Raw genomic sequence first — 112,621 nt, 5'->3', positions numbered from 1 at the left:
TAGTTTGCACCTAAGCTGTGCTAAGAAAAAGCCAGAATTCCAGGGGAAACAGAACATTAACAGAAGCAACCAGCAACAAGCCCCTTGACCTATTTGATGTCTTTATGGACCCAGTCCCTAGGAGACTATTTTTATGAAGTTGTTTAGTATTACAAAAGGGGAGGCAAGAGATTCTGGCTGTTCAACACAGCCAAGACCTCAGCAACCTTTTCAACATGTAAGTAGCTGCATTGGCAGCCCCTAATGCTGGTTTGAAAAACAGTCTGGCCCCTTCACACAAGAAACAGACTCCTTTTCTCCTTTGCTGTGTGGTTTTTGCACCACAGCAGTCACTGCTGAGCAGCAGGGGAGGAACTCACCAGTTTCTGCTGTGAGACGTCACATCCACACTCAAGAAGCGATCAAAGCACCGTGTGTGCCTGCAGCTCAGAGTGGAGGCTGGCTCATCCCAAAGGAGTGCAGATGCTGGAAATGTGTAGGTGCATCGTCAGGGTGATGGATGGGCATGACCATGCCCTGGCTCAGAGCAGGGCTCCCTGAGACGGGAACAGCCACGCACGGGCGCCTCCCAGCATCGCTCCCTGGGCACACACAGCAGGAGGCACCTAAGGAGAGGATTACAAGCCCCTGCAGCGAGACCAGCTACACACCAGCTGAGACGTGCAGCTGTGCCAAAAACCAAAGGAGGATTTCTCTTTGTTCCCTGTCATGGCTGGAGAGTTGCCCCCAGCAGCACAGCACTTTGTTCCCTGGATGTGCCGTGACCAGAGCTAACGCTGTGTCTGATCAGGCCACGCCATCAGAGGTACAATAAGCAATGCAAATTGTCTTTAGCACACTAATTGAATAAAAGAAGGAATTTAATCTAGGAAACTATGAAACCCAGGATCTGATTGACACAGACAAACATGTTACCTTGGTGCTGTCATTTACAACATTGCCATCCATTCAGATCAGGCCAGGGCCTGGAGTAACTCAATCTTCTGTGAAATTATTCTCAGGAGAATTCACAGTTAATTCCAACAACATGGTCTTTATTAATTAAGCCAAACTTAACATGCCCTTTTGCAGTGTTTTGCAATATCCACTTGTCCTGTCTCCAGAGAGGAACAGAGAGAATAAAACTGCCACCTCAGAGAAGGACCCCCCCCAGCTGTCACCAAGTCAAAGCACACACTCCTAAAGCACCCTCACCCGAGATTTGAAAAAGCACTTTACAGACAGTAATGAATGGCATCTCATCAGACCCCTGCAAAGCAAAGCCATCTCCCCTCTCTCTTCAGAGACACTCTCCATGCAGCAGTTTCCTTAGATTACAGCACAGTCACACTTTTGTCTTGGGAATGAGAGTTTAAGAAATCAATACACAAAAGGTGATGGGAATTGAGAAACCAGAAACCTCTCTCACTTCTCTGATATTCCCATTTCCCCAGGTGAGGGCTTGGGCAGGATTCTTCAGGAACACCTGCACCAGCGATACTGGCATGGGATTCATGTCTTTTACCACGGCTTTTTTTGCAGATTATGTTTCCTGTCACAGGTTTTGCCTGGGAATCAAAGAAGCAAGAACAGCAGCAGTGGAGGTTCTCAGATTCACAGGGAATTGGCAATCCACAAACTTGGATGAGAATCAGCTCCCCTGAGCAGACGGACTCACCTCCTGCAGTGCAGCCCTGCCCTGGCCTGGAGGCAGCTGGTGCCAACTGCAGTGTGGACACACCGAGGTGCAATAAGGCAAAACATGCTCCTTTTTCTACTTCTATGGCTCAGGGCTGGACTGCAGCCTTGAAAGAAATGTTAGATATTCTTTCTGCCAGATTCAGACTCCCCGGGGGCAACAAAGCAGGATTTAAGATGGCAACTTTTGTCTCAAAGCCTTTGAGGAAACAGCACAGCAAACATCATCCATCCCTCCTGCACACACTCAAGATTTAGAAACAGTCAGCTAAAATGATGCCAAATAATAATCCCCAAAAATGGACAGGTTTGAGGGAAAGCAGGAAGGGGAGAGACATTTATTTGCTGTGAATAAGAGTAGCATCTGCAGGCAGCCACGCTAGAATAAATTGCAGATCACTCTCAGGAACTGGAAAAGTTCATTGCCTACAAGTCTATCAGTATCCCAGCCTTTTCACATTGAAAATGTTGAAGATAAATACAAACACATGAATTAAGAGGCATATTTATACCTTGGACATAAGCACTGGAAAAGTTGGTCTCCAAGAAAGAGCAATTGTATTTACACCCAGGCACAGAGGAAAGGCCCCATCCAACACTTGCGAAGAAAAATGTAATTCTGTACCTGCTGGTGGTTCCTCCAGAGTATGTGTGCTGCTCTTCTCCTTGACATCCCAATTAATCTTTTTTCAGTCCTCTCCATTACTGAGCCCAGCAACTCACCACCACCTAAAACCCACAGCTGCTTCTGATACTGGGTGGAAGAGAGGCATCCCAACAATTAGTTTGGCATAACATCAGCACAGTGTTTCTGTGTTCAGATAATCACTTTTTTTTTTTCACTCCTGTCCTGTAATTAATATTGAACAGGTAGAGTATTGCTCTGTTCAGTAAAGCAATTTGCACAGTGCCTCTGCAGAGTTCCACAGTTTGTCTTTTCAGACACCAGGTAATGTCAAGTATTTATGAAATTGGTCACGGATGATCACCCACACTTTGCAGCCAGGCTGAGCAAGTCCTGCTATTAAATACTGCAAGTCAGCTTTAATAGACTTTCTAAAATAGAAGAAATACTTGCATGTTTAATGAAGAAAACCTGTTACTGCAGCCAGGGGCTTGAGGTGACCCTGGAGGATCTGAAAGGCACTTCAGTAGGACTCAGACCAGCTGTTAAACATCTGTGGCCCTTTCTCGGCCACAGACAGTTTAAACTAATCACCCCTACACAGCAGCATTCTCTTGCCTGAGATGACAGCAGCCAATTTCAATGCTTGGTGCCATACAGTGATTTTAGGAGCTGCTTTTTTGACCAAAAAAAAAAAGCTCCCCTGGCCTGGGGCAAGTACACACAAACACACACCAAGCACAGACATTCAAGTGGACTCAGTGGCTGCCAGCAACAGCTTTCTGTTGCTCATGTGTTAGAAGCAAAACAAATTCAGGAACTTTTTCCCACAGGCTAGCATATATGATCTGTTTCTCGTGATTTTTCCAGTAGCATCACCACCAAATTTCAATATATAGTGGTGGTTGAGGAGGCCAGTGGTAAATCACAGATCATGAAGAGCTTGCAGGCACCGGGAGGGACTTTTCCCTGATTGCTTCCCCAAAGAGCAGCCTGCAGGGCTGATGACCAGACTCCCTCTGAGCAAGGGAGAGCAGATGCCAAACACAACCAGGCTGCAAGGGAGCTGGCCTGCCACAGCCCAAACTCCAGGGAGCTGGAAATGCTGTCTTGCATAGCTGTGGGTGGGACCCTGCCTCATGCCTGTGCAGCAGGTTTAACCACCAGGCATGCCACACCCTACTCTTCTCCCCATGTGCTCACCCTACCTTTTGTCTCATTGGTTTTATGGCCCCTGATCCCAACCAGCTCTGCTCCTGTGCTGCAAATAACCAAATGGCTTTTATGCCACCTGAAAGGAGAAAATGCAACAGAAGGGGAGTGAGAAGAATTTCTTCTGTTTCTTTCTGAACAACGAGGAGCTATTTATAGCAGGGTGAGGTTCATTGTTGCACGAAAGCAGTGTCCTTTCCCAGCTGACAGAGCCTCTCTAGCAATGACAGCCTCACAGCAGCCTGCAGGATTTCTTTTTGCCTGAGGTAGCTTAACCCAGTTTTTCATGTGGATAATGAAAATCCGCAGTGGATGAGATTGGATGTGGCTGCTGTTCTCTGGGGCTCTACACAAAGGCTGAGGCACCCAGCAATGTCTGAGCAGCCTCACCTTCTTAGGGCAGATTTCTGTAAAAATGGGTGGTTGCAAGGCTCCCTTCCCTCACTGAAAGCAAACCATAACACTTTGTCTGAAGTCAAGGGAAGGTTCAAAAGGTTCAAAAGTTGCCCTTGAGGTTCAAAAGTTGCCCTTCTCTCCTGTCAGCACCTCAGGCCTGTGTGATAGAGGCAGTCAGCAGAGCACAAACTGCTCCCTGGGCAGGTGACCTAAATCCTGCTTTGCCCAAGGATGCTGCAGGGCACTGATGGGGTTTGTGTGCTGCCTTCTCTCCCCTCCCCTCCCCTCCCCACCAGCGTAGGTGCTCCAGGGTGTCTGTCTCCTCAAGATGGAGCACTACAACTGCTCCACAGTCCCTGGGGCTGATGTCCCTCTCTCTTCGAGAGGGACAGCCTTCAGGGGCTCAGGTAACAGGGCCAGTGTCACACACACCAGAGCTGTATCCCCATGGGTGCACATCCACACTGGATGGCTGAAGAGCCCAGCTCTGCCCTCCCAGCAGGAGCATCTCCGGCCACACAGCGCATGAGCGTTCCAAAGAAGTGGGAAGAACAGCAGAGCTGTCGGACTCTGAGCTGCTCAAAGCACTGGGGAGAAGATGGAGCAAGGAGTGTTTTAGCAGAGAAGGATAAAGGGTCACTACTGGGGGATATTTAGGCACCTTCACATAGGCCTTGAGTTTCACAGGAGGCTCCTTGGATGGATCCAAGCCTCCCAAGCCAAGCTGTGGCCAAAGAACTTCACTGTAGCACTGCAGCAGTGGTTGGGAAAAGGCTCAGGAGTTGCATTTGGCATGGCTGCCAAAAGTTAATTAAAACAACAAAAACAAACTGGGGAGAGGGCTGTGCCTGTGACAGGGTTCATCAGTGGAATCAGGTAGAGCTTGTGCTTATTACCTGCGTCAGACCAAACTCCCCACAGCGATTCCTCTGCCTTTCCACCTCCTCAGGGCTAATTTAAGAGCTGTTCTTTGCAGTCCATAATAATAGTGAGAAAGAAAATCCAATCCTGTTCTGCCAAAAGGAGGAAACTGGAACAAGGGAACCGGGAGAAAACTTGTCTTGCTGCCATCTCTGCCTTTCCTAAGGAAATTCATGCTCCAGGGCACCCAATCAAAGAAAGCAGAGCTGCCAACAGGATGCACGACTCTGATCCTACCCACAGGGGAAGCCAAGTCCATCTGCTGGGAAAGGGAAGGACATTTCCCACAGATGAAACAGCAGTGGGGTGGGATGCATAGGTGGACACAGAAATAACCATCCTGCGCAGACAAGCGTTTTCTCTGGGAATACCTTGGGCTCAGATTACCTCTTCTGTACAACTCCCCCCCCCCCCCCCCCCCCAAATCTTTCCTGTGAGGGGCAGGTAACGTCCCCTGCCCCACCAGAGAGCACCAGCACAATAACAGAGCTCTTCACACCACAGCAGGAGCAGTAGCACTGTTTGTGACTACTCCTGCTCAGGCCTGTGCAGGCACAGGGAGCCAGGCTGACTCGATGCCTCCCCTAATACAAGTATTCAGGCAAAGCCAGAATTGAAGCAAGCAGGCTAAAGGGTCGCCTTCCACTCACGTAGATTTGGGTTCGCCCTTTGTGTTCCCCATTAAATTACTTTTTATTTAGCCAAATCTATATAAGTGAATGCTTTTCCTACTTTTTTTTCCTTTTTTTATTTTTTTTTAATCTTCCCAGAAAGTCACCCGAGGGTCATTGCTACAAGGGCATTGCTCACTCCTGCCAGGCTCAGCTCTGCTCCACACAGGCTGGGCACATCTTCAGCTTCATTACCAGGAAGTGTTTAATCCACACAACGTGGATCACAGGAGTACCATAGTACTGGCATGAGCCAAAACAGCAGGGCTGGTTCCAAGCAATCCCACAGGGCAGGGGTTCCCAGGGGCAAAAGCCACCTGCCCTTTTTGTCATAATTCCTCTAGCAATGGAGCCCAGGGTGCCCCACCAGGAACCAGGACCTCCTTTGTGCCAGGTGAGGATACCCAGAAGCTCAGACAAGCCTTTCCCCAGGCACTGCTAATGAAGGTCAAAATTCAAATGCAGCACAAAGATCTTTGCATCCAGGCTAATGGTGAATCCATGACATGCTTTCAGAACTCTATATAACCTGTTTTCTTCAGAAGCTCTCAAAGACTGTCCTTAGGGACTCATGCAATGAAAAGACACCAGAATGTCAAAAATACCTTCCTCTACCTAAGAGACTATTGAAAATGCAAATTTTATGGGCCTATGTCTGTGGCAGTTTTGGATAGGAATAAAATTCTTAAAATCATGTAGAATTTGGTCCCCAAAGGCACCAAATTGCGATTCACAATAAAATTAATTTACTAATCCTTTCCACACTCATTTCTTCCCCATATTTCCTCAATGTGAAAGTCTGAAATTTAAAAAACTGTCTGCAGCCATTTTCCATTATAATACAAAAACCAGCCAGAAACACCTTCACATTTTATGTGAGAGGATGTGGACACCATTTTGTAAGTAGCAAGAAAAGTAATTTGAGATCAGAGCTGGAGATGGGATTCTCCATCCAGCACATTAAATACCAGCTGCTGGGTCACTCCTTCTGAGTGTGCTCACCTGACACCATCCCTTGGCATGTTCCTGGTGCTGCACTGTCTTCTCTTGCCTGCTGTGCTCCAAAAGTGCTCAGTGCATCCATGTGTTTGTCCAGCCTCAGGACACTTCAGGTGGAAAACGTGAGCCAGCATGGACCAAAGGATTTAATAATCCAGTAACCAACTGCCTAAGGAAAGACCAAAAGAATGGAATTAAAACCAAATAGTATTACCTCCACCTGCCCTTCAACCTCCCATCAATCTCTGGTGGAGACTTCCCAGTGCACATTTATACATTTGCGTGTTTTACAGCCCTGTTTTCCACTGTAAGAGCTGTCACATCCATGGAGTAATTTTCAACAATATGAAGAGCTTCTGTCCTAAATGTGTACCTGCAAACTTTTTTTTTTTTGGTCTTCTCACTCACTACTTGCAAAGAACAGGCATGAGTTAACTCCCTATCCATATACTCCTTACTGCTCATGATCTAATCTCTTCTTGTAAAGGCACCCTGCCTTTTTAGCTCAAAATGGGACAATTCTTGCTCCTTGCTAATAAAGAACTTCAGATTTAGGAGGGAAAGAAATGGTCCCTGGCATCCACTCTGTGCCACTTGGCTTGTAATTGAGCTGTGTCTGTCTCCCTTATTCCATTTTCCCCTCTTAAGATTTAACCAATATAATGTACAAATACTTTGATCCATTCCAGCACCTAATCCTGCTCTGTAAAATGGGAACCACAGAGATTCCCAGGTGCATAATCAATTTTTGGGATGTTCCCCGAGCAAACTGACGGGCCCTCAAGAGCATCAGTTCTGACCAGCTGCCTGCAAGCACTGCTCGTGGACATCTAGCAGCGTTCTCTTTGCTGATTTCATCCCGAAAAATAAACAGCTATAGGCCCAACACTGATTTGCCTTGCCACACTGGATTTGCTGGAAGCTAAGGAAGATGTAACACCCCTCAGGACAATTCAGAGCACTGCCTGGCTGTCCCTCGTACAAAGCCCCAAGAACAATGTGAGTGAGAAGCACCAGTGGGAATCTTACACAAGTAACAACCATAGGGGTCCCATGCTATTTTTCTGGAGTTGAGAGGAGGACCTTCACCCCTCATCAGCCCTCTGTCAGCCTTGAGGAGAGTGCAGGGAAGAGCTGTAGCAATGTGTGACCTGAAAAACCTGCTTCTCACCTAGTTTAAGGGCTCAGTCTGTAAGGGCAAAAGTAAAGAAATGACAGAATCATATTCCAGGAGCTCTGATTCTATGAAAAAATATTTTAAGGAGTTAAATATAATCAGCAGAGAAATGGCCGGCAGTTGAAGCTAGACATTCAGCCTGGAAGCAATTATTCACTAAAACAAACTTATATTGGGAGAGATGGCAAAAAGAGAATTAGATCAGCTGAAGATTTCCTAATTCTCAAATTAATCTGTTTCTCAAGATGCTTAAACTTCCTAAATTTTATTTTTAAAAACTATCTATCCTAAAAACTTCTCAAAATTCAGCCAGTCTTTTACATCTGAGCTCTTCCCAGAGGTCACATCCAGAGAGGAGCTGAGCACTTGGCACAGATACCACTGCTGAAGATGTAACAGCTGATTCTGTAGAGCACAGGAAAGCCTGATCTCATTTTTCCTTAAACAACAAATTACTGACTTTGAAATACATTCTAAGCTGCAGCTCTGCATCTGCTTCTCCACACCCTCTCACTTTGCACGTTTCTCTTCTGCTTCACTTTTTTTAATCTTCTGTACCGAGGCACCAAGAAAGGAGTGTGTGTATCATTTTCTTTTAAAGCTCCTCCTATGACAGAAGCTCTGATCCTCACCACTGACCTGAAGATGCCCCCCTCTCTCAAATAACTCGTTCAACAGGAAAAGCAAGAGCAATGTCTTCATACAATTCTGAAACCAGCTGGGAGAGAGCCTCACACCAGTGTGGTGAGCTCCATGCCACACAAAGCACAAACTGCATGCAAGGTGCAGCATTTCCTTTCTCCAGACTAGACCAAAGTGTTATATCCCCTTCTAGTAGGAAACTAGAAATAGGAACTTCTACTGACTTTCCTACTTACAAGTAGGAAACTTGTAAGAGAGCACAGTCTCTCTTACAAAAATACAGGCTTGATTTTATGGTCTAGTTAAGCCAAGCTCAAAGGGCTTTCAGCTACCCAGAGTGACAGCACTCTCTATGTTTGGGTTGTTGGCTATTTTCTTTGTTTGTTCATTTTTGCCAGCCTTCCCTATATTGTCTTATGGAATGGGAGAAACACTATCCCAAGGGAGGAGAGGCAGGATCAGCATTCCTTTCTCTGTCAGCAGCAACAAATGCCTGGCTCAGCTGAGCACAGAGCTGCCACCAGGAATCTACCCCTGGTCACTTCAAAAACAACCTGCTGCACAGGGAGAGAGGTGGCACAAAAATAGAGGAAAGTATTTTACAGAAGTGGTGCTGATCCCACTACCAGAGCACAACAGACCCTTGGTAGTAATTTTCTAACCTTGTTTTTACCAGACTACCAAAGGTGACCTTTTAATTAATACAGGTTTGACAGAAAGCTATTTGCTACTTCCAGATCCTTCGTAATTAAAAAATACCTCAAGAGGTCCTTGGATTAAAAATCTTCTGGGTAGAAAAAGGAACTTGAAATCAAACAGATCCCTCTTCCTGCATACAGAGCAGCAACCTGCTGCTGTGCTGCAAGAAATCAAGTCAAATCAAAAGGGTATTTTGCACCCATTCAGACCTCTTGAAGGGCTGTGGAGAGAACATCTGTGAACTGACTTTATTCCCAATTTTTAAGCTTGATTACTAGCAGATCTTAAAATAGACTGGATGCTAAGCTGTAAATAAAATGTGCAGACTTACAAAATCTGCTACCCTGACATTTGTGCTCATTCTGTAATCATGGCTTATTATCCCAGAGTTCTTTTCAGTGGCTTCATTCACTTGAAGCGATTCTGTAGAGGAACAAGCCTCTTGCCAGAGCGTTCTGTAAGAAGCTATTGCTATGAAATTACTCACTGTGTTTCGTGCTTGAAGGAGGACACAGGTGATGCCTGTGTGCCACTCATGGCCACGTAAATTCATACAGCATCCACACTGAAAATAAACCTAAGTAAGGCAAAGTAAATGTTGGTATTTGTGTACAACAATCAAACATCTTAAAACAACTAAGGTTATGGCAGTAACACCCCAGAATGGAACCGAACAATGCTCTGTAGGATCCACTTCAAACAAGACAGTTCACCTCAAGCAGGTTGCAGCCTTTTTTTCTCTCCCAAAATTCAGCTTCCTTTCCAAATACAAAAAGGCATATTTTTGAAAAATCAGGATTTTAAATGTTTTTTTAAATCCCCAAAGAGTAAAGCTTAAACATTCCCTTATAAAAGCAGTATAAAGATATCTGCTTTTATGCACAGCGACAAGCAAGCAGAGTAAACCCATGCATAAAAAACCGCTACAAAGCAGTTGACCCGAATTTCCAGAAAATGAACGGGAAACTTTTTTTCCAGATCTAGGTACTCAGATAAAATGGCAACAAGGAAGTCCTTGGTCAGCAGCACCGCAAAAATTTGCTGGATGGTTCATTCAGTGCTGCTACTTAAACTGAGAAGTGAACTGAGAACTATACACACAGGAAACATGGAAGACTCTAGGCAGAGACATAACAGACTCCTGCATTTAACACCGGATTAGATTAAAAGCTTCTATTGCCAGAAGCCCATTGTAATTATATTTAGGTAGCACCTGCCAGCTCCCAGGTGTTAAAGGGCATTTAAGATAGAGAATCCTCATTTGAATTCTCAAATATAATCAGCAGATGAAAAACTGTTCCTTTTGTTTACTGCAGCTTGACAAGGCCTTTTTATTTTTGCCAGCCATTAATATTAAAGACCCATTTCCTTGATTTAATTTAGATTTTGAAAGTCACTGACTTCTTCTCCACAGAGGAAGTTTGTACCCGTGACTTCTCCTTTCCCACAGGCTGCTAGGCAAAGCTCTTCCCATCAGTACCATTTAAGAGTGGAAATGTTTCACTCTTTCCTACAGATGCTTCTGCAGGTTCTGCTGGCCCATCCTGCCTTTGGGGCTGACTGCAGAGCTGAGTTTCTTAGACCAGGAGCAAAGAACCTAGCCCTGTTTGCCATGGAGTGGGAAGGAATGATGTGCCCCAAAACTTGACCTGTGGCATCTCTGAGGCTGCACAGAAGGTTGCAGATTAAATTTTTGGTCCCATCTTCAGCCCAGCCCACTTAGCTTGCACCCCAGCTCTGCCAAGGGGGTGCCAGACCATGGCCTGTTGGCATCCCCATTTCCTCTAAAGGCAGCAGGAAAATTATTCTTTCACACCTCCTGAGTGGAATTTGCTCCCTCCCCAAATGTGCTGGTGCAGGTTCATTTGCAAACTCTCTAAACTAGACTGGTGGAGTGTTTGCCCCACTAAAACCCTTTATTTAAAAATATCTTTTTTTTTTTTGTTTATATATTTACAATAGATCATCTCATGCAGCACCTGAGTGCCCACCCTGCACAAGAGAGCAGGGAGACCACGGGAGCCCATGAGCACAGGCACCCCGAGGGGCGGAGAGCTGCAGCTGCACCAGGCCCTGGCACAGGGATTGCTGGGAGCAAAGACAGGCACAGCAGCAACCTCCAGAAGCTCAGGCCTAGAGGGGCAGGAGGGGGAGTGCCTTGACAATATATTTTCAGGTAACTGTACAGTCAGCATCAGCCCTCTCCTCAGTGTAACACAGCTTCTAAAATAAGACAATTTCCTCAAAATTATAGTATTAAACACAAACAAAATCTCTTTTCATAACTATAAATACACACCCACATATAGAACAGGAACTTTATGAAGCAACCACGTGAAATGAAGTGTTTGAAAACAACCTACAAGCTCCAGGCAGACTTTTACCGGCTTTACTCAGTTCTATTAACCAGCACACACTTATCTATAAAGTGTTCTTCTTTATTTAAGTTAAACAAATTTTCAAGGATGGTTTCCATCTATAAAATGAACAAGTACAAGCTCTGTACAGCAGACTTTTCAAACCAACTGAAAAAAACAGTTTCCAAACTATGTTTTGAAAATCTGCAAAATAAACAGTATCACCATTCTTGTTCTGAAGACTGTAAGAAAAGTTCTCAGGAGACTCCATCACAATTTGCTTCAAGGGCTCTTAATTTATCTTATCTTTCAAACGGATGAATTTCTTCAGCATTAAAAACCCCTAAAATCACAGTAAGTAACTTTGGCACACTGTCATGTAAACATAACAAAAGGATACCACTTATTGTCTGTTCTCTCAAAGAAAAGCATACGGCTCCTATATTAAAACCCTTATGCACAACATCCATGGGGAATTAATGAAGAAATATTCCTACTTTTTGAATATTGCAGTCATTAAAGACTAAAGTGATGGAATCTGGGTTTTTTAAAATTTCTTTTTACTAGTAATTCTGATTCAGAGATAAGAGGCAGGTCAATATTCAGAGTTGCAGCTGCTGATTTCAGTTCGTACCATCCTCAATCAGATCAAAGCTGTGAATGGAAATACCTCCACGGTTGAAGCTGAGTGGTTGGGTTTTTATAACTTCCTTTTAAATTCTGTTTTCCAAAGCCTCAAACAATTGGTTTGCTGCTGAGCTCATATTTCAGCATTTGTTTTCCAAAACATGAAGGCATCTATTGCTATGTTTATGAAATATGTTCTTCAAGTTCTCAGCTAGGTTAAAAGGCTACAGGGAGAGACTAAAAGCTGAAAATAGTTTATCCACTGGCCTTTAAAACAGGCAAGTTTTGGAGAAAGTGGATTGTGGATAAGCAGAGAAAAAGCATTAATTATTTATAAAAAAGTCAGATGATGGATGGGTAAAACTGAATTTAAGGGCCCCATCCAAAAGGTAAGCAGGTACCTGAAGGTCATAACTTCAGACACACAAGGTATCTATGGGCACAGTGAAGCCACCTTGCCCATGAGAGTACCATCTCTACACCTGATGTATAGGTACAGCCAAGGGAAAAAAAAAAAAATCAGGAACTACTCTACTTCCAGGACAAAGAAAGAGGGCAACTGTACCAGCATACTACAGTACAGCAGATGTTTTTCATCTCCTTATGATCAACCCTTCCCTTCAATATCTTCCCAAGATCCATCTTTCCAAAACCACTCCCCGGCATTCCATGTCTGCACTAATTTTTGTCAATGCTGTCTCACTTATTAATACTTCTTAACCTTCCTTCTCATTTTAAAAGCTCATTGAAGCATTTGCTTTTAATAAAAAAGTATATAGTCTATGCAAACATAAGAAAGGACAGGTCAAAAGTTGGGGTTACCTTTGACAGCATTGTTTTATAAAAATGACATCAGCTGGACTGAAGCTGCAAAATGCACAAGTTCTATGGTTAAAAACACATAGGCTATGCAGGTATCCAGGCTGATTCCCAGAGCCAAGCCTGAATACATTCAAAAGCTACATTTAAAGAAACAAAATGGAAGAAAATTCCCCAGTAGTAGGTCTATAAATTAAGCAAGTGCATTTCAGAGATATTACATAGCTGCTCATCCTTGCAAATTAAAATTCAGATCTTGTGCTGTTGTCAGTGGTGTTTCAATTCTAACTTATTTCTACAACTCAAAAGGGGAGTTTGAGACAATTTTTTTCTTCATTAGGGCCCAGAATAAAACTCTGCTGAACCAATACACCTGCACAAAAGCTCTGTGCAGTTTATATAATTTTGTAACAAAGGAAGAAATATTTTAAAGACAAAGTTAAACAGAAATGATCAACACAAATATAAAGTACAGGTTTAACGTTATCCAGAGCACAGGTGATGAATTCCCAAGCTGGAATAAACAATCCAAGCAATCATCTGGGCTGATGCATTGACTATTTTCTTTCTCCTCCTGAGTTTCATGATCTCCAGCGAGGGTAAAGTGTTAAGAAGTAGATCCAGTTTGCAAAGCAAAAGCATCCAGTGTTAGCACGGACATCATACCCAGCAGCACAAAATCCGCACCCTCAGAGTTTCTCTCTCCTAGCACTCCGATCCAATTTCTGGTTATACATATGTCAATCACTTTGTTGATAATTATTGGATGATGAAAACTGATACAAATCATTGGGAGCTGACAATATATATATACTTTCATATATTTATATTTAGAGTCCATCATAGAAAAGTTCATATTCAAATTACCAAGTACACACAGGAGAAAAAAAAGAAACTTCAAAATGACACTTCTGGTTCTGGAAATGACAAACCATGACTTCTATTCCAATGGAGTTTTCAAATGACCTCCTCCTAGTAATTTTTCCCACCCTCCCTCCCACACTGTTCCCCCCACAGATGTTTCTTCAGATCCTTTTGTTTACAATACGTCAGTTGTTCCTAGAGTTAATTATCTGCTGTGCAAGTAGTAGCTGAAGACAGAAAGGAGCAGTTGAAGTCTGCAGCACAATTCCTTCTTTCTGTGAAGTAATGCTCAGTGACATCTTTGCAGTGCTCCGAATCCCCTGGATCCCTGGTGTCTGCTTCAGCACTCTACTTTCAGATAAAGGTGGAATACTGAGGTATATAAGTTCCGTGGAAAGTTTTAAGAAATACATCAGTAATTCAATCAAAACTTTGCCCAATGTTTTTCAGTTGAAACAGCACTTTGCTTGTAAGTCCTTCTACTGCTGCAGATTAAGTGTGAATTTCCACTGCTGTGACAAAGAAGGATTGCAGATCTCAACGGTGAGACCACCATTTTTGGCATTTCGGCTGTCTAGACAGAGGTTGCTGCCAACGTGCCTCAGTTTAGAATTGCTTTCAATTTGTTCCCATTTCTGGAAGAGAAAATAAAGTTATTGACCTGGAAAAGCAAGAAAAGGAAGAAGTCTGCATCATGTCCTTTGCAGTCTTCACAAGCTTCCCTGGCTTGTGCCTGGAAACGTGTACAAACTGCAATAATAGGAGCAGTTTAGATGATTCTTGAGAACAAGTATGTAAGTTCTGGCAAGCCTTGCCAGAACAGCTGTTCTTTCTGCTAACACTCTGCAAGACACAGAATACACCAACATGTTTCCCTTTAATTCAGAACTTCTCAAATGCACTGTCTCACCCTGTTACCTGTGTGACACCTTTGGTCTGAAGAAAAAAGTGAGAATCAAAATCCAGCCACATACCACTACGATACTGAGCACAGAGAAGGAAGAAGCACACTCACTACAGACAACTGTACAGAAATCCAGAAATTTGTCAGACACCTTTCAATTCTACAGAAGATCAGCAATCTGTGCTGTCAAAAGTTCTTTGGCCAAGATGATATCAAGGACAGAATAAATCCCAAATACAGGATTAAAAAAAAGGGGGGAGGGGGGTGGTTTCTCTTGTATGTCTACCATATTACACCTGTAAACCTTATCAAGAAAATCTTGCTTCCTTAGTTTCCTTCTCTGAAGAGTGGCAAGAATATTCCTTCCTTCATCAATAAACTGTGTTTTAGTTACCTGTCTGCAAAAACAGATACAGAAGGGAGCTGGCAGATGATCAGAACTTATGACTGAGCAGAAAGAGATGAGTTGTTTTATGACTAGATCAAAAAGATGGTATGACTCTGCAAATGTGAATTTCCTCAGGCATGGGGAATAGATGAAGTTACAATGCTGCATTGATAAAAATGAACTTAAGGATTCCTAATGCTGCCATAAGCAGGCCACAACTGAAAAGAAGGAAAGCCAAACGACGTTCTTCTGAGAAACAGCATATATGATAGTCAAACTTCACTGAGTGAGACCTTTGAAAAACACATTGTGGAATAAACAAACTCTTTCATTTCAGAAAACACACGAGGCAGTTAAATACTGTTACACGTCAATGGGTGAAACCTTTACATAAGGCCCTGTTGGGATAAAGCTTATTCTGTCCTTACGACATCATGAATCCTAGCTTCACACACACAAACAACAGTAGAGCCTATAGAAGATATGACTGATCACCAGTGCATTGTTTATTCACCATCCTTGTTTTCCCCACTGTTTGCAGAGCACAATCATGACATACTAACCTGTCTGCTGTCATTTTCCCTACAGCCCTGAAGTTTTATTAGTGAACCAGGAGCTCTGTCCACAACAGTAAGGCACAAATCCATGTGTTTCACTGACTTGTCCTTTGTTAAGGCCCATTCCTACAGAAAGGAAGAAACAAAAAATGTACAAAATTGTGTATGTTAACACATGCCACCTCTTCCTATACAGTCCAAGTTAAAATCCTGAAAATAGCTATGTATGGGCATTAGAACAGTTCATTGCTTCCCACAGGGCAGGAGATGAAAAGTCCATTTCAAACAGTAATTTCAATTGCTTCAGGGTCCCCAGATCACCTCAGGGCTGTGCTTGCTGTTTGCTCCCTCTGCTGGCTTTACACAGCTGCTGCGGGCAGTCACACAGGGCCTCGTGGAAGATATTCCTCAAAATGCTTATTTAGTTACGTATTTATTTTTATATGTATGTGTGTGTATCACACCTTTCTCTTTCTTCTGTGTGGAAGGATTTCTACATTTGTAAATATATATATATATATATATATATAATAAAATACATAAAACCCCTAAAAGCTTGGTCTGCAGCACCACTGGCCACCCTGCCCACACACTGAACAAAGCACATGGACCACAGTGAGGAAACAGCAGCTCTTAATACAATAGAGACCACCAGAAAGCAATACACAACAGGGAAAAAGAATGTTCCCTCCCATCCAAGGCATGATGTACAACAGAATCTCCATTAAATTTATTTAAATATGCAACTCTTAAATAGAGAGCAAAGAGAAGCTGTTCTGTATGTACAGCTGCCCAGCTTGTTTGATCTCAGCATCTTTTCACACAGAGCCTGATCTTGCACTGATGTTCAGACTCTCTCCATATGCCTCTCTCCTTTCAAGTTTGGTCTCCAGGGTCCACATTGGTCTCCATTTGTCTAACTATCCTTTGAGGAAAGAAGCCATTTGATTAAAGCCAGGCTAATTATCCAAATCATGCTTATAAACTACTTAAAATGGCATGATTAGCTTCTCTCAAGCAACTTAAGAGGATTTAGAGTTGTATAATACAAAACCTTAGACATACAGGGCCAAGCCTGTATGTTAAATAACATTTAAATGTTATTTTGCATGTAATCAGTGTTTCAGAAATAAAATAAATGTATAATTACTTTGAAACTCAGCAGATTAAACAATTATTAAATCTCTTCCCGAAGAGATGCTCAGAACACTGTCAGAATTTGCAACCCAAGAGATTACAAGTAATCACAATCACACAGGTCCCAAGCCACTGGATGGGTACTGTATTCTGCAAGTACTAGAATGATGGCAACTGTGGAAAACAAAGCAAAGCCAGGACAAATCTGTGTATCCCTTTATTTGTCTTCCAAACTCTTAAGTTGATAACTTCTCCTTTTACTCTCAGTATGTTAAACTCAGATGACAGCAAAATTATTTGCCTTCTTAGTTCTGTCCAGTTTGTAAGATGGCAACAAGAACCATTGATGTACAATAAAATATTAATAGCTCCTTTTTTTTAGCCACAACTAAAGGAATTAAGCAAGTTCTTTTCAGAGCTTATCAGGAATTACAAATAGCCCCAAACTCTTCCCTGGTGAGATTTATAGTGAAAAATGACAGTTGAAAATACTAACAGGGATGTAGTAAAACTTGCATCTGAGAGCTCTGCAGTCAGAGTTAGAGCCTTGAAATTATTGCCTTTATACATCTTCACCCTTCCATCAAAAGGCTGTATGAGCCCCAGCCTCAACAGAAATTATGCAAGAAGTTAACACATTTAAAAGCCAAAGTACAGCTGCTTCATGAAAGCGCCAAGCTCTGTTGCTGGAAACCTCTACATGATGGCCCCTCATGTTACAAGACACAGTGTATAGATATTCTCCTCCACAACTATGACTATAATAGAGGTAAGATGGAACAAGTTCCATTACACCACAGGAGAAATTGTAAGCAGTGTATATGCTCAGGGCACAGGCTGGAAATTGGATAGCTTTATTGCAAAATTCTGAATATCTGAGAAAATCTGTGTCAAATCAGAAATAAAAAGTTAGTAGACAAACTAACCCGAAACCTTCCCCTTGAACGTAAGTGGATTTGGTTTTACCTTTAGCTCTTCATCAAAACCCTGCATATTTGCATATTGTCAAGCACACCACAAGCTATTCAGCCCTCTGGAGGTGCACAACTACCACTGAGTTCTACCACCCTGAGGAGGAGAGAGCAGGGGAAAAGGAGGCAGAAATCCCATTTTTATTTAGGTTTTGCACTTTAAGTTGTGTTGAATATAAGACAGAGTACACTCTTCAAGTTATAGAAGATTGCCACAGCCTATAATGCCCTTAACTCCCTGAAAAACCTCCTGGTAAGAATAAGGTGCAAAACACAAAGTACAGATCTAAAGACTGTGGTTTGTTCCCTATCCCTCTCCTCCCATGCTGTCATTTCTTTTCAACCCAATACGAGTTCTGCTTGGACATAAAACCTGGTTTTGACCCATTCTGCCTCTTCACCTGTCTGAATGTCCTCTCAAAGGTATTTGTTCAGAGCAAGTGCATAGTGGTTTGTCAAGGTCAGTGCCACAGAAAAAAACACATATAGAAAGAAGAGGGTCAGCTTCAGGGGAGGGGACTTTAAAAGAGGAAGATAACTTCGTGTATCTACACAGAATACACAGCATCAGCAGAAAATTCTAAGTTTTCTGCTCCAAGGCACTTATGACACGTCTACCCTTTCTCCCAAAAACCCCACTGTGGTTTCTGAAAAGATGAGGGTACTTTCATAAAGGTAATTGAAAAAGCCTCCACAGATAAATTCTCTTTTATGATGGGGAAAGGAGGTATTTCTCACATGTTGTTTTGAATGAATTGTCATCATACATCTTCCAGGAAACTACTTCATTTTAGGCTTCATCTTATTTTAGGTTTTTCCCCTTCTAATTTAAATTAGAGCAAACTTCTGACACTCATTCAAGAGTAGTTTTTAATTGGTCAGCCTTCTATTTTAACAGCTGTACTTGACACATTAATATTACATTTGATTTAAAGTCAGGTTTAATCTGACAAGGATTTACTGACAAAGCAGCACACAAACCAGTGAGAACCTCTGTGTGTATTTCATGAATGATAACTAAGTCACAACTGCATAAATAGATTCTTTGAAATAATTAATGCTCTCATTTAAACATCTGACACATTTACAATTAGTTTAGAAGTAGGATTAGAAAGGATTTGTTAAAACACTCCCCTTACTGTGAGTGAAAATTTAGGCACTGCTGTTTTCTAGAAGAGCCAAATGGGGATTTATGACAGATTTTTTTCATACTCCACTATTGCAAACTGTAAATGACTAACAGTGCAGCACAGCAAAGCATTCTTTTATTTTGCTCATCTTAGGCCATATGCTTAATGTAACCAAAATATTTTCTTAAGTAAAAATCGCTCCCAAAAAATCAAACACACCATTTCATTGGAAGAAAGCTATCTATGCAAGTACAAAACCCCTGGGAAGGAAGCTATGGCCTCTAGTGCAAAAGCCCATATTAATAGTGACAAAGAAAGGGGATAATGTGATGCTCACTGAATGAATCTCTGGGCTCAGATTCTAATCCTGAAAATGCAAAATTAGATTTGAGGGAGAAGCTTTTTAGTTCATCTGTAACAACAACTGATGTGCTGGTTTGGATTCATCTTTCTCTCACCAGTACACTGTAACTGCTTGAGTTTAAAAGTTTAGCTTCACTTTCTTTCTTTCTTTTGTTTAAGTCTTACTGTAGAAAGTAAAATTAATGGCATACAGACCTGGTTTCCCCCGGCATTATGACATTCATAAACTCCAACAACACCATCTGCAAAATGGCCCAAAGTGTCAAGGCAATTGGTACCCTGCTGCAAAGCCCCAAAGGCTATATCTTGATGATCAGGTACCCTAAAACAAAACCAGAAATATCTGCTTGATTCAGTTCGGGGTTTGTTTGGGAGGTTTTTTTTAGGTTTTTTTTAAACTCCTTGTTTGTCAAAATACTCAGAGTATTTTTAAGATGAGAGGTTAAGGATGAGTGATGACTATCATCTGAAAATCTTTTGAGAGGAGGCAATTATCTAAGCATGAATTGATCAAGCATGAGTAAACTTGCAAGCTTACCACACACAGTACCAGAAGACTTGTACCAGAGAAGGTTAGTGAACATACAAACTTGGCACAAAAATCAAATTACAGATGACTTATCATTTAAAGTGACTCAAAGCTTAATGTTATCAGTTAGCTCATCAAGTCCTTTTGCCTTTTCAGGCAACATAGCTTGTGGCAGAAATAGGACACTACCTATTTCTCAGACTGTTTTTACTGAAATGTTAAAGAAGGGGTTAGGAATTCGGAAAAAAAAATCAATTTTTCTGATACCTGTTTTCTAATGGTTGCACATAAAGTACACTCCTAGCATGGAAACACCTAAGCAAGTCCACTCAGCAAAGTACAGCTGTGGGTAGAGCCCATGAGTTCACATTGAACAGTAAAACAAGGGCATATCAGAGCCTTTAAAAACTTCAGACTATAATGAGTATAATAATTCAACCCAGCAGAATGAGCACATAAGGGATGACAGAACAAGACAACATTACATGTAAGTAATGCTTATGGTAGCACATTTTCTAGGAGAGACATTTTTTCCTCACAGATTAAACAAAACCAAATATCCTCTGGAACTCTTAAGAGAAAAAAAAAAGGAAAACTTACTTCCTCAGTATCATCTTGGTTTATGAGACTCATTAGTATGTATGGTTCTGCACATGTTGCACTGAGGCTGCAGTAGCTGGTGCTGCTTTTGCATCTCAAGCCTGAATGTCACTAGCAGTTACCTAGCACTGCTGACATGAAGTGGCCCCAGGAAAAAAAACCTCAAGTATTCTTACAACATACACACAATATCTTACACTGCTACACTACCAGTATTAGGTTGACAGGCTAGTCAGACTAGTTAGTGTGCTCAGATCTGACCAACATACTTCTTAATGGATTATTTAACCAAAATCTTTCTATCCTTTCAAAAAGTATTTCTCCTCAAGGATTTTTCATTAGCTAGGATGTTCATGTTACAAAAACTGTTTGCAGTGTCATCCCTCACTTCCCCCTTCTCAGCCTTTCCCACAAATCAGTGATTATTCAGTGACAAGAAAAAAGGAGACAAGAAGGAATAGGAGACTCTGCTTCTCAGAGCCTTCGACATCTACCCTTGCCTGCCAAACACACAAGGCCCTCTTGTCTGCTGAATGTCATCATTTATACTGTAACGAGATTCAGTCCTCACTTAACTAGGCATGGGCTTAGGCACAGGCAAAAGCTTTAAAGGGATGACAACAGGACACAGAATACGTGCTTTTGAGCAAACGGCTTGTGTAGGAGACTAGCTTCAGGCTCAGGTAAGTTCAGTCCTTTGGACACCATTCTCTAAAATATTGCAGCTGTAGTTGGCACAAGTAGAAAAAGCAGCTAACTATGGAAAAATTACTCTTTAGGAACAGAACTAATAAAAAAAGCAAATAAACCTGCATGAGGCATTGCAATCACAGTTAAAGTAAAACACATCCTTTACATTCAAGGATGGAGGAAGAGAAACCAATGATTTCTGGGGAGGGCAAAAAACAAAACTCCATATGAACTCTATTTCAGCCAAAACTCACCGTAACTCAGGATAAACGTTTTCAAGATACCACTTAAAGGGTTTGCAGCTAAGTCTCTTTCTGAGCTCCATTCGGCTTTGAATACTAGAGGAGAAAAAAAGGAGTTTTCAGAGTCAGGCTGTTGTATTCATATATTTTATGGAATACACAGAAAACTCAAGAACAGTAGAACTATAGAAATATATGTTAAAGAGACAACAGCAGATTAAGCACTGCTTTCACCTCAGAAGGTGCTATGTCATGAAGAATAAACAAACAGGGCAATGAAACACTTGTGACTTACTTGCCATAAGGTACATTCCTGGCTGAAGGCACTGCTGCATAATAGAAATTTTTATACTCATCCATCCAGACTTCTGCTGCCCTGCGTGTATTTCTAGGGACAATCATACGAAACACATGGGTTATATTTTCTCTAGGTGCAATTAAACCATGCAATTTTCCCTCAGATTGATTTTAATCCTTCCCAGTACTACACAGTCAGCTGCCTCAAGTCAGGCAGCAGACTCCCTATAAAAGACCCAAGTAATAGAAAACCATTAGTTACATAACTGAAATAATGCATTTATAATGAAATTTATATCTTTTCCTCACTCCTCACTGCTTCAGGTTTTCATCCAGAATTTAACACACATCTTTCAGTTCTTTCTGAAACTTCATGAAATTTATTAGGTTGATGTTTAGTTGATCTTTTTATAAGGGTAAGTTGACAGAAGACAAATTCAGTGAGTGTTCACCTGGATAAAGCAAGCTAATTGGAAGCAAAAACCTTAACAAGCAGCAATATTTTAAAAATGTCTTTTACATTTTTGAAAACAAATATGCTAACACAGGCAAGGTATTTTCACTCTTCATAGTATTCCTACAGTAGAGCACTCAAAGTTCCAAAAATACACAAGCTGTCACAATACTTAAGTCTATGAAACAAACAAGTCTTCTGTAGCTGAGGTAAGAGGAAAAGTTTTAAAATTTGAGAGAGATTGATTCTAATAAATGCAAATAAAACCCTAATCCAAATGTTTAACTTCTAATCAAACACATCTCTAACTAAAATTCCTGTATTTATGTAATTGGTGTCTTTAAATTTCCTTTGGACTGCAACATAGTCCAATGGCTTTTTCCCTCTCCTGGCTTCCATGTAAAACTCATTTACTTCTACTGTTCATAATTTCATGCTTTGAAAAGTAAGTCTTATTTCACTTGCAACTGCCATGCTCTGAAGCTTACTTTGCATTTGGCAGAAAGTTCACCCAAAGCAACTGGAGTGAACTCAGTAAGCCAATAATTTCTTTAACATGATTTTCCAATTCAAAAGACAAAACGAACCAGGATTAAGCGAAGAGGCTTGCAGGTTGCTAAGCAAAAAGGATGTGGGGAATAAAAATTTCACAAGACAGACCTGATTAATTATTTTGTTTGAGGACTGATTTTTTTCCTTGCAAAGATTCCTTTTATTTTTTGTAAGTAAAATCCTACCAGATTCAGATTAGAAGCTATGTGAATGTATCTTCACCTGCAGTCTCTCAGGCCTGTGGGAGTGTCAGTCACTCAGCCCCTCAGGTCTGCTCAGCAACCAGCTTGGCTGTCCACAGGCCAAACAGATTTTAATGACTCCAAAGGCACTTTCAAAGCCAGAATGCCTGCCTGTATCCCCCTGGACCACACTCATGGATGAAGAACAGCTCAGGCTTCGTGTGACATGAATATGGACACTGTAGATGCTGAGAACTGCCTGAACTAGCAAGGCCCCAAGGAACTCAGGGTGCTGAGGAACACAGCATGGGATGTTGTTGAGCCAGTTATTGAAACAGAGCACTGAGAGATCAGAGACAGCTTTGCTTGGAGCAGACTGGGGCCTGCAAGGCTCGCTGGAGTGCTGCGTTAAGGCAGCACTGGTCACACAAATCCTGCCAGCCACAAGCTGTCCCTGCCCACATCACACAGCCAGGACACGGTGATGTGGTCTCTCCTCTCACGAAACAGGACTCCCAGTCTCTCATCCCAAATTACCAACCTGTCTGGGCTGCCAAAAGGCAGTGCATGCTGACTAGCCAGCTAAAAATAGAGGAGTCCAGAACAAGCTGCCTACAGCCGAGAGACAGATGATGGCATAAGCCAACATGTCCCAACTGCACCACCAGCACAGATTCCATAAACTAAATTTCTTGGCACCATGGTCCCACACACACATGTATTATAACATCTATATTACTACCTGAGGTTTCTCATTCTCTCATTGCTAAAATCGATTTTAAGGCATCCCATTATATTGGTTTGACATCCAAGAAAGCTATTTACAGCACAAGAAAAGCAGTATCTTGGCAACACCCCAAAGATGGAAAAACTGCACGAGTGGGAAAACTGAGCAGTATATTCATACATGTATTCTCTTTTATTAGCCATGCTCCTTGTTATGACACTGTCATTTCAAAACCTCATTAAACTACACCAGTTGCCTCCTAAGCTTACATAATGCAGTTTAAAAGGTAAAGCTTTCAACCCTCCTGATGCACACTATAAATGTTGGAACAGAGATGTGATGTACTGAGGACATTTCATTGCTAGTTTTTGTTTTCACATAAGTACTATTATTCGTTTTTCACTGCAGCATAAAATATATATCTCAAAGAATGGGAAAAAAGAAAAAAAATACTAGATTGCCTACTATACTGAAAAAAAACCAGGACAGTGACTTTATTTTAGCAGATATTAAATTCATTGAAGTCACCTTGGTGGCCTAACCAGCATAGAAAGGAAGAACTACACCCTAAGAAGATTCCTCAGTCTAAAGTGAATCACAAGTCCAAAAATATCAGCAGCTTAGAACATTCTTATGAATTTAAGTACATCTGCACTCTGTTACTTCATGTTAAACAGAGTTTGGGCTCCACATCCCTTCAAGTGTAAATAAAGAATTTTATTTCCAGCTCTTAGCCCACAGAATCTTTAGCTGAGATTTGTACTTCCCCAGCCCCCTGAGTATCAAGTTCAAGTTTCTAAACCAAAATCTACAGTGATTCTTCAGCTACAACTGATACAGCCTTGATCAAAATGCCCTCAGTACATTCATGCAATACTTTCATCCATACTAAGTCAAAACCACTATGAACATACTGTTCATAACAGTTTATAGAAGAAAAAACTGCAGAGACAGCTCAGTATTTCAGCTACTGCTATGCATGGGTACCAACAGGTAAATTAATCTAAGCCTTTAAAACTGCAATTTTTTCGGTCTATAGAAAATGCATTTTTAAACATAGCACTGGAAAGGCAAATATTATAGAGAACCAAGTTGCCAACAGACTGGAATAAATACTGAAATCAGTCTCTGTAATAATTTGCGTCTCACATGCTGATCATGTATTAATGAAAAGCAAGCAAAGCATATTCATAACAGTGTATTGTGGCTTTTAGTGAACAATGAAACTGTTCCTACAAAATGAAGTTTTATGACAGTTTGGAAAACAAAGCCTTCTTTAAAGTCAAATATACACAATATTGATGAAATGCCAAGCTAAGCATTTCCTTATTTTCCAGATTCTCAGTCTGTGTCCACCAGAAGTTCCCCTCTTTCAGCTCACAGGTTCTTCTCTCAACCTACATAGCTGACTCAAGTTAGTACTCAATTAGTAGTACTAATTCAATTAATTTCTTTTTAATTCATATTTTACCATGATAGATAATATTGCAAATTTTTATGAAAACAAAATGCCTAAAATGAAATTACTGCCACCTGCTGACCATCTGAGGAAATCCAAACCATTGATATTCAGCGCTCACCTCGCAAACACAGTACCACTCCCGCCAGGAAACGTGTAAGGATGCTGTTTGCGGAATACATGACCCACTCTGCTGCAAGGGATGATTTCTAGGCTCCCACCACATTGCCAAACTCTGAATGAGATCTCTGAAATAAAAACAGGAATGAAAAACCAACATCATAAAATACTGTTATTTTGCATTATATTTACAGAGAAGGCTTTTAGTGATTGTTGTTGAGAAGATCAAGCAAGACAGTTTTTAAAATAAATTCTAGTATAAACAAAGGCATATATGTAAGCATTTATGATTCTGCAAGCCTAGCAGAAAAAAACATACTACCTTGGAAGCAAAATGTGTATTTTCTCTTATCTGAAGTTACCAGTGTTGCCTAAATCCATAAATCCTGCTGCAATTTGCCAGTGAGTTAGGTATATATGCTTTATCTGAACAGCAAACAATAGTAGCTACATTTAACAAATAAATTAATGACCTAGTTCATAATAAAATTTTTCAGCTGAAAATAGAATAACTGAAGACAAGTGAAATCAAGGCAAACTAAAATAACCAACAGATTTGGGCTGCTAACTTATTACAGCAGATAAACACTCCCAAACAGTGGAAGGAGTTATATCAAGTCAATGCTGATTTGAGGATAGACCAAATGAAAACATAACTTCTGTAAATGGAAGGTTATGGACAGTACACTTCTAAGGCAATCTAATGATCTGAGCCATCTAGTGATGACACAAAGGTCTAAAAATATTTAGACACTTCTCTCAACTTTGACTTCTGATAGTAGAAGTCACCTAGAGAGAACTTTTCCACATTAATTCCAAGTCAGTGCAATAAGAAGTCAGTGCTTTCAGCAGCACTGTTTGAATTTTGAGGATTCCCCCTTTAGTCCAAGAGCTGCTACCACATAGTCTTCGTTTCAAGCCTCTTCATAACCCTTCAGTGTCTTTCCAAAAGTTTAAAAAAAAAAAAAAAAGGCTGCTCTAAATTACAGTCAGTGTCTGTCTTTTATGACAAACTCAGTGGCATGCCTTCTTCCCTCAGAAGCTCTCCTCCACATACACAGAGGTAATAATAGCAGATTTACTTCAAAGACTAAATATGAAAAAAACAGAACAGACATAAAACCCCACAATCACAAGTTAGAGAACGTGTTGTCTTGATTGCATGTCCAGGGAAAATTTAAAAAAATTTAGAAGCAAATAAAAAGAGATGCTGTGATTTCAGCTGTTGACAGAGCAAGTTAACTGCCTTTCTTCTTGATGGCCATATTCATGAATCCTAGACAGTCAACATAGCTCAAGCTATAGATAGATCATACTGCAAAAACATGAATAACATCATTGTCTTTTACAGTGACTTATCCAGTTGAATTCACACAAGGCAACAGGCAAAATCAATTTTTAATTTTTGTACACCTTCCAGCACCTTAAATTGTGAAGAATCTCAAAAAAAGTGAACATCATGTAAAATAGCTTGGTGGGAAACAGAGCAAAGGACTAGAATATAGGGAGAATCAAACTAATTATTACTTGCACGAACATGGCTTCTAAAGCCTGCATGAAAAAGAAAAAAGAATATACAGCAACTAAAAACTCAAAACAACCCCACAAACTCCTTTAAGACATCTCTTTTGTTATACTCAAACAGCAGGAAAAGAAATGCTACTACCAGAGCAAGGTCAATGGACATAGTTTTTAAATGAAAAGGCATAAGCACATCAAAAATTCTTTATTAGATCAAGTTACATTTCTGTAACAGATGTTTTTTATTAGAGTGCGTCATCAATATAGAATACAAGGAATGTCTTACTCATTCCCTGATTGTACGAAAACTAGTAAGAAAAGCCCAGGTTTTCAAATTAGACCCAAACCTTCTCATAGGCCACCCAGTCCTCTGATATACTCTGATTCTCCTAAGCTAATCAAAAAGTATCATAAACATACTGAGAGTTGAAGTTTCTGAGGTGAAGAAGAGATTGAACTAATCTTCATCCATTTTTTGTACAGCACACATGCATTACCTGTTACATTTAGCAGCAGTCTGAGAATGTACCTATCTTCATGGTAATTTAGGCAATTTGAAGAAAATACTGCAGGCTCATCTTAAAATTTGTCAAATTGATACTGACATGTGAACAAAACCTCATAACATCTGTTCTGTACATGCTTGAAGGAAAAATTCTAGCTTTTATAAATGAATATGATGTGCAGAATTATTTTGCTAGTCCATTTAGCATTTATTTGCATGTAACACCAAGCCCCTGATGTAGAGCTATACTTGAGAGTAAAGAGGCCTGACAAGTGTGCACATTGAATTTTTAACTGCACATCACAGATTTCCAGTTATCTGGTGCATGTGTCATTTATTGCCAATTAAATCATATGCCATGTGATTTTTACTCATCTTCAATTAGTCCGACAACTAGGAAGAAACCATTAGCTGCCTTCTGCCTGCTTTTCAGGCACCCCTACGTCTCCATCTTCCCATGGAGGGGGAGGAACTGAATACAGCAGGAGCAGCATAAACATCTCTTGGCATCCTTGAGAGAGGAGCTGTTGCTTGTGCCCTTTCCTGCTATCAAGGCCTCAATTATCAAAGCATAAAAGTAGTTGCTAAGTGTTCAGGAAAAAACTCAGTAGCTCAAGAACGCGCTTGTAACTAATCAAATATTTAAGTGCTCAAGTGGCAAAAGTGGTTTTCAGAGTAAAAAGATTATTGCTGCATTAAATTTATCCAATGACTTTCCAGGACATTTAAAAAATGAAGAATTATTATGTTTACATAAACACAATTTAGCAATATACAGGCAAAATAGCAAGACAACAGAAACATGGAATGTAACTGCTCAAAATACCTGTAGGGTTTCTTTGGGTACTGCACAGGATGGTCAGAGACAGGACTGTAGGAACGTCACTTCCAATTTTTCAGTGCGTTACAGCAGCGTTGAACATTTGGTTACCATGTCTCCACACAGCAGACATTTCCTTGTAGGCCAAGCATATGCTTAATGCATATGCAGATTTCAGTAACTCAAAATACTCGTGGCTTTTCACAAGTTCAAGGTATTTCAGGATTTTGCAGCTAGCATGTGCAGTAGAGAAGCTTCTATGCTTAGAAGCGTTCCTAAAACACACTACTTGGAATGTCTGAGATGCATCTCTACCCCAAAAAACTAAACTAATGACAAACTAGAACTCTTGAGGAGGTGTAAAACTCTGTGCCTTTCAAATATTTCTTGTTTTAAAACAAGTATACTGGCCTTAACTGGAGAAGACCTTTGCATAACGCTGTAATGCAAATAGCCAAAAAAAACCTACTAATGCCAGATTTAACCACCAGGTCAAAGGAGAATGGCTAAAGCACAAGTTCTCTCAGCCCCTCATCTCTCTTGCCTAAATGTCACTCATGTCAACATCTGAAAAGAAGGGCTTACAGAAAAAAATGCCCTCTCTACCATTAATATCTCATAGGGCTAAAGGAGGAGTATAAAACTACAAAATTCACTGTGTTTAGATGCCAGGCAGAATACTACTGGCAAAATTCAGAAACAGATAATTCTTCGTTCAGCTAAGTTAATTGATTTATTAAGGTGTATGTAATAACATTAAATTCATTCTCCTGCATTCCTCTTTTCATGATTAAATTAAGCAACATCTTAAAAACCTGCCTTCAACTGTCAGCATTTAAACATTATTATATTTAATTGCCTATCTACAGTCTGCAATTTTTTTTACTAACCAACTTCTATTACAAAAAAAAAGTCACTGCTCAATGAGCTAGTACTTTTATTCCCTCATATTTAGCATATAATTTTTCATTTGCTATAATTCTTTCATTGAAATAAATGTTTCCGATTTTGTCAATAAAGTGTATGAAATTTAAACGCTGGTTTTAGCCCTCTTTGCACAAAATCAGGAAAACCATGACTCCTTGACAGTAAAGGAAATGGTGAAACCTGCTTTCTTTCAAGGTTGATCAGAAGGCAAATAGTACACATACCTAGGTTTTCTCCACCCCAAACATCCATCATCATGTCATACTTCCCCAGTTCTTCAAAATAGGATTTGTCCATCACAAATAATCCACCAGCTATCATGGGTGTCCTAAAGAAACAAGAAAAATTAAATTAGTTACAGAACCATGAACATGGGGGGAACTATTATTTGTACATCACGAATTATATCTTCTTGAAAAAAGTGGCTATGTTTTTGAATGGAACTTATTTTGCATGTATCACTTGAAATGTTGTTTCCACACGTTCCTATAGCCACATTTCTATGGCCATGACAACCTTCTGAGGCAGCTTCCAAATCTCCATTTGGCTCACAAGTCACTTACTTAAAGGGTGGCAATTTGTGCCAGCAAAAAACCATTATAACTGATGCTGTATTTTTAGCCCTCAAAACACACCAACTTTAAACAGAGTGGCATCTACTTTTTCTTAAGGGTAAACAACTAACTAGTGTGTTTTAAACTATTTTTTAAATACCATTTATTTCTGAGAATCTCATATTGTTCCATATACATGAATGAAATTTCAGTTAAGATATAGTGAAGATATTATTTCAGACTCAAAGAAGATGATTTCTAACTTTGTTTAATTGTAAACTACAATCTATTTGAGAAATGGTGGTACAGACATACTTTATGGGAGCAACTGGATTTCCTTGTCGTGCTCTTCTTTGCTCTGGTGTCATGTAATCCCACTTGAATACAAGATTCCAGTCAAAGCCTTCAAGAAGAAAAGTAGGATGTTAAAATTACTGTGGTCATCATGCAACTTGTAGTAACAATGTTTACTAAAAACACCAGGAACTGTAATTAAAATGAAAAATTTAAACTTGTGCAAAATTCTGGGTAGAAAACAAACAAGGAGTCCAGACAAAAGGTAAAGTAAAAAGAGTAAATCTAAACCACCAAATAACTTCGGATCTCTTGTCTTCATCCATTTCACAAAGCGGGAAACCAAGTGGCTGCCTTATATCAAATAAAATAGATCACATGATGATTTTCCAGCCATTACAAACGCTCCCAACAATCTTTATGGAATAACTGCATTTTCTCTCTTTATCAGTGATCTCGTATTGACATTTACACAAGCTTTATGCAGTACTCTTGGAGGTACTCTAACAGCAAGAACTCTCCATTATGAAGGTCACAACAACTTATGTAGGTTCCACTTATCTTGTCAATATTCATTTAACTTCATACTTTAAAAACTTTGTGGTTTTAAATGCATCTTGGTTTAAACCTGAGGCAAGTGCTAGAGCACCAAAATCTTACTTTCCTTATGCATAGACATGTAAGTGTGAACACACAGCAACAACTGGTCTGGGCCTGTCATGAGTTAAGCACAGAAGTACAAAGATCACTAGAACAGACAAGATCAATAGGTCACCTATAGCAGCTTTCTACATTAGAGCCATGAAATTACCTCTTTTAGGCAACGATACAGAGCTGGTATAGGACAAACTTCCTAGAGGAAACACTTTCATAACAGTTTGTGCTGAGTTATGCTCATAATCATGAACATCTATTAAAAAACTGCACAAGACCCATAGCCCTCTCCCAGTACACCTAGCAAATCAGCCTTGTACAACTCTGCCTGCTGCCAAACACATTTAGATCCTATGAGATCATGTAATGAATGATTTCCAGATTTCTGGTGCACAGATGTCAATAGTTTTCATTCTCCAGTATAAAGTAATTGCTTTTTGGGGAAGTGGAGAAAAAAGCTAATGTAAACAGAAAACAATTACAGCCCTACAAACTGCCTGTCTGCAGCTGTAAAGGTGCATAGCAATGACTAATGCAGGAAGTTAAAAACTCTGCAGTTTTCACTTTAACTCACGAGATACTTATCACACACAATAGAGAAATTACCCTCAACAGTCTTTATAGCATGCATGGCAGCTCCTTCTCTCCATGTTTGAGTATTTCATGAAGCATTGCACTGTAAAAATGAAAGACTGTCAAACTAATCCAAAACTCCAAGTAGCAAAACTGAAAAATGGCTACAACCCACAGCACTGCAAAGCCTCCAGCATGAAGAGTAAAATGAGTTCCAATAATTCCATGCAGTTAAAAAGCTGCATTTCATCCTAGATAGCCAGCAAAATTACTTGCATCTGGGAGAAGTTGAAAAATGCACTGCTCTCCAGCAGCAGCAGCAGCAGCGAGAGAGACAGTTACTGTGTACTCCAGTGAACACAAGGGGTCTCTTTTGGAACACAGCACTCTCACAAATTGAACAAGTGTATAAAGTCTCTGCCCATTCAAAACTGGTTTTCTGTCTCCATTTCCACAGACTGGGAGAAATCTGCACTCAATGAGATAGTATCAGTAACTCTGTAAAAGGAGTATTTTTAAACACAGTGCATATCCAGTATGAAACTCTATCCACTGTAAACTGCATCACAGGCATACTCTAAATTATTAGCTCTCAATTAACTACAGCTTGTTCCAGTAATTGTGGTGTTTCTCAGGGTGACTAACAGTTTCAAAAACCACCCCCCCACACCCCCCCAAAAAACCAAACCAAAACAAAAAAACAACCAAATAAAGAATGTGTACATTAAATGCATGGATTTTGTTTTGGTCAGACTTGGGAATTCAGACTTGTCCACTTAGAAAAAAAGAGTGTGCCATTTGCTAGGTTGCTTGTCTTGGGTGATTAAGTCCTTTCAAGACAGACCAGGCAAAAATGCTGTCCCAGCTGTTTCAACACTCCATGCTTCAGCCACACAGACACTGTACCTAAGGTTGAAAGCATAGTTCGGTTTCCATGTTTAGACTTGGCCCCAGTGGAAGTGTCCTGTGGTGCCAAATGCTTTAGTGCCTCTAACATGGCAATCTGTCTTTTGGGAACTGACAAATATATTATTTATATTTCAACTGACCCTCAAATAGCTTGGCACACTAGTATGTGCAAAATTTCCATTAAGGTCAAAAAAAGACAGTTTCTCACCCCTCAATCAGAAGCACATAGGATTCATATGTACCTTAAAAAATGAAAAACCCAATCTCTTATGCACAAAAGGAAAAAAAAGAGTACTAAAAGTAATAGATAAATGAACAAATTAGGTAACAGATTCAAAGACAAAGTATGAAGGGCAGTAGTAAGTGAAACAATCTCTCACTCTTCTCCCATTTAACTTGGGAAGAATTTAGCATGAACCCAGCAGCAATTGATCTAAGGCTTCAAAGAAAGAATTCGTCCTCCTGCAGACAACAATAAAAGCCACACAATGGTATAGGGATTTCTGTAGTTAATATTTAATGAATAGATTGGGTAAGGGCCTTACATATAGCACAGAACTACACATTAGCACACTGTGAATATATGCACCATAGGTGTCATTTCAAAACATTAATTAAAAGGATATAGAACCTCTCACCTCCAGATCACTGGAGAACTTGTAGCATATGCAACATTATGTAAATATTGCTTTTATTTTAGTTCATTGCAACAACATAGGTGACCAGTCTGAGACTAGAATCTAAAAAAATAGATTGGAAACTGGTTTTTCCTTCCTCACTCCAGGAAGTCCAATCAGAAAAAGATAGGACACTGTGAGAACAGCACTCTAATTTTTATATTATGGCTCATTTTACACCTTTTATGCAGACAGTTTTGTTTCCAGGGTTGTGGAAACAATTATTTACAAATAATAGTTTAAAAAGGGGGGTAAGTGGGTAGAGAACAGCTATTTTAAATATCATATTCTTGTTAACACTGAAAGAAGTTTTAAAAAGCTGTAATAAGTAAGGAGTTTAGCATGTAGTTGCCCTCTCCCTGTTTGAGAAAGAAGATGAGAATTTTTTTATTCAAAAGTCTTCTTGCTATGTGCTGTCAATACTTTACACTACCTAGACATATTGAAATTGTAGTACTTGTCAGTTTAACGGGGGATATTTTCAATGGCAAAGGTATAAACACTACAAATTTTCATAGTCACATGTGAGTGTTTTCACAATTACAGATGATGGCTAACAAACACTTATTTTTTTAAACACATTCCAAAGCCTCCTGCTTATTCAGAAGAGTTTAATTTTTTAAGCAAACCAGCATCTTGAAAAAAACCTCATAGACACTGCATTGTTGATGGGCTTCTAAACTAGTGAGCAATTAAAGCCTGTGTTATCTACAAAGAACTAAGCTCTGGCTATTAGCTTTTTCTGACACATTTACACAACCCTACAAACCTTGGAGCAAGTCTTGCATATTGGTAAAAGGCAACATAAACTTATTAGTATAATAAAGATGAACTTTTAAAGCAGAGAACAGTAAGGCCAATTAAAATCCAAGCCAAGAAGCAAGTGACCTATGGAACTTGAAACTAGATCTAGGAAAGGGAAGAACAGTATGTTAATTGCCCATTCCACAACTGCAGTGATTATGAGCTTTGATTCTTGATGGGTTTTTTTTAAGTCTGTATTCCAGTACAGGTACATACCGCCTTTTAAATCAGCTGACGCCCCCACGTACTGGAAGTTGTCCATATTAATTACATCAATAATAGGAGACACAACTCTGGTCTTGTCCTAAAATAAATGTTAGAAAGTAATATTGAAATAATGAAATCAAAATATAAAGATTCAGGCAGGATGTGTTGTTGAACAGTTCAGCAGGATTTCATTAGCATGTCTCCCCAGCTCTCCCCCTACTTCCAAAGAGCCCATGCTGTGAATAGCACCGCTCAGCACTGCTTCAGAGAGCAGAAACCATAGGATATGACTGGAAAGCCTCTTTCTATTCTAGGCTACTTTCATTCAGCAAGCCCCCTCTTCTGACTTGCCCTTGAACAAGGCAGCAAACTTGTGGTTCTAAAGGCAGTCAAAGCAAACAGCCCTTCCATTCCTACTTTTAAACCCATTGCAAAGAAAAGCATCCAGACAATTCATATTTTTCACAGCAAGTCTCCAGCCACACAGTGGACTACAGTCTTATTATTGCAACCTTTAAGGGACACTTAGGCCTATCTACAATCAGAAAGGTCTTAGGTTAATGCCAATCCATTTCACACTAGAAGAATCACACTTCAATAACAGATACTCAAACAGGAAAGAGAACCTAAAAAGCATCTGAAGCTCATGGACACTAATAATCTCCAGCAGCCAAGATTCCAGTGGTACAGATAACCAGAGGCCTCTATCCAACCATGGTCTTGTATACTATTCTGAGCAATGTTAATTATTTTAGCTGATGTTTTTGCCAAAATAGTTCAGGAACAAAAATCTTTCCAACAACTCCACATGCACTATCCAGCAGAATCACAAGACCTCAGTGTTCTAAAATAAGCCTCATCTAATGTTAGAAACGCAGTATCATGGTTAAGCCAGTTTGTCTCCATGACTTATTGCTTGAATTCAAAATGAAATTTTGGAGCCGCACAATTTAACATCATTCAGAGAGCAGATAACTTCAGAACAGCATATCATCAAATCTGTGAATATAAAAAATAATGTTTTGAACAAACAGGAGATATTTTGGTAACTCCTATAATAGAGAAACTGTTCTCATGGTTAAAAGAAATACAAGCTAAACATCTCAATTTTAGGAATTTATTTTGTAAGTATGTCTTGAAACAACACCACATACATTCTAAACAGTGGTTCAAGCAATGTATCTCCCCTACTAACCAGTATTATACAGAACAGACTAGAACCAAATTAGTATGAAAATAGCTTGAGGTCATAAGAAGAGACTTGAAAGCAACTTAAATAAATGCTTTGCTTGGTCCAATAAGAACCTTTAACACCCATTTTCTTTTTATTGAACTTTAACTATTCAATCTCTGCTGATTTTAAGTAAGCCATAATTACATAAATGGCATCTACTAGGTCATTCTGCCTGAGTGAGCAAAAGGTCATGAATTTCTGTATCATCCAAAAGAAGAATTCAAGCAAGCCCTGAAGAATTCAAGCTGAAGACTAAGTGAAAAGCTGAAGACACATTGCTTTTTCCATTCCCTTTACTATCACTACAGCTGTGCCAATCAGGCTAAAAATTTGCTTTTATGAGAAATGGAATATAACATCTAATCTGGTCTTCTACTAAGAATTAATTCATTTGGTCTAAAGCAAACAAGAAATACAAACGAAAAAAGGCCAACCTGCCATATTCCCCCATGGATCACATCTTTAGCTCCTGTTTCTGCTAGTGATAGCCTCAAGCCCATGTTTGCAATGGCAAGCAAGGCACAGTTTTGCTAACTGTGTTGTACTTGGGAGGCAATTACAATTACAATTTACTGCACCTTCACTGCAAAGTCCTGTGTGTGTGTGTGTACACCTTCCTACATCACTGAAATACTTTAGATGTACCCATGCCCTTATTTTAGGCATTCTATATATAGTGATAGAATTAGGAAACTCCCTTAAATAAAGACTGATGAGACAGAAGATATCAACCAGTCCAGTTATTCACAGTATACCTATGAGCATAAAATACAAAAATGAAAACATCCTTTCTTTCTCATTTATTCCTTAGCTGAAATTGAGACAGCTTATACATCTATGCCCCTCTCTAAAAGTAGTTTTGAAGAAGATTTGTTTTACAAATGGTTCTACTTGGCCGGGTTGAACCTGGTGGTAAAAGCTGCCCAAGTTATCAGGTGCCACATTAGGCAGAGCTTCATTTAGGCTTCAGCTTATCTCCACCAAGCTGCATAAGCAGGTAGCATGCTGTCTCTATGCACCTGGGCTTTTACTGCTGGTCTGATTATTTCTATCAATATCAGTGCAACACCACATTAACACCACTTGCTACACCTAACATACTTTAACAACTCCCAATTGTTTCTCTGACAGCCAAATACTCAGGCCATGTGCATTCAGTCCGATGTATAACCCTCACATTGTTGGTTTGGAAATGTGCTGCCCTTCGGTGACTCAGATTTGCTCAGCAGCAAAGCAGAAAAAAGCTCTTTACGTTCTTAAGGTGATGCTTTGCAGAGCATTAGAAAGTTGTTAGTGCAGAGATTGCTAAAAGAGAGCTTGTGGGTCTCCAAATTACAGAGTTCACTCATTTAAAAGACTAAAAAGCAGCTGGTTCCTTTAATCACACCATGGATAAATAAGTACCCTACTTTAGGATAATTTAATGAAGAAAATCTTTTGCCTTCTAATGGAAGACGCAACTGGAAAGCCATGTACTTCCTGGTGAACATAATGAAAAGAAATAGCCTGCAAACACTGCAAGTCTCTAGCACCTGAAAATTTGTAGCAAACCACATCATCTTGACAATTTATAAGGAAGTTATGAATACTCTAGAGAATTAGACTTATATATATTGTTCTTATAAACCACAAGAAATTATCCTTGAGATTCTGCATTCATTGCTTCCCCCTTCTAAAAGTCTCAAGACACTTCAAAGATTAAACTTCACAACACTCTTAAGAGAAAATAGAAATAATTTTTTTTAGCATCAGTTAAAAGTGGACCCACTCAAGGTCAAAAAGTCTGAGACAGACATGAAAAAGCAAACCACATCTCACTTCTTAATCTTAGTTATTTCTTCCTTTTAAGATCATCTCTATTTAAAAATACCTTCCTAAATGTGATAGAGGCTTTACTGCTACTCTGTGAAAACAGATTAGTTCAGTTCTGCACCAGAATCTTTCAATTTATTTTTCTCATACAATTGCTGAATTCTAAGAACAGCATGTCAAAGTGTTGAGAAATTTGAAAGGGAAAAAGCCAAGTAGATGAGTGCCCATGAAATTGCTAATAGTTATAGATGTTTTCAGGATTGCGTATACTTATTACTCTGCTGACATTTTTGAGGAATCAAAGGGTTAACCTCCACTGTCTCCTCATGTAATCATATATACTCAAAAAAAAAAATCTAGAGGGCATAAAAGGTAGCCTCACAAATCAAGCAGAAAACCACTCTCCAGGAAGGAGCAAAAGATACACCAGCTCTAGGTTACACGAGTATCCATACACATTCTGAACTCTGAAGCAATCACCTTGTGTGTATGCTGCTTCTGCATTGAGCTTTTTCTCAAATTGCTGTAGAAAAGTCCCTAGAAGAATCAGACCCCCTCCAGAAATGCTAAGCAAACATGGCTCCTGAAAAAAGGAAGATATTGTAACCAGGAAACCATCTTATAGAAGAAAACTGTGGGATGGATCATGCTTCAATTCAGGAGGAAAGCTTGATATCTCAGGTATCAGAGGCAGAGCTTTCTAAAAGTGGTTATAGTACATCAGATAGAGTACTGCAGAACTGACTTGATTCAGACTGTTTCTTGGAAGCTGTAAATTCTTAAATTATAACACACACAACTAATCTCCTAAAACTTCAACAGAAATAAATGCCAAGTGGGCAATTCTGGAACAGAAAGAAAAAAAAAATAACAAAACACACTTTCCACCAGATATACAATAGATACAGCCGCCTATCAGAAAGCACAGTACTCACAAACAAGAGCCCTGACCTGAAAAAAGTTACCAGTGAGGCCAGAGCAGAAGAGAGTTCACATCTATTCAGCTTCATGTCACTGAGACTATCAAAAAATGCTGCCAATTAATTTCAACTAACATATGCTGTCTGCCCTGTGAGCTGAATTAATCCATTTAAAATAACAAAGAGCTATCATATACAATATATAAACACTAACCCAGCCTTAATTATTTGAACAACCAGAAAACTTAAAAGCTGTTTTTTCAATCCCCATAGCTGTTGGCTGGGAATCTTTGCAGATGACAGTTAAATGGGATTCTATATTCATTATTTATTTAATAGTACATCAATCTTTTAAGACTAGAAAAATATATTCATACAGCTGAAAACTATTCAGTGGCACACAATTAGTGTGTACTATGGGGACAATTGGAAGCAGCGAGTTTTGAAGGATCTAATAATTCACATGCCACTAAAATGTAGCTGCTGCAAAAAGCAAAATATGCACCGGCTTCTCCAACCTAATACACCCCATTCAGTGCTGGATCTTCACAAAATTGCCAGGAATTTAATAAGAGGTTTTACATTCTGTTACAATGAAAAGGTAACACTTTTTCGAATTCCATATCAGTTTCAGAAAGATGAATAAGTATGACCTGCAAGAAGTCATACAGAAGAGAAACGGGAAAATTACCAAGTTACTGTCTTACCAAATGCAGGCTTTTGCTGACAAAAACGACCACTTCTCTTCTTATTTCTTGAATAAATAGATGCTTCAAATAGTTTACACAAAAGGCCTGAAAACAGTTCCCATGTCCTAGAATTCATTAGTGCTTTAGCTGTAAGCATTCTGCACTTATTTTAGAGATATATTTTATGCCTTCAAGTTTATTTTCCTAGTTAATTATTACGGAGAAATTCCCCCATCCCTTCTGAAGCTGCAACACTTTAGATGGGTAAAAAAATAGGAGGAAGTGCTATGGTACCCATATAGCTCAAGGGCTTTTTAGGCTCTAGGTACTTTAACAGTGTCCAGGTTTGAGCTGATTAGTTATTTCTACTCCAAAAGAGGACTTCCAACTGCTGATGTGTCTTGGGCAACTTGTAGTATTTCTGGAACACCCCCTTAAATATAACAGGCTATGGCCAATTTTATGAGGTTCAACAAGGCAAAGTGCCTGCACTCAGGTCACAATTTCATGCAATACTACAGGATTTGGGATGCTGATTGACAGCAGCTGAACATGACCCAGCATGTGCCCAGGTGGCCAAGAAGGTCAATGGCATCCTGACCCAGATCAGCAACTGTGTGGCCAGCAGGACCAGGGCAGTGATCATTCCTTTGTATTCAACACTGCTGGGGCCACATCCCAATCCTGTGTCCAATTCTGGGTTCCTCACTCCAAGACAGCCATTGAGGTGCTGGAGTGCGTCCAGAGAAGAGTAACAGGGAGCTACGAAGGGTCTGGAACACAAACCTTTTGAGGAGGAGCTGAAGGTGTTTAGCCTGGAGAAAGGAGTCTCAGGGAAGAGCTTATGACTACCTCACAGAAGGTTGCAGCAAGGTGGGGATCAGTCTCTTCTTAGAAATAACAAGCATAAGAAAGAGGAAGTAGCCTCAAATTATTTCACAGAGATTTGGATTGGGCATTAGGAAAAATTTATTTACTGAAAAAGTGGTCAAGCACTGGAACAGACTGCCCAGGGAAGTGGAGGGGTCACCATCCCTGGAGGTATTTTTCTAAGAGATATGTAGATGTGGCACTTCAGGGACATGGTTTAATAATGGGCTTGGCAGGTGCTTGGGTAACAGCTGGACTCAATGATCTTAAATGTCATTTCTAACTATATGATTTTATGATTCTAAAAGCATCACAGAACCAAACAGAATAAAGAAAATCAGTCATCAATTGATAGCTTCTTCATTGGCATACTCAATATATGAGGTTTACTTCCTTCTCTCTCCCCCTTTCTGTTTTTGGGGAATGCAAAGGAAAGCATAAGGTGGATAAGTGAAGAACAGGGCATTAACCAAACAGAGTAGCTTAGCAAAACCATTTTGATCAGAAGCATTTTGGAACCAAACCTTTCCTGGAAGACTAGCTTTCCAGAAAGGAAATGCAATTAAGAAAGAATAAAAATCCTGTTTTCTTGAGTGTTTCTCAGTGCTTTTTTGGAATCACACTTCATTCAGTTTCCACTTCACCTGAGTTCTTCCAGAGCAAATTAACAAGTATAACCAACCCTTGGAGAAAACATTATAGTTTCACTCTCAATCCTCTCTCAATTGCTTTTCCAGGACACAGACTAAGCATCCTTTTCATATATACTGAGAGCCTCTAGTTCCTGCTAGTTTCCATGAGAATTTCGGTTTGACAAGTCATCCCCTCTCCTATTATCACACTGAATCTTAATGAGGCATAAAGATTCAGGTAAACTGAATCACATCAAGATGATACTGGTAGAGGAGAATCATACTTTGCTCTAAAGATTTTCAGCTTACTGAGGCAGTCCCCAAAGAACCAAGGAAGCATATATTTGAATTACTTGCAAAGATAATAATAAATATTCAGATTTTATGTTCCTGTGCTCACAGATTAAATGAACAAAAATATGTTTTAATCACAGAACACTCCAATCATCTCCATCATCTTAAATCAGGGAAAAAGCTTCCTTAGGAAAATGAATAAAATTAATCTAGTATAAACCAGATGGCTTTAAAATTTAAAAGCTGCTTCTTCAGGAAATTACTTTACAACTCTTTACTAACCTCAGCTACTCTTTCCAAAAGCGGTTCCAGCCAGTGTTCATTGCACTCACAGTGACTATCCAGGAAGGTCAACACTTTGGCTTGTGCTGCATCTGCCCCTCTGACACGGGAGCGCATCAGGCCTGAGAAGTAAAGATAGAAAGTTTTAAGTACTTCCTGGGGAAAACAATCAACAGTAGTAAGAAACTATTGCATTCTAAGTTAGTAATTAGTTCAATTACTCAGGGCAAATACACAAGCTCCATTATCAGAATCAGATTGTCATTAAGAATTTAGTGAAATGATTTCACACCAAACAGCCTGCAAGTGCCCAGCCTACTGCACTCTACAGGCTTCCATCCGATTTGAGCAAAGAAGCAAAGTACCTTTTCCAAACAAGTGATACACGAATACAAATGGGTCTGTATTACCCTAAGTGGTATTTACACCAATAAATCTTACTTAAGATTGGACCTGAAAACAGGTATGTCTCCTAAAGTTCTACTATGCAACTAAGGAAAGCACCATCATTAACTTACCCCTTCAACTTTTTGCCACCCCCCATCTTAGCACTTACCAGAGTCTGTACACTCTTCCATGAATTTCTTCAAGAAATAACCATGTTTCATTAATTCCCATTTGAGAGCCTTACCCCAACCCATTTGTCTTTCCTCTGTGACTACACCCGTTATCTCGTTTTGCAGTTTGTTTAGAGTTTGTCTGTTCTGAATAGATATCTTTAGGCAGAACTTCTGGCAAAACCAAAAGGTTCTTCTCTAGTCTGTGTCTCAATTACATAGATACCCTCACTGATTTACCCTGCTCTTTTCCTTCCTTTTCTTTTACTATTTGTTCACTCGATGGCCTCACCAATCCCTAAAGTCCCTTGCTGTATAAACACACATAGCAAGCTTTCTCCCATTCCTTTGCAAATTTCCTCCTTACTTTTTTCTACTACTATTCAAAACTTCATTGATTTCTTTTTGTCATCTGAGACTAGAGCCAAGTCTAGTTTTGTTTTTTTTTTTTCTTTTTCTTTCTTCATTGTTTCCCACTACATCTGTTCTAGTTTGTTTGGGCATTCCCCCCCCAACTGAAATACTGTAAAAGAGTCAAGCCAGTTACTTACTCCTCACTTAACAAAATAAATATGCAAAACATGACTATGCCAACAGAATACAAGATGCTTAAGGGGAAAAGCTTGTTTGCTCTGACCAACATCCAATAACAGCCCCATCAAGATCCTTTTCCTATCTCTTATTTCAAGTGTGAGCACAGTTCCAGATAACATATTATGCCATGGCTCTCCAACATTTTGCATTTTATCTGTGGCACACTGACATCTAACTGTACCTCACTGACTTAGTGCTGGTGCCCTAATTTTAGCCTTTCAATCTGTTCAGTTTTTCCACATCAAACCATTCCTCAAGCACTACTGCTATACTTTCTTTTTTTTAACTTCTCAAATTCCTCCCCACACAGCTTATTATTTCAAAATAATACTGTTGAAGAGCTGTCTTACTCTAATTCTATAGAAATCACACAACAGTGCTTCTAATTTCAGAGTTTAAAAAATGGACGTGAGCACCTTGGTCATTGAGTCCTCCACAATCACATTCAGTTTTATGATGAATAGAGCTGAAAAGGTTCCACTGAACATCCATTCTGCAGACTACCACACCCTCAAACACATCTGTTCCCATAACAAACCCTGGTACTAGACATGAGACTAATAGCCACTAATATTTATTTCTGAAAGAAAGGCAGTTAATGTCATCCCCTTCACTGACACCATCTCTTCACTTCAACTTTTGCTTTAAAACACACTGCTTTCCTCTATTGTTCACATTACTGAGTTCCTCTAAGCATCCTACACATTGGTTAATTTCACTAATTCTCTTAAGTTTTAATTTGTTTGTGTCATACTTAATCTCAAAGATACAAACTAATACTCTGTCTTCTATCTGCAAACATCTATGCTTTTCTGACATAATAGATTTGTCAAATTATATTTAATTTTCAGATATACTGATGTACATTCCTAAGCATGTCTTTGTATATGCATTGCAAATTAATAATTTAATTTACTAAAAGAAAGAAACATCAAAAATGTGTTAATTCATTCTGTTTTTCCCTTACTTCTATCTCCACCTTCAAGTGATACACTGAAAAATGACATTAACTTACTCAGAACCTGGCAACCATGGCAAGTCATAAGAGACCTGCTTCCCTAATAAACCTTTGTTCACAAGTATATTCCAAATAGAATATTTAAACACTAAGAATCCATCAGTTATTGCACTAAACTTTAATTATGGGACAACACCTGTTTTGTGCATGTCATTTCCAGTTCCTGACAACCTAATGATTCCAGCTCTTCCCCAGGCCAGGCCAGCAGTCTAGAAGATAGAGCTTATAAAAATTAGCAAGCATATATGTGCTTATTCAGTTAGCTATTTCAACCATCAAATCTCAGTTACAGCTGTAGATAACAGTTGCCTGTATCTAATACTTTAAACTCCACTGTCAGTGAACTGCTGACTGAAGGGCTCAGTCATGTGAGACCACAATTTACAAAGCAATGTAGAAGAAAACACAAATGTAAGACAAATTTGTTACAGGGCACACTGGCTTCAGCAAAACCAGCATACTTGGTCCCAGCCCTCCTGGCTGCTCAAACCCTCAAGTCAAAGCAAATTGTTTGTCCGGCTGTCCATCAACTAAATCCATGAAATTATATCCAATAAGGGAACCAGCAAAAAAAGAGGGCTATTTTTAAGCTGCATCATTTCAAACACAGATATATTTTACAGTGAGACCTTGTATTCTATGGAAGCAGCTTAACTAAGGATTCAGTGTGGGAAGAGAAAGGAAAGGTTGAAGATTAAATAAAATTCCTGAAGGAAGCTCACACTGTAAAAGCCAACAATGGGCAATTGTGCACAGAACAATATGGAAACAATCACAATTACTGTTTTTACCTGCACAATTATTTTTTTTTATTCCTTCTACTAGTAGATTTATAAGGTGAAGATCTCTCTTCCAATAAGGAAAGTAAAGCAGAATGTTCCTTTAAAAGACTTGATGAAAACTAACAGATAAGGCAGCACAATTTGTAATCTTACTTTCTTAAAATTAAGCCTACCTTCTCGCCGATCATTTCGAAGAACCCGTACTTTTTCAATTTTTCCCAAAAGAGCCCCATCATCAGCTTAAAAAAAACCAAACAATAATAAGTTTAAAAATTTTAAAAATTAAAAAAAAAAATCAAGTAGTGAGAACCAGTTTTGCATCCAACACTGTATACCAGAAGAATATTGCAGGTGAAAATGTTTGTGGTCATAATTAGCTCCTCATCTCAAAAGAAACAAAGAAAAATTACCAGGCTAAGAAATTACTACCTTCACCATGTTACTTAACGCTAGCTTAATTTTACAGTCTTGAAGTAATTGTATTTAACTATTTTCTCTTTGCTTACTTTAGAAGTTTCTACATTGCATAGAGACAAAAAACTTCCACAAGATTAAATAAACTGCTTTCTTTGCCTATAAGAAAGTTCACTTTCTAACCAACATTAAGACAAACCTGACCTAAGCTAGTATTAGTAAAAGTATTAATGCAAATATATACATTAGCTTCTTCTAAGAAATATTACTCTGAGGTCCATTTCAATTGTTTTAACTTCTGTCGTGATACACTAGTACCTACAAGACATTGACTTATTTTAGATTCAGAAAGATTTTCTTCTGAGAGACTGATGGAGACAGGCATTCATTTAAAACAGCACTACAAAAACATTTGTTGCAAGCACCATGGGTTTTATTTTTATTTAAGATAACATACTATGAAAAGGCTCTTTAAAAAAAGATACACCCTTTTTATTTCCTGTTAGCTGAAGGACTAGATATACCAGAAATATTTGTAGAGACTTCACATTTCCACAATGACAGATATGGAAGAGTTTAGACTTGGTTTTGGCCAAGTCTCTGCCAAGTCCTATTCATGTGTCCTATTCCCAACTGAGCCACCTATCAGCACCAGGAAATCTTACCAGAATAAAGAATAAGCACAGTAAGGTAGCATCCTATAAAAGTACTTACGATCATTACTGTAGTCATCCACTAGTATGATTTCCTTAATAAGGTGTGATGGACTTTTTTTAAGGACACTGAAACACACCAAAAAAAAAAAAAAAAATCATTCCAGCAGTGTTAATTTTCCATAATAATGTCAGAAAAGCAGTTACTTAGTTAAGCTGCAGTAGAACCTAGACCAGGATGTTACTATCAACAACAGCTGGTAGCCTGTTCTTACAAAAGGCATGAAAAGAGGCACGTGTATAATTTTGTGTGTTCCTACTTCCCTGTCTCCCTACCTCCCCCACCCTCACTATTCCAGCCCCAAAAAATCTGTGCATTAGACAATGTCCAACAAGGAACTTTTGCAGATATCTTTGAGTCAAATATCACCTGGGAATCCATCTACCCTGACTTTCTTGGAACAGGCAGCCTCCAAACATCATCTGATAATCAGTCCCATACCTTCATGCATTTTAGGTGAGCAATTTTGTTTAACATCACTATTTTAGGATATAAGAACTGAAGATCTCAATGAAATTCAAACTTAACTTTTCCTCTGCAAATAGTTCAGAATAGTTCAATAATGGGTTGTTACTTCCCTTTCTTATCACAAGCTGACAGAAATGAATGGCCCTTAAGAAAAATTAGGCTCTCTTATGCATGCATACCTGACAACAGTTCGAAGCAAAGCAGATCTTGCCTCGTTGTGAAAGGTGATCACCACACTAGTGGCTGGCAAGTCTATCCGCCACTGTTTCCGTTGGCACCTGAAAGAAATAAAACCTTGTCATTTCAACCTAACTTTTACATCCCAGGCTTGGGAGACTGCCTCCATTGCAAAGCATTTATCTATTAAACTCATAGACACGCTGCCTAAGAAGAATGAAATACCTTGTATTCAAGTGAGATTATAATCAACCTGTCTTTTTACACTTTTGGCAGCTGTTTTACTACACAAAAGACTAAAAAGTCAGTGGCAGATACGGGCAGGTTCAGACAAGTCACCAGACCATCATGATTGCACTATGTCAAATGTCTTTTGTGCAGCTGAGTATGAAATCAGAGCCCTTCTTTTACACTAAAACACTCAATACATCCAAGGAAATTGGCATATTTTCAATGAAAATACACAGTTCACAGGCTATCACATGTTTCTTCTTTAGAATGGCATGTGTCCACTTCTCCCTTTGTTTTTAAAAGTTCCTGTAACAGACTGGCCGTACTCATAGATAAAACTAGTTTTCAATTCTAATGAGAACTTGTAAGGATCATAATATTCGGAATTTGAAAAACAGAGCTAGCTGTGACAATGCTGAGCCAGCTAAATACAGAACCATATCATTCCAAACCATAAAGTTAATAAATTTTCCATCTATGTCAACTCATTTTTCATCACCTCTAGAAACCTGAAATTAATATAATAAGCAAAAAGAAGCAAACCCCAAATGCTTCCTTCCGGACTACATACAGTTAAGCTATTTAATCTAATAAAATAAACCTAAAAAAGATATGCTCATTGTATTAGAAACTAACAGTTCTAGAAAACAATGTATATTGAGTTTATGCCAAAAGCATTACAATGAGACAAGTCACAGTACTGATTGCCATTTGTGCAGTGACACACACCAGTGATGTACTTGTTCCATGCCTTTAATTAAGGGTAGAGTTTTAACAGGCTTAGCTGTCTTCAGAAGGAACAAACCCAACTAGCATACACCTGTAGCAAATTCAGCCATTCATTTCAGTACTTACTTCAGCAATTCCATTTCTGTACTCTGTGTACAGAGTAGTACAGACCAGTTTTTAACAGAAGTTTGCCACCCACACTTCTAAAACTAGGCTTCTGTCTGTATAAAAGCCCACTCCACACCCGATCAAACATCTGCAACATGCACCATAAACAATGCAACCTCCAGCTTCTTGGAATCAGAGAGCAAGCAGTAACGTGCTTCTTCCCCAGCCCACCCTACAACAACCCAACAGCCTGTGGTATTTTGATACAACACAACCATAGCGTCACACACATTAGTGCCCGCGTGAAACAAAACATTCTCATGCTGCAGTGACCCCACTTGGCTCTGAACAAAACCAGAGTCTATGCCAAGCCTGCAACTGCTGTGTCAGATTAGCAGGGCCATCTCTGGCTTTGTGGTGGGTGTACAGGATGGCTTTGTCACTAGAGCCTAGCATGGAAAGAATAAATCTCAAATGCCTGTGTTCCTGAAAAATAAAGAGCAGCTCCTCTAGTGTGAGCTTCTGGCAATTTATCTAGACAGCTAAAAGATGTGCAGTTATTATACTCCAAAGCCTGTGGTGCCAAAGATGATATCCTTTATCCTGCTAGCTTTCAAATTACCCACAGAGGACGGAGCTACTGTGCATGCAGTTATCACATGAAGCACTTGCATTAGAATAATTAAAAAGTCACATTAAACTTATATTGATCTCTTTGCAGAAGAGAGCACTTGAGCCAGATCACATATTAAGGGGAATTACTCAAGGAAATGAAGCCTCTCAATTTTAAGAAAACTATAGAAGAGCACTACTGTGTATTTTTGATGGAGAAGACTTCTAGTCATCCAAATAAAACTGGAGGAATGTTTCACCAAGTATCAATGTTTTCAGCTCTTCATAAATCCCTGCTTTAACTGACTCAGTATCAGTTTTCCTCCTACTCTGCTGTGTCAACAGGGCCACAGTTAAAATTCAAACCAAAGAAACAATGTCATTATTTTTGGCACAAGGATTAAACTTTGTCTCCTCAAGCTGCAGCACTTCAATTTCACATGCATAGTAAGAAAACACATTTATTTAAGACAGAACTTGAACTGAAAATTTCAATCAAGACCTTCAATGTTCAACATAGGTCAGTAAAATCAGTTACAACATGTGTCGTGGTTTGAGAGGAAATGAGTTTTTGGGAGGTGGTAGTGGTCAAACCAATAGGTGCCCAGATGTGGATATTGGCACCTGGTTTGACCATTGAGGATATGGATCCGCCTCTGAGAACACAGGGGTTAAAAGCGAGAGCTCCCAGGGGTCGCTCTCTCTTGGTTCCGGTCGGAGGAGAGTTCAGACCTCCCCTGCCCAGCTTCGGGCTGGGTGGGGGAGGGGAAAAGCCATGCGGCCGAGGGAGGTGGGCCGGAGCCATGGGCCGAAGACGGGAGGTGATGGCTTGGATAAGAGTGAGTTCCCCACAGAGACGGAGGGGTGGAGGAACTCAGAGAAGCAGCGGGCAGCCCCCCTCCTCGGGAGAGAGAGAGTGAGAGAGAGGTGCCAGTGCTATCTTGAACTTGATATCACCGGCCGGGCCGAGGAAGAGAAGTGGGGGGGCAATGGGAACCGTGCCCAATGAAGAGTGTGTAGCAGTGTGGGAGTTCAAGCTGAGCAGAGACTGATTTTAACCCTTCTGCGGAAGGTGGAAACCTGGCAAATGCTGATCCTCCGGGAGTCGAAGGAGAGAGAGAGACGGATGAGAGGAAATATAAAGGGTGAGAGAGCGGTGCAAGTGAAGAACGACGGAGAGAAGCTGAGGAAATCCTAGGTGGAGGAGATGATAGAGTGGCTTTTGGCTGGACTCTTTCTTGTATAGCCATGAGCAGAATCTTTCCTGTAATACAGAGACTGCATTTTAGGGGGAGGCGGCGCCAAGGAGTGATGGTGAGACCCCTCGGCCCCAGGGGGTGAAATATTGGGGGGGACTGGTGTCCCGAACAGGAGGAGGCGGCGCCAAGGAGTGATGTGAGCGGAGACGACAGGTGATGAGTAATGATGAGACCCCTCGGCCCCAGGGGGTGAAATATTGGGGGGGGACTGGTGTCCCGAAACGGTGAGAGACTGTCGTTCTCTTCTGGAACTGGGCATCCTTGAAAGGGGAAACCCTAAAAGCAGCTCTGGTCCATGTGCAGTGGTGAGAGCACTGAACATGGAAGGAAGAAGTCACGACGTGCAGTTGTTGAGTGACGGGGATTGGCCTGTGGCACAAGGGGGGGCTCTTCTCTCCTTGATGAAATGAGAAGTGATTGTCAGAAGGGTGGAGATGGACTGTGTTGATTATCGGAAGAGTGATGGACTGGATAAAGAACTGAGGTTTTGTGTCATTCTGTGAGAATTGAGTGGGGGGAGGAGGAATGTTTGACAGGTTTTTCCATTCTGCTCTGTGTGTCCATTTTATAATTGTGTGCTAATAAAGTTTTTTTTTCCTTTTGTTTACAAGTGGAGGCCTGCTTTGCTCTGTCTCTGATCACATCTCACAGCAGACACCAGGGGAAGATGGGTTTTCATGGGGGCACTGGCATTGGGCCAGCGTCAAACCATGACAAACATGATAAGTACATTCCTTCCCCCAGAGATTTGGACTGGTTCATTTAATTAACAATTTTTCCCAAAACTTCTGTTTTGTTTGAAACCACTTTTTGACAGAAATATACATTTTAACCAGTGCAAGGAGAACATTCACTTCAACTGGTACTAAATACAGAGGAAAGTTTGTTTCTTCTCTAAGAATGAAACTTGAGTGTGAGGTCAGAAGCTTCTAATGGGTGCCAAATGACAAAGAAAACAGTTTAGTGCAGCTATAGTACTTGACAGTAATTCCTAAAATCATCACAACACATCAATTAGAAGATGTGATCAGAAATCACTAGTCCAAAGCATACATGGGGAACATTGGTCCACAAAAAACACAGAATATTTAATCCTTTATCCTACTTGGGAAACTATTCTACACTGACAGAAGGACACCTCTAAGAGTTTGCTATTACAACTGTGACACCCACTTTTAGCTTTCCGGATCTCCAAAATCTACCATGAAATGAAAGAAAACACAGACATTTCTAGAGTTGCTGTGAGCATCAGCTGGAGTGAGAATCCATGCTCCTGCTCAGAGTTCTCTCCACTTCTTTTCTTATGTTGTATCTGCCTGTTTCTCCCTTCTTCCTTTTGCTTAAAACAAAGGCAAGCAGCTAAAATGAGTGAACCAAAAGTGTATTCTGGAACTGCTGGCACACCTTCACAAAAAGCATGAGGAAAACTTTGGTCTTCCTGCTAGTAAAAGTTTGCATGATGTAATAAAACCTTAACAATATAGTATTAAAAGATGCACAGTTACACTCACATCTACATATCTAATGCAGAATCCTGATAAACTGCTTCTAAACAGTCTAGATAAGTTCAGCAATTAAAAAAATACTACTTTGTTGGGTTTTTTTTTAATTCAATGAGCATTTTGGACACATCAGTACAATTAATAATAAGTTACTTAGGCAGAAACAAAGTATTTCCTCACTCAGGCTTTTTTCCTTAAAGATTGCAACAGCTCCACAAGAGAACTTACTGTTAACCCAGCTGACTTCAATTTTATTAGAAACTAACATGCTTCAAAGTATCTATTGCTCAGATATTCTTCTTCCTATGGCTACAGCTTATAACAACAGCATATAATAACAAGACTAACAGTTAAAAGAAACATGGCCATCATAATATAATTTATCTCTGGATGTCTCTCTAATTTAAGTTATTTTCGAAGGACAGCCTTTGGCTTTAGAGACATGGCCCCCTCCCTCCCAGCATTATTAGGTATCTAAAAAAATTCCAAATTCAGCATATCTGAATCATAGAAACTTCTGGATGATGATAATTGAGTTTGATCTCTTGGAAAAGAGTACCTGATCTAAAAAGTTATAATACATTTCTTGTGGAAAAGAAAAGTGTATGCTATGAAGAAAACTCAAAAGTAATTGTAAAGTCCTCAGTACAACACCATGGGCATCATGCTTTTCACTGCTTCCTTGGCAACAGGTGAAACACTAGATTCTTCCTATTTTGACATGCAATTAACAACAAATTACTTGCTTAACTCCATCTACAACTATTTTGCATAAAGAAACCTAAACCCACACTATTATACAAGGGATTTAAAAAATGACTGAGTTTCTACACAAATTTTCTTCACTAGACCATTTCTGATTAAAGAGCTTTATGGAAGGAAACAGGAACCGTCCTGCTCTCTTTCCTCTTCTGGGGTCTTTTTTTGCTGCTTCTACTTACTGAATGTACACTCATCCTATCTGTAGAATTAGTTAGGCAAATTAACCACATATGGTCGGCTAATTGTATGTTTCGAGACTGGCTTGCCTAGTTTTTAAAACCAAACCAAACCTGGCTTTGTATTTTCAAGTTATGAAGTTGTAATGAGCAACTTTTTTTTAAAGCAAGACTCACATAAGTTATTAAATCCTTTTTAAAATTAAGGTCTTCTCTAACCAAGAGTAAATAATATCTTTCCTTACCGTGAAGGGTACTGTTTCCTGAAACTGCACAAGCAGTCTGAAGTATAATTCTGTCCTATGTTTACCAGGGTGTGAATAAATTGATTTCTTTAGGTTTAGAGTTGACAATCATCACATACAAACAGAATCACAGAGTGACCGAGATCCAAAGTGGCCCTGGAGATCTCTGAGCCCGAATTCTCTTGAAGCAGCGCCTGCTACAGCAGGCTCTGCACTGGGCTTTGAATATCCCTAAACCTGGAGATTTCACACCCTCTCTGGGCAACATGCTCCACTGTTTGATCATCCTCACTGTGAAAGACACTTACAAACATAGAAATCAAGAAATGCCACCAGATAAACAGGAACGATGAAAGACTGAAATGCAGCACCAGTTTGGATATGTAATACACACTGATGGAAGTTCTGGAAACAGAACAACTTGAATAAGATTTATTGTTCCTTAACCCACTGTTCAAGGATCAGGGAGTTTACTGTCATTGGCCTTTCTAAAGCTGGAAACTCTTGCTTCAGAAAAACCAGCTCAAAAGCAATAAATACAGACAGGCTAATCCAAGCCAACACGGCTCAGTTTGGCACTTACTGATCATGCCTAGTGTCAGGAATGCTCCGGTCCATTCGCAGTTTGTCACTTTCCACCTGATTGAACTTATTCCGCGCGTACGGATCCTGGCCGGATCGCACCACAGTAGCACCAACGTAGGCATCCTGATCAAAGTCTTGCCACCGAACTTTTCCTACAGTAGAAAAACAGGGAAATATCCAGTTTATTATTCATTATTTAAGGAACAACATACAGTAATCCAAACACAATTGATGAAAATGAAGTAATTAAACTTTAACAGTACTGTTAACAGTGCAACATCAAAACTCACTTTTTCAAATTAAATTTGTCTAGACTATCCTAGAAATTAGTATCAAATTTTTAAAACCATGCAAAAAATCGACAGAAATATGAATACCAAGGTTCATTGCCACAAGGATTCAGAAGTTTGCCTATATTAACTGAAAATAAAGAAAAGAATGATTTAAGGGTGTATAGTTCTGTCTGTGACACCTTTGATTCCAGACTCTAATACTACTCTGAAGTACCAATTCTCCTGTCTGTTGCATCGGGCCATAAGAGACTACTAATCAACATATGAAATGAAAAAAGCCATGACCTGCTCTACTTCACACTTAACCTTACTTCTAGTTTCAACGCTTCCAGCTTCTGATAGCTTTCCCTTTCAACCTGTGACACTTCCCACTCCCTTTAATACTCAAACAGGCTACTTAAGGCCACTGGGAAAGTATAAAGTTTGGTCCAGAATACATAAACTTTCAAAAAAAAAGGAAATAAGAACTGCTGGAAAGTGCAAAATTGGCTGATCTAATACCAGAAACAAAATTTGCAGACAGGTCTGTTAAGCAGAACAAATAACTGAAAATATCTGCCAGAAACCAACTTAAATAAGCCAGGCTCTTCAACTTTTGGGGATTTATTTCTCAATACATACACAAAGTAAAGGCTTTGCCAAATAGGTATACATAGATAACCAGTCTTATTTTCCTTCTCCAAACAGTAGCTAACTTCAGGTAGGCCAAAGGATACAGAAAAAAAGGCATCAATAGCAAAGAGCTTATACTGTACCTGGAGAGCCTGTGACTGAAAAATAAAAATCATACCTCACATGTTCCTGGGGATGGAAGTTCCCAGCTGACTGAAAGAAAGCTTGCCTTGGTTAGTTCTTTCTGCAAGAACTCAGTATTTCAAATGTTTGACCAAGACATATTTGTAAGCAAAACACGAGGATTTATAGAAGAGAAGCAAAACCTGTGATGCTATCTCATCAGTTGTCCTTGTCACAGGTTAAACTTTTTCAATTGTGTAAAATACTCAAATTCAATTTTCATTTTTCTGTATGCTTTAGTATGTCAATACTAAAGTAGAAATATATGAAATCCCATTGATGTGAAACAGTTAAGCAGCAAAAAAAGTTTATGGAAGCATTCACATTAAATGAAGATTCCTTAACGCTTAATTTTCCTAACTCATCCTCAAGGCATGAGGATTTCACTCAAACAAAATAAAAATCACGTTGCTCTGTTATTTTCCAGCATGTGACAAATACTGAGCAAGCATGAGGAAAAAATAAAGTACACCAGCAGCACAGTTAGGAATATCTGCCAAATCAAAAGCTAGGAAAAAACCTAAAAAATTATGAACCTTGGCTGAATCTTCAGTCAAAATAACAGTCCCAAGGTGACTTTTCTGTTGCCTGCCAGCATCATCCACCAAGAGAAATGGACTACTTTTGTACCAGAGGGTTTTACAGCATCTCAAACCTATTGAAGGACAATACAAACATACTAGCAAAGAACCACACTCCCTATTGTTTTATCTCAAAGGAGCAGTGAAACAGGTAAGATTTAAGGATGCTGAAGCTATAAGCACAGAGAAGTACATGTTGCTAAAATAATCCTAGCACTTTCAAGCTACAAAGAATTATTAGAATCAGAACAACTGCAGTGTTTTATGGCTTTCACTGATAAATGTTTTATGGCTATGGATCTTTCATAACAAATCTTACTGCAATACCTGGAGGTAGTGTCTCCACATTTTGTGCCTTGTCCTCCACATCGTTGCCACGCACTTCTTTCCTTTTGGGGTCGATATCATTTGGGTCCTCCTGAAAAAAGTACATAATCTTTAAAATAATCTTAATTTAGTTTTGTGTCAGAGTAAACTAGGTTTTCCAGATTTTAAACTTAGAGTGGTCTAAGAAAACAAGGATTTTAAGAGAAACAATGATTATTCTCTCCATTACTTGAAAAACACAACAAAAATTGAGTGAGACTTTTGCAGTTAATGTATGTAAAAATTCTTGTTTGAAAGAAAAAAAAAAAAGGAAATCTATTAGGAAAGATGGAATTCTTTTTTTAATCAGTTATGTTCCAAGGAGCAATCAGTTACGTTCCAAGGAGCTGCATGGGCAAAAAGATTAAGCAAGACCTGAAGAAAGCTCTGCTCTAACAAGAAGGTTATTTGAAAAGAGAAATCAGGTTATATCCAGATTTCTAAACAGAAAGTGATTTGAAAAGAGAAATCAGGTTATATCCAGAACGGCAGCCTTACTATTGGAAAAATACTTCCAAAATATTTTCATGTGTTACTATCATTGGAGTTTATTCTGGGCTTCACAGGCAAACCTGCTGGATTTGTGATTGCAGAGATATTTGTGATTTAGATGGGTGGGGGGGCAAATAGTTTCACCAATGCCCTCCTCCAATTTCCAATATAAATCTCATTTTCCTTTCAACAGGAAAAAAAAAAAAAAAACCAACCACCACACTTCTGTATTCTTATCACCACAAAAATACAAAATATGAAGCTGGAATTACCCCATTTGGAAGAAGTGGAGAAGAGGCTAACTTTAAAACAAAAAAAAAAAACCTAGCAACTGCACGGACTGTGTGCCAATTTGCACACTACACTTAGCCAACTCATTTAAGTGCCATCAGCTTCTGTTGTTCTTGCACACTTGCCAAAAGAAATTCCGTTTCCTTTCCTAAATTTGCACCAAAGGGGTCCCATCTATAAAACCAGTTATATTGGCACTATCCTGAGAAAGACAAGACCTTTACTACAACATGCAAGAACATACAACACTATGACTACACTAATCGCTGAGTGCACCGAAGCCAAGCAGTGCAGAACAATTCTCATCTCTTACAGGAATCTGCCAGAGTCTCCAGAGCAGGGTGATGGTGTATGAAGTGCATACTGGAAAATATCTCTGCTGTCCCAGCTCCTAAGCCACATCTGGGGAATTCTTTGATGGAATAGTAAGTAGCTGGAACAGGCCTAAGTTATGCAGGGGAACATTTCAACCACAAATGATACCATTTCAGCTTGTCCCCAGGCATCTCAGAACTTTCCAATGTAAATTCAGCTTAAGTCTCTAAGTGCTTAGTTGGCACTAATATTTAGAAATATGTTGAAAAAGGCTATATATTTCTAAAATACTGAAATTAAAAACTAAATACAGATGCTGTCTCCCCCACCCCCAAGAAATACAGCTAAATCAGTTAAAATCTGAGTACCACTATATATATATATATATATATATATATATATATATATATATATATATATATACACGCATGTTTTTCATAGCATCATGCATCAAGGATCCTAGAGAGAAGGAATTTTAACAGGTTCTTATACTACATATCCTCATGTTGGTACATGCTTTGGGCTACTGGGCCTTGTGGACCTCAAACGATACCTCTGCTTAGAGAAAGCTTTAGGACAACAACAATGAAAAAAAACCAAAGAAAACCCACAGCAATACGATAACACACTCCCAAAACCACACAACACATTTCAAGAAAATGTTTATGACTCACACTGATGAGGGAAATTATATGTCACTGTGCACTGAGTGCCACCAGCACAGTGAAATAGATACTTTCTGTGTTTTGAGAAAGTTGTCTTCCACTCATTATTTGGCTTTGTGCACCATTTGAAAGACAACAGAAAAACTTAAATCCAAGTCTTAACTGTAGCTGCAAAATTCAATGAAGCCCTTTATCATTCCAGGTGACTGTAATGAGTCTAAAAAACATGTATGTCGAAAAATAAATGCAAAACATCTGCTAAACAGTATTAATAATAACAATAAAATTATAATGCAAGAGTTTCTCCTATAATTAAAACAGAAACTATTGAGTGCTTCCTCACTGTCCCCCTCCCTTTAAGTCTTTGGGGTAAAACTCTGCCTTCCCATTAATCCTTCTAGGTATTACTAGCATGTGCCATTGAGAATAATTATTTATCAAGTTCTTCAACTTTGGATTTTGTTGCTGTTGTGTTTTGTTTTTTATAAAGTAAACAAAATGCCAAAGGCAAAGTTAGATTCAGAAATTTTATTATTAAATACCATTTTGAATTCTTATAAATTTGACCCTTTCAGGAAACTACTTGGTTCAGCCTTCAGCTATTTTGAGGTGAGCCAAGCTGCCAGGATGGAAGTTGCCACTGCATATTGCTTGATGCTCACCTTGCCTCCTATGACTTCTTATAAAACAGTCTTGTGATGGCAGAGTATGGGGCATTAAGGGATATTTACCTTGATCTTTGTGCCCTAGATTAGGACTGCGTGGCTCTAAAATCAGCAAATTAGTTGAAACTGATACTCTGGTGTAAGCACTAACTTTCATCCAATTAAGACTTTGGAAGGTACATATGGGAAACCCCTACCTTTTAGGGGCAAACAAGATGTTATAGCCTTTAGCAAGAACTTGAGAGCATGAAAAGAGATGAAAGCAGTTATTGAAACCATAGGCATAAACACACTCAGTTTCTTTATATCATTAATTGCAAAGTGCTTCAGCATGGTAACTTGGTGCATGGTAATTTGGTAGGAATCAATCATATGGCCAAATGGCATTAGCATGTTGCCATCACCACAGACAGAGTTGCTTTTTCAGCTTGCTTTGAGTGAAACAAAATCCCAACTTCTAATGTGATATTAAAAGGCCACTTGCTTTTGAGGAGTAATCTTCTTGGTAAAAGACAACAATGCTGGCACCGACAAAACTCATTCATACAAAAAGCTAAGCTTAAGGAAAGACAAAGCAACTTAAACTGCTTAAGAGGAGGCACAGCTCTTCCATCAGGAGAGGACAAGGGGGAGATTTAATGAATAAAAACTAAAAAGAAAAGGCTACTGTATTTTTCTACATTAAAATACTACTAATACTTTAAAATAATATTTTCCTGACATTTTTCAAAAGAGCTGGCAATTTCACACTACAACTTGGTATGTAAATGCACAAAGACAAGCACTTTGAAGTTATTGAAAAATAAAAAGGTAGCTGCCAACTAGCAGAGACATTGACCACACATTAGATGCACACAGAACACCACTAGAATAAAACCTTTGTAGCCATTCCTCATGCAGTTATATTCTTAGGCCAGGACACATATCAACAAGAAAATAGGTGCACACCAGCTAAAATGCAAGTGTTGCAGGGATTTGGCATATTTTAATTTTACACATCACGTCACTGCTTCCCACTAATTTCTGATTCCGTAGTAGAAGACATGCAAAAAACCAAAACTGCAACCTTTCAAGTCCATTCAGTGGGAAATATTACAATGATACTATGGTAATATTTTTAACATAACAAATAAATGTACATTAAATGTAATTTTTAAATTCAATTCTCTAAATACCTTTGCTATTCCTAGAGCTCTGAAACTAAGGGATGTACATTCACTTAACATTTTGTTAAAACATTCCTTGCAGCCATAACCTTGCACAATTCATTATGGTAAACTGACTAATCTGAAGGTGGGGTGGATGGTTTTTTGGCTGATTAATCACTGAGTTGCCGCAACTTTTTCTATCAGGACACTGCAAGCTCTGCATGCCTCAGAAAGCCCACATCCACTGACAAACCTTGCTATTACAACTCCATTAAGACTAGCTGGAAGACTGAATTTGAGATGTGTTGAAGATGCAACATCAAGCTTTTTTGAGTCTAGTTTCTGAGAACTAGACTCAAAAAAATTGTTTCAGGAAATGATTAGTTACACATTTGCAGCTGCTCCGCTGCAGGAAAAGGATGAGGTAGTTCAAATTCAAAGCAGGATTCAAACATTTTTCACAGCATTTCTACACATATACAACAAGACATGATCGTATTCCATGAGAAATTTAGGAGTACACAATTTGAGTTTAGAAAGCTATAATTATACACAGATGTGCATCAGTCAATAATTTCATTACCATTATTTAAATCTGCCAGACCACTTCCCTTTCGTTTTGGTATATTTGTATGCATTGAACAGTATATTCCTCACAAGCATTGCAAAGCAATTCTTGGTCAGTTGTTATTTCACTTGGCATCAAAACCAATTTTAAACAGTTCCAAGCCCCTAGGTATTGCTTCTATATAAAAAAATTCAAACCACACCTAAAACTACTACTGTTTCTCTTATTTTTCTCTCACAATACTTCTTTTTCCTTATAATTAAAGTTTCAAGTATCACAGATTTGACATTTAACTGCTACAAACTAGATCTCATTATAGCAGAGATTTCAACCCCACAGTGGCTTCCTATCAAGAGAACAACTTAACAACATGAAACATCCTTAGATACATTAAGAAATCACACAGCCCTTACAAGTAGCAACTCAACACAGATCTCTGAAAAGCTCTTGAGTTTGGAAATATCTCAAGTGGGAGCTGACTGTGTTCCCAATACCAGCCATTCCTCTCACAGGCAACCTAGATGCTGAACAGCATGCAACATTTGGGCACAAGAGATGGCTGGGAGTTATGTGCTACCTGGTCAGGTAGACACTTAGACAAAATAATTGAGAAATGTATCTTTGTTGAACAAAATACATGTTAAGGCTTAATATCTGTTTCAAAACATGTTTTTAGGTGAGGGCTACGGCAGACAGATTTTCTTCTAGTGGTAATTTTCTAAGAGGAAAGTGAATACTGGCAGCACCTTCAAAGAGCAGCATTTGATCCAGCTGGCCAATACAAGGCTGTGCTGCATCCAGCAGCACAGATCAGTCACACCAATTGATGGGTTTGGAAGGGGTACTCTCACTGCAAGATGACTCCTCTCAGGACTTCATACACTTCTGTTCTGACCACATAATTGGGACCAGACACACAGAAGCACTTCCATGTTGTGCGGAGCAGCACTTGGCATTGCAATAGTGTAATGCCTGCTGACGTTTACATCCCTAAACCAAGCAGAAAGGCTCCTCCTAAGAAAAAGACCCAAAGACAAGGAGAATCTGACAGCTGACTAAGACACTGACACACTAAACCCAAGTTTCTTTGCTGCTGCTTAGTATCTCTGTATTCAGTATGCACCCTTCCCCCACCCCAATTCAGTTCACCATCTTTTAATTACCCATCACATTGGCAGAGTAAGCTCTGAAGCACCAGTTCCTTCCAACACAGGAGGACCTTCAGCAGAGTCCAGTGTCCAGCTCAGCCTGATTTCTGACCCAGCACTCACTCTCTGCCTGGAGAGGAGTCTCCAGAAACACAACTCCATTCTCTCCTGCTGCAGTAAATGAATCCAGCTTTCCTCTATGCCAGGCAAGCACTCTAGCAATTTAATGTAATTACATTATGGGGCACTCACTTCTTCCCTTCTCAGCAAAAGCATTTTATACAAAACAGAGATAAAGTGTCCTCTGAAACTGCCTGGAATGCTGCTTGTTACAGAAAAGACAAGCAGAAAATATTCCATAAAAAATATTAACTTCCTCTGACTGCCAACCTGCTTAGCATACTAAAGCAGACATTTCCAAGCACACCAAGAAGTGAAGCATAAACACTGAAAAACTATATACTTTGCAATATTTGATTATCACTGTTAGTGTCCAAAATTATTACAGCAAAGATGATTTCATTTTCATTCTTACTCCTTTCCTCAGTGTAAGTAAATTGCTGTCAAAGGCACATTTTTTTCATCTATTTGAATACTCAGAACAAAAATGGAAGTTTCCAGCAGGAAGAACACACACAGCCCTCACAAGAAAAACATTTTATATTCTCAAAAAAAAAAAAAAAAACCGAACAGGGAAAAGCATCAAGATTATACCTTGATGGCTACATATATAGGAAATGTGTTTAGATATACTCTCAGTTAATACACTCAAAACATTTTGAAAATGGCAATTACTATAGGCTGTACTCTCGAGACAAAATTAATTGCCTTTGTGTCCTACCATCTCTGTAAATGTTACCTTTACTTAGTGCAAAGTACATATTTTGTAGCTTACAGGCACTATCTAAAGTACTAAAACAACTATAAAACATGACATTTTCTAAACCTAGAATGGGATTAAACAAAAATAATGCTTTATCTGAGGTTTTGGGAAAACAAGCATACATATTCTCTGGGGAAGGTCTCATCCAACTTTGCAGCTGAAGACTTACTTGTACAGCAATTAGGATCAACTGCAAATTTGGATTGAACTTAATTTCTGGGCACAATGGACCTACTCAACAGACAAAAGCCAAGGAGCAACTGAAAACCCCAGGCAGGGCAGGGCAGGGCAGGCTATTCAAGAAGTAAGTATAGATAAGCTATTAAATATGAAGATTTGTATACAAGTATATTTTAGGTTATCTTCAAATTTTCATTAGTTCCCTAAAAATAATAACATGAATTCTCTCTCAAATACTCATGTTGATATAACACACACTGAATTAACTCATTAGCCCACAAATGCTATACAGTTTTAGACTGTATTTCAGCATTATACCAAAAAAAAAAAAAAAATTTCTGTAAGTACCCTTAATAAATTTAAAAAACCAAACCCACAACACTTTTACAGCTTGGTGAGAATTCAGGTACCCAGCTCCAGGTAACCTCTAATAAACCACGTTTCCTTTTGCCTAGAGACTTCATCCACTCTAGTGATAAATGTCAAAAGTAAGTGGGACAACCGTATCACCTACCAGAGAAGCAGACAATTAAACATTACTTGCCTTAAAAAATTGACAATCTAATATATCACCAGAAAGAGGAAACCAGAAAGCCTAGAAACTAGAACACCCCTTTCATTTCCTTCAGCTCTACAGTGAAAAACACTGTTAGAGCTAAAGTAATTGTCAGACTGACAGTCAAGACAACGCAATGACACACCTCCCCACACAGATTAAGTGTGGGTAAAAACGCATCTTCTTGCTAGAGGCTACTTCTATTGAAGTCTTTCATGCCAAAAGAAGCCCTGCCAAAGATCTCCACAGAGGCCACCACAGGCAGAAGCAGAAGCAGCACCTGCTGTGCAGTGCCCAAGCAGCAGAAAGCAAAATGGGGTTCTTCTGGCTTGATTGTCACCTCTTCACAGAAGCAGCAGAAGTGAGGGGAAGGTCTCATACCCCAGACAGAACACCAATGGACAAAAACACTGCAGAGCAGCCATGAAAAGGCTTTACTATTTTTTCTAAGATCACTCAATCCTCATGATTCATGAAGCTGCATAAATGTACAAGGATAGATGGCAAAAAGAAAGGGGAGGGAAGAAGAGTAGGAGAAACATATAAAGGTATTGGGATTGATAGAAGGGAATAATCTCAAGTAGCTCAAAGCACCAGTAGCTTTGAAAGCAAGGAATAAGCACCTCTAAGAATGGCAGCAAGTCACAAACAGGATCCAGTATTTCCTGTTAAATTTATCATGTCTTAAAAAAATCTCACTTGTCTGCACTACCTGGCACAAACCATGAAAACAAAACATCAGAAAACATTGGCAGTGATTATTTCAATTAAGGGTAACATCAAAGGCTATTATCACTCAATTTTAGTTTCCAAAAGGAAATATTGATGTTGACAAAAGACATTCCCTTGAAAAGTTAATTCACGGGGGTTTTTTAAAGAATGTTGAAAACAGCCTTTTATTCCAAAAGTATTTTCCAGTACAGACACAGTTACAAGATTTATACAGTAAGTACACACTCAGCAGCAATAGTGTTTAAGTTCCTCTTTTAGTTGTGCTAGATTGGGAAAAAAAATCCAAGAATATATTAATCACAAATCATCATCAATCAAAAGGAGCTGATTGAGCTGATCTGTTAGAGACATGCAAGCAAAAAACCCCCAAAACATCAACAGCAAAAAAGAAAGGTTTAGAAACAAAACTTCTTACTGGTATAGTCACCTCCAAGGAACAGTCTGTTATCATGTCTGATGTGAGTTAAGAAGTGTTTTGAAGTACATACTTAGGCAGCAGCAATAACTTTAGTATGCCTATCCCATAACGTCTAATGTTTGCAAGTAATATTTCTCTTTCTTGTTTGTTTTTATTGTTGTTTTGGCTTTTTTGGGTTTTTTGTTTTAATTTATGAGTTTCTGGAATGGGAAAATGAAGAAAAAGTGGCAACAGCTTCCAAACAGGACACAGCCTGATACACAAACAGTATCTGCCCACTGTGTTTCTTTCAAAGTTCATAGCTCTTGTTTGAGAATTACTGTGGACATTCATTTTCTCACTCGAGTGCTTTCCAAGATGTGAAACGTGAACATCCAAATAGCTGAATACAAGTACACAGGCCCCAATTCAGATCCAAGGGGTACAGAAGCCGTGTCATTCAAAACATTTATGAGATTAGACTAAACTCCTGTTTAACAATCCCAGTTGATTCTACTTAAAGCAGATGAAAGATCACATGGAACAACTATTCCAGTAAGGGGGAGAAAGAAGAACATCATCCCAAACTGCTTTGCACAGCAAACGTGGAGCTGGTGCTGCTTACTCTGACAAGGCAGCTGCTGCTGACAGGGGCTGCTCACACCTCACCCCATCTCCATCCCCATCTGCTGGACTGCCCCCACTGCTCCCCTTACAGACACTGGAATGGCACATCAGGTCATCTAACTCATTTGGCTGACTTGACAGTGAGCTGGGGAGAGGGGTGAATGTATTATTTCACTGGGTGGGAATTTTTAAACCACAAGACCAACCACTAAATCTGAGTTAGTGGATGCAAGGAAGCATTCTCAGCTAGGGTAGCAGGGAATAAAGTGCTAAAAGGAGTGTTCCCATTACAAGTAAAGGACTACAAGTTTAGTTACAACATTGAACTACCCATCACTCAAAACCACTACAAATTTTCCTTCCTTGAAAGAAGGCAATTACTCAACAAATGCTCAGGCATGATTTAATGCCACCTCTTGTTAATTCTACAATATCAGAAGTGTTTGAGGAATTAGTCTGTATTTCAAAGTCCTACCCCTAATCCTCTTTGAATTCAAACTCATCACTGCTTGCTCTTAGCTCTCTAAAGAATGACCCACTAAAGAAAAAAAAAGAAAAAAAAAAAAACAAAACTTTTGCACAGGAAGAAAAGGGAAAGCACTGAAAGCAAAATTTTATTTTAAGATTTACTTATGTGAGAAGGTGTCATATTTTCTGGAAGTCCCAGGCACTAAAGTCAATTAATTGAAATAAAAGTGAAGTACTGAATAAACAAGCAGAACTCAACATAAATGCATCTAAAACTGTAAGTATACTGAAGTATTCCAATAGCACAGGCATTTGTAAGTCTCCACCTATATACATTGGAATGAAACAATAAGCAATAAAAGAACCAGATGCAGCAAAAATGAAGAAAAAAATCCCCATAACTTGTGCATGCGTCTTGAAGCACAGAGAGCAGAAACAGAAAGTAATTGGAACAAAATCCTTTTCACTTAGTTTTATTTTATAAATATTTAAACCTGCAAATGTAACTGAGATCAAAAGGATATCAGCAATGCAATTACATCTAAAACAAAAACTGCTGGGGCAGTCACGTCTACAGTTTGTTAGCAAAGGGGAAAGGTTACTATTATACCAAAACAACATAGAAATTGCTAAACCAAGAAAACTATCTTGCATTAAGTAAAAAGAAAGGAAAAAAAAATCCCAGCAAGATGCAGTTGAGAAGTTGAATGTTTTGCTGGATGAGATCTGTAGAGCTACAATGCAATAAAGCAACACAACATCACATTTTCTCAGCCATAATGGAAGGTTACCACAGGCATAAGGAAAGTGAAGATAGACTGAGACAATGGAATTAAAGTTGCTGTGTCTTGGAACTTATGTGTAGAATGCAAGAGCATTGTGTTGTTCTCTAAGAAAACAATAGTGAGGGAAAAAAAGCAAGACTGATACAAAAACCTTGACTTTTTTAAAAATGGAAAAAGGTTAATCTTCAGATTCAGAAATCAAGGCATTGAAAACAAGGAAACCATTTCCTTCTACCTCTTTCAAGGAGGTCATCTTTGAACACAAAGAGATGGAATAAGTCCCAGGAGTCTGAAAACTTACTTAGCAACTCCTCTAATTAAATAACCTTCAGAGAAAGCTTGTGCTTGAGAGATGACTTCTGCCTTCAATAACTCTCTGCACATTTTCCCTCTATCCCAACACTAGGATTTATGATGAGGTCTCTGCAGCTCTGGGCACGTGACACAGTACACATAGTATCACTTTTTGGCATCTGTGTTTAACTGCAGATTTTTACTAAAATAAAAAAAAAAATTGTCCATAGCTAGCGTGAAGTTTTACTCCAGTTCTAAAATTCTGACAGAAAATGCTATCTATTAATGCATTAAACATTAAGGGCTCCATACTACAGAATTCACACAGATGATTGCCAATAACATCTTTGATTTTTGCCAGACCCAGACAGCATCATTCATCTGCAATAGTCTGGACTACTAAATCAAAACTCAATCCCATAATGAAACAAATGCCTATCACAAACAAGACCAGAAGTGTGGAAGACGGACCCCTACATCAGAAAGAACAAATACTAATCCCTCCTGAGATAACAGACATCCATACTTCAATTTTTTCTGCCAAACTTTAGTACTAACATTTCTACCTGAAGTAGGCAATGCAGATCTTTGCATCTTTGCTAAATACAGAGCAAAACTGATTGTTCCTTTGAAAGGCACCAATCTGCAATAAGGCACCAACTGGAAAAGAAAAAGACTGGAGGTTTTTTTGTCTACTGAAGTTAACACTCAAACTCGTGCTATTACGGGAAGCTAATGTTAGAGTACTCTATTAGTAAAATTTCGACCACACACAGACCCAGAGCTTCAAGGCAGGAAATCAGGCATTTTGCCTTGCTGCTCCTCACAGACAGCACTGCCTTTCCTCCAATCTGGGCTGCATTAGTTTGTTTGTACTCTCAGAAAAAGTAGTCTTTCAAGCTGGGATACTGTCAGTCCACCCCTGAGGAAAGGCAGATTGTAAGGCGCAGAGGGAAGCAGTAATCTCAGGCAAATTTTATACCAAGAGTATAAAGTGAGCTCTTTAGATACATTTTAGGTCCTGTGTGCAAAACATTCAATATTCCCACTGTGTATCAGATATCTATCACCTGGAGATATCTATCGACCTGGGAGCACATAAAGTTAACAATACATGAACTTATTCATGGAAAAAAATGAGGGGAAAAAAGTTTAGAAAAGACTGGGCAATTTATTGAGGCACTCAAGGAATTCTGCACACTTGCAAGCAGCAAGGCGATTTCACACTATGCAGGCACACTGGAGTTAATCTCTTTAGAATGAGAGATGGAAAACCTCCTCCTGAATGCTAAGGCCTAACAGCAAAAGGTTGGGGGCTCAAGTCTGCTGAAGTTATGGCCTATTCATCTGCAGTCTCTCAGAGGAGAGGTCACCAACTGTGCACCCTCAGTGATGATCTCACACAACCTCCACAAAGAGCCCTTCTCACAGAAACTGACAAATCGGGGAGAGCCAGAATTAAAGCCTGATCCAAGCATGACGGCTAAGCCAAGAGCAGTGCAGAAAGCTTTTTTGCTGCTCTCAACCTACCAAAATATGAAAAACTCTTGAAATTTAACAACTCAAAAGACTCCAACATAAAAAATTACTCCTACCCAGATTCTGCTTTCAGGCTGCCTAACTCCAGCTATTAGAAATGTCTCAGGCAAAATTTAAACCATTCTTCAGAACTTTGAGGTACCATTCTCTAGGATACCTCCAAATACATGGAATATCAACCTTAAGGTCAAAACATGTCAGAAGATGAGATCAAAGCCATCATCTAGTTTGGAAGCCATGAATGGTATATAACAGACAAGAGCAAAATGTCACTCCTATCATCTAGTGTTTTCACAACACACACTACCCCACTATTTTTGACACTGAGCTCTCTGCTTCTTCTCACTATATATGATCATATACTGACATTTAAGTCTGACTTAAGTAGGCAAGAAAATAAAAGGATTTGAGGAGAAAGACTCCTTGTAATCATGAGTATGATGTGCATGCGTGTATATATACACATATATGTACACACAAAACCACATACACACATGCATATACAGACTTAAGCACACATTTAATTTGTACTAGGAAACTGGGGGGAGGCACAGGGTAAGAGACCAAGTACACTTTCAAAAGTACAACAAATTTAAATTTCCACTAGATGATAGAAGAAAAAAAAATACAATTAATTGGTCTCTGGCAAGAGAGAGAAGAAAAATCACAGCACAAGAGCAAATTAACAAAATTAAGAGATACATTACCACAAAGAAAAGACAAACAACCAAAACAAAACCTAAGGAGCAACAAGAATTCACAAAACAATAGTAATAACCAGCTTGAACCCAAGCCACAGCAGCATTCTCAATTTTAGCTGATAGAATAAATAGTCATAGGGATTAGAAAAGTCCTTAAAGATAAGGGAGATTCTAAAATATTTAGAGAATAAGAAACAAGTTGTTCAACAAACTTGGAGGAATTCAAACTACATGAGTCAGAATGTCCTATTTTTTCAATTACTTGCTTTGAATAATGTGGATAAATAAAGTGGGTACAGTCAAATGGCTTGACTTTTTAGACCCGTGATGCTATCAAAAAAATTAGAGCCACCACATCTTAGAAGTCCACACACTGCTCTAATGCTTTACCCCATTTTGCTTCTATTTTGGGGGGAAAAAGCACCAAAATATTGAGCCATTGCACATAAGTTGATCTTCACAAACTGAGCTTCAGAGAAGTAGTGTGTAGCACATTTCTCACACAGACTAATAACACAAAAGCTATTTCTAGACTAATGAGTAAATATGATCTGTCAAAATTCCTTATATTTTGACTCACATACCCAGATTGATAGTTGAATTGCAGCCTAGATGCACCTTCACCATAATTTAGTATTTCAGTTAAGACTACCATGGGTAACAGAACTTCACAAGCAGAAGCATTTATAAACTAAGGCTGTGAGAAATTAGGCTTGCTAATCTTAACCCACAAGGAGCTACAAGTATTTAAATTCACAATACAGCCTTTCCTTCAGGGAAGTCATAATCTGATCTGCCCTTATCTAGTACATTGTCTAGTTTCTTTCAAACAGCTTGTCAAAGATGACACACTGAAGTCTATTTTGAATTGAGCAACAGATTCAAGAGCAGAACGAAGAGAACTAATAAGAAAGGAAAGAAAAGGATAGTCCATCAAAAGAGTTTTCTGGGTCAGGAGGAAGGCCTAAAAACCTGACACACACATGCAAAACCAGAAGAAAACCTGAAACTTCCTAGAGAAAATGAAGAAAAAACATCAGAACCACCAAGTAACAATTCAAAGTCTTTCTTTGACACTTAATTCTCACTACTGGATACATATGTTTTAGATAACAGCAGCTTTAAAAGGTTTATTATTAAACATATAGATCCCTCGAAAACTCATTTATTTTTCACTTGCAGGAAAGCACAGATAAAGACAGAGACATAGATTAGATCACCTGCTCTCATAGTGTGTGTTATTCTGTTGATAGATATTATCCACAAGGTGAGATTAAACCTGAAAAAAAGAAGTGCTAGAGAAAATCTGGAAAGAGAAAATCCCCTAAATTTACAGAAACACATAAAGGAACATTTACAAACAATTTAAGAAGGGGGAGATACACATTAACTTCTCCCAGTCACTGAATGCTTCTTTCCAAAACCCAAGCGTCTGGTACCTTTTTGCCAGCCCCAAGCAATATTGCTTGATGTCTCCAGCCTTCTTCCTTTTTTTCCCTTCCACTCATGCACCCACAACTCTTTCCCTCAAAAAGGATTCATCAGTCCTTAAATCCAGAGCAGAATTCCTTGATGCTCAAACTGATCAGGTGCCACTGAATCAAGTTGTAACACAAACATGAGTAGGTTACAGTAATTTTCTCTGATACTGCTTTTGAAAGTCACTAGCTCTATTTCCTCAACCTAACCTCACAACCTGTACAATCCTGTCCATTTCCTGAAACATTTTTAACTGCTGGCATTTTACAAAGGAGTTGTTTACCATGAGCATTAGCTGAAAAATCTATACATGATAATTCCAGGTGGTTGTATTCTATTAAACACTCTTTGCCTATTTTCTGCTACTGCTTCAGAGCCACATACAGAGAAATTACTGATTGTAAAATCTCATACTTGTGACCCCTTTACCATCAGCATTTAGGGCAAAACACTCAAAAACCCATTATCACCTATATATCCAGCGCTAACCATTTATTGCAAGGGGACATATTTATAAATAATGCTGAGATCATATAGAGGCAGGGTCTAAGCTTTCTTACATACAGAAAAATGGCCGAGAGTTTCCCTTCATAGGCAAACAAATACAATGAACTGGTTTGGAACACTTGTAGCACAAAATTACTGTAGTTATTTTTGAATCAACTGTTTTCATTATTATCAAGAGAATTCTCTTTTCTGGTTGAGTTAGTAAAAACAATTGGCCCATTGCTAAAGATGAAAGAGTTGAATTGTCAGTCATAAGCAGGAACTTAAAATTTTAGAATTATATTCAAGTAGGTGAAAAACAATAATAAATTGAATATTTGTTAAAATCCACAACTTAAAATAAAGAGCCATGGGTTTTCTCTTAAGGAAAAACATTTTAAGTAAATTGCTTGTTAATCAGGCTATTAGTTTAAATTCTCTTCAGATACAGTAATAGGACAATCTTATTCAATGCACAGCTACAAACAACAACTTGGAAAATGATCTTGGTTCAATCCTTGGTTAAAGTAAGCCTGAAGCAGTGCACACAGACAGGTTTATTGATTATTTTTGGACACAGGAAGATCTTGCATTTATGAAATCAACCTGCTTGAGGCAAAGATAAACTTACAGAGAGACTCATACACTGAAGTTTACACTACACTTGAATAAGTGTAGAAGATATTGATTCTGTCTCAACCATCAGATCATCCCACTGACTACAAACCACTGCTGCTAGCCTCACTAAAGAGAAATAACACAATTCAAATTTTAGATTTTCAAATATTCTTTCACATTGCTTTTCAGATATATTTTAACTAATAATAAAACTGGATTTATGGAATAATGAGATACCCTTGACACCACTGTAAGTAAAAAGCAGAGTGACCTTTTTAAGCCTAAGATACAAAGTTTTATCAACTATTATTCAAGACTTATGTATTGAATATAGTATTTGAAAATAGTACCCTGGTAACCACATTTTCAGCTTTGTGGATTCCAAGCAGCATCTTTTATTTCTTAGTGTCCCTTTATACAGGGAAGAACCTATGCCTGCATCTTCTCACTTTCAACTTGAAAATGTTAAAGTAATGCATTTTTCCTATCTTGTTTCATTTATTTTTCTTAGCCCAGTTCTCCTACACATGTGGCATTCCACAGGGTGTCTGGATTAAAACAGTTTACTGATTTTGTTTTAATTCACTTATTTACATAGAATGACTTAAAAGAGGAACAGTAGCTCTTACTTCATTATATATGCTGTTTTCTTTCTTGCCTGCCTTCCCAACAAAAAATACACAGTACTTCTCAAGCAGTTCACCTATTTGATTGCAATTCTTAGGAATAATTTTGGGGAGCACCTACCTCCACAACCAACAGAATCTCAACCATATCAAGAAAGGGGAATGTGAGGCAAGGAAATAATACAAAAGGTCATCTGGAGAATACAAGCTACCAATCCTCAGATGTCATATTAAAAGGACTCTCTTCTGAACAAAATATAATGCTTTTCCTTTTTAATCAATTAGTCCTTTGTATCTACTTGGATCCATCCAGGTTAAATTACAGGAAAATTTGTAGTGAGGGCAAAGATAAATAAATTTAAAAAAAAAAAAAATGCAGAACGTGCACAACCAAAGCGGAGTCAATAGACTTTTCAGAAGAAAGGGGCTCATCTGGAACTCTCAAGGGATGGGGAAAAGAGAACATAATATACTGTTTACTTACAAAACCCAAACATATCCATCTAAGGTAAAAAAAAAACCCACAACAAAAAATCCCCCTGTGTACTCAGGTTTAATAATGGAAAAGCATCTTGAGATTACTTCTACCATAACTTCCTGAAAGGAAGCAGAGATCATAAGGAATGGTTGTCCAAAACAAAAAGAAACCCAGAGCTTTGCACCAGCAGGGTCAAGAAAAAAATAAATCTGCTCTGAAGTCCAAAATGAATCTGCATCATGAATATCTACAAGCTATATAACAGTATGAATAATACATAGTCCAGATGAGAGAAAGTAAATATTAGTTCTCTTAACAAAATGATTCCTTTGGAGATGAAATAAAAGATTGCCTATTTTTACTTAGCTTAGTTCTCACATTTTCATCCCTTTAAAAGTGGAACTGCTTCCCTGATGACAATGCATTTTCTTGGCAAAGTTCAGTATGACCTTAAGAGCTCCCAGCTTTTTAAAAACTGTACTGAAATCTTGTACCATTTTGACAATAAGATGGCTTTATTACCAGTTAAACACTAGCATTAATTTCTGTAGCTAGGGTAAGAAATACAGTGTATGAAGCAGGAAATGAAATACTGTGTATGTAGCATGGCTCAGGGCACGCAAATGAGAGATCTACTGGAAGAAAAATACCACCTTGCTCCTCCATGCTATCGATAAACTAGACATGTCTGCTTTTCAACAAAGGACTACATTAAAATTAGTTTTCCCTGCTCTCATATCAGACTTTTTGCAGTTTGCATTCTTAATCTGCTTTCTACACCAGCTCAGCACACAGAAGGATATTCTTACACATGTACACTAACAGTATGTTTAGTTACAGCTGAAAAACCGTTCCAAAAACCTTAAAGCTTATTTCTAATGAGTTTTATATATCTAATTCTGAATACACAGAAAAACAAACCCAGTTTTGTTACATGCACAATGCCACCAAAAGATCAGCCTTTTCCAATAGCAATCAACTCAGCCAGCAAGAACTACAGACACACAGGATAAAGGCTAAGGAGCAGAGCTGGTGGACACAGATCATTTCTGTCCAGGTGCTCTTCATCAGGGTTCTACAGAACAGAGAACAAAGAAGAGCTCTGCTTTGACAGAGCTCAGCTCTTCTAGTAGTGACTCAAAACTATCAGAGAATACTTTGAAGATAAGCTTCTCATCCTTCCATCAAGATATCTATTAATCTCTTACTGAGTTCCGACAGAGGACCACTTTTCAGCTTTTGGTTTCATTTTCCACTGGAGACACTTACAAGGATTTCCAAGCAACCATTACATTAGTCTGGAATCCAAGGCGTGCAGTTATGTTAGCTATGACCCAGGCAAAAATTGTGAAGCTCAAGAGCATGCAAGCACTGACACGTGAACCCAGATGTTCAACAGAAGGTGTTCTGCCAGACCAATTACAGTAATCCTCTTTATGTGGCAGAGCTAGCAAAGCTGAGGGCACATCACAGCAAAAAGATCTCAATAATGGAGTACTGGGAGGGCATGGTCCAGCCAAGGTAGCAAGCAGGGTTGAGGCATCAAAAGGAGAATCCAGTCATGAGAACAGCCACCTTGACTGCTCAGAGACCTTGAAACTAAAGGATTTTGTGCTCTGAAAGGCTTCACTCTTTTTCTAGACATTGGAAGATCTACTAAATGTGATCTACCAGGCTCACCTGAAAACAACATGCAAGACATTTTAAAAAGTACATTAGTAAACTCAATTTTCTGGTAGTAAATTCACTTGCATTTTTGTAATTCCTGCTGACCCCAAAGAAAGGATGTATCTTTTCAACAATGTTAACTTCTACACTAAAATTGCCCTGAATACAATTTATATAATTTAACAAAACTTTAAAAGAACACCAAAACAAAAACACCTCACACCTTTCTTGAAACCTTTCAAACACACAAGAAAAAGGGGAACAAAGGATGAGCAAACCCAAACCACAATATATATTTAATACTTTAAAAAGGTACAAAACTTGGAAACGTGCCATTTTTCATTTACCAGGTGCCTAATGCTTAAGGGAATGTAGTGATATGGGAGGGGACCGGTTTTAAACTGGAAAGGGTAGGTTTAGACACAATATCTAGAAGACATTCTTTCCTGTGAGGGAGGTGAGGCACTGGCTCAGCTTGCCCAGAAAAGCTGTGGATGCCCCATACCTGGAATTGCTCCTGGCCAGGCTGGATGGGGCTTTGAGCAACCTGGTCTAGCAGGAGGTATCCCTGCCCATGGCAGGGGAGTTGGAACATGATGATCATTAAGGACTCTTCCAACCCAATCTATTCTATGGCTGTGTAATTCTTACAGGTAAACTTTCAAACAGTTCTTTCTAACATGCAACTAGTGAACTTTCGTAACAAAACAAGAACCTGTTAGCAACAAACTAGATTTCCATCATATGATCTCTGTGTAAAAGTAAAAACAGATTTCACCTACCTTTCCAGAAGCTAACACAGGCTATGGGAAATCATTCTTAATTATTTTACAGCACACCTTACACAACATGGACCAATATGACAAAAAAGGTATTTCTCCTTTTCCACTGGTCTCTCATGGTACTTTGATACAACCAAATACCACAGCAGAAGCATTAAAATGTCCCTAGCCAACAAAAGAAAAAGGTAAAAAAAAATTAAAAAATAAATGGATTAACAGATCTTTTGTTGCACAACCAGCAAACTATATAGAAACATATTCCTTTCACACGGAGGAGGGCTTCAAGGAAGCGAACAGAAAATGAAATAGCTGTTCTGGAAATCAGTACTTCTCTTATCCTAGAAAAACATACTGCATGTCATCTATCTTGAAAAATGAATTAATAAAGAAATTAAATTCTTGAATCCTCAGGCTGCCAAATTTCATTGCAGTGCAAGAAAGCCACTCTTGGTTTTCTCCTCCTCCTACTCATTATCTTATCAAGTTCTTGCATTAGTCTTCCAATGACTCACATACAAGCAAACAAATTTTCATCTTTTAAATAGTTTTTAATGAAATTAACACTGATAAGGTTTATATAGAAGCAAACAAGAAAAAAGGGGTTTATCAAAATCAGATAGCGAAAACACAAAAAAAAAATGCGCTAACCCTAAAGTTTCTGTGTGAATGCTTATCTGTGGGCTGATAGCAGTCCTGTTCTGAGTAATACTTAAGTACTAAGAATAATAATAAAGATTTATTAAGAGTACACTAGATACATGTCTTGGGCTACCAATTAAAATGCTGTTTGCTAAGACAACTCTGCTTTCAGATGACTGAATAATAACCTGGCAAATCTGTGAGAATTCTATAATTTAATACATTAAAATATCACCTAGTAACATTCCTTTTCCATCTTGAGAAGGTGACTGAAAAGAAAAGGATTTTCAACCTCTGTTTTTAAACCCTTGGAGGAACGTATACTGTAGACATTACTCCAGCTATCTAAAAGATAAAGTTAATAGAACATTACAGAACAGTCAAATATTCAGCAGCAGCTACAGCTAGCTTTTCCATGCAGTTAACATATTCTGGCCCATTCACTTTCTCAGCCCTGCTTAAATCAAGAATTTAAGCTTTTCTTTATGAAATGTTTCCAACATTGAAGTCTACACACACAGAGTTTAGTATTATATTCAGAGTTTTCCCTCTTTTTTAAAATGAAGAACAGCTATTCCTAACATAATTTGTTTGTAAGAGAATTTTAAGCCTTCAGAAGGAAGGCACAACAGCCATGTGCTGCAACATGATTCATACCTTTCTGAAGCAGTAACTGAAGAAAGAGAGCTGAATTAAATTGTTCAGCCAATCTGCCAGCACAAATAAGAACTTGAGTAAATGGAAGTTTTCCTTTTAACTCAAAAGGCTGTGTTAAGGGCAGAATTCACTTCAGTGCTTCCACAATGACCTGCAGAAGAACTATACCCAGAGTTCATGGCTCACTGCTTGGCCCTGGGCCATCCTCTGCACCACGAAGAAGTTGGCACCACCCGCCTGCTCAGAGCTGCCAGCTGAGCCGTGTGCTCTGCCAGAAAGCCATTATTCTGTGGATTCAAAAAGTCTGGGGGAAAGAGCAACTGATAATCAATTATTCCTTAAAAACAACTTGAAAAGCAGCAAGCATCACTCTTCTCCAGACATATTTTCCACCATTAATTTACTGCAGTCACAAAAAGCATTGGGTTTTGCTTCGCTGCTACACTTAGCAGGCTCAAATCAATTATGTGCAGTTTTGAGGACATTTAACTGTTAAAAAACCGAAGTGCCTGGACATGCTTGTCCCACTGGTGCTTGCTGTGCATCCAGTCCCCTTGTTGTGAGGCCATCCATGGCAAATACAACTTGAGCCTCATCTCTGATACCCATCAGCCACACCAGCAATAGATGATTTATTATAAAACACACTTCCTAACTGCAATAAATGCAACTGACAAGAATGCCTGAAAACCAGGCAACCCTTCACCTCCCTGGTGATGCATGGCCTGTGGAATGCCTCACTTTCTGGCACACAAGTGAGTATCCAACTAAATGGCATAAAAAGCAGAAGAGACTAACAGCCAGCTTTGCCATCCATCTCACACTGTACAGTACCGGTTCTTACTTCAAACAAAACATGTCACAGTAAGAGAAGAAATATTCAATTGCTCTTAATTTGCATGACTAGAGTCTAAGGCACCTAAGGACATAATTATGCCCTATCTTCTTGAAATACTTAAATACAAAGCTACCTCATTAATCTTCTGATTAGATTCATAGACACCCTTATTTTCATTTTGAGTGGAGAAACTATCCCAGAATGAGTGTGTGATAACAAAGGCAAGCCCATTTGTCAAACATCCAAAATTATTATTTTGGAAACAAATAGACATGTGCAATTTAATTTGATTTTACTTAGCAAGTGCTAAAAGCCAAGCAATGTGATACTAATTAGTTCACACTGACAACAAAAGAATTTCCCAGTTACTCTAAGGACGGCTTTTTGGAAGCCAACCTTTATTTGACCAAAAGTTCACAGAATTAAGATACTGCAAATGTAAAGAAAGGTACTGGGAAAGATAAAATTTGTATTTCAATAATTCATTTACTACTTTAACACCTGTGGAGTACTTCTAGAAAACAATAGTCATTGTTTCACATGATTATTAGTTCTCTGCAGTAACTAATGATTTACGGATGTGGAAAGGGTTAGCCTCATTTTTAGGTAACTTGATTCCAAGCCATAGCGTTTCTTGTAAAGACAGCAATTTCAAGAAAAGAGAGAACTCACATACAGTCAAGATAGTAGGTGTGTCCCCAGATAAGAGAAAGAAAAAATTTAAAAGTCTGTTAAGAATCTCTTCAATATTACATAGGTGGAGACAAAAAAGTTAACTAGAAGTCCATTGAGACATTTCCATCTTCTCTTACAAAAGCAATCCTCCCCAAACCTCTACCTTCCTTCTCTACCCACCAACAGTTTAACTGTACAAAACTGAGCCTTAATCAAACTTTTGACTGAGAGCAGCAAAGAAGCTTCAGTGAAACCTAAAAAAATTAACTATCTGGCTTACTTTATCATAGAAAAATATTAAGGTAGAGGATTTTTATAAAAATAACAAGTAATAAAGCTTAAGAAATGTCCTACAGCTGGGCTCTGGAGGAAGAGAGGTCACTCTGGAAGGAGGCAGCCATAAAGGTAGAGCTATAACAATTCTTGCACTTTAAAACAATAAGCTGATACTGATAATAATTAGCACAGGGGAAAGGAGGGGGAAAAAGCAAACAGACTTTGGTTTATCATTACACAAACATGCATAAACAAAAACAACAAAAAAAATCAATACCAAAAAAGATACCTTAACAGGTAGAGGGAGGGGAAAAAAGAAGCATCTCTCAAGTACACTCTCTACTAGACCAATTTGGTATAAGTTTTAAGACAAAACTTACATAAAGGCATTTCAAACCCTACTCTGCCAGGAAACTGGATTTACATTCATCATGTAAAAGCAGATCTTTCATATAAAACTCATTTCAGAGACACATGTAGTTAAAAGTCTGTCATCATTAATTGGTAAAGGGATTTTGAGTACTTAAGAGCCACCTAATTGCTAAAGCAATATTGGAGATTAGTAATATGACATTTCTAATAAGTTTCAGTTCTGCAGAGATGCTTTGGGGAAAATCTGATCTCTCTGTGGTGTCTTCAGAATATTTCAAAATCCTCATGACTATGAGGAACAGAAGAGAAAAAAAAATCAGACAATACCACAGATTCTTAGAAGGGACAATCTTAGTAAAAATACTGTGCAAATTAACCATGAATACTTATAAGCATGCACACTGAAGTGAGACACACATCTCCAGCCCAGAATTGCTGAGCAGTTTCATACACTGTTTTAACTCCAGAAAGACATTTAAAACATCCAGCATCTAAAAAGGTACAAAATACCTTAAATGTATCATTACCATTCTTCCACAAAAACTGTCAAGAGCCACTGGAGTATTATAATCCTTGCCATAGGTTTCAGTACAGATCAAAAATAAGCTCCTGAAATACAACTTTTTTCTCTTGTAGGCACAAGTAAAGAAAGCTGCAAGTGAAAGGCAATTTCCCTCTCTACATGCATTTTAAGAAGCATTTTTGCAAGAAGCCAACTAGAATTCCCAGAGAAACACTTTACACTAGCCCCCCTGAGTCATCAAAAGCAACCATGCTCCTTTCCTGTTTAAACTAAGGAAGGAAGCCTTGTCTTAATTGATCAGTCATGCTCTGAACAAATGTTTCCATAACCACAAATCCACACCACTGCTGACTTGACAGCTTCAGAAGATACAAACTCCAAAAGATATCCTTAACCCAACAACTTGTGATAGAAGAACATCAAGAAATGAGACACAATGCTTTTTCCAAGTGAAATCTTGCTTGAGTGAAAATATTTTAAAAGTCAACGCAAAAAGAAGGACTGGTTTCAAGACTGCTCTGTGCCCTCAAAGTTTTTCCTAAATTTTATTTTTAAATGAGAGAACAAAGGGTATAACACCAAATTCTTTTAGTCTCAGATTTATCAAAGTACATCAACTATTAATTGTCACACTTTAATAGAAGGCATAGATGAAGTAAACTATTAAAAATAGAGCACCTGCACATTAAGGAATAGGAAACATTTTTCTTCACTCAACTGTAAAGGAAGAAGTAATTTCTCCCCTCACTGAACTGATAGCCTGTGTGCATCTTTTTCTCTGATAACCTGAACTGTCAAGTTCTGTGTTGAATATCCAGTGTCTGCTTAGCCTGGAACACTACTTACACAGTAGGAATACACTCATGTTTCTCACATACTCAATTTTTGAAAGGCTTTTTTTCACCCAGATAATTTGCTATTCATTAGAAGTCACATCTTCCATTATTCAGCCTGTCCAAATTCACTTTCAAAACCATAATTTTACAGCTAGCAACCTTAAAAATGCCCCTAATTTCTTTAGAGCATCATGGAACTGGCATCCATGCTGGTTAGAAAAAGGTATGTTTACACCAAGCTGTGATCACAAAGACCTGCATAAAATTTGGGGGAAATAAAGTATGAAGGGGTAACAACATCCAACACAAAGACCAAGTATTAGGAGAATTTGCATTTTGATATTTAACCTTTTTTGGCATATAGTTTGTGTCAATTTTCAAGTACTCAGACAAACTAAGAAGGACACACTAAAGATGACATAAAAACTTGAATTTTAGCAAAAACAATGATTACACAAAGAAAAAAATCAATTTCTGCTGATTTTTCATATTAATTTGCACTGTTGACTGTTTTTCTCCCCCTATTATCAAAGAAATTCCAATTACTCTAGAAATTTATTTCCTACAGACCTTATTCTTCAAAGAAATTTAGAAGGTACAAAATGAGCCTATAGCAACATGCAATTAAACTAGAAAGTATATCTCTATTTTAGAGTAATTTTCAGCTAGGGATATTGTCCAGATCAGATGGTATCTCCTCTCAACTTTCTAAATAGCAGCAAACCACTAGTAACAGAAGTATTACATCAAATAAAGGCAGAGTGAAGGTGTTTTTCAACTTCCTTCATGACTGTCAGACATGACATTAATCCTCCCTTAAAGACAGTTTTTCAGGAGTTAATAGAAAGTAAATTTACAGTGAAGCATCTCTGTTGCAGTCCCAATATTCTTGTTCAAAACCTTCTCAAACACTACAGAAATATGAACGTAATTATTTGAAGGATGTCATAATTACTTATCTGAGAAATTACATAACCTATGAAAATCTGGCAATAGAAACAAGTGACAGTTTTAGATTAGTGACCTTTTTGCAGCACCCTGAAGAAAACATTTACTTCCCCTGTTCAGAGGGAGTTGAAGCTTAGATGAATGCTACACCTGCTACCAGAGGCTAGAGAAACTGTACTCCTGGGAAGCCTTTTGTAGCCCCAGCAGGCAGAAGGTAACAATAAAACCTATTTCTCCCCAGAACCACAGTTCAGGATCAGAACCGCTACAACTTTGTTTAGCGTTGTGATTGCTAAGAGACTTTTCAAAAACATTAAGAACTGTGAAAGACTCACTGGAGTTGGGAAGGGAGTGATCAGGAAACCGACTGAACACAGATGCCTGTACACCCAGTGTTCTATGCAACACAACCTACCCACCAAGGGAAGAGTGCTCTATATCTATTTACCAGACTTTTTGCCTGCAGGAAAAGAACAGAGCTGAATGGATAAGGTGGCAAAGGAGATGAGATGTGGAAGACAAGAAACTCGAACGGAAATGGTTGGAGTAACAATATAAAGAAATTGCAATACACTGCACCAACTGTAACCTTCCTGTCAGAAATCATCAACATCAGAGGTCAAATCCAAAATTCCTCAGCTGCATCTTCCATCCAGACTATCAGGCTCCAATTCTTGTTTTAATTGACAGTCAAGTTTCAAAATTCATCATTCAAGGGAGACTAGTGCAGAGGGGAAAACACACATTTGACTTCACTGACAAATCACATTTTAATCATCAAAACCGTTTTGAGAAAGTGGCAGATTTGTACATGACTGGCTCTACTGATTGTTCGCTGATGATGAAGGAGTGCAGATCTGAAACTGCAAAAACAAGATACAACTTCCCACATGAAACCAACCTGCCTAGTACATGACAGAAAAAAGTTATAGCTATTTCAAAAGAAAGCCATTAAGGAACATTAGACATATTCATACTCCCAGCAAGATGTTTTCCACATCTAACACAGGGCCATTAAAAGTTGCACAGGGGTGTGAGGGTTGTAGCAAAGCTTCAGAGGGCACACTGACACTGCCTGTTTCCTGGGCAGCACACACAGCAATGCCAATTGCACAGTCAGGAGGCTCTTTATAATGAAACACTAAAAAAACCTCCACATGTAGAACAGGCCCACAGATTTCATATAGTCATCACAGAGACACACGGCAAGCTGCATCTCTAAATCAATTTCAAGAACAATCAATACTCCTCTAACACACCAGGCAGGCTAGATAAGTAAAGTTTTATTTTCACAATTGCTTATGAGTGTGTTTTATTGCAAAACCAAAAAGCCAGAACCAAGGTCTGCTTCAGTAGTAAGAATAATTTTTCTGTGGTCACTCTGCCATGAAATCACTATAATCTCTCTATTTTCTGAGTCAACTAAAGAAGTATTATCACAAGAAGTGCCAAGAATATTTTGCCTTATCTAAAATTACAACCCTATATATTCACGGTAAGTGAAGAAGTATTTTAAATCTTCAAGGCTATACGTGATACTTTTTTAAAAAATTGTTACAGAAAAGCTATGGGATATTGAATTTGTACTTCTTACAAAAAAGATTCTAGTATGGTAACTCACTGTACTGCACATAAAATACTGATAGATTGAATCTCTATAAAACCTTGGAGTTCAGTAGAACTAGAGGTGCATCTTCAGCAATTTATATCTTAATTCTTGAAAATCCATGCCAAGTTGACAAATAGAACATCACAGAATTATACTGACAAGAGTGGTATACATTTTTACCCTCTACTTCTTTAGGGACTCACTCCAGATAGACAACCAGTTATGCTAGCTGGCACACCAAAAAGCAAGTCTTACACTCTAAAAGGCTGAAGAGCATCACCAGAATTCCATCCTCTTCTAGATTATAGTTAATGTTTCAGGACATCTTTCAATTTCCTGTAATACCCATAGATAGTTGCCTTCTACAACAAATTGCAATGTAATTATCTCACTAACTCACAACCAGAGATCTCATTTACAGATGCTCCACATTTGAGCTTTGTATGGTGCTTTGTGAAATGTAACTGAACTTTCTATTATCTTAATTCAGTTAGTAAAGACCCAGCAGAAAACACAACTCTGCTATCCTGGACTCCAGCAAAAGAACCGTAGAAGTGGCTGGCAGGTATAAGAACCACGGTACAGGCAGATGTACCCAGTATGTACCACCATTTCAAGTCAGCTAATTGTACAGCTCCTGAAGTTCAAGGAGGCCAATCACTGTGATTCAGTGATTTTTTTACTTAGACAGCCTTCAAGTGATATTTTTATGTCTTAAAATACAGGCTGGAAGAAGACAACTATAACTGGAACAGGAATTTGCACTTTCTAAAGTAGGCTTTTGTCAGCAAAAAATCTAAAGCACTACAATCAGTCAACACTTAATTATCCCTGGGATGCGAGAAATGAAGATGTAATCAAGAATGATTAGAAAAATTATAACTTCAAGTTGTGCCGGCTAATCTGGCACTACCTTATAGAAATCCTAGGGTTGTAATTCCATACAATTTAGCACTACAATTTAGTGCTAGGACTTTCTGAAGACACAAACAAACATGAAATAAAATAGGCCATGCTTGTTTCTCCATGGAAATTTGTCAGGGTTGTACATTCCTGTATGCCCTGATGGCTGATGAAAAAACATACTAATGCAGGAAAAAAAACTATCACAGCCAACACACAAGGGCTACACTGAGGGAATTTGTTAGTCATTGAGGTATTTAAAGATAGGGAGTGGTAGTGCTCAGGGCATGGTTTAGTGGCAGACTTGGCAGTGGTGTGTTAAGGGTTCAACTCAATCTTAAAGGTCTTTTCCAACCTGTAGAATAATACTGTGATTCTATGAAATCAAGCATTCAGTAAGCAGATTACAGCTCATTGAAAACATTAACAATGAGGTAATAGACGTGGCTCACACTAGCTGCATTTACAATAGAAATTCAGCATGCCAAAGGGAACAAACACACCAGCAAATATTTTAGAAGTAAGCTAAGGTGAAGTTTTAGAAGTGAATTAACATTTCGACTTATTTACATTTCCTAAAAAGTGATGATAAAGAACAGGTGTTTGATCTACTCACTGCCACTTTAAAGGCACAGGATCAAAAATAACATACTTAAATTCATTCTGTGATCTATCCTCTTTTTGCTAAGACCCATCTGCTCCTCCAGCTCTACAGTGCCCACTCCCTGTGCTCTGCCAACTCTTTTCTCCTAAAGCAGAGCAACTATTCCTACTGGGCTGTGTTAGTAGACCTTGGTATACATCCTTACATATTTTCTTCTTCTGCCCTTCCTCAAGCTTTACTGTTTTGTTTTGGGGTTATTTTTAGCTTCTTTTCTGCTCCCTTTACCAGTTCTGCTTTCCAAACTCTGTGCTTTATGGGCAGCAGAACAGCTGAGTCTAGAGCAAACTCTCTAGCAAAGTACATAGCAGTACTGCCCAGTAAATTATCTGCTGCTAAGTATTGATACACAGTAATTGAGATCACATAAACCAATTAAAGTTAATAAAATGCTTAAAAGAGGGCTCCTGCAGGAGCCCAAACTCACACCTGAGCTAAACTGCTTTAAGTTAGACTGACATTCACAAGGTAAACAGAAAATTGTTTCCTTATCACTACTGCTTTGCTTCCAGATGATGCACTGTCTTACCAGACTTTATACACCAAACAAAAGGGCACTGGCACAAAACTCTTAGAAAACCACCTAAGGCTTAGTGACACATATTGAAAGGGAACCAAACTTTAACAGTGAGTCAGAAAACACATGGCCACTTCTCTAGCACGTTGTCTAATAACCCACTTATTACATGAAAGGCCTCACACACATTTATTGGACCTCTACCAAGACTAGTAACTGTTCTCTATCAATGGTGCTACACAGTGCATTTCTATTTCCTCAAAATGTTAGGGTGAACACATCTGTTTAGATTTTACACACACACTACTCCAATTACTGGATTAAACAGCAGTGATAATCAAGAGATTTTAACATGTGTGCTCATACATTTTTCCTGCAGAGAGTATCAAGTAGTTAGAGGTCCATGGTAATGCTCCTAATGATAGAGAAGCCCCTTTTTCCCAGTCATAGTTCCCATGTTTAAGACAAGCTGGTGCATTTTACTACAATGTAAATGTGCCTATGAACTGTGCACTGGATTTGACGACTACTCTCTTGCTTTACTATCTTTCCACAGTTTCAAGTAATGCCATTAGTTTCTACTCACTTAAAGAGCTGGACAAACAGAAAATTAAAAAACAACTGAGTTTTACAGTACTGTTACATGATAAAAGGGAAAAGGTAGAAGAGTCAAGAGTAGAGTTGAGCCTAAAAAGAAGGGAGGAGTGGGAAAAGGTGATTTTAGCTTTTGTTCTCAATTCTCGCTATCCTAATCTGTTATCAGGCAATAAATCAATTTCCCTAACCTGAGTTTATTTTGCCAGTGATAGCAATTGTTCAGTCATCTTCCTGTCCTTATCTCAACCCACAAATTTTTCATTCTGTTTTCTCACCATCCTGATGAAGATGGGGAGTGATAGAGCAGCCTGGTACATACCTTGTGGCCAGTTAAGTTAACCTACCACACTGAGCACAGCTCAATGAAGTGCTATAGTCATACACTTGAGTTGAAAATTAATAGCCATCAAACCTTCTTTGTGCTTCCAGAATCTCCTTTCTAACTTGTGGTGTAAAGTAGTTTTTATACAAAACTGTCGTACGAAGTCTTATCATGGCTAGAGAGTAAAATCCCCCTGACAGTGTAAACCACATGCACAAAACCATATTGTAATCCACCCTAATATGGTGGAGAACAGCAAAGCATATCTTACCACCTCAGAGAGCCAAGGCTGACAACACACGGTCACTCGTAAGCAGGAAGAGCAGGTCTAATTTCCATTGCAACACAGACACACTGCTGTGTTTCCAAGGCGCCAGCTATTTCTGCTGCAGCAATTCCATGGGCTTGCACTCAACTGTAGTTGTGAATTCACCCAACAGTGCTTTTGACAGAAAAAAATCTCACAGACAGCACAGCCCAACATGAACAAAGCAATTATTTTGACTTACTTCCATCTACAACAGCCTTTTACAATGGCACTCACTGGAATGTTTGTAGCTATGAGTTCAGAGTCTATCGACATTCCTGCACAGATCCAAGAATCAAGAATTGTCACATTACAAGAAAAAGTATCTTCACAAAGAGTAAGCACTGAGAAAATAACTGAACTATTTTTATAGGCTACACTTATTACTGTAGAATACAGCAAAACCAAAGAAGAAAGGGTATTTGCATGCCTGGCTGTGAGGCTTTCCTCTTCACTACTTGCCTTTTATGTGAAAAGGAGCTTCCAACATAACACAGAATCACAAAGTTTATCAAGTTGTCCATAGGCTTGTTCTTCGGAGTCTGACTAGACAGATTAACCATGAGAAGCTACCTATCACACTGCCTACTCCAAAAGCAGGGAGGAAATGGAAGTCTAGATTGCCTAGCAAGAAAGTCATTGTACTTTGAGAAGCACCAAAATACCTCCACTATTAGTTGACAGATTCAGCTTTTCAATTTTAAAATTTACTGCTTGGATTTTTAAAAGACCCTTAAATTCTATTGTGCTAGTAAAGGTATATAGAACCATGCAGCCTCTCTCACCCCTTAAGAAGAGATCTTCATAGCTGCTTGTATAAACACACTCTGTCATGCACAGCTGTCTGAGCAAGACACACTGGGAAAATTAATACCTATGAGTCCAACACCAGACTTCTTTCTAGTTCAGTAACACCCCTCTTCAGACTCTCCTCCTTATGTTCCCCGTTCTCCACAAGAAAGGCACAAAGACTTATAGCTAAAAATCAGTTAAAAATTAACCAATTCAATCAAATCAGCCCTTCTAAGCACATTCTTTTAAAAAATGATAGTTAAAAAATGATAGTTAAAACTATCAAAACCATTCATTTATTAAACACAGGAGCACCTGTGTTCAACACAAGAATTCCATTCCCCTAAACACATGTTCTTCTTGAGAAATTAAATTCTGAAACAGGAAAAGGAAAACCTGCTTTTTCTCCTTTATGAACAATTTCCACGAAAGTTTGTGCAGAATTAGGAAGCTTTGGGTCTTGAAATAATTTCTAGAATGACTGCTTTTGGAGTTGGTGCCAGCTTGACAATTAAGTATCATATTTCCCAAAACTTCAAGGCAAGGGCCATTCCACCAAAAGTCTGAAGCTACCAGATGCACAATATACAGAAGTGGCCAATTACTGAACTAGCCAATCTGCAATTACAGTGAATCGAGCATATTTGAAATCTGTCTCTTAACAAAATAATTATGTCAGTTTACTTGCTTTCTGCACAAATTGAGGCCACTTATTCACCCATTCAACAGGTAAGTAAGTGCCCATGCAGTACTTTATAAGACTTGCTTTCTGATCAGAAAACAAGCTACTCAAGAGCAATGGAAAAGAAAGACTGCACAAAAAATTTAACCTTTCTACTGGAAAATCACACTAAATTGACAAAAAAACCCTTACAAGCAGCCACATGATTAGAGTAACAAAAAACCCTTAAGAGCAGTCATGTGGTCAGAGGGAGCAATGGCAGGCAAGAATTCCAGTGTGTTGCTGTTAAAAAAAAAAAAAAAAGCACTGAATGGATTGCTTTTTTCTTATATCAGAAAAATACTTACATTGGCTTTGCCAAAATACAAAAATGTATATCTAACAACCAAAAATATTAAAATCATATTTTAAATTCCAGAAACCACTCTGAACTACTTATAAGAACACTTCAACTTCTGGCTGTTGCATGCAGTTTCAAAGGCTGAATTTCAGGAGGTCTCTTTATTTTTGTAGTTTCTCCCCATACATATGAGTTGATCATTTGCACCAGTAAAGCATATTTCCCTGCAGCTCATATATTGAACTCCTGTCATCAATACACATCAATAGGGGCAAATCTCAGATGTGAAAAGCAGAAATGTTAATTTTCATATCCCTCTCAGTAAGCACAAACTCATGGATTTGAAAGTCAGTCCTTCAAGCCAAGCAACTGACAATGTCACCAAGGCAAGAAAATTTTCAAAGAAAAATATTGAGGGCTAGCTATATCTATTTCATGGAACAAATATCTTAGAATGTGCAGAACAAAGATGGTTGATTTTGAATGCAACTAAAACAAAGAAGTCGCTACATCACCACTCTTCAAAAACAAATCCCCAAGCCTTTGGAGATATGCCATGCCACACAAACTCACAGACTCCAAGATTGCTACTGCAGCAGATTTCTTTGGAAAAAGAAAACCCACAATGAAAACAAATCCAGATCTAGCAGAAACTCTTGCTCAAAATGTCCTTGTGAAGCCATCTTTAAGTTAACCTTCATTCAAAATCTTTGAAAAAAAATCATATCCAGGATCAGTTTGAAACATCAAATTGCCTGATGCAGCAAACTGAAGCGCTGCCTTCCGGCCTTCTGGCACCCAAAACACATTTTCACACAGAATAATTGCGGGAGGGGAAGTTAAGACCATTATATTCCTTGGGTTCTGGTTACCATCAGCATAGCATTGTGTCACACCTTCTCACCATAGGAAAATAATAATGTTCTTTTTCATTGTTTCTGAACTTCCCCCGCTCACAGTGATTTGAGGATTCACTCTAAACAAGAGGGGGTCAAAATTATTCTTGTTTTATTACGAAGTTTTTATAACTCCCTCCTCAGAGGGTGCTAGTCTGCACTAGGGGCCAAAAACATCAACAGACAAGAAAGGGCACTACAACAGGAACTACACAGGTACTTCGTTGGAGCAGTCTAATTTCTCCAGTACCTCCTGGAGCAGGAGGAAGGGAGAAAACAACAGTCAAAAGGGACAACACAGTTACCTGATGCAAAGAAAGCTAATCGGCACAGGAGGAAAACCTACTCAGCAACCTTTATAAACTTAATCAAAGCTCTCTTCCTGGAGCAGAGCCAATGATGCAGCATGGTACAGGAAGAAACTGATCATCTGAACACTGAACTGAATGTTTTTCAGTATCATGTTGAAAATAAACATTAATTTTAAGTTTGGTAGCCTCTGTACAACTTCTGTATAATGATTGAAAGAAAGCCTACTAAACCCTACTTGAATTTCAAGCATTTGGCTACACGCTGAAATTTGTTAATAGTGACAACTGTATGTGGAAGACACTGTTCAGTCTCTGCAGAAGACAGACTTTTTTGTACAGAACAACATGCTCCTTCAAGAGCTACCAGGAGCTACTTGATCTCCCAAAGGTTATCACTCTCTTTAACTGTCAAGGAAAAGAATAGTGTATATTAAAATTTCATTCCTCTTAGTTCACACTGCACACTGAGGAGAGGAAAAAGAGGGGAAAAAAAAGAAAGGACTGTCACATTTTTAATTAAGTCCACTTATGCATTAATCATGACCATATGGTCATGGTATTATGCCATGAAATAGTTCAGTAACAGTGCACTTCCTCCAACAGACAAAAATAAAACACAAATGACCTCTACACGTGGATTTTAATCTACTTCCTCAGTCCCTTACAGAGGAAATTAGTACAAAGTCCTCATCCTTGAGACACTTCAGGTCAACATTTCTCTGGTTTGGAACACATGTTCAACTACAACTGTCTAATAACCCAAGATGAAGAAAACAAGGTGCCAGTCTGCAACCTTATATAGAGAATTGAAGGCTCCGACAGAACTTTTGCTTCAAACTGAAGCCCGGAGTAAATAGTGATTTAAAAAAAGCAATGAGATATTTTGCTAATCCCAAAAAGAAACAAGCTCCAGCATATCTAGGAAGTCTTACATTGTAAACAGTACAATGGCATAAATATCACAAGCAGATTAAATTAGCCTTTATTTATAAGACATAATACTTTCCACTTTCACTCAAGCAGACAGTTTATAAAGTAAAATAACATGCTTACATCAAATGGCAAAAATATTTCGGAAAAATGGGGCCTATTATTTCTTGCTGCAATAGGAGAAATCTCCATTCCAATTTCTTTTACAGTAACGTGACAAGACAGGTTTTGATTTAGGAAACAAAGATGGACAGAGAGGGATGCTGAACATACAACACATTCAGAATTAGTGCATCTCTAAAAAGGCAGCTGCAAAATAGAGCTTTGGCAGATCAACATTGTTGTGAAATAAACAGCTTCTCTCAATGAACAGTCCAAGCATACCACTGAAGTAGAGTTTGAAAAACCACATTGCAAAAACAGCAAACAAGTTAAAATTTGTAGGTACCCAACCCCAGCAAAAAAAACTACACTGTCAATTTAACTTCCCTTTCGTAATTGCAGATCATCCCTCAAAACACCTTCTGATCTCTTTGGAAATAAGCAGAAGTGCAACATTAAGATAGGCATTGACACTGCTAGAGCCAGTGCCTATGACTAGCAGCAGTGATGGCCCAAGCAGAAAGGAAGACTGTAAAACAAGTTCAGTGCCAACTGGTTTGTATCACACAAAGACACTGAATGCAGTGGAGGCCACAGGCAATCCATGCTCCAGAATCTGATGCACTGCTAGCCAAAAGTTACTGTGAGTTCTCTAAGAGCCATCAATGCAAAAATGGGACATATACTCTAGATTTAAAGATAACCAAAATCCAGTATTTCAATAGCTGGAGTCACAGTGATGGCTACAGAGTAAACTGACCCTTCTCTTAAGAGATTTTCAATACCTTAGTTTTGTCAGTTGTGAGTTCTCCCACCCACAGAAGTATTTCCAACAATCTTTGTAACATCATTAGTGGCAACACAAAACCCAGATTTTTACAGAGTACTGTGACTTGAAAGTTTCTTGGAAATGTATCCATCAAAAGTGGGTACAATCAAAATTACCTGATGTCCTAGGATCATACACCATGACTATCATATCTTAGCTTAGATTTGAACACTCATACACATTTAATTTCTCTCTATACATGTCATTCTTCAGAGCTGACAAAAAAGACATCATAGTACCATGACAGACGTAATTTCCATTTCTAGAAGCCTCCTTCTCTGCTACTGCAAATCTGAAGGCAGCTGACAGTCTGAGAAAACCCAATCCTCATAATTAAAATCCAAACGTGACTGAAAAAGAAATTAATCAGTTGTGTTGTCAAGAAGTGACCGAATGGTCAAGCAGAGGGATACAAGAGCCCAAACAACAAAACAAACCGGAAGAAAACAGCTTTCTACTCATGTTTGGTCTGAATAGAAAATAACTGGTTTTGCCTGCAAGCAAACTTGGTAAATAGGTATACTGAACAGCTCAGTCTGAAACTACTTTGCTATTCTTAGCACAGAGGATATTTATCATTTTGTAAAAGTGAAAGCTAAGAGATTTTAATAGAATAATTTAAATTATTTATTGCTGCCATTAGTACAAATGAACATCAAAAAAACTCTGCAGCATGGTATTCTCCCCAGATTTTCTTCAGTTCAACTGGATTTGACTTTCATGCAGAGTGCCGATAATACAGGCATGGTTTTATACTTACAGTAAGATTAGTAAAAACACATTTGTTCTCTTAGGGCTTGTGATGATTTTCTGAGATAGACAAAAGGAAAGTAGAAGGCTACACATCTTTAAAATACCTTTTTTTTTTTTTTTATGACCTGCAGCTTAGACACATTACTTCCTTCTCTACACAGGATGCATCATTGGCAACTGATGAAAATTATGTACAACAGCTACTAAGCCTTTAAAACAAAGTAGCACCCTGTATAATTATCTCTCCCTTTTCTGTTGCAGAGCACAAGTAAAATGTCAGTGTGTGCCAGATACTATTAAAATTACTAGATTCCTGCAGCCCTTCTTCCTTCACAGAAACACTGGGTTGGGGCATCAAAAATAGAAGCAGTCAGTTCCTACCTTAAGTTACTTACTGAAATACTGAGCTTTCTCTTCATCTTCTACCAGGATGCAATAATTTAATTCTTAAATCTAAGATCATAAGAGTTCTAGTTAGTGGAAAATAATCAAGGGTCCATCTAACTTTGTCTTTTTCAGCTCTTGGTTAGATGGTAGATTTCCCAAGAATACTTCTATCACTATATCCTTTATTGCATGGCAGGAATATGCCATGTCTGTTTCAGTAGCTTTCCATTCTTGCATGGAAAAAGAATAAGCAATTGATTTACACAGAACCTAATTTTCAACTATGATATGAAGAGCAAAGCTGATAGAGATTCAAATACAAACCCAGGAGCACAACACAGAAACTGGGCAAATAGTACCAATCCAATTTCTGCTGTACATATTCAATTCTCAAGGGAGTAAGAAGGCAGGGTATGCTAAAGTCACCTCTCTGATTTGAATGGGCGTAAGAGCTAGAACTGCACTTCCAGAAAAACCAGGCAGAATTAAGTTAACAGTTGAAAAAGTACACAGTGCTGCACGTGAGACAGGCTATACTAGCCTAAAGTATTGAGGGAATTAATCTTCAGGTTAACACGGACATGAAGACCATATATTTATGCATACTGGCACTCAAAGAAACAGGAGGAATGTAGCCCCCACCATGTTATGCTTCTATTCAAAGAGTACAATTGGAACAATTCCCATCTCACCAGTAGTTCTATCCATTCTAATATCATTGCAGTAACTGGAATGCACTGCTGTTCACTGGCAGACCTGGGAAAGCTTTGTTTTCTCCCTTCCAATTCAGGATATTCTGTGGAAGAAAAGAATCAAGTGCTTGATCATTGTACTGGGGCAAATGATAGCATTCAGGCATGTAGCAACAACTCTTAGTTCCAAAACCAGAGGGGAAGCCAGCACTAGCACTTCCTATAATTCCACTGCCATTTTCTTCACTGTTTGTATAATGGCAAAAAGCCATTCAAATACAGGAGGAAAAAATTACTACACAATTATTGTCTTAAACTGATAAGCCAGAAAAAGAAGCCTAAATCATGTCACAAAAAAGCAAACACACTGCCATCACAGCTGCTATAGCCTACTGCCAGTAAGAGCATGAGAACAGTCTAAATGAAAACATCATACAGTTGCCAGAACAGCAACTGACATACTTCCAAAAAAACTCTCCCATTGGAGACTCTTCTTCCTCCAGCTGACAAAAGAATTCAGTGCTAGAAATTTGATATCCACAAGCCCTAGCTGATCACAAAAAGCTTTTTAATTATTCTGATAAGATGCTTACATGAAATCACATTTTCCAGATTGATCATTTAATGCTCTCGTTCTATCATCTTCCTCCAGGATAGGGAGTGCACTACTTTAGCCTACAGAACACAAATGCAGACAAATATCTTCAACTCACTTGATATCAAGCTGCGTTACTGCAAAGTTCATAAACCAAGCAAGAATACTGTATGAGAAATATACTCAGTATTGCATGAGAAACAGCAGCAAACAAAATATCAGTATCAACAAGAAGGCCACTGTCTTTAGTTTTAAACAAAAAAACCCCAAAACACTGGGAACAAAAGTCACACACACATTTCGCCAAAATAAATTCTACATCTATCTTCATTTGTATAATAAAATAGAATCTCTACCTAAAAACCTGTCTTAACTAATTATGCTTTAAAAAAAAACACACATCATGTGCCGTGAGGTTCTGACAAAGCATTATGACACTACAAGAGGAAAGTGACACAGTCATATAGCTAAGGGGATAACCTACATAAATATATAGCTAGCAATAAACTCAAAATAAGATGGTATATAAGACTCAAACAAAAAAAGAATTTATAATCGAAGTCAACTACAGACATTGGTTTTGCATACATAAACAAGTGCCTAGGGTCTTAAACTCAGATAATGTCTGTGTTTCTGTGGAATATTTTATAAGAAATTGCCTTCTTCAGTGCAGTGGGGCTCTACCAGTCACATCTTTTTTAAAAGAAGACAATGTCTTCAAAACCTATCAAGTACCTACACCCACCAGCATCCAACACCTTGCTTATTCAACACTATAAACTGCATTTCATCACAAACTGGGTGTACTAAAACAAACACTTCTTAACATAGTTTTTAAAGTCTCTACAATATTTTACCAAATCATTCAAGTAAAAGTTCCCTTAAAAAATATTCAAAGCAGAACTGAGAAAGCAATCCGTTTTTACATCAATTTTCTACCATACTTCTACACTGGAAACTTCTCAGAAACTGGGATAACAACATCATGAGATGACAGCCACAATCACAATTAATTTGAACAAATACCATGACATTTCCAAACTGTTGCCTGCCCCTGAGCAGTAAGCTGCTCTTGGAAATAAACATTACAATATCACAATTCTAAACCAAACTGAACATCTGTGAACTGAGGGTTTCAGAAGCGGTCAGCATCAACCACACTAAGATTAGACACTAGACATGGTTCCCTGCATAGCTTGACTACTGTACCAGCCCCAGACCCATACTCCAGTAAGCTCAGCAAAAAGCACGAGGTCCCGTCGTACCTCAGTGCTGAAGATGGAAAAGCTTGAGCTATCTTTTTCATATGACATATAACCTGGGACATTATAATTTCTTGAAATCCATTCAATTACTGAGACTTAATAAAAGCCAACTATCTAATAAAGTTTGCTGAGTACGAAACAAGTCTGGTTTTGAGCAAAAGGCCACAGCAAGAGATAACCACCTGAGAATTTCTACTATATGACCACAGCTAACATTCACACTCAGGTATCTAAATCCTACTGGGAATCAGCCCTTTTCTAAGTTCATGGTGCAGAAATAACCAGTTAAGACCATTCAATCTTTGGCACAATAGAACCAGGACTCTAAACAGTGCTACAATACAAACAACATTCAAAAGTGGTGGTATCTTTTCACCACTCTTTCCAACACAGTTGAACAATGTTTACAACATGCATGTTTACCAAGAAAAGGATTACTTATACAGAAACAATCTAGCAAATCTACTCTGAAACTGTCAAAATATTTTCTACATGCTTAACTAAAAGAAAAGACCATGACCGAATCTGAAACATCTGCAACTAGGGAATAATGAAAACCAAAAAAAGTTATTTTAAAAAGTCACACACCATGATAATCCATGTGTATAAAATCAGGGTTTGCCCAAGTTTCTGGCTCTTAGAATTGCAAGCACATGAGAGAGAACATTCAAGGTGTTAAAATCAGGCTGCAATCATTTATTTTCTCACTATTGTTCCCAGGATGCAAGAGGCATTAGTTATCTCAGTAGGTAACCGAAATGGATTTTTAAGCAAATAGCTTTTGCTTTGTATAAAGACAGATACTTTAAGTCTAAGCTAATGTGAATATCAAAATCAATATCTTGCTTATTTTTACCAGAGAATATTCAGAAAGTATTGGGAATAACTGAGAAATTGTACCTTAACAAGACATACTGCATTCTTACCAAGCCTTTCAGAAACCTGATAGCCATTGCAGAGAAGACTTTCAAAAATAATTTTTTTATTGTCTGATCAGTGTACATTTTGCCCTAACATATTTCTAAGTCTTGTGATAACTCAGGGGTGGTATCAACAACCTGTCACTCAGTTCAATCTTTTCCCTAAGAGTCTACCAGGCTAAACAACACTTGCACTTATATCTCTATAGGGAAAGAAGTTTGCTCAAAAAAGGGCCTTCAGACATACGTTTTGCAGTACAAATAAGTCAAGTCTCTCCATCACTTTTTGAACATTAAGCATGAAAGCTAAGAATGTAAAGAAGTGCTGATGTTTGCTAACCCACTGCTCACTACTTTTCATTTAAATCTTTCTTTCAGACTCCAAATGCCTTTTAATTTAATTGTCAAGATCTGTAAATTCTTAATCTGTACTTATTAACAGAAAGCACACAGGTTAGCCTATGTGGTGGGGACATCGTCTTTGATAGACATCCATCAGTTTAAGAGGTTTTAAGAATGACTCTCTGCTCTTTTAGGAATCAAGCTCCAACTTTCTCACCAAGTCCTTACAGGACTTGCTACAATTACAGTTCACCCATAGCACTTTCAGAGTACACTGAAAGAAAGGTATACACTATGTCAGTGGGACCAAAAGAGAATATTTCCTTAACTAAAACTTTAAAAAGTAGTCACTAACATAGTGTATATGTGCTGTAACTATTCCACATGGTGGAAAAGTAAGTTTGTTGTTTGTTGAGACTAAATGACATAGCACATCTTCATTTCAGTGGCTGCTGGCAAAGCAATACATTGTGTTGTAAGAGCACAAGTCAGAGGACTAAAGACCAGCCCCTACTTGGTCCACTCAGATAATGCCAAGGCTGCAGTTGATGGATGGTCTGCCACAGCAACTGGAAGGACTTTGGCATTCCATTGTGGCAGGAGCCATGCTACCACCAATAACAAGAGCTTATTACATTGTCTGGACAACATGCAGACCTAATTTTGTGACACACTGACACACTCCAGCAGAGAGATACTGCAATTCCACCACCCCCAGGCTCTTGGTAGGCACACATACCACAGCAGCCATAGGGGTGTTTCCCAATATTAGAACAATGTAACCTCTAAGTATCTAGGCTGGGCCACCATTACCCAGGAGCAGTTTGCTACCAGATGAACTACTTTATGAGGACAAAACTTTCCTTTTCCTTACCAAGGTGCCAAGAGAGTCAAAGTGTACTTGAGTGAACAGACTTTTCCATTTAACATAAAAGAAGCAAGAAAATAAAAACCAAGCAACTCAAAAACCTTCACATCACCAAAGCATATATCCATTATATATACACACTTGTGTATTTATTGACCCTCTGTAAACAAACAGGCCAGATAGAGAAAATTTATTTTAATAACAAATTTCAGCTGTGCTCCTAAATCCAGGGTGGCTAAACATTTGGAACTTACATACATACAAGGAGCAAACATTTTCTAGTCATCAAGTCATAGCTCTTTGAGAATTCATACACAATAGCATTAGCTGGGTGCCAATTCTTTGCATAGTCCTTCCTTGGCCAAAGTCCTTTTGTTCAAGCAGATCTGTTACTCAGTACAGGTGGTCCACTGCACTTTGATAATGTTTGAACTCAGCGGAATCTCTAGTTATTCTCTGCTTCCCTTAATAAAGCACCCAGGTTTTATGACAATTTTACAGCTTCAGAAAAGTTATTAACTACTGAACTTGCAACCTTTTCAATAGGTTCTTTTTTCCATACAAGACCACAGCTACAAAGAAGAGAAATCCAAATTATTGCCTTTGATGTGCACTACATAGCAATTTTGGAGATATATGGAATGCTCTAAAATTCAAACTTGCTGTTCTTTTACTATCCTGCTCTTCTCTCACTTGAATTTCATAAGCAAAGCTCAAAAACCAACATCCGTCTGCATAGTCCCTTTACCAAAATGTGCTCCTGTCAGTTGATGGAGCTATTTGAACTACCATATTTTAACTTGTTTAAATGACAATACAGATACCCTGAGCAATTAACAAAACCAGTGTATAAAACAGGGATAGTGGGAAAAATTAAACAGTTTAGACAGATGAAAAGTAAACAAGGAAAAAAATAGTCTTGACAGTAATTTTAGCAGGCTACACTGGAAGCCAGTCATATTCACACGTTACCTTGATTTTGCAGAAGAATAAACAGCTTTTAACATTCAATGTGACAGATCCAAGAAAAACACACAAACAAACAATTTAAAAATCCTATCTATAAGCCAAATATAAATTTAAAATATGCTACATTCCAAAAGGGGATTCAGTTTATAGAAAAGACAACATGCTGATTTTTTCAACTCTCTGGATCATTAATGACTTCATGTGACAATAAAAAGCAGGTCTGTTTAATTTGTGGTAAGAACTCATGGCAAATGAACATTTAAGTGAATGACAGCTAAACACATACTCTGGATATGTCAGTAAGATACAGGTATACAAAAAAATTCATTCTCCAAGTAATGGAGGAAAAGGAAAAAACATCACACATTCAAATATCTTCACTTCCACTTATCAGAAAAAGTCCCTGTATGAAGATTCCTGTGGAAGAACTTTATGGACTTAGAGGGAACATGAAACGGTTACATTTCTAGTGTTAGCTAGATTCTCTTATACCATATCTTCAAAATCCCAAACACACAAACCAAACATTTTGATGTGGACACTTAATTTTTTTTTCCCATTTTCCCTCCTCAATCCATCCCTTATTCCTTTGAAACCTTAAATGAAAGAAAAAAGCAGAAGAGAAGAGGGCACCTTACTATCTCCAAAACAAACAGCATGAAAGACTGCACCCAAGTTTTAAAATGTATATAGCTTAAGATACCACCACTTTGCATTACATGATGGCAATATGTAATTTTAACAACCTGCTTAGCATTTCCTTCTGTAACACCCACACTGATATTCCATTTCCACAATATCCTGATATATTCGGGCAATGACATTCAACCCTATACTCCTGAAAAAATTGCAAATGCCTCACTGCTTCCTGCAGATTCATTTTTAGAATTCAACTGATTTGCCAACACATGGCATTGCCAACATATTAGCAATACGTATCTTCTCCTAAGTCCTAATAAATATCACATTTAGTCAAAATGTTACTGTTGGGCAGGGAGTTAAAAAATGTTTGTACACCACCTAGCTATATATTGCTTTGTACCACTATAGCTTAACCACTGTCAAGAGTAGGTTATTTAAGAAAAGTAAGTGGACCAAATCAACTTAAAACAAATCATTTGCACTGACTTAATTTGAGCAGTTTCCATTCACAGGACCAACTGTATTCCCATGCTTTCTTTTCAAACTAATTTAACTTAACCAAAAGTACTGTACATTAAATTGTGTATAAATTATATATAGCTACCAAAAGCCAAGCAAACACATTTTCTAGGCTGCCTGGTAGAATTGTTTTTAAACAGCTTCTAGGCATGCAACAAGGGTCACTCTGTTGGGACACCCAGCTCCATGACAAAGGTGTCTCTTTTATTCTGCAGTAGAGTATCATTGCAAGCAGCTTTCCAGCAGACGATACCACTTCTCTCATCTGACATACCATCATTTTAACCAAACAGTATCAGTTATATACAAACACCTAGATAACACATCACATTGAAAAACTGAAAAGAACAGGCAAGTCAAAAGTGGAAAAAATAACAGGATTTCCAAGGAAAAATGTAGAATGCTCATGTAACTTTGAAGACTAAGAATTAAGTTTGTTTACACAGTTTATATTTTTATTCTAGGCTGGTGTAAAGAATAAGTGGGGTAGCACCATTGAAATGAACCTCATAATTTTTTTTCATTTTACATGAAGTCATATTGTGCCTTCTCTAAATTAGAAAAACAGTGCTATTCTACCACTTTTTACGTTGTATCTTTGGAAGTGTCTAGAACACATTGAAGAAATTACTGGCATTTATTTGCAATACACCTCAAATCACAAGACTGATGGGACAGGTAAGGTACATGCACAATTAGTTAGTGGACTACCTAATTTTTAAAATGTATCTGTCAAAGGACATCACTACAACTTACAACCTTTGTACCAGAGATAGCAGAAAGCAGCAAACTACAGCAGCAATGGAATAACACAGAAGCACAGCAAACTACTTCAATACCCACATGAAAGGGAAAAATAACGGGGAAGGGTGGTTAACTGCTCCATTTGGTATTAAACTACCAAAGAAGTCATTCTTGCTTCTCCAACCCCTTCTATCTACGACCCTGCTCTACTTCTGCATTTATGAAACAAGCAGCTGACAGTAATCCAAGAGCCACAGCCTCTGTAGCACTCCTCAGTTTCTAACCTAGCAGGTTGCAGGGGACAACACAAGTCTTCTAAGCAAAAAAATTAATTTCTCAATGTCAACAAACAAAAAAACTCCCTCAATGAGGCATTTTAAAAAAAGAGAGAAAAAGAGAATACAGATACAGACCTAAAGAGACTGCACAGAATTTGCAGTAGACCACCTTTTCATTGCACCCAAAGTTAAGTTTTATGAAGTAATCCATAAAAATAAGTGGCTGAATTGCCAAGACTGTAATTTAGTCAATTGACATATGTTAGATTAAGAAAATATACATGTATGACATTTACATTCTAGTGAGAGGACAGATTTATTATTGAAGTGCCTGGGCATTTAATCTCTTTCCCATTTATTACAGAATCATATAAAACAAAGATCTATTAGTAGAAACTGTTACCTCTTATAGAGCAACATCATTTTCTATCTCCTTGCACCTTCCAGGCAGTGAATGATACAGAAAAGGACATATGACAATTTGACTTTTTTAACCTCTGATATCTTCACTTGTCTCAAGATCAAGGTATCAGAAATCACACTCAATGTCACAACACATAAGGGACTAAAGTTACATTAAAAATGAGTAAACAGTATTTAGAAATTAAATCAGGCAATGCTTTCCTGTGATGAAAGAAACCAAAACCAAAGTTTAAACCCTTTGTTTCACATACCTCAAGAGAAACACTCAAGTTGCACATAAACAGATTAATGAACTTAAGTTAACACACATTTCCTTTCCTCCTTACCTAAACCATCAAAAAAGCACTTAGGTACACTAAATCTGTAGTTTATGCAGGAAGAGAGGAAGAGTGCCATGTGTGCCATTACATACAATGTCAATAAAAGCCTCCTTTACCAGTAGCTGAAATAGTAGAGGGGTCCCAAAAAAAAAAATAAAAAGGAAAAGAAAGCTTTTTGTATGCTGAAAGGAGTTATTTTAAAGTTTTATCCATTCAGAACATGAACTTACAAGACTTGCTTCTTTTTCCCCTGCTTTACCCAGTGATTGAAACATTGTTAATCAGTCACATACTCAATATGAAGCATCAACCTTTACCTTCATTTATTTCACCTCAGCTAGCTCCAGTACAGTCACCTATCTAAAGTCTGCTCCATAATAAAGAAAAAAAGCAAAACAAACAAAAGGGAAGAGAAGGGAAAACCAGCACTATGTACAGGATTACCAGTTCCACAGGAAAAGCCTGCCTCCTTGTGGCTCAACTAGCCCTAAATTAGATTTCTCCAGTTCATTCCATTACACCCAGTAAAACTGGTGAGCCAGGAGAGTAACAGCCTTCTAGTTCAAGGCAGTTTGGGGTTTTGGTTTTCAGGAGGGTGAAGTTGATGAAAACAAAGAATGCTTCTAAATGTAGGAAATACCTGTGAAAGCAATCCATCACTCCTTACCGAAATATTGCTTTTAGCCTTCTCCTCTAGACAGGGTGGAAGACGACAGATGTTCCACTTAAAAACAACTGAGATTCTTTACATGGCAACAAATGCAAAAGCTTGTCAGCACTTTGGCACCTAAATCCAGAAGGCTTCGAACCTTGGTTCAGCTGTGGCTTAACCTTGCAGGCCTCTCTGGATGCCTTAGCTTTCACCAGTAAATCCCCATTCTGCCCACAGAACTCCTTCTGGGGATCCCTCTGAGGATTTCTCTCTTGGCAGCAGCAAAGCATTTGGCACTTTCAACAAGATGCAGACCTTCCTCTGTCCAGCCTGAAGGGCTCAATTACATGGAGCTACTTTCTTAATGCCTAGAAGAGCAAGTTCTTTAGAAATCAGCTGGAGTTTTTGGCTGGTTTTGGTGTGGGATTTTGTTGTATTGGGTTTTTTAATTTCTTTTTATTTCAATCCAGTCACTCTATTGTGCAAGAGCTTAGTGGTTCAACAACTTAAAATCTGTGTGACAAATACACAAATTCACACCAGTCTTAGCAGGGGATCAAATCAGGATGACTTTGGCTTTCTAACCATCTTGCAGAAGCTGCTCCATTTTTATGCAAGTATAAGACAGAGAACATGAACTGCTTTTGCTCTGGGTTAGGAAATTTATCCATGAAAAGAAGGGAACTTCCAGTCTCCACTCCAAAGGCTTTTTAATATAAAACACATTTAGTGAACATAAAAGTAGACCACATTTTTTTTCAGTCTCACAATTGTTAGGCTTTCAACTTACTCTCTTCTCTGTCACAGCCTCTATATGGGAACCATTTCTCTAACCTTTAGACATGTGAATCAGACTCACTCTTTCCAATCTACAACTCAGTGATCCAGCTGGAAAGGAGTCAAGTGACCATGGTTCTCTCATGTTCACAAAAATTTTGATTGGAGATTCACTGGAGGGAAGAAGGGGAAAAAAACCCAAAATATTTCTGTCCCCTTCAAGTATATCTTGAATGAGAGGCTTTGATTCTACCCTTTTCTGCTTTTCAAGCAGATATTAAAAAAAAAAAAAAAAAAAAGTTGTCACACACAAAATTCCAGATGTGGAATACATCAATTCTTTCTACTACAGTTTTTATGCCTAGGTCCAGAATGAGAAGCATTGCACCCCTTTTTCTTTCTTTAGGTTATTATTATTTACACATTTACCAGTCTGACATCTTTGCTTTGTGTGCTTTAGACTCTTTCATGCCTGCTCAGACCCTACCAGGCCAATATACTGCACTCAGAGCTGTGGATTGCACCACTGTTGAGAGGGGCCAAAGACTTAATTAATGCTGTACCACACCCTGCAATATCCAAACAGCTTCACAGGCCTTACTAGAAAGGTTGAAAATGGAGAACCAAAATAAACAGGAGCTTAGATTAACTCTGACACTACTCTAATAGGAAAAGCAAATGAAAAAAAAAAAATTACTCTTTTCTCTTACTCAGGTGAAATCCTGGCAGAGGGCAAACACCTTCAACTCTACTGAAGAGAAAGAGAATTGGTGCTGTTCAACACATCACAGGACTGGGTGCCATATCAAACAAGTCCAGTATGTCTGAATAACACATTAAGTCTGTGTATGGGAAAAAAAAAAAAAAGAAAAACATAATCTTTATGGAAAAACACATTCTGTTTGTACAACCAGATCTGTAATTAACATGCAAATTACTTAGACAAATGAGGAACTATTCCCTCCTGGTTTTTGTAATTTTATAGACTGAAAACAGCAGAGACTACAATTTATTAAAAACTGTGTTCTCCTATAAGCAGCTATGTTTCCATTATATTGAAATAGGGGGCAAGTAAAAAGGACAATATGAAGTCATACACACTACGAAATTTACTACAGCAGGGTTTCTGCTCGTAAGTTTAAGACAGTCTGTGTTTTTTTGCTTTACACCAGTGTCTGACACTAAGTTAATAAGCCTTTTATTCTGATTCAAAAGCTATTACACTACACACATCTTCCTCTACTTACATTTGCTAACCTACGCTGAAGCCTGGGATTAAATTTTATGCTTCACTGACAGAAAATAGAATCCTAAATCACCAATCCACATATAATAGTTAATTTCCCCACTTGTTTCTTGTGGTCACAGTACCTACTTTCTGCCTTACCACGGCCTTACTTTAAAATTACATATTTTTAAACACAGAACTGGGATTCAGCTCAGGTCTATGACACATCTCATTTTCTTGAAATTATTCCTTACTAAACTTTCCCAATTACCCAGACCAGTAAGGTTTACTAAATTTTGTGCAGAATGACACCGAATTATGCTACTGAAGCAAGTAACAGGCTCACTGATCTCTTAAAACCATAATAAAAACTGCTACTAATATCAATAATAAACAGCAACAGGTTCTAGCAGATTAAACACCAGGCTCTTATTCAGAAATACTGGCTTCTTTTCTATTCTATTCTCACCAAGTCTTCTAGGTGACCTTGGGCAAATCACTACCCCCACACTGCAGTTTCCCCAGGAGTAAAAATTAATTGAACAGAATTGCAAATCTGTCTGGAAACTCCAAATGTAACACACCATAAGAGTTAAAAATATATTTCCCTATCTGCAGATACATTTGCCTTGATAGCTTTTCTTTATCCCATTATACAGCAGCAGTGTAAGATTGCTTTTACTTTCTAAATACACTCTGGTGGTTCTTCAAGAAAGGCTTGAGGCTACTGCCTTACCTCCTATCACATGCTTGATCTATTTCTGCTATTGTATCTACTTTGAAGGACCAGGAGCTTGTATGTGGCAATACATACTTACACTTACTTTAATATATTACATCAAAAGTCGCTGTTGAACACATTCCCAAGGTTCAGAGAGAATAAAAGACAGGACAGATAGGCAATTATCAGCAAGCAGTGACTCATTCACTAAACCCTTGCTCACATAAGTAGCCATCCAAGTATTTGCTTCCACAACCTGACACAAGAACAAGTCATCAGCGTTTTTTACAGGGAATACATACATTGATAAACCAAACTGTATCAAAGAAACACAAAAATACTCCTCTTTTTATGTATCAGCTAGACCTACAAAACACTACTTTTCATTTAACAGGAGGCAGCAATTCATTAGCAAGCAACACCGTTCAAGTGTAGTGCACTTCATTCAATTGTCTTCTTCCCCTATTCTGGGTTTTTTGTAAAAAAATACGTAATTATGAGATGCTTTACACCTTTCCTATTTCAAAACAGAAGGGTTAAACAGCAGTTTCTAAAAGCTCTTGATTTTGCTAATCTTTATTGCAGGCGAAACAACACCACAAAGAGGAAAAGCACTTAATTTTTCTAAGCAGAGATAGTGGGAAGCGGCAACTTTGTCCACATCATGGCTCAAAAACCCGTTCTGATTGACACAAACGTGAACTGCGATGTGCTTAACTTCCAGCTGTGCTCCTGATCGATGAATTACTACAACACCTTGAAAAATCTATGTAATAACTTGATGGCCAGAATACTGAAAAATTACTCATGTATTGTCCGCAGGGAACTTCGTGAGCATTACTAACACTTGTAACATGAGCTGCTATAAGAAGGAAGAGACAGACCTTCCACGCCACAGACACAAAACATGACAAATCCGTCGATTTCCTGAAATATTGCAAAACCGGTGGGAAAACGGTACCCTTCAGACACAGAGCTAAAAAGAAAGTGCTTTGCATCCAAAGGGAAAATGCATTAGCAGCTCGGATCCTCGCGTGCTCTCTAGGTGGGAACATGAGCCCGAGGGACTCCGGTGCCGGCGGGGAATGCTCAAAGGGGCAGACGCTCAGTGTCGGGAGCGGAGCGGAGCCAGGGTTCCCCCCCCCCGCGCCCGGAGCGCAGCCCTGGCCCTCCCCACCCTCCCTTCCCACACCAACTTCCCCCGGCCCGGGACGTGGCCGGCTGCAGTTGGATAAGGAGCGACGCGACGGGGCTGAAATCGGTCTGAAGTCCACAAAGAAGCCATCTGCCTCCGGGAAGCGGGCTGGAGAAGGGCGGGCGAGAAGCGGGAAGGAGCAGCCCGGGGCAGTTTCACGCCGCCAGCAAGCGAGCGGCGGCGAACAGATCCCCCCGGCCACCGCCCCTGCTCCCAGCCCGAGGGCCGCGCAGCGCTGCCCCCCGCCCGGCCCGCGCCGCCCCGCCGCCGGGGCAGGGAGCGGGCGCACCATCCCCGGGCTGAGCTCTCACCTTCCTCCTGCCGCCTCCGCCGCCGCCGGCCAGCGCGGCGCTGCCGCCCGAGTACATGTAGTAGGCGATGCCCAGCACCCAGAGGAAGGCGAAGCAGAGCAGCAGCCGAGACCTGCGCCGCATCCTCCCTCCCGCGCCGCCGCCAGGCCACCAGGAAACGGCCGCCAGCAGCCGCCGCCTCCGCTCCTGCCGCCGCCGCCGCCGCCGCGCAGGGTCAGGGGGCAGAGGGCGAGCGCCCGCCCCCCGACCAATCCCGCGCCGCCCGGCCCCGCGGGGGGCGGGCCGGCTCCGCCGCCGTCGCCATGGTTGCAGCACGCCGGGCCGCCGCCTCCGCCGCGCCCGCGGGCCGGGGGCTGCGCGCCCCCTCCAGGGCGGGCACCGGCACGGCCCGGACCGGACCGGCGCCGCCCGCCCCTCCCGCCGCCGGGCACCCTCTGCCCCATCCCGCCTGCCGCGGGTCTCGGCGGGCGCTGCCTGAGCCGGGCCGGGGGGCGGGAGCCGCGCCTCGCGGGCAGCGGGCAGGCGGCGGGGGGGAGGCTGCTCCCCGCCCTGAGGCGGCGGGGCACTGCGGGACTGCGCGGCTGTGCGGGTCTCTCCTCCTCGGAGTTGTCCCACACCCTCCCCGCTCATACTGGCCGATTACACGGAGACTCTCGGAACCGCGAAAACTCCAGACTTGCCCCGGTCCGCGCCCCGCACTCCCCGCCGGGCGTAGCCCGAAGTGTCCTTGCCCGCGCTCCTGCAGCGGTGCGCGGAGTCCCCGCGCAGCTGGGCCGTGGGCAGTGCCACAGGGCACCTCGGACATGAGGGGTGCTCCGGGCTCACAGCGGTCAGTAGTTCAGTGCATCCTCCAAGGACCATAATACAGCCCTAGTGAGTGGGTCTCGCCTCTTTGGAGTTGTCTTGCTCCCCTACTCATATTGGATAATCACATAGAGGCTCCCGGGCCACCAGAAATTCCAGACTGGCCACAACACAAGTTGTGTCTCTGACTCTTTTTCAGAAAGGAAAATATGCTTTATGAAGATGTTGTCCCTAAAGTCACATGAGGCAGGTCTTCATTATGCCTCAAAGGTCAGAAAGCAAAGTCTTGTCAGGACATGTCCACTGCCCTCTGCATGACATTATTGAAGAGATTTTCCCATGGCCCTATGGGACACAGTGAGGACGTGACAGCCCATCAGCCCACTGAGGTCACGTACCTGCTCTGCTTGCTCTTCTGAAGTCACCACTACAGCAGTGCCCAGTCTGGAGGCATGAGCACCACTAACACAGGCCTATAGGGATCTCTGGGGGATTCTGCCTGGACCCACATAAGGCTCTGCTCTTAGAGGCTGGTCTGCTCCTATGGGCTCATTGCCTAGTAAAATTATCTGTCTTTCTACTTACCCAGTTCCACCCCTGAACACGCCAGGACAGACACTACAGTGCCGCTAGTTCACTGACTCGCATGTGCACAGCTCATGCTGCTGTTATTCCACTCCAATGAGTTTCCTGTTGTTCAGCATTTGCTGCTATCTCATCCCACTGTGAGGCATCAAGAAACGAGAACACAAAACTAACAAGTGACACATTCTATAACAATTAAAAAGCCCCTCTATTTCAGAGACATAATATCAACTCAAAGGAGAACATTCCTGGTTTTGAAATGTTTTGGGGTTTTTTCTGTCATCTCACTGTGTTCTATCAATCGACTGTTTTACTCCCACATGTTCTGAATGTACCCCACATTTCTCCTTGTCTCCATACCAATGTCAGGTCTCTGCCAGTCCAGCCACACTGGTGGCTACAGAGCCTCTGTAGCAGACTGCTCACCAAGCTGGGCCAGGATGTGGCCAAAGGGTCTGGCATAAATTCTGTCGCATAAGCAGGAAAAGATCCAGCAGCTAGAAGAAATGGCATCAAAAACTCACCTGCTCACCAGCACAGTCACTCCACTGACAGTCTTGTCAAGAAGGTGAATTGTGTCAGTGTTGGCACTGGCTGGGCAGATGTTGTCTGGCATGCAGATATTTCAGGGGATAACTGCATACCTTCCCACCTGCCAGAGCATGGCTGGAGAGATAGCATGGGTAAAAAGACAAAGGAAGGAATCCCAAATAAATATCCATTATCCAGAGAGTGTAAAACAAAGAGATTCATTTCTTCAGAGCAAATGAATCTTTCAATAAAGTGAGCATTATGAATTTCGTTTGGAGGAAGCTGGAGACAGACACCCAATTTGGGCAAAATACAAGTTTTGGAATCAAATAGCTAGCCCCTATTTGAAGTAGTGTACACCAGAGAGTATGGGCTGCCAGGAGACACACAGATGTTCTAGATGAGAGTTTTTGATTTATCTGGAGTGTGTTTGATGCAAGTGAGAGTAGTTCCTCCAAAGTCACTGACTGTGCCTGCATCCAAAAAGACACATGCACACACCTACACCCATAAACACACCTTACTCCAAAGCTAAATTTCCATTAGCAAGTTTTTCTATATAAATCAGAGGATTCAGCCACCCAAGCTTGGGAACATCCTGATAAACTCCTACTTCTTGAGCTCTGCAATGAGATGGAGAAGTAACTTTCCTGCTGCTGGGAGATTCCTTCGCTGGGCAGATCTGCTGAGGGAAAGGGTGCTTTGCATGACATATGCACAGAAAACATCATACACTTTCATGTGCTAAGGGAAGCCATAATCCTATTAATCCTATTTAACTTTACAAAATGTGCAGACCACTTAGTTTTTAAACACCCTACAAAGCCTACAGGAACTTTTCTTGCCCTTTTCATGGTCTTAAATATCTTGGGATGGTCTTCAAAGGTCTCCCTGCAGCTGTAGGTATTTTCAATGATTTTAGCAATGTGCTTTGATAGATTTTTCCCTTTCCAGCGAAAATAGCCAGCCATGCATGTGCAGAAAATTCTTCCATAGCTGCACACTTCACAAGCTTATCGAAATAATCCACTGCACATGCTCAACCACAGTTCTCAAAGGTTTATAACTCAGTCAAATCAAAACTAATTTCTTCTCGAACAAGCAAATACATGCCTACTTCAAGGAAGGCTATTTCCATGTCAGAGTTCATTTTTCAGCCTTCTGCTGATAAATTACAGAAATGCTCAAAAAAGGTTGTAAGAGTCTATTTAGATCAAGAATTTTTTTTTCCCACTCTCCTGATATTCTGAACTGGCTGAACCAGTTTTGTTCAAGTCTTTCCAAAATATTCACATTTGGACAAAGTCCCAATCCGGCAGATTTCATCCTGAATCATTTATATTTCAGAGACCACAGAAAACACAGAGGTTTAGAATGGAAAATATTACATTGATTTAACTCTAGGAAAAGCTGCCTGTTCTATTACAATGCATTTGCATACAGATATCTCTTTACCTCAAAAGTCCTAACATGTTTAGTCAGCAAAGAAAAACTGAAAAAAAAATGCACTTCAATTAAAGGAAGGAATTCAAGAAAAATGTAATATATTTTTAATTATTTTTCCAGTGCATTTCAAAAGAAAATATTAGCATATTTTAAAAGCAGCATTGCTAGAATGATTCACAGAATATAAATGCCTCGGTATCAAGCACAGCCCTTTAAACAAAAGAGATCAAGCATATGAGAGTACAAATGGGAGTGAAATTTGCAGAAGGAATCATCAAAACTTTCCTTTTTATCTGCAATGCAGACTCCTAGATTTGAGGGACAGAATTCTGATCTAGTTAGCTAGGACGTAAACCAGAGGGAACATCACTCAACTCACATGAGAGAGGGTACAAAACCAGCCACAACCATGACCAGACTAATTTGGGCAACACAAAAGTTGCTCATCCTTTTCTGGAGTTATATGATCTAGTCAAAGGTGAACAAATCCTTCTGCAGGGCAAATGGAAAGCAGTCCTCACCTTCAGGAATAAGTGAGTCAACCTCTTACTCATGCTAGCAATCTTGTCCTTGCAAAAACAGGAAGAAGGATTTTTAGACCAGGTCTAAAATACAGAAAATATGTTTAAAATACTTAAAAGGCAAAAATATAACAGATCAAGATGTCACAACCTCTTTGATACATGGAAGCTAAAACGTAGGTGATCCAGTTCATATTACATCCTTTCAAACCTATGCAGTTATGGCACAAAGTAAATAATTTCTCCTTTCTCATGAGAAAGATTACTTATTATCTTAACATAGGGTGTTTTATAACACAGAAATCACACATTTACATGAAATTTAAAATATATCTGTACAGGATATAGGTCTACTAACGTCTTGAAATCTTGACTCAGCACAAGCCCAGTATGTGTTTGTAGTGCTAGGATTGTGTTTGTAGTGAAAGAGCCTGATCCTGAAAACGTCTATGCAAATGTTTACCTTCATTCAGTGCGTATTCCCATTAGAGTCAGTTGGACTACTCAGACATTTAAAATCATATGGTTATGGCTGAGCACTTGCAGGATTAAAGGTTAAGTGCAGCTAGCAGGTCTGAAAATCTGTGTAGGTGTTTTGCAATTCCTCACTGCACAGTGGTAACAATGAGAAACAGACTACCTCCTCAGCTAAAGACTTGGGAGTCAACATGTCCTTTCCCATCTGTTTAGATGCCAAGAACTATGTTTGTTTAATTTTTCAGCGGAGTTTCTGATGCTACCCAGAGTAGGCAGACGTGCTGGCAATAGCATTCAAAAGTGGCTCACCTCCAGAAAATCTTGTTAGCCTCCAAGAATGTTTTTTGAACTGTTAAAACCCCAAGCAGCAATATTGTACATGCACATTTTACCTTGAAAACAGTGTGTAACCGTGCCTGACCTCAGGGTTTGTCAGGCAAGGTCCAAATACATTCAGGCATTGCAGAACTAAAGGTCTCTCATCCTAGACTCTGAATTTGAGAAGGTAGTATCTTCTCTTTTAAAGCACCAAATAATGGCTATTTCCTCTGCTAGCACTGCTGTTATGCTGTTTCCACATTAGAGATTGATCAACACATTACATCATGCGATGCAGATACTGTAAACACTGCACTTTCTCACATGAGTTTGAAGTATCAGTTTAAGCCCTCATGCTTCCAAGGCAAATTATCCAAATCTGGAAGTCTTTCCTCTCTATTAAATAAATTTTAAGGTTCAACATTCCTTGGAGTCATTCAGTTCAACAAGGAGAGGAAACAGATTATTTTCCTATGGGTGGTGAAGACAAAGAAAGAACAACTCAGCCTTTGCTCGGCCTCCCGCTCAAGATGGCAGAAGCCAGAACAAACTGCAGTCCCACTGCCAGCTCTTCTTCCTGAGTCATTTTGCATGTTGGACTGAACTTCAGCAGAACAAAACAAACCTCTTGCAGCATTTTGTAGGGTGCTGATCAGATATCAAAATGTGATATGGCTCAGAAGTCTCTTTCATAGGAGAGTGATGATAGATGAAAGACAGAATCAGCCGTGGAGAGAGACTTGCAGAAACAACAACCTCACCTTTGATTGAGGTAATTTGACACTCCTTCATTGGAATTATCCAAATTCCGAAGGTCATAGCTGTCAGAAGTGGTAAAGACTGATGATCTATGGTCTGAGACAAGGCAGGAAATTCCATCCTTTCCTCTCAAGCAACACTATGTAGCAGTGAAGTGCAGCTGTAGTACTGTAAGTAATTTGAGGCTAGAGGTAAACACTATGTGCCAATGCATAATAGACAAGTCTATTTTTGAGCAACAAAGACAAATGTGAACCCATCAGAGAATGGTGCTCTAATCTCAACTGGTATTTTGTCCATTCAAATTTATAATCCAGAGCAGTAAGGCTACAGCCAAGAAATTTGAGACTATCAATGATACAAGTTTGCTACAACAAAGCATAGAAAATGCAGCTAAGTAACCCTACAATCAGATTTATAGAGATTAAGAAAAAGATTTTCCTTAGTCAAAGGAAGTCTACCAGAAGCAGGTTTTGCTCATGTCTTTACATAAAGATTTTCTTAGCTAGTTGCACCATCATCAGCTCACTGCAGGGAATGCCATAGAAAAAGAGAAAAAGAAAGAAAAAAACATAAAGAAGACTGAAGAAGGCATGGTAAGAGAGGAGGTGAAAGTACAAGGAAGCCACACAGGCTTTTGTCTTCCAAAGCTGCTGCACCGTCTGCAGTTTATGAACTGAAAAGATTGATAAGTGGTGCAGATCACCAGCTACCCAGGATATCAGATGGCAGAGAAAACCTGATGCTTAGTGAGTGCTCAGTCTAGGTGTTGTAAATGTTTCTCTTCAGTGATGGCATATCATTCAGAAGGGCGGGGTAGAAAACCTTTCCTTGCTATACAATATTTTAGATTCAGCTGAATAGTGGAAAGCATTTTCTTACTTCTTGCCCACTTCCCTCATATTAGGAGTTAAAGGCATGTGCCTTCAGTCTGAGATAGGGCAAGCAGGTCTCCAGTTCTCTGGAGAAGCATTCTAATCACTGACAGTGGCAAGTCACATCAGAAATGCCATCATGAACAGGCCGAATACAGCTCAGATGTCTTTGATTAATTTTTTTTAAATGTAATTTTCCATCTTCATACTATTGCCTCCCATTCAGGTGCATGTAGTGGAGCTCATGCCTCAAAAGTGGTGTGCTGCCCATAGCAACCTATTCCCACTGGACACAGTGCAATCTGACAGTTAGCAGTGCTGTACATCCTCTGCACCAGGTGAAGGACACCACTCCCCCCACACCCGCCTTAGCACCACATCTGCTTTTTGCATTACAACAGTGGCTAAACAAATAAACCCCAGCAATGTATTTTTATCAACACTGTATATTGTACTCCTGGATATTGCTCAAGAATATTTCTCACTGTGCAATTAAAAGTAGTCTTTTCAGACAGCCCATATTATCAATAAATACATTCGTTTGTCATGTTCCTTTTGCATATATGCCAATTTGCAAAATTTTGTGTTTTTCCCCCAATCATTATAACAAATTACACAGGTAATCTCTATCACACTCAAGAACATATTTCATATGATGGGGAAAGAGATGTTTCTTTCAGTTCACATACTCTCCAGAAGTCATATATTGATTTCTCCCAAGTTTAATCTTTCAGTACTTTGGAACAGACAGTAAATAGGCTCACTTACCACAAGAGATGGAAATTGACCCCATTTGTAACCTTCACGACCAGTTTGGCTTCAAACCTTTATCATCATCCATTAAAATCATGAAAGACTCTTTCTGAAAACAGGACCAAAACCAACAAACCTCGAGAAATTAGTTTTACACTCTTCCTCCTCCAACAGAAGCAGCCAGATCCACCCCCTCCATAGTAGAACTGAACCACGATAACCTTGGCCCCAGTGCTTATCACACAACATAATTTGAAAGAAAAGCTGGGATTTCCCTGCAGATACCATGTATTTTTCATCCCATTTGTTCTTTCAAGAGTTTCAAGTAGAGGAGCAACTTTTTTCTTCCAAGGATTCAAACATCAAATAAAAGACCTTTCTGTCCCTGTCCTGTGAGCTGAAGGTCTGTGACTTTGTCAAATGAGGTTAATATCCCTTTTCTTTTCACGTTCTACCAGAATTTGCTCAGTGTTTTCTCTAGCTTTCAAAACTATATCTGAACTAAGAGATATGCCCCTTGGGGAGAGGTGGTCAAATAATGATTTTATTTTTACTTGCAAATTAGATTTTTCCAGCACATAGGGGTGTAAATGAGGCTTCCCCTGTGAAAATAACATTTTTTGCCTCAGGAATTCACCGTAAGTTCAAGACAGAAATACTTTGTTCAGTTGTAATCTCACACACACTGGTGAAAATTGGGAGTGACTCTGTAGAAGGCCAAGTCATTACAACAAGTTAAATTGATGCAAGTTGAAAAAAAGAATCAGGTTTCCCATAGAGCTCCTTCTCTTACGGAAAAATGGTAATATACAGGGCGGAAAAGAAAAGCACTTCCAGAGTCCTGCACGTCAGCATATGTGTCTCACCAAACACTCCTAAAAAAAGTATCACCACTAGAAACATAGTGCATGAAAATGCTCATGGGGCTTGTGTGAAGGGATAACAGAGGTGACAAGGGTAAAGAAGGCACAGAAAGAGGAAGAGGGAAAGAGAGAGGGAAAGGGAGCTGGAGAGGGAGAGGGAAAGGAAGCAGGAGAGGGAGAGGAAGGGGGAAAAGAGGCGAGAATTGAAAAAGAGAAGACACGCCCTGCACTTGGTGAAGTATGGGGATATGCTGCTTGGGTCAGGTAGCCCAGCAAAAGGGACGTGAAGCTTTTGTGCCGTAGCTTCTCACACAACACTTGTTAAGGAAAGAAACGTCACACATTTTGGGAAATGCTTCCCACTGTGATTCTGGGAATAGAAAACTCTGTGATGCTGAACAAGAAAAGCACTGTTTCTGGTATCATATCTTTGCAAGTAGCACTTCTACTGTATTTTTTTTCTTTTGGTACTGTCTGAGTCATCCTCTCTAGATGAATGTCCCAGGACACTCTTACGGGAACAAATATCCTTGAGTGTACTGCCCCATATAAAACATTTACCAGCTATTCTCTGTGTGTCCTTGTTACAGAGGAGCTCACTAAATACTTGCCTAGGGACACAGATGTACCTGCAGAGGTACAGTGTGACAGTGGCGAGACAAATGTGCATACACTGTACTGACCTTGGCAAAAATCCTAGCAGTCCAGCAGCAGGATTCTGTCTTTAACCCGTACAGCCCCTGCCAAGCCTGGCAGTGCCTCACCTAAACCATTATTTGTCTGAGCCATCTGCCCTTTCAGGATCCTGAGCCATCTGCCCTTTCAGGATCCTGCATGTTACGTGTGATGGAGCAGCTGAGGCGTGGAGTTCTTGCTAAGGAGAGGGCAAGGAGGATGGTGGCTTGATGCTACAGACACCACCACACCTGAGGGCAAGGATCCCATCAGGAAAAGGGCCGTGGCACTACGCCTTAGCCAGGCACACACCTACCCAGTGCAGAGAAACACAGTATTTAAGAAACATGTCCCTGTGCTCCCATACTTCCCAGGACCCTGACTCTGCCACAGAATTTCAGCCAGAACAAAAGGAATATCCTCAGTGCTTGATTGTCATGGTTTTCCCTGCTTTCTGACGGGCCCTGCTAGTGGCTGAATGCAATGGGAAGCCTCGGCTACTGCAGGACCACTGTTAGATTGTGTCTTTCTCTTTCCTACTCCTACTTCAGTTTTTCAGTTTCACATATTTTGTCCTTCTTCCTGGCAGGCAGACTTCTTTTAAATTCAATAAAGGGCAGTGCATTTTCTTGCTTTAATTACTCACATATTTTCTGCCATGTGAGTAAATAATAATTAACCTGGCAGCTGGAGGTATCCTGGGTTAGATCATGATGCTCTGTGTTGGCTTTCCACAATGTTTCCTTGCTGTCAATGCTGCTTTCTTGGCTAGATTATCTCCAGGCATACCATGTGCTTGAGTAACAATAACAAACAGGAAAAATGAAGCAGTTCATAAGATTATTATTTTAGTTAGATTTTCTGTTCTAAAAGCCAAAAAAACGTCAGCAGGCCCAATACACTCAGAAAAGCTGCTTTGTTGTTTTTTTTTTCCCCTAGTCACTAAAACATTGAGCTGTTATACAGTTATGTCAAAGAATTTGATAGGACACCAAACAAGTTCAGAATCCCACTGGTGCTTCAACGACTGCATTTGATCAGCCGTGAGCTCATACCATCACTCATGGAGAGAAAGAGGGAAAGACAGGGACTTTGGATCTCAAGTGCATGTCAGGGTCCCTCTGCATATGTCATTCTATTAGTTCTTGAAAAATTGTACTGTGTCGATGCACAGGAAAAAAGACTTGAAAGAAAGGGCCTCCAAGAGCCGGGAGAGCCCTGACAGAGTTCTCACACCCCACCCCCACAGAGAAGGAAGCAGGGTCCTGGTGGAAACTTGAGGCAGTAGCTAATAGATGCTGGGAGGAGTTAGTGTGCTTCTGACATTCTAAGAAATGCAGAACCAAAGGGCCTGTACCTACAAATATGAGAGAAGTCTGAATTTACCAGGTGGAGAGGCTTTGCTTTCAAAGAAGAATAAAGTCTTTAGAGAGGAACCTCTCCAGTGCAGGAAACCCTGCTAGAGCTGTGCTTTTATTCTGCATGCCCCATGGCAAGTGACATTATTTAGAGCTGAGAAAAGTTTGAATAAATAAATCAGCTGAGCCAAGGGTCCTTTTCAGTGTGTAATCAGTTACTCCCTTCCCATTTAAGTCTCTTTCTGCCAAGGTTTTCCTCTGCTTCCTTGAGAAATGCACAGAAGCATTCAGACTGGTCTTGCCACAAGCAGGGGCTTCATGTTTCTGCTGGGAGAGCTGGCGGCCCCAGGCAGCTGGGAATAGCACACACAGAGCTCCCAGCCTCTGCCAGAGAGAAGTGGCTGCTCAGTCCCTCCCAGTGCTGTTCAATAGCTGTCTCTGAAATGGTCTGGCCTCAGCCCACTCAGAGTGGATCAGAGTCCACAGCACAGCTCATGATCATTTGCACTTGTAACAGGTCCCTGTGTGATGGGACCACAACTGAGTGCCTACACTGCTCTTAGCCCTACTGGGCTGAGATACAAACCAGTAAAGGAGCCTTGGTAAAGCCAGCTCTGATCCCGTTCCTGCTCTTTGGAAATGAAAGGCAACATCAGTACAGTGGCTGTTGGCCCAGCACCATTCAGAACCATGAAATTTGCTGGAGCCAACCAAAAAAACTGAACAGATACAACTGGAATTTACTGTACTTTCAGTTCATTGTTCCAT

The 112,621-nt window shown here is 39.2% G+C and overlaps 1 protein-coding gene across 1 annotated transcript; it reads right to left on the bottom strand.

The window, feature by feature from the left end:
* Positions 1–11,436: 11,436 nt before the first annotated feature.
* On the bottom strand, positions 11,437–102,119 carry GALNT2 (polypeptide N-acetylgalactosaminyltransferase 2). Its single transcript, XM_038131415.1, has 16 exons — positions 101,889–102,119; positions 53,096–53,186; positions 51,098–51,251; positions 44,893–44,991; positions 44,246–44,313; positions 43,291–43,356; positions 40,167–40,288; positions 33,443–33,530; positions 29,631–29,718; positions 28,986–29,089; positions 24,990–25,116; positions 21,493–21,585; positions 21,210–21,293; positions 19,332–19,458; positions 15,542–15,661; positions 11,437–14,321 (listed from the first exon to the last, which is right to left on the bottom strand). Exons 1-16 carry the CDS (start codon positions 102,009–102,011, stop codon positions 14,166–14,168), a joined length of 1,710 nt encoding a protein of 569 aa, XP_037987343.1. The 5' UTR covers positions 102,012–102,119; the 3' UTR covers positions 11,437–14,165.
* Positions 102,120–112,621: the final 10,502 nt, after the last annotated feature.

This window comes from Motacilla alba, chromosome 3 (genome assembly GCF_015832195.1).
Source record: "Motacilla alba alba isolate MOTALB_02 chromosome 3, Motacilla_alba_V1.0_pri, whole genome shotgun sequence".
In the NCBI taxonomy this organism is placed as follows: Eukaryota; Metazoa; Chordata; class Aves; order Passeriformes; family Motacillidae; genus Motacilla; species Motacilla alba.
The sequence above is the reverse complement of the archived record's forward strand: the minus strand, read 5'-3'. Positions and strand labels throughout refer to the sequence as shown.

Coding starts and splice junctions, on each gene's coding strand:
- GALNT2 (XM_038131415.1), bottom strand. CDS start 102,011: ATGCGGCGCAGGTCTCGGCTGCTGCTCTGCTTCGCCTTCCTCTGGGTG. Junction 21,294..21,492: donor AGGAATGTACCTTATGGCAA/GTAAGTCACAAG, acceptor TTTCTCCTCTAG/TATTCAAAGCCGAATGGAGC. Junction 14,322..15,541: donor GGGAAAATGACAGCAGACAG/GTTAGTATGTCA, acceptor TTTCTCTTCCAG/AAATGGGAACAAATTGAAAG.